At 30.5% G+C, this 144,179-nt stretch overlaps 3 protein-coding genes across 3 annotated transcripts; all 3 read left to right on the forward strand.

Annotated features, from left to right (window-relative positions):
• The first annotated feature begins 2,772 nt into the window (after nucleotides 1–2,772).
• dtn (transmembrane protein 132C dtn) lies at nucleotides 2,773–89,924 on the forward strand. Its single transcript, XM_040722899.2, is given in 13 exon segments — nucleotides 2,773–3,065; nucleotides 58,346–58,607; nucleotides 58,665–59,194; nucleotides 68,178–68,263; nucleotides 70,715–70,833; nucleotides 77,784–78,258; nucleotides 81,862–82,005; nucleotides 82,064–82,275; nucleotides 84,078–84,191; nucleotides 84,787–85,003; nucleotides 86,838–87,035; nucleotides 87,113–87,419; nucleotides 87,421–89,924. Coding segments are annotated over 13 exon segments (4,263 nt in total). The 5' UTR covers nucleotides 2,773–3,007; the 3' UTR covers nucleotides 88,962–89,924.
• A 16,422-nt stretch (nucleotides 89,925–106,346) lies between these two features.
• LOC121128373 (uncharacterized) lies at nucleotides 106,347–109,235 on the forward strand. Its single transcript, XM_040723954.1, has 4 exons — nucleotides 106,347–106,401; nucleotides 107,889–108,130; nucleotides 108,202–108,502; nucleotides 108,610–109,235. The coding sequence occupies exons 1-4, from the start codon at nucleotides 106,347–106,349 to the stop codon at nucleotides 109,233–109,235; spliced, it is 1,224 nt and encodes a 407-aa protein (XP_040579888.1).
• Nucleotides 109,236–135,271: 26,036 nt separating this feature from the next.
• Nucleotides 135,272–139,408, forward strand: LOC121128374 (neprilysin-2). The gene is made up of 8 exons (XM_071893115.1): nucleotides 135,272–135,454; nucleotides 135,510–135,756; nucleotides 136,057–136,419; nucleotides 136,492–136,731; nucleotides 136,787–137,359; nucleotides 138,303–138,522; nucleotides 138,855–139,037; nucleotides 139,092–139,408. Exons 1-8 carry the CDS (start codon nucleotides 135,441–135,443, stop codon nucleotides 139,358–139,360), a joined length of 2,109 nt encoding a protein of 702 aa, XP_071749216.1. The 5' UTR covers nucleotides 135,272–135,440; the 3' UTR covers nucleotides 139,361–139,408.
• Nucleotides 139,409–144,179: the final 4,771 nt, after the last annotated feature.

A 144,179-nucleotide genomic window follows, 5' to 3' on the forward strand; every position in this document is an offset into this window, starting at 1 on the left:
TAAATTTTATATGATATGCCATGAATTGCAATGATTAAGTATTCATTAAGTAACTATCGTCTCTGACTCTATAATTCTCAAGAGACGTTCGTCATTGGACATGAACTTAGAGAACACAAGGAGGACATGTATTTGTGAAAAGCAATACCAAAAATATTCACCAAAAGAAATCCAAAAATAAACAGCTGACAACAAAAACAATTTATATTATTGTGTGTACAAGGTTACGTCGTGATTAATAATGAACAGTAAAATATTGCAATTCGTGGCAAATAATTTAATATTTTATCTTTTATGGATGCATATTAATTTTTTATGGTATTGTGATCGTTCGCCAAAATGGTATTCTGAAAAGTAAACTAGAACTCGAACAATCATAATGAATAAGATACATTCTTTACATTGATAATATTTTAAACACATTGCCTATCTCAAATTTAATGCTGTTTAACAGTTAAAAAACACATAAATGTACCGTGAAAAACAAATTAATTAAAAATGATATCCTTTCTACTGCAATATAATGTATTTCTTTTTCTATGAGAGAAAACTCTAAGAAAACCCTGCAATTTTTTGTTCTTGATATGTAAAAATATATGCAGTAACTGGTCGTTATTGCATTCTAAATATTCTCAAGAGTCCATTTATGTGCTTATGAAGAAAAACTTGGGATAACTCACTCCTTGAATATAATCAATTTTAAATGACAAAATAATACCTACATACCATAGGTTCACTTTGATGATACTTTCCTAGACTAAATATTAGACTTGGAAAAAGTCTCAAGTCTCATACATCTTTAATCCATTTCATGAGATACAATGCATTTTATCACGCATCATCAATCAAAATATTTCAAAATACTGATTTTGAACTAAAATGTTTCAAATGGAAACTAACCATTTCCATCAGAAAGACTTTAAAACAACCCACAAGTCCAATTGAATCTCTAACCAATAAATATTTTTTAAATGTATTAAGACAGGATCTCACTGGAATTCAACTTTGAGACTTTATTAATTTTCCTCTGCTATGAACTTCCAAATAACAAAGACATCCCTTCCTTCAGAGCACTTATTTTTTAACAAAACCTTGGTGACGTCATTCCTACAATTTTGATTTGAGCTCACCCTCTATCCTCTGAAGAAACACTGAAGAGTGGAATAGAAGGAGAGGCATAAGGAATTGACTTTGAAGTCATTTATTTATTCGATGCCTCATAAGAAGCGATTAGATTCAGTTAGTTTGGTTCGAATCCATTGATTCATTTGGCACTGATGATGATAACATTAATGAGATTCAAAATATCATTGAGTAATTAGTAGTGACTACTAAGTATGACATTAATCGTCGAAATATTCCGTGAATGTTTAAATTCCGTCATAAAAACTAAAGGGCATACAGTCCGGACATTACTTTTTTTTTCCATGGACCGGGCATAAGGACACTGAAATGGTAGACTCAAATGACAAATACAGCTCTTAATATAGGAGCTAAAGGATCTTTACTCTTTTCTTCAAGATACAGGAAAATTGCTTCAAAATCAGATTGTAGTTAGTCAATACTTCCCCAAGATCGAATTATTGTTTAATAATTGCTGGCCCGGAGTAACCTCACTACCATAAAATTGGACTCTGTACTTTGTTGTCAATAGTAGATTCTATAATTTTTTTTTTTTTCCCCTATTAGTATTCAGAATGTTGATTGGTTCAATTCGAGTTACGTCTTGTAAAGCAATGAATGGTTCTCAATAATAATTTAATAATAATAAGGAGAGTTGATTTACTAGCTACCAATTATTTTGAACTCTTTTTCTCTTTCCTTCTAGAGAAAATGTTGAGAAATCAAGGGTTTTTGCAGGATTATATATATATATATATTTTGAGGGGGGGGCTTAGCTTTTGGATTTTATGTTTTTGAAAGAAAATGGAAAAAAAAATTTCCTTGGAAAAATATTTTAAAAATCCATACCGATTTTCAAAAAATAAATTTATTGGAAAAAAATTCAAAAGCGAACCAAACTTTACAAAAAATTTCAAAAATCAACAGTTATTTACCAAAAAATTAAATTTTTTGAAAAAAATTTAAAATAAAATTCAAATATTAAAATTTTGTAGGACAAAATTTAAAAATCTATAACTCTTCATAGAAAATTTAATTTTTAGAAAAAAAAATTAAATTTTTTTTTTCTTTGTTAAATTAAATTTTTTAATATTAAGCAAAAATTCCTTAATGTGGTGGTGGGCTATAGTCCCTCCAGCCCATCCCTTGCGGACGCCCCTCGAAATACTATAACGATAAAGACGTGTTGAGAATTGTTTACAGCCCTCAAAATCTAAATATCAAAGTTCAACTAATCAACGTTGATAACATGGATAGGTGAAAAAATCATAGCTGACAATAAAATAAAGTTTACATTTATATATTAATTGGCTGGTAATGCCGTGTTCATTCTTCAGACTATTCAAAAGTTTAACATGACATCTTCGGAACCTACACTTGGAAAACAATAGTACACGCAACCCTTTATTTCATTCAAAAAATTATAAATATTTGCGGTGCTTTTTAGCTCGAGATTCTTTATTATTGTAATGTTTCCTCCTACACAGAATACTTCTTTTTCTTCTTCCTCTTCTCATCATAAATTTCTTCCAGGCACTTTGCGCAGGCACGCATGTCTCTCTACAAGAAAGTCAAATTAGATTTTGCCCAACCTCAGCCAGCCTTAAGAAAGTTTCGGGCGTGTAAAAATATATCTCTCTGAAGATGGTCACTCTTGTCACTCTTTCAGTGTAGGGGAGTCTACCCCATTGTGTACATGTTTTGGGTCCGTACTCTTAATTCCTTTTAAAATTTTGAATATTATTGAATAAATAATGTGTGAGGGCAATGTGACTTAGAATACTTAAAAATACTCTGATATTAATAAAGAATTTGTGGAACGAAAAGTGCGTAATTAAATCTAAGATATCTGTTGCAAAAGGACATTTTGTTTGAGGACGTTAGAATGACAGAAGTATTTCGATTCCTTGGGACAGTTCTGTCTATTCTTTTCCTTTCAACCGGTAAGCAATAATTATATATTCACATTTTCTTTATGACGATGAACCATGTTTAAAATACACACATACATACAAAAAGAGAGGGAATCGTATATTGGTTTACCTATATACAATGGTACAAACATCTGTGGAAACTCTAAACAACATAAGAACCACATAAACAAACGTAAATAAACAAATTATTTGTGGTCTGTAGAGTGGACTCACGTGATTGCTTCGTCCTCCCTTAACCAATCCACCATAGACAACTCCTATTGGTTGTTTGGAGTTGTGTTTCTCGTTCTTCATTCCTGAAATAAATATACTACAACTGTATACATTCATATAATAATAATAATACATTTATGAATAATTGAGTAGGCTTATACGAGATACACATAAAATATTAATGATCTGTCTGGTGTGCCTACTGATGAAATGGAAAGGAAAGCCTACATTTGTCGATGTAAGTCAAGTCACTCAAAAGAAGGGATTGGAATATTAATGAGATTCCCTTTTGCTTCATGAATTAGCTATTAATTGACGTATTTAACTCTTACAGAGCTATTAATGGTAAATTGTCAACTCCATTCGTCATAGAATAGAGATACAAAGAGGCAAAAAGAAATGGAAATGTAATGGTAGTTTGGTATAGTTGGGCAACAGCAGATCTTAATTATTATTTCAGCTGGGGAAAGGGGTACTTGATATAACTGTATTTATACTCAATTTAATCTGGGGTTTGATTGAATTGAGTTTTATATTTATTGTAAAAGCCTTTTAGTTATCAAATACACCATTTGCATACTAGTTTATAGCACTGCCATTCTTAAAAAGTATTTATATATACAGAACTAACTACCCAGCCTGTATATATTTGGCTGTATTCAAATAAATAACTAAATATTATTCTAAAATAAGTGTGACGTAATTTATGGAACATACCCCTTTTCTCAGATGAAGTGCGTGGCTTATTCTTGAGCACACTTTTGTTTTCTCCGTATAATCATTTTGAAATGCATTTCAAAACGCTAACAGTGTTTTGGATAACTATAACAGTCCAGGAGAATACTAAAGATTCTGATACACTTTGTTTTGTAAGTATTTTAGACAAGTTTGCTTACTTTAAGCACTCTTTCAAAAAGTAGGGGGTTCATTTATCATAGGGTGGGTGTATATGACACACCAAAGGCAACAGATTCTTTATTATAATTTTGCTAAAGCGGTGGCCGTATCCAATACTGATCCTTTACAAAAAGGTAGCCGATAGGATCTATGAGTAGAAGACTACGTACGTTGATCATAGGCATCAAATGGCTATTAATTTTTATCGAGGAAAAGTTATGGGCCATTTCTAGTTGTTGAGCCACTTTCCTACACGAAATGTGCTAGTAATCCAAGGTTTCCCTGTATAGATAAGCACCTTTTTTATTATGTTCAATATTTAGTTTACTAAACATCTCACAAATTTTGTTTACAATGAATTTCAAATGAGATTTTTTATATATTTCCATTTATTTAACAAGTAAAAATAGAGTTTAATAAATATATGTAACATTCGTTAAAAACATACATTTGTACATAATAAATTATTTATATACCTTTATGTATATTTTAAAATATTCTTCTATACATATTGATCATCTTACTCATTTTCGTAAGAAAACGTTTAAAATATGCACTAAACATTCCCTAAATATACAACACCACTAATGAAGGTTATTGTATTTATTTTTTTCGTATAGAAATGTCGTTAAAAAGATATCTTTGGTGGAGTATCTATTTATTTATCTTCAAAATTAAATTAACTATTATCTTTACGAGAGTGAAGAGAAAGAAAAAATAACTAAAAGATTAGAGGAATGAGTCTATAAAATTTCACTGAAATGAGATCTTCGGCATTCTTATACTATTACTAATAATAATTTAATTATATTTTTGTCAAAAAGCGGTACTTTTTTTACATTTCTTTGTAAAAAGATATTTATGTTTGTATGTACATACAACGTATCTATGTTAGATTTTTACACATAAGAAGCCTTACAGTTGATGACTTAATTAAAATAAATAGTTATTCATGGAACAAAAAAGGGATCTTTGTAATTACATACCATACAAATACATCTGAGAAACTTTGCATTATTTAAATTTTCATGAACGCTGTGTAAGAAAAAAATTGTTTGTTTTGTGTAATTAAAAAGTAGATTTGTATTGATAACTCTTGAGCAATTTCCTCTTTGAATATATTAATATATTAAATATTTTACTCCTGTGGTCCCTAAATATACCCTTTTGAGGACCATTTTTGAGAGGGGCTTGAGGAAAAAACCAATCGCAAAGTTATTTTATTCATATTATTTACAATATATATGTCCATGTATTTATGTTAGAATGTAAGACCCTCAATACACCTCTAAAACTGGAATAGTCCTTTGATACTGAGCCAAGGAGATCCAGAATCCATTAATAAAGAATGATGCCAGTTTATTTAAAAAAATACGGTATATGTTGATAACACGCTATAATCACGTAACCTTTCAAAAAGCCTATGATTATGATGAATCTCAAAAACAGAAATGAAATCTCTTTCATTCTGTTCTTAATCGTCTAAACAGAATTTTGATTTTTTTGGGCGGAATTTCTTTGTTTGAAACATTTATTAGAAGTGAAATCACAGTATAATATTACGACTTTAAGTCCAAACGGAAATTAAATTGGTACTTTCAGTCGGGGAGGGTTCTATAAAGATTGGGAAAATTGGGTTACAATCGAGGCATGATTAAAAAACCACTCGCTTAAACAATATTTATGGTACTATTACAGGGTAACACTAACCATGGGCGTATATTTTAGAAAAGAAAGATTTTTGAAGTAATCAAAGAAATGGGCAATTTAACATAATTATGTGATTTTAAATGTTTGCAAAAAAGGAAAAAAATAATTTAAATATTACTATTGATTTTTAAACATATACTCAAGAAATACAAATATATAAACAATGGATTTATGCCATTGGGGAGACTATTTGTAAGAAACAAAACAAAAAAGTAAATCCAAACAACAACAATGAACCAATAATTGTAAAAAATTAACAACAAGGAAAAAAAAGTTGTTCAGAAAAAAGTTTAGTGCGTATAATGATTTTTTTAAAGCCTTGTTTACAATATTCTAGTTTGTAATAAATATTTTATAGAAGTAGCTTTATAAGCAAATTTTTTTCAATGCAAGCCTAAACCTAAAAATATGGTTCAAGTATCTGATAGAATAAATTGCCAATTAATTAGTTATTAATATATTTACTATGTAAATACTCCGGAAAGAGCTCTATTTATTTTGTTTTCAATATTGTGAAAAATATTGATTGATTTTCAACCCATCCTTGACCATAAAAACCTTTTAGGGCCGATGTTATTGACGTTTTTCTTATCATAGGACAAAAATTTTATCTTGAAAGCTATTAAAATTTATCCCTGATTATACAAACTACAAGTGGTAGTACCCGCCATTGCTGATAGTTATTAGGCGTCGATGAACAGACAAAAAAATAGACAAATCTTGCTCAATATATATATATATGTACTCCAATTTCTTTTCTTTTTCAACGTGACACGTTAAGCTAATTTTTTTTGAGCTCGTATTAAAAATGAGTGAACCATAGAAAAAAAAAGGACATACAAACTGTGTTTTATTAATATAGATAATTCAACGACTAGTCTCGGTATTCGAGCCGAAACAGAATTAAAATCATAGACCTACATTATCTTTTCAAAAAAGGCCGTATATAAATTTTTATCCCACTTTAAACAAAACCCCTATTTTTATTCCTTCCTTAAATTTGAGTATGAAAATGACATTGTCCCGGATCGTGACTGATAAAATTTGTAGACCGAATTTTATTATAATGACGCTCCAGACAGAGGTTAGACCAAATTAGTTAAAACTATAACACTCTTAGAACGGTTGGAATTTCTAAACCGATACCCAACACAAATAATGACCTCATTAGGTGTAAAAATAAATTGACGATTTTAAATCTATTCATAGATTTGTATTCATTCACACATCCCCCAAGAATTAAATCAAAATAGAATTCCATTAAACTCCCATAAAATAACACTTATTTGAATCAATTTGGCAAAGAAAATCAAAACAATATCACTGGTTTTCTTCTTCTCAATTTGTCGGATAAATTATTATTTTCATTCATGAGTTTTTAAAGATATGAAATGCTTAATCAAGTGGGAGTTTGGAATACTTAATTAGATAGATTTCGGTACTTTTGACGACTTTTTTTATCATCGTTTCTGTGAATCCCATTTGGTATTTTTATTCTTCTGGACATAATAACAAAACTCTTCCAGGACATTCCATGTGTGTACATTGTACATGTCTCTTAGTTAATGCCAAGAGAATTGTCGAGGTACGTATATATCAAATATAATCATATGTATAAGTGTAATTATTATCTACGATGATTGCCAAGATAGACTTCTTGGCCTCCTCCGTAAAGTAATCATTGATTTAACAGGCTTCACACCCTTCTAAATATATATTTAAATTGTTATTATATTACAATATATATAATTTTATCTGTCAGTTATCCAAACATAACCTTTTTTATTTATTTACTTTGATTGTGAATGAAAGTTTTGCCATTTTTTTTCTCCATACTTCAATATTTCTCCTACAAATTGGAAAATTTAAGATATGTAATAATGTTTTTTTCTTTCATTAAAACCTATCTTCCTCTGTCTTTTCCTTTTTTTGTAGATGTCATCTCTATACAAAATAAATATTCCTATTTTTAAGTAGAAACATCTTTCATTTCTTAATCCTATTTAGAGATGGGCGTCTTAAACAAACTCTGACAGCTTATCTCATATGCAAAAGAGATGAGATATCATTTCACTAGACAGCGTAATTTTGTTTATCTCTAAAGTCTAAATATAAAAAAGATCTACATATTTTTTACCATAAAATATTATTTATTTTTTGCTTTTTGTCAACTGTTTTATTTATCTAATCGTTGTATCTCTTATTAGTGGCTATATCCTGAATACTGTTATTAGTTATTGTGAATACTCTGTCGCTTTTTCAGTCCTTATTTATTCGGTTTAGTCTAGTTTTAGGACCGTTCCTTCGGACTTTAACTGATTAAAAATGAAGAAATATCATTCAGGATCGAACATTATAAGTTTTAGCACTGATATCCAGAACTGAACTAGACCAGATTGACACTGAACTGACTGCAGTCTTTTATCCTCAACACGAGTGTGGATATAATAATTTTTTATAAAGAATCCAGAAAAAGATGAAAAAAGACACACTTGTTTGCGTCCTCTTTTTGAAGGAAAGGTTTCGAGACGTGAATAATATATTGTGTATAAGCCTTTATGACGTTCTATAAGTTTTTTTTCATACAAAACCTTCTTTTTCCAACTATTGGGACATACTATACAGATTAAATAAAAATGTATTAATACACGATTTTTGTACAAATGGTTGAAAATTTTGAAATCAATTTATTAACTACAGTAGAATATTTAGATTTGCATGAAACAATTTGTATTATATTGCTATTTAATAACCTGGAAGTCAATTATTCAGAACTTGATATGACGTAATTATTGTGGAGAAAATTAGGACTGAATTGCAAGGCTGCATCATTTTTATTTTGAAGCAAATTAAGCCCAGAACTTAAAGAGTGAGCGGAAAATGAGAGCTGAAGTGCCTATACAGGAACAAAGAAAGGGCTAAATCATTCTACTTCGCTCTTTTTTAGTTTTTTTATCCCCATGTTTTAATAGTTGTGCTCGACGTAGTACAAGCAAATTAAAAATGTCTTCACCAAGATGAACACCATCCTAAATACCTACTAGTTCCTCATATGATCTCTGTATGTGCAAACTGGGGATTTGTCCATACAGGTCGTCATTTTACGACAAATATTTAATGATGATTCAATTGGCGACATGGTTTTCTTTTCATTTAACTATAACTTAAATTAACAAAATCAATTCTTTCATCTCAAAAATGACCGTAAACTTTGTACAACATCTGAAGGGATAAAGGAAAAAAACAACTTGACAATAATTACGAGGGAAGTGAAAATGTACATATTAAAGTGTGCGAGGGGACCATTGTATAATCTACTTGAACCATCAAGTATTTAAGTTTGTACAAGTAGGCTTACAAATGCACATATTTTTAATTTTCTAATTAAGGATGTAAAAATTGTCGAAATTGATCCCAAAAGTTTGCTCACACTATAACTGGCCATGTTACGTATTAGCGACTATAGTTTTTATAGCCATTTCTGTCAGAAAAAAAGTTCACTATCAAAGTTCCCAACATATACTTTCATTTTTTGTATACAATTACAAGGATTTAAACACATCCTTATCCCTCAAAATTACCCATAAGAGAAATGTCAAATTTTAAATATGCCGAAATAATAGATATATATCTACAGGAGATGAGACTCGTTCTTACATTTTGACATTCAGCTGGATGTACTCTAAATACTTACATACATTTACCCACCTTGGGCGTCATTCCTTGAAAAGATTTGTTATTTCCGCTTCTATGAGTATAACCTTATACAAATTCTGTTTTTGTTTTTTTTTTCGTTGAAAAAAAACTTTTTATGTTTATAATGTGTACAATTACAAACATTGTATTTATGTAGAGTTGTTTACATTGGAAAATATTTTCAATTAACTGCTGTTATATTTATTGACATTATCTTCATACAGAGTAAATGTCGGTGATTTCAGAAGACTCTTCATTTAATACTCTATAACAGTATGTATAGATATACATCATATCTCCCTAGGTATATCATGTACATATTTTTAAACCATCTTTCCCTTATTGTAAGGTTATCAAGTCATCAATAACTCTATATAGACTGTCTGGCTTATGAACAAATGGGGGAAGTTAACACACAAAAAGTATTGAACAAAAATCAAGATTTGAAGAAATGCCCAATTCATTTATTACCGTCATATACATAAATATACCCAACACTCATGATAGCTAGTTTTTAAAATGTAGTGTACTGATAGGGATGGGAATGATGTCTACATTGCAGTAAACGTATACTCCACACTTGAGAGATTGTCAACTATACTTATGTGTTTTGAGACCTTATTTTTGAGTGTATGCTTAATATCTTAGAACTAAATGACTACTTGTCAAAGGAATAACAATCTAGCAATTGAGCGTGTGTAACTAAAGCTACGCACGCCATAATAAAAATAAAAAGTAAGTGGAGTGCATTCCGGGCCAACCGTGATTATTTACTCGTCTCTATTATACAAACTTTTACAGTTTAAAAGTCCTTTTTTACAATGTTCCAAGGAGTAATATTGTCGAACACATAATTACCTGTCGATCACTAAGAAAACATTGTCCAATTCGCCACACAGTACGCCAAGAGGATTGAGACGCTCCTCGGGGCAATATTATACCGGGAGGCCATCCGGGATCAGATTGGGGCCTCAAGGAAGACGATGTTCAATTAATCCATAAGGTAGGGTACCTCCATGTCCATCAACTGTCTGAAGTCTGCCTTCAAAAAAATTAAAACAATATTCTCATATCTCTTCTGATTAATATCTACATGCTAGTGTTTAAAAGAACTAATTATATCCTAGGAATTGAATATCCAGCAGAAATTTTATTGAGTAGTACTAATAATAATCAACGAATACCTAAGTAAAGCTGACATATAGACATAAAAACGTTTCAGAACATAACCGACAATTCCCTGATGCTCTCTACTTCCATAAAGTTAGCTAAATGCTGAGGAAATATTTCTTCAAACTTGTTACAAAATCGATTTTTTTTCCGGTTGGTCTTCATTGATTTTATACTAGGGTGATTTTGACTAATATTCCGGGTCAGACTATGATATTAGACTACAGAACGACATTTAACCGTTTTCAAATCGTTGACCGTTTTTTTCAGTCTCAATCTATGGACCGATTTTCTGCCCTATCCTGATTTATAAGTTGTACAAACATGATTTATGAAACCCATTCAACATCAATTGAAGTTATTGCTCCGATGCTCAATATTTTGAAACACACATGACATCATCACGAGGTTATCTGTACCTATTTTTTTTTGTAGCACCGATCACCACCCATTTTTTTTCCTAGGACCGATCTAGACCAAATTGAATTAGTTCGGTCCACTAGAAATCATAATGGTCTTTGACCAGTCTAAGATAGTGAAACCAAAAACCAACATTATTATACAGCCCAATATTACCTATGCCCATTTTTTATATCAATTATAGACCTTATATTAAAATTTCTGGGATATTTCATTGCGATAGTTAGAAGAATTTTAATTATAGCTTAGAACTTTCATTTGATTTAAGAGACTTAATTTGTCCCCAAATTGTCACCTTTCAAATAAAATGTGTTCATGTCTAACTATTTTATTATGAAGACCACTTTTGGGTATTTAAAGTGTAATTTGTAGCAACGCTTCCCAAAGATTAATCAAAATAATTTGTAACTCAAACTTGATAATAATTCGTCCTAAAATATAAATATAATTTGGATTCAATTTTGTTAATTTTTCAAGTTTTTTTTATTTTATGTTGACAGGCCAAAAATATGTATTTTTATCATAGTAATCTCAGACTGACGTTTCTAATGGACAGAGTACATATTCCTTATGTAGATTAAACAGAATGTTTAGACATATCTTACATACTATACATTCATACATGAGTTCTGAGATATCGTTTTACAGACTTTTCCTAAATGTAAATGTTGAGAGGCAAAGATAATTTGAACCTAATATCGTATGTACTTCTACTCGAAAAGTATTTGTATATATGCTTTTCAAAGCACTTAAATTATATTTACTTTGTAAAAGCTCATTCAAAAGATCTCATTTCAAAATATCACCTTGTACTTTTTAACTGTTTTCTTAAAGTTGAATAGTAATTAATAATAAGTAGCATATTACTCAACTCTTTAAAATGTAGGTGTTATTTTTTCATATCCTCTTCTCATATTTGTTCATACTCCTCACAGTTCATAATTATTCAAATTTAACGTTATTTTTATGCAGTTTTATCTGTCTGTTATTAACCTTGATGCAAAGAAAAATAACATTTTTGTTATTATATCCACAAATTAGTGTTAGGCTTCGGTCTGAATATCCTAGACTGGTATGATACCCTTATAGAGACGTCCACAGGGGGTGGGCCCCCCATTAAGGATTTTTTTTCTTCCTTTACTGGATATTCTTTTGTTCAAAATGAAAAAAAAATCACAAAAATAGGGGTAATTGTTTTTTTGTGAACCCCGGGAAAAAAAAATTTCCCTTTCCGTGAATAACTATAGATTTTTGAAATTTTTTTCCAAAAATTATAATGTATAAAATATTTTCCAAAAAATTTAATATTTGAATTTTTTTTTGAATAGCTTCTGGATTTTTGAAGTTTTTTTTCAAAAAAGTTAATTTTAAAATTTTTTTGTGAATGTCTATGAATTTTGAAATTTTTTTCCAAAAATTTAATTTTGGAAAGTTTTTTCCAAATGTTTAATTTTTGAAAGTTTTTTCTAAAGAATTTAAATTTTGAAAATTTCATCTAAAAAATTTAATTTTGAAATTTTTTCCAAAAAAATAATTCTTGAACTCTATAGATTCTTGACATTTAAAAAAATATATATATATAAATGTAGTAAAAAACCAAGCATCTTCAAAATATAATCCGGCAGACGCTCTAGAATCATTATTTTTAGTGGAGGGAACTTATTTGGTCTAGTTAAAGTCGAGTGAGGGAGAAAATCAGTCCATATCTTGAGAACGAAAATATCGGTCCATTATTTGAAAACAATTAAACTTCGGTCTACGCTTGGAGATTGCGGTTACGACCGAAATAGGGGTCTAGAAAAATCACATAACACCAAACATAAAAAGTCTCATCACAAATACATTTATGCGTATATATATATATTAAGACTATGTTTCCCTAGAACTATTAAGTTTTCGACTATGAAATTAATTAATTTGTTTTATTAAGAATCTTTGTATCGAATTCAAATATATCACTCATTGCATACATAGGCTTATCGATGCAAGGGTAATATATTGTGTCTCTCTCACAATTGATCGTATCTAAAGGTACTCATTTTATTAATTCAAATTTTTCATGAGTAAAATTAAAACGAGAGTTTTGGTGTGGGCATTTATTTAACAAAATTTTCTTAAAGTAGTACCCGGTACAACTTTTATTTAATATGTAAGGCCTAAGCTTTAATAATTGCCTCAATTCCCCCTAAATCCCTTGCAAACTTTGACTATGTAGTTAAACTAAAGCTTGGTCCACTCCTTGTTGATGGAAATCTTCTAAAGACTGGACATTCCATTAAGGAGTAGCACGTATTCTCCTCCAGACATATCTAGATAAGAGTAGAACAAATGATTACGGCTGGAGAGGAGGGCGGCTACATATTGAGACCAAAAAGGACGGAAAGTTGTCTATCAGGAAGGTATATGTCTTAGCGGTGTGACGACCCGAAGCTCCGTCTTGAGTGGAAACAAAGTAGTCTCCGAACTTTTCTCTGGCACAAAGTAATCCTTTATTTTCCATAAAGTCAATCTAAGCAGCTAAATTGAGTTGCTCCCTCCTTTGGCCGGGCAGACTTCGCCTGTGCTGGCCACTGGATTTTTGGGTTTCATCAGACAAGAGCAAAACTTTGTCCGAATTTTTGTTGGCCTTGAGAAAATTTAGAATCTTCTTCGTCTCTTTCCAACTGTCTCATGTTGTTCTTTTTTAAATAAGATGTCTTGTTGTCCTCCGGTCATTCCGGATTGATAATAATAAAATGTGGATCGTTAGATAAGATCAACTGAGTCTATGCAAAAATTGATGATTATAATTAAAGATAATTTGACATAGGAATAAACCTTAAAAATGTGTAAATATTGGGTTATACATAGCATACTAAAAAAAGTGAAACATAAAACCTCGTTTCCATATATTTAAGTGTTCTGTAGTAGTTTTTTGGAAGTACTATTCAAGAGAAGCATATACATAGTTTCGATGGACTCTCCATATCTTGATCTACAAAATATTTCCTCAAAAAGTAGGAGGTTAAATGAAAAAAAGTTGATTGTTCATGAAGAAACTGCAAGAAACAATAATTTCCTTCTTTTTATCATATGTTTAGGAACATAAAAGTGTTTATTTTGTATACAATCAGCACAATGTTATCTTTATTGTATTTTGCAACCTTTTCTCCTCTAAAATTACAAAACAAAAGTTTCAAAATCAATTGTAGTTGTAAAAAAATGCTTCCCATCTGTAGTTGATAATTATTAACAAGTGGTATTATTCATTCAACCAATCAACGTTTAGAATAATAATAAGAGACTGCATATATAAAAAAGTATATTGTTGTCTATTTCTCTGCTTTCACTGGCTCCTATTAGTGTTTTTAATCATGCCGATTGGTTGAGTATCAATTAGCTTCTGAATAATTCTCAACAATGATTGAATAGGGTTATTGACGAATTAACAACAGATTTTTGGACTTTTTTCTTTCTTGTTTTATTGGAAGGAAGGTATTTTGTAAAAATAAATTGAGAAATTAAATATTTTTGAAAAAAATTGAAATATTAAAAAAATCAAAAAGTATTCTCAATAAAATCAACAAATTTTCACAAAAATGTAATTTTTGAAAAAAATTTCAAAAATCCGATACCTGTTCACATAAAAATTTAATTTTTTGGAAAAAATTTCAAACATCCACAGTTGTTTACAAAAAAATGAATTTTTAGAAAAAGATTTCCAAAATTATTAAAAAAATCCATAAATATTCTCGAAAAATTAAATTTTTGTGAAAAAAAATTCCAAAAATTTGCAGCAATACAAAAAATTAAATTTTTTGGATAATATTTCAAAAATCCACAGGGGTTCACATAAAAATTAATTTTTGGGGAAAAAAATTTAAAAATTTAATTTCAAATATGAATTTTTTTGGAAATACATTCAAGTATCAACAACGTGAGATTAATTGTAATTGACAATAATATATATTGAAAATTTGTATGCTTCTGAAATTCCCATGCTATTTGTACACAAGTAACAGTTATTATCACAAAACCTCCAGTTTCTTAAAGGAAGGAATGTCTTACTTTATACTTCTACGTATATAGATCAGAATAGGGTTCCAAAAAATTAATAATACCATACTACACTTAAATAATAGGTACCGTTGGAAACGAGTCTTTAGAGACGGAGTCCCTAATAGAAATATCATATATTTAAACTCTCTGTCTGACCATGTCAAATAAAGGTAGTTCCATTTATGTATGTGAAGGTGCATTTAATACAGGCTACTTCTTCGTTAACTAATATTGTTTCTTCGATAGATATGTATTCATCTCCTTCACTTAAGAAGCAACTTACATGCATAATTATATGATCTCATATATAGTTAGTTCGTTATTTCTGTTTTATACAATGGGGGAGTTTACTTTATTGTTTATTCCATGGATGTATAACTAAGTGGATTAATCCTCCTTCTAATTAAGCCCTCATAATGTTGTCTTTTCTCAAGTTCCTCTTTTGTTTATCTATATACATACATAAATATGGGTTTGCCAAGTCCCTCTTTTCAGAGTTCCTTTCTTCCTTAATACTCTTTTCATACAACATACAGATGAATTGACAAATGTATTTTTTTTTTCTGTGCTGGTCAACAACATGTACAATGTACATATTTAGAGCTGTTGTTGAAATACATAATAATATGTTACATCCCTGAGGGGGATTCTATTAGAGTTTACCATTGATTGAAGAAGTCTTTGAGTAGTCAATACTAACATAGTCAGAAAGGGACACGTATACATGTATTGTCTAATCAATCTCTCATTGAAAAGTTTCTTTATTATATACTTGTTTTGAGGAGAGGGGCGAGCCAGGGGTTAAAGGACCCTTTTTAGTGAAAAGGGTGTTTATATCGTACGAATATACATATGTATTTTGGTTTAACTAATGAATGGGGTGAAATGGTTTATGAATGTTGCCAACTGGAATATTGTACCCTTATCTATTAATGTAGTGATTCAATTTCTAGTTAGCAGGAATGTGTTCAAAATATTGCTCTCATGAATATCGGACAGCAAGACTGCAGTTTGATACATGAAAATACGTGTTAGAATAAACTAACTAACTTTTCAAGGGGTTCGCAGGACTATAATATATATATATTTTAAAATTTTTGTTCCGTGTAAGGACTTGATCATATGACCTTTTTTAATAAAAGAGCTTCTTATAAAAAACAAAATCAAAAATTCTCTCATTTGGGAGTAGCCTCTGTAGCCTCCTCGCCCCTGCTTTTTGTAACAAATTAATTTCCCTGATAATTTTTTTTTTGACCAATATATACCTATATCAATTAACAGTAACTTCTTCAAATCCATTTAATTTTAATTTTAAGGATATCTAAAAGTTTCAGGTCCATTAATCGTAAATCTTTTCTTTCAATGACGTTTTATAGTAATTGTTCTTTATCGTTTTTTCATAAAGTCCATTGCAATCATAGATTTTCTCAATGTCTCGTATACTAAACTCGTCAAAAATTGTAGACATCTTAGAACAATATTAATCAATCAACAGATGACTAATGTTCATTAAAGGCATTATGTATCGTGGCTATATCCAGTATTTTAATACTATAATATATAGTTCGGACTAAAATGTTGTTTAAAGCCATTCACAGGCACTAACAGGGGCGACTACATGGTATTTTGTTTGATAATGAGGAGGTTAGCTAACAAATTTGACAAAAAACAACAACATTAATATAATGTATAAAAGATTTTGGGATGTGAGATCGAATCGCCGTTGAACAGATTGAATAGATCTTGACGATGACTTAGGGCGTTTCCATGACGTAGCACACTATCATTATGGCAGCTCGGAGCGAATTTAAATTTCGATGAGAGGTGCGGCAGATATTCTTCTCTAAGATACTCAAAATTGTGAAGTCTAAAGGTATTGAGGTGAGATATATTAGGAGAATTGCTAAATGGAGGCAGGCAAGAAGTTAACCATACTTTTGCTGTATAAGTTTTGGTTCTTCTTGGCTTTATAGAAGGGGGTTGAGGGGCGTCTGCAGGGGGTGGGCTAGTTGTCCTTTAATCCCTCCCACCCAAAAAAAATCCAAAAAATTTCATTATTCAATTTTTTTTCCCCCAAAAATTTAACTTTACCAATTTTTCATCATCCTGTAAGTATTTTATCCTTCTATACTTTTTTATATTAAACTTATCACGATAATAAGAAGATATAAATATATTGCAAAAAGTTACGAACACAGAATGTGTAATTTGTGCACCCATAAACATGTTTCTTTATCAATAGCTATCCTCGGTTGATTAGGAATTTGAGATCATAGGTACAAGTACTTTGTACTTTTGGAACCGTTGGACCTCCCAAATATTTATATATGTATATTCCATTATATAAATCAATCTTTGAACTATCAAACAAGTATTTATCATCAATTAGATCTCTGATGTAGACATTTATGTCTGTACGTATAAACATTTATACTCTAAAATCCCCTCTTGTCAAAATAAATTCTTTCTTTGAGCTCTTGTTGAAGGAATTTTTGGGGAGAGGGATTTAATTCGTATTTATTGATAAATAGATTTAAAAAAAAGCAACAATAAAGGATTAAAATATAAGAAATTGAAGTCAGTAATAAATCTACTTCATTCTATATTTAGTAATGCATAATTCGAATGGATTCTTAAGGTTTAGTATTTGTAAAAGTATTTAAGAATCAAATATCCTATTATTAGATGATACTTTAACTGAAAATACTCTGGAAAATGGATTATGACTAGTGTTGTATCTGTGCAGTCCAGGCTTAGAAACGGTTCTATCCAATACGAGATTATTATATTTGTACTTAATTATATAGCAGAACAATTTTACCAGGCTTGTAAGCGTTACTGTATTTTGGCTTTCCGTTCTTTTTTTCTCTCGTTCAGCGTTCCGCGTCCCAACCATAACGTAGTACCGTATACACTATACGACAGCAAATCGTGACTTCCACTTTGATAGTGTCAGGGAGGCCTCATTTGAGAACTAGGCTTCAAAATTTTTTAACACAACAATCCAGTGAATATTAGCGTTCAAATGAGCTACAACTGCCTAAAATTGGTTCATTCATTGTCAAGATGGATTCCAAAAGGCAAAGAAAAGCGATTTTATTCGCAAAAGGCTTGAAAATAGGAACCAAGGAGTACCAGGATGTCCTCAAGGAGGTGGTCATCCCCTAGGTGAAGTCCATCTATCCAACTACTGCATTCAGCGTTATAAAAAAATCAGTTCCGTTCATTGAACGCACGTTCGATGGAACACAGTTCAATTTAGCGTTCCGTTCATAAGCCCGAATTTAACAAAGGAAAAAAACCCAACTCAATGACGTCACGAGGGATCGATTTTACCTTCTTTAAGAATCGAAAAGTGGAACGTGGTTATACTGGGCAGGACGGACTTGACTGGAGAGCAGTAATCGGGTTTAAGTAAATAAGGACCGACATTGCGCTAGATATGAGTAGTGTTAAGACTCCGTCCGAAACCGAAATTTTCTTGGTTTTTTGTTTATTCAATACAAAAACAAATAATTAAAAAATTTATTTTCTGAGACTGTATTAACTATAGGACCAGTCCGGACCGAACTTAGAACAAATTGGTTTGTTTTTACAAAAAAATATATTGAGAAATTTCCACACTGAGATCAAACATTAGTGTTGTTACGATTCCAATATTTTTGTTTCTGTTCCAGTAACAATTTTAGATATTGGTTTTTCGGTACGTTTTGATACTTTTTCGAATAATGATTTAAAATAAAAATGTCACAAAGGGCATATGATATGTCGTTACAGGGGTGTCTCCATAATTTTTGTTTTGAGTTGGAGCTTAACCAGAATTTTCGAACGTTTTTAATATAAAATTTTTTATCAATGCTATTTTTATCACCGATGGATGAGAAATTTTAGAGGTTACATCACTGACGGGGCAATTTTTTAATGATGTACTGTAACGTTAAATACCGGTTCGAATACAGGGCGGCCACAGGGGGTGGGCTGGAGCAGCTGTTGTCCCTCCCCTAAATATTGGAATGTTTCCTTTATACTAGAAATTTTGATACATATATATTTGAAATTTTTTTCAAATATTTAATTTTTAGTGAACAACTGTAGATTTTACAAAAAAAATGTATTTTTCAAATTTGATTTTTGGAATTTATTTTTAAAAAAATTTCCAAAAAACAAACCCCTCCGTAAAATAAAATCCTAGTTTAGTATAGTACGAGGGCTTGCTATTACTTTTGTCTTTGTAAAACCCATTAATTTCTTCAAATTTAGTATGCTCAAAAAAAAAGTTCCAAATCTAGTCAAAAAGGCCCCCTCCCAAAAACACAACAAAAAAAATCCTCCTTGTGCCTGGCCCCTGAATAACACTCTAGCATGATTAACAATAGGAGTAGTTTAGTTAATAAACTATAATATTACGAGTAAAATATATATCATTTTAAATCTCATAAATTGATTCATCAACATTTATTCTACATAATATATGTATATATGTACACACTATCATAATTTGTCTTAAAAATATCGCTGCTCACTGACAGAAAAATATATGAAATTTATGATTCAACGTTCAAAAAGATAAAACAATAATAATGATGGAGACAGTAGTATTCATTTAAATCAGATATTTTGAATGTATTTGAAAAATGACTTGATCATAATAATGTCATATTTGTATTTTGATAAAAGCTACATTTAGTCGGGTTTTTTTTCCCCATTTCTTTGACGAATGTTGATTGTTTTTTCAACATGTCAAGGATTTCCCTTTTGGATGTGAACATTCTATCATTCAAACACTTAGACTCACAGTAATAGGTCAGAGTACGAGTATCTTGATTTGTGTTTGAACATCAACTACTTATAAATATAAAATAATTTTTGTAATAAATGTTTCTTTTTTAGGGCATGAGCAAACTATTAAATTCCTGTAGGTAGATATCACTTTATTGAATTCAATCCCCTTTTAACTGTTGCAATTACCTGTATATTTTATATAACCACAAAGGGACATAGAATACTTCCTTTTTGTGGGATATTTCTCTTTTTCAGAGAAAAAAATATATTTGTTTATCCTAGTTAAATGTTACTAAAGACCCCTAAACCTGTATCTACCAACATCCCATGTCAATGAACTGTCCCTCTTTTGTTTTTGTTAATTATGTTAGCCTTATCTAGGGTGGATTATTTCTAGTTCTACCTAATGAATAGGTTGTTAAGACAACTCCTCTCTTTGTGTGACGTCATGCTTCTCCCCTCTTTTATCCTATTTTTTCCACTTGCTTTCTTTTTTTTCTCTTCGTTTTGTTATCTTAAGGAGTCTTAAATTTACTTATTATATTCTTAACCCCTCCCCCCCCCCTTCTCCTTATATGTTGTTGTCTTCAATATAGGTACATATTGAAGGAACAAGGATGTTGTAGTATTCTAAAAAAATAAATAACCATTTAACTAGATAAATGTAAGAATTTATTAGTTATTATTGTATGCGTGGGTTCAACATATTAAATTTATATTGACAGACATGCTTTTAAAAAGAAAAATAGAATAGAATCCAAGGGTTCAAAACCATGTTTGAAAAAAATCTGATATGTATTTTTTTCTTCTCAAATATTTGTTTGATCGATTATATCTATAAATATGCAAACATAATTATAATCTCTAGTAAAAAAACTTTTAGGATTTTGTTGTCTTGCAGATATATAAGTTTGATTATTTATATATAGTTTTTGTTATGTTTCGTATATATACGTATATATATTTATTGTCAAGCTCTGTGAGAATGGTACTTTGTAAATATTGTTATTCTGGTTAGTAAATGATTTATTTCAATCTACGCATAAATAATTCACAATGGATTAAAATTGGATATATTGACACATGAAAATATATATGACCTCTAACCCAACCAAATGTTCGGTTTGATTGATATGGGGTTCATTTACAGTATAGGGAGTAAAAAAGGATAGGTTTATTTTTTTAAATCTTGTGATAACTGACTCATGGGGTTCAGAAGTTATTTTCTAAAAATGATCTCCTTTCAATGAGCTTTTATGTCGTTTATAACACATCTCACTACGACAAAAATGAACGAGTAACAGTTCAAAGGGTACACGATTTCCTCCATATCCAAGTAAACCAAAAGGACTTCGCTAATATTGTCAACGTCAATGCCAATAGAGTTTGCCGTATCCAACACGCTAGAAACTCCGGTTCAGGCACTGAGAGGTCTCCAGGAAGTGGTTGCTACAATACGAAGAGAGATGATGCCTTGAGTAGCCAAAAATTTCAGTGTTGATCCCAAGACAATCAGGGTGGCTATCCATGAAGATTTGGGCCTCAATTTCTATTTCCGAAGAACAAGGCACCTCCTCAGCATAAGTTTGAAGAAGAAGAGATTCAAGAGGATCAAGAAAATCAGCCCAGTTCCCCAGACCTCAACTCCTCCGAGTATTTCTGGTGGGGCACCATCGAGAAAAAGACCGATGTGATCCCTCACCTCAATGTGGATTCCCTCAAAGCTGCCATTGACAAGTAGTGGAAATACTACTTTGAATAGAATATCAAGAAGATGTACGTCAGCTTATAGTCAGAATCGAGGCTGTCATTGAGACCAGGAGATGTCATATTTAATGATTAAGCTTCTGTGGCAGACCTCTCAGTACCCAAAAAAAGTTTGTTAAAAAATTCTGAAAAATAAAAAGTTACCCAAACTTAATTCAAAATTTCCTTCAACGCTGATTTTTGTCTCCCAAAATATATATAGATATTGCCCTTTATCAGGAACTTTCCATCAACCATATATCAAGAATCCAACGCGCCAATCTGGACAAACTAACGATTTTTAAAACGATCACAAATCCAATAAAAATTCATTTTGACATTCCCCCTTTCTTACATTTTTTACTTTGATTTGAACCTTCTAGTATAACATAGTTTTTATGATATTCAAAGTGGACATACATATATTGCCATACTTAAACAAATATGCTCCAAGTAACTGGTCACGATCTAGATTCAGCCCCTCAATGACAAATACTTGGTACGTCACCAGTTTGAAAAGTTTTATGTAAATAATACACCAGAGGGATTTATAATCCAAAAAAATGTTGTTATAACAATGTTCAATTAAATATTATTATTATTTGTTGAATTTTATTTTAATAACTGTGCTTACACTGTTAACCTAGTCCACTTTATCGTACTTTCATACTATGAGTCTGAAATGAAACATTTGATTTTGTAGATTTGTTTTAATATTCGTAAACATATGGAAGATTTTATTCAAATGTATTTTTCTCAAATTCTGCGTGAACAAAGGCTGTCGATATAAATTTGTTAAAATAAAGTAGATTCCAATGATTATACGATAATACAACTATGTCACATGTCAAAACGAACTTAGTTTGCATGAGTTCGGACCAACTGTCCCTTCGGAGAGCTTATAACTTGTTTTTACTTAGCCCACAAAACAATTTGACTGTCCCAGAAATCGGACATGTATTAATGTATAGGGCTGAAGACCATGTATAATTTTAGTGTGGCTTTTTTCTTTAAAATATTTATTTTCGAGGGCATGGGCCCCCTCCACTTCGTCACAAGAATGTCGATTAATGTTCCTTCACCATTATTATTTTTTTGCGATAAAATGTCTTTCTTAAAAGAAAAACCTCAAAATTGCAAATATATTTGTCCTTAGTTTCACTAGCATTTACGTCACTCAGTCCTTGATATTAATATATGTGCGAGATGACATGTTATCTGGAAAATTGTAAAATTTGAAGGATATATTTTTTTATAGCTTACTTTGATTATTCAATTTAAAAAAATATATATTATTTGAAAAAATCGCATTCCAACGTAACGGACTTGTCAATTTGAGCAGTGTTGTAGAAAAGTAATGGAGGATTCTTTGAATATATTTCTATTACTGACTTCAAAATCTAATGAGGAATTAAATTTAAGTATATTCTATTCTAAAGAATAATTTTTGACAAAAAAAAAAAAACCCCATCACTTTTGTTATGAAAAAAGTAAAATATTACCCCTAATAAAACGAATGATTTGTAAACAGGTAAAAAACCATTGACTGATAATCAAGAAAAGGTTACAACATCTTCATTCCATCTGTTAGAAATGTCATATTTTTATAACATAAACTTCTATATTATAATTGTATATAATTAACATAAATTTATTGTCAAATTTTTTTTTCTAATTTACACCATGCTGGTTTATTATAAACCAAAAGTGCCATAATAATGAAAACTCTTTGTTGTAACAGTTGGAGAGAGAAGGAGCAGTCAAATAAATTGTACGTACATATGTCTAGTAGTCGTCATATAAGTAGGGTACATCTAGGCCTTTGTAATTTATGTCCCCAGGAAATTAGTTTTTTTTCTGCCTTTTTAGAGTTGATGGGGTTGTAAAAAATATCATTTCATTCTAAAATGAGAAATAATCTTTATAATAAATTCATGTATATAATATATATGCTGAGCGTCAACATAAAAACAAGAACAAGACAATATTCCAATGTATCTTTTCCTTCACTTATATAATGTACATACATCCCGATACTCCATAGACATATTTCAGTCAATTATAGGATTTTTATTCAAAATTGAGGGATGAGTGAAGATACCCCAGAATTTTAGCTATATTTATGTACCTTCATTTGTTTTAAGAGACTTATATTGATATGCCCCCTTTCAAAAAATATATATCAATAATTATTCTTATATTGTGACGATCCATTGTGCCTTATATAAGTGCAATTTGCGCCCGTTCAAAGGTTAAGTTTGAATAATCTTGAATTGAAATAAGAGTTTTCCATAGTTATGAATATCTGTGGTGCGTCAACATATTAAAAAACAAAACAAAAATCATGATAAGGAAAAAATCCCAATATCTACTTCACATACCGGGACCTCCATTGAAAACTGGACACTTACTAATTCAATAACTAATAAAAGTTGAGTAATTGAAATTAATTCATATTCCCATATATTAAAGCATAAACAATTAATTAGAGTACAAATCAAACCTGAGCTCTCTAGCTGACGTTCAAGTCGAGAAAATGACACTTGAACGTGATCCCTGAATTTCCATTCGCACACTCCGAGTAGTTGGGTGTCTCCAGGACCATCATCCATCGTTGAAGAGGATGAAGACCAAACTGTACCTGGTTGTGTTAAAAAACAGCCCAGGCCAATCCCTTCAAGTCCATTATGGCCCATGCAAGAGATCTCTGGGTTTCACACCGGACTGTCGAGAGAACTATCAAAAAGATGGTTGATAGAAACTTTTGAGGATGGAAAACCCACTTTTGACACTAACAATGAAAGAACCCCATCTCCTCTGTTTCAAGACTCTTTTGAACTATTTTTTGACAGTTTTGGGCACCTTACAGCCCTTATGCCAATCCCCTTGACTACAACTTTGGGGCGCATGTTGACGGGAAGGCCTGCAGTGTCCGTCATCCAAACACCCTGGCCCTCAAAACCACTCTCATCCAGAACTGGGACACTATAAAAGAGGACTACATCTGGTGCAGGTGTCGGGCCTTCTGCCGTCGCCTGGACGCCAACATTTGCTGCTAAGGTAGACTACATTAATGATGATATCTTGTTGAATATTAGAATTCAATATGTTCAGATTTTAATGGACCATTCGATATACACAAAGCCAAATATTTTCTAGACATATATGCTTTGTATTCAAATTTGTGGGACGAGTTATGATACCAAGTAACTTTAACTATAGTTTCAAACTTCTACTTGATTTCATCTACTTATATTGGCTCTGATATGACCTTTTAAATAATATTTATTCTTATTTTATTATGACATTTAATTTTGGCTACTTTTATCGCAATTTGTGTCTTCTAAAGGATTAAAATGAACAAATTGTAGATAATTTTTAGAACAATACAAACTTCACTCAATCTAGAGAAAAATCGATCTAGCTTGCTTTTGTGTTGAGATATTCATTTGAGTCCAAATAATATGTGTGTACATGACAAAAAATTTTTTAGTTTTTTTTTTGACAATTTTAAATATTGAGGAAATATCTAATTTAAAAATAATGTATTTTGTTTATATATGGCTAAAAAGAATGTTGTAACTTTAATAAAAGTATCTATTTAATTAATTGACTTGATATTTTGTATACAAAAGTTTTTTTAGTTATTTAAATATATATATATTTTTTTTTTTGCCTTGTGTAATAGAAATATTTTCATTTTTATGGTATTTTTAAAACATTATTTATTTCATGATTCTATTATTATTCAGATACACGTAGAATATATGATCTAAAATGTGTGCCATATTTTTTATTTTCCAAACCTCTTATTATGAATCTATAACTCTTGAGCAGAGAACATCTGATTGTAAGTATAAAGTGCACGTACTTTATATAGACGTTGAGTAGCACTGAGGATTTGTTTGCAGAATTATAGGTCTACGCTCATGTTCAGTGCCCTCCTCATTTTTTCAGAATTGAAAAACATCATATAGCAGCAAAAAATGTGATACATATCCAGAATAATTATTGGCCCCACCTTCAAAAACTGTGCGTAGAACCTGTTTTTGGGCTCAGAGAATACTTAAGTATTGAGATCTGAGTCATTCCTGCCACATGTCCAATCCTCCCTTTATTATAGAGGATCCTACCATTTAGGACAATTTAGCCGTGAACGAAGCATGGCACAATGATAAATGTTCAAGGTTATTTGTTTCATACCGAGTGCTCCATTGAAATCCAAACACTTACTAAATCATGAAAGTTGAGTGATTGAAATTAATTCATATTTCGTTATATTTAATAATAAATAATTATTTACAAAACAAGACCAACCTGAGCTCTTCAGCTTATATACAAGTTGAGAAAATGACACTTGAACGTGATTGATGAATTTCCATTTGCGTACTCCAAGGAGTTGGGCGTCTCCAAGGCCACTGTCAGCAAGTCTGAAACGTTGAAGAGGAGGAAGGGCTCAGTCGAAAGGGCCAAACTGGACGTGGAGGAGTGTAAGAAAACAACCCAGGTCAGTCCTCTCAAGTCCATGAGGGTCCATGCAAGATATCTTGGGGTTTTACACCAGGCTGTCGATAAAGCTATTAAAAAAAGTGGGTGGAGAGTCCTCTTTTGACACCAGCAATGAAATAAACCCATTTCCTTCGTTGCAAGACACTTTTGAACTCTTTTTCGACACTTTGCCCTCCCTACATCACTGATGACAGCCCCTTCGACTTCACCTTTTGGTTGCATGTCGAGGGAAAGGCCTGCAGTGTCTCTCATACAAGCAGATAGGTCCCCCAAGCCACTGCCAGCCAGCAATTGGACGCCATAACAGAGTACTACATCTACAGCGGGGTCAGGCCTTCTGCCACCACCTGGAAGCGATTCTTGCCACGAAGGGTGGCTACATTAATAATTAAGAGAACTAAATACACATCTATTTATAGTATTACTTTTGTTTAAATTCTATTGTTAATCAATACATTTTATCCTTTTGAATTTTAAAATTCAAAGTGTCACTGCGGGTTCAATGGCTTCCTAAGATGCTCTCCTGGAAAAAAATAATCAAATTAGAGCTACAACGTTAATTTTTGGTTTCTTTCATTTGAAATATCTTCAGGTCAAATGTTATACAATTATTTTTAATAATCATTTATTACGTAATTAAATTAAAATTGTGTAAGTATTTGAAACTTCTCATTGATTGAGAATATATATGCCATAAACTTGTATGTACTTATCAAATGACAATTCTTCCATGATTTTTAGAGACGTAGATTCTTTCAAAATATTTCTTATAATCACAATCACAATCAAATTCTTGGTTTAAAAAAATATTGTTAAACACCTTACTACTTGGAATGGGTCTTTGTGTTACAGGTACAAAAATATTTACCTCCCAATATACAAATTCATATTATATTTATATAGCTTTTATCAGAAAAAAATATACATAAATTATGTTGACGTTCAAAAATAGGTGTCTGCTCGTCGTTTCATATGTCATCCATATACATATGCAAGAAAGAAAACTCCAGGGGAATTGATTTTGTAGTAATGTTGGATAATTTTATCCCTTCTAAATATCAATGTTTAAGCATTCTGAAGAAAAGTAATTCTAAACTTCTTATACGTATATTACTGAAATACTTACTTACTAGGTGTAGTACACACCATTGCCCGAGTAATATTGCTAAGAGCCAAACTTTGGTTTAATTATATGGACGTTAAATCTCAAAGAAATCTTTAGTGTTACTCCCATCTTTCATGATCACACTCAAACTTTAATATCTCCTCAGCAGTGATGCCACCAACGCGTTACTCTAATCCAACTACTTTTTTTGCAGTAGCGAGTAATCTATTTCTACTATTTTCAAAGCAGTAGTGATATTAAAGTTACTTAGCAGTTCATGGTGCCTTACTATTTTTGTCATTTTTCTTCAAAAGTATCTTCTCCCACTTAGGTACTCTAATGTTTTTTTCGCTCCTGAGGCAAAGCCTGAGGATACCCACTCTGTGGAAAAGGGAACTAAGTTACTTTTTGAAGGAGTAGTCAGTAATCAGTAGTTGGACTCCTTTTTCCAAGTAACTTTGGTAACTCTGCTAGAAATGTATCAGCTTTGTAATTTTTTTCTTATTATGGGTGTAATGCGCCAAGTAGTACTTTATTCTTTAGAGCGCTCTACCAACGCACACTCGTTGCTCAATCTCATTCACATTTTTTAATATAATTTTCTTCCCTTGTATTTTATTTTTTAGTATGACCTTTAATAACATACATTCATAGTTGAAAAAAATTTGTTCACTCATATTTTCTAACTTAGAGTTGTTTCAAATATGGGTTAACCCAAAGTTAATTGAAATACAAGGTTAAACCATAATGTAATCGGCCTTGCTATCATTTTCAATTTGATGTATTGTACCGACAGCTTGGCAAGACAGACCAATTTTGACAAAACACGCAACCAATCCTATTCTATGACGTAACTATGGATTTAATTTTCAATTTGATTTATCATACTGACTGCTTGGCTTGTTGGATGCTAGATGCAAAATGCCCGTTATTTCATTAAATTGACAAAAATGTTATTTCTTAGATAAAAAATAACTCCACCAGGGGGGTCTACAAGGTGTGGGCTGGAGGGGCTGTACCCCCCCCACCAATCAATGATTTTTGCTTTTTACTAGAAAAGCTTATAATTGATTTTTGGTTTTTCAAAAAATGTAATATTTGAAAATAAATTAAATTTTTGAATTTATTTTTTCAAAACATTTCAATTTTCAATTTTTTTTTAAAAATAGCTGTAGATTTTTCAAATTTTTTATTAATAGATGTGAAAATTTGATATTTGAAATTTAATTTTTAAAATTTTTCGTAAAAAAATTTAATTTTTTCTTTTTCAAATAAAAAAATATATATATATTTGTAGAGTTTTGCATTTTCCGTAATTCAGGTATTAACTTTTGGTCTTCGCCCTACATTTAGATCCACTGTTTGCAATTCTGTATGGATCGAAATATAAATTCAGATTTTTCTAGAAAAAATAGTTAAGGATCTTTCCAAAAAAGATTCGACTTGGGAGATAATCTCAATACTAGTAGTTATTCCAAAAGACTATGTTCCGTACAAGGATAAAAACATTACCTTTTTTGAATAAATTATACGTTTAATGATGCTTTGTCTTTCTACAACTATTTAGCTAGAATAATAACTATGTATTTAATCTGCTTTGCTAATACAATTATCCCAAATGTTTTGCAAACGTGCTTTTTATATTCTTCATTTTCATAATTCACGTTGCAATTAGTCTCATTCTTTTTTATCTCGCAAGAAAAAGAGTAGCAAATATTCTTCGTCAAGTATTCATCATACATAATTATGGAAGCATTGATGCATCTTTAATGTAACTTTATGCATTCTATGTACGGGTAAGAGCATAATGTATTTGCAAATGAAGAGATATCATGTTGATGGCATAGTTATGATGCCACCTTACCATTGCGATTGTTGTGTACCTACAAAATAATTAAGGGGTCTATTTTAGGTTTTATAGGCAGAAGTATTATTAAGTTTGAACCCTTAGTATAACATTTATAACAAAATGTAGCTTTATCATATTTATAACATGATTTAACTGAAAGAGATATTTATGGGACGATTAATCGGAATCGGAGAATCAGCTGTTTTTTTTGGAAACGGAGTGGGGATCGGGATCTGAAAAATAATGTTAAATTTGCTATTCCGATTCTTATTCATTATATTTTATTACTAGAACTTAACTAATTATTACTTTTTTTTATTATTAAAAAATATAGCGCCCCCTTCAAATTAAGGAATTTTTGCTTTTTACTAAAATATTTAATATTTGAAAATTTGGTTTAATTTTTTAGTTTTTTTTTTTTGCAAAAATTTAATTTCCTTAAATAACAATGTTTATTTTATATTTCTGCACAAATTTAAAATTTTCTTTTCAAAAAATTTAAAATTAGAAATATAATTTTGAAATTTTTTTACAAAAATTTATTTTTCGGAGAACAGCTGGGGGTTCTTGAGTTTTTTTTTCAAGTAACTTTACTTTTTGTGAGCAACTGTGGATTTTTGAAAATATATATTTGATTTTTTATACCAAAAAAATTAATTTTTTGATTTTTACAAAATAAATTCAAAAAACCAAGTCATACCTTAAATGGCTATACTTTGGATGCCCCTAATAGTAAAATAAAAGTAAAATTAAAGAATCACCATTGCTAATTTTTACAAGAAATTTATCAGAATCGGCAGTAGGATTTTTTTTGGAATCGTTGCATCACTAATATTTACTGTATTTCGCCACCTTTCAGTCAATAATTCATAAAAAATAAATAATATTAAAATTAGCCAATGCGTTTACTATTAATTATTCTTTAGTTAATCTCATTGAGTCTCTCAATCTTTCTTTCTTCAAATTGAGTAAGAAAAATGGGATTCAACTGAACTACTATTGGTCTATTTTTCATTTAGTAAGGAATAGTTCAAAGCTTATGAAAAACTAGTTTAAGTTCCGTCCATCAATGTTAATTCAGTCCACTAATAAGGGACATGGAGGGGTAGAAAATCTTAATCTTTATGCTAGTGGTATACCACCATGATATCAAGTAAGGGATTTGAAGTGAATGCCTGCATCACGGATCTGAAGGGATTCAATCCGCATTATTAGGTACAAAAACTGTATTCTAAATTATTACATTTTTTTTCATAGTTATAAGAATATTATTTATATGAGTTTAATGATGTTTAGCCCCTATGAAATCAAATTAAGATTAATGTGACTACTGGGGCGTCTGGAAGGGTTGTGCTGGAGGGCTGTACCCCCCTCAATAAAGCCATTTTTGCTTTTTAATAGTAAATTTAATATTTGAAATTTACTTTAATTTATCTAATTAATCGGAATCGGAGAATCAGCTGTTTTTTTTTAAACGGAGTGGGGATCGGGATCTGAAAAATAATGTTAAATTTGCTATTAAGATTCTTATTCATTATATTTTATTACTAGAACTTAACTAATTATTACTTTTTTTTATTATTAAAAATATAGCGCCCCCTTCAAATTTTTTTGCTTTTTACTAAAATATTTAATATTTGAAAATTTGGTTTAATTTTTTTTTTTTTTTTTTTTTGCAAAAATTTAATTTCCTTAAATAACAATGTTTATTTTATATTTCAAAAAAACTAAATTTTTTTAAAATGATCATTTCATTAAATGGAGTTGCACTGATTAAGCATAAGTAAACATTATAGTTTTACATTTACTTCATCTAAACTAGGAATTTTTTGGTGAAATCCATATACATAAAGTATATTTCTTTCTCTACAAATCACCTGAGTACAAACCTACAGACATTCAAGAGAATAATATTTCCCGAGCGCGTTGTTCATGAGCTACAGCGATTTTCATCAAATTTCATTTTTTGTGAATAGCTGTGGATTTCTGAAATTTTCCTTGAAAAAATTTAATATTTGAAATTTTTTTCCTAAAAAATTAATTTTTTTTATACAGCTGTGGATTTTTGATTTTTTTTTTTTAACTTTTTGTGAATAGCTGTGTATTTTTGAAATTTTAATGTTTCAAACTTTTTTTTAAATTAATTTTTTGTTAATAGATATGGATTTTTGACATAAAATTTTTAATTTTCATGAACAACTGTAGATTTTTGAATTTTTTGAAAACAATTGTGGATTTTTGATTTTATTTTCCAAAAAATTTAATTTTTTGTGAATAGTAGTGGATTTATAAAATTTTTATACAAAAACAAATATATATAGAATCTTTTGGACGCCCCTGGATTACCACACTAAAATGGAGTTTAACACCCCTATTAAACATAAAGATCCATTAGAACATGTACTTGGAAGGGACAGATGTTGATTGTTTAGCCCCAAAGAAGTTTCTTCTAGTTGTAGACTAATCTATGTACTATGTATACCAATAAAATGTATATAATGTACTTTTGGTGTTTGGATCGAATATTAAGTACAACACGATTCATAAATGACGATTGCTAAAAATAGCATTTGAAGTACATAACAACATATTTATCAACAATGTGTTCCAGGGATTGAGAGGGTGAGGGGGATTTATTTATTCGTTTTTATTACTAGTAATATAATATCAATAACAGTTCATGTTTATTAGCTAAATCAATCTACACAATACATTTTTAGCTATGGCAATCATCAAAGGTCTATAAAATATGCCCTATAATGTAGGATATATTTTTTCTAGTGGGTAATCTGAACAAGGGTTTTTGTTCTCCGGAGTCATTATTATAAATTAATAATTGAATACAGAACATAATATTCAAGTATAAAGTTATTCACTATTGCGTTTGCTAATTAAAGACTAAGAGTGTCAATGAGGGGTTGCTCGGGAGTTAAATTATGGGTCCTTGTTCGACTCGGAGTAGAATTCCAAATCGACATCAGATTTATCCAGTGTATACATTCAGGGACATCCTTATGACTTTTTTTTGAAAAAAATTATTTCAAAAATTGAATTTGTTTTAAAGATCCACAGATATTCACAACAAATTTGAAAAATTATTTTTTTTGGAAAAAAAAAATCAAATATTAAATTTTATGGGAAACAAATTTTAAATATTGAATTTTTTGAAACAAAATTTGAAAAATTAAATATTCAGGAAAAAAAAATTTCAAATATTAAATTTTCGAAAAAAAAATTTCAAATATTCAATTTTTGGAAAAAAAAATTAAAAATCCATATTTATTAACAAAAAATTCAAATATTAAATTTCTTGTTCTGCTGCATAATTTGTCCGAATGACTTTTTTTCAAAAAAAAAAGTTTTACAACAATTTTTGCGAAATATTTTTTCATGCCACACACAAAAAAAAAAAAATTCTAGTAAAAAGCAAAAGTTCTTTTTTTTTTTTTTGGGGGGGCTACAGCTCCTCCAACCTACGCCATGGGGACGCCCCTGATATCCTTGCTTACAGCTGATCTAATAAAACGTTCTGAGAGCTACGATATTCTCCTGTCAAAGGTTCTTCAAACTGTCAGGATTAAAATGCCAATGATTGTTGTGTTGGTCCTTATTTAGGACCAAGGACCCCTGTCTGTTACCACATATTGGTCCTTAGAGAAGGTAAAATATATCCCCTTAACCTCATGGAGGTTGTTTTTCCTGTTTTAAATTATTTTTTATATATAATAGAATAAATTATTTAACAAAGTAAAATAAAATATGGTTGTATTATATTGTATGATAATGAAAACACCAATATTTTTTGCAAAATATGTGAAATCCTTTAAATACATATATCTGATTTGGCTTAATAACCCATCGACATTTTTAGGAAAAATTCCAAGGAACAACAGATATTGACTGTTCCTAGGAATGAATACTTCCTAAGGTGCGACGCCAAGGACCAATAGATCCGGTCCTAAAACTGGAGTGGACCGAATGAAAACCACTAATTCTAACAACATAGAAGTTTACACAAGATTTTGTTGTCAGCTCTCGATTTTGTTATTTATCCTCCTTTTATCATTGCTCTGAATAATGATGATTGGTTAGATTTGAATTATTTCTTGTTAAGCTCTGAAGAATATTTTTCTTATTAAATGATTTCTCATACAATAGTTGATGTGAATGATTGGTTAACGAATTTTGAGTTTTTTTCTTTCTTTTTCTTACTTAAAGAAAAGGTTGCGAGATAGAATGAATATAACGTCGGAGTAGTTCCAGAATATATATCGTTAAGTGTTAAATATTCAATATTATCCCATAATTTATGAGGAGATTTCGATTTAAAAGTTTAATTATCTAAGTCCTATCTAATTTTATATACAACCTCGAGTAGTTTGGCTAAAAGCTCATTAAATTTGAACGTTGGTGTTCTAAATCTATTTAATTATTATTTTTTTCTCACTAATTGGATGATCATTTCTAAATCTACGTGTATCATTATTTTTAATACTGCTACTGAGTGGATATTTTTTTCTACCCTTTTTATCTCATCTAAAAAAAAAAAAAAAAATCCCATTAAAATGGTCAATCTTTTTATTACGATTTTTCATACTTTAATCTTTTAATTTTAGATAAATTAGTAGTAAAACATTGGATTAAAATTATTTATTGAAACAAAACGTCGGTAAATATAAAAGAAAATCTTATAAATGAAATGATTAGAAAAAAATATATATTATATTATTGGATTTAAGGCTATTGATACAAATCTCCACACTTTACTTTTTCTTCAAAAATCCATTTTTTAATCCATTATTAAAAATGAGATCGTTTTTTGTCAGGTCCGTAACTAGGGCTTTATGATGAATACACTTTTAGAAAAGTGACTAAAGACAACAAAAATTAAATAACTTTTAAAAAAATTTAGAGTTATATTTTTATTTGAAAAATAAAAATGTTTGACGGAATGGTTGTACAAGATAGATTAAAAAAATATTAGTTTCCCCCAAGACGATATTATTTTTTGTAAGAACGACATAATTTTAGAAAATTGTAATTTTCTAAATTGGGAAAAGAACTAAAGGTAATTAATAAATCTTTATAAAAAAGTTTTTTTTCAAAAAAGAAACAATTTTAGTAAATTAAATATTGTGACAAAAACAAAAATTAAATGAATTTTAGCAATTACTTTGCAATACAAATACTTACTCAGGGGTTAAAACAAAATATTTTTATTTTTTGCTAAATTTTTAAATTTAAAATTTTGTGGAACAGACAAAATTGAAAAAAAATAAAATTTAATTTTTTTTTGGAAAATATTTTTTTTTCCATGACCAGAACTTTTCGTATCATTAAAAAAAAAAAGAACAACACAATTTTTTTGCAAATGGTTACAACGACAAAAATGAGTTAAATAAAAAATATGTTCTTTTTGTCAAATAGTCGTGTAGTCATGGGCCTGCTTGTTGTTGCACTTAAACTATTGTTCGTTTTTCCAAGCATTACCATACAATCTTTCAGGATGGGAACTATAAGTATCGAGTGCCATATATATTTTCATTGAATTAATTTAATTTATATTCAACCCTTAAGTGATTTTTTAAACTTCTTTAACTAATTTAATTTCGTGCTATTAATTTAAGTACAAAAAAGCGTAATTCTTCGGATTATTTTCTTATTTTAATTATTTTATTACTCAAATGTGTAACAATAGTTGAAACCGAATTTTTTGATGAATCATGCAATTAATTATGTAAGGTCATTTTGTAAAGCTCCTTAACTATATTTTGTATAAGAAGTATTCTAAGATTTAGTTGTTTGTTAAATGTGTACTCATGGCATGATTATAAGCCTATAATTATAAAAGTAAAATAAACTTACATTTGACTTGAAAAAAGAACAAAAATAATTAAGTGTGGTTGAAAACCTAAATAAGACAATCAAAAAACTCGGCACTAATTAAACTAAATCTCCTACCAAAAATAGGAAAAGGAAATTTATACAGAATTACTCCAAAAAAATGTAGAAACAACTGTTTCTAATATTAGTTTAAATTCGAATGTTTCATGTTTGGATCGTTCAAGTTCGAATTCAATAGAGTTTTTCAAATAATGTTTGGGATGAGTTTGAGTGATTTTCATTAAATTGTCAACTTATGTAAAGTTGAGTTTTTTTTTGGAGTTTGAGTAATACTCAAATCCAACACTAATAAGTAATGAAACTGAACAACTACCCATTCTATGATGAATGCCACTATATTTCATTAGACAGTTTTAATTTAAAAAAAAAAAAAATCTATTTAATGAAGGAGGATTAATAGATTTTATTAATTCATGCAATTTAAACAAAGTGTTTTAAAAAGTAACACATATAGCTTGTCTATATGCCGGGTGGTCTATTACTTCAATAGTTAATGAAGATTGAGTTATTTAAATTGACTAATATTTCGATATATTAAAGCCTGAACAATTAGTTGGAAAACAAAATAAAGTTGAGTTCTCGTACAAGTAGAGAAAATGCCAGTTGAAAGTAATTGACAAATTTATATTTCCGCATTCCAAGTAGTTGGGCGTATCCAGGACTACCGTCTACGCCGTCCGTCTGTCCGAGCTCTATTTTATTTTTTTCTCTCCTAGCTAGGATTGAATAATATAAAAACGAAGAAAATAATAAATGATAGCTACAACATATAATAATAAGCTCTAGTCACGCTTCTTCTACTTTAACTTGAGATATCTGTCTCTTTCATGGAGATTATGATAATACATCAATAACTGAAATGACGTAGTGAGTAACTACGTCATTTCTGGTGTTTTATTTAACATAAAGGACAAATAAGAAGCGCCCCTAAAGCAGCCAAATATTATTAAGACTGGACCTTAGTCTTTTTAGTTTTTTTTTAGTCCGACCCAACACTGAGTACATCCCATTATATAATGTTATGTCTATGTAATTAATAGAATAACAAATGTTGAGGTTCTTTGTTATAGCTAGGTTTTAGTTCACCTTTAACCCGATTCAAATAATAACTGTTTGTATGTTGGTATATACTTACAATATATGTATGTATATAAACATATATCGAAGAGTTCTAATACAGGCCATTAAGTTTTGCAATGTTTATTTTAAAACAAACGTGTGTATGTGTAAGTAACCCATTTAAATAAAAATATTCAAATCATTTGATATGCATATCCGCTTTCCAAAAGTTTTTACATTGTTATAAACAATGAACATTGTTAAATGTAATAACAATTAAAGGGAATCCTGTATGAACTTATAAGTTAGCCTTAATCAATAGATATTTGCTCTTTTGAGTGTGAATGTGTATTAGAGGGTCCCGTATTTTAGATAGTATTTTTTCAGCCCGTATAAAGTCCTTTTCTGTAAGAGTAACAATCAAAAAACGGACTTTGCCTAAGTTTGAGACATCTATAGCCATTTTTGGTGTGTTACAGTCCATTTTTATTGTAGATACAAAAAATATTTTTAGTGTCAAAATTTACAATTTTTCGGCCTTTTTAACTGTTCCAAATAGGATGTTATTAGTAAGATACTCTACTCTATTTTTCTTTCTTCAATATTATACACCTTATTTTTGGTAATTTAGGGGGGAAGGGGGTTCACTATTTCATGGAACTTAACATAGGAAAACAGAGGTATCTGCAGGATTTTATTTTGGGTGGGCTTTTTCTTTCAAAGAGTCAAAAACCTTTGGAAAACTTTTTAAGGTTAAAAAAGAGGCTGAATTCGACATAAATATATTTTTTGGAGTTGAAAATAATTCTTGCAAGGCTTTTTACATAATTTATTTTCTGAAAACCAAAAATTTTTAAATAGTGCTAGGAAGAAAAAGAAAAAATTGATTGGCTTCAGCCCTCCAGTCCACTACTTTCGGACGCCCGTCAAAATTTAAAATGAAAGTAGTTGAACAGCAAAAGGATAACATGAGGTAACTGCAAACTATTAAGCACATCTTTGACCAGAGTCATTTTTGATTATCTTCAGTAGAAACGGTTTTTGTGAAGGGGATAGTAATATTAACCAAAAAGAATGATGAGAATTAAAGTACAAGTCTTATGTGCATTTATGAATTGATAAAACTAAGTTTTATTTTGGTAAATAGAACCTTTTTAAATTCAAGTTGGATATTTGTGACGTCATTCCTTCATTATTTCTATGGAAGGACGTCATACACTCATTTTTTGAGCTATCTGCATTTTCCTTACTTTATCCCCTCTTATAAATCCCATCATGCATGCACCATAGATGGAAAATAGGATTAATCACTGATAGTCACGTAACTACGATATTGGAGGGTTTAGGGGCTGTGCACCTTCCAAAAGGATGTTTCTCCCTCTGTAAAAGGAATCTATATATAAATATATAAGCAAAAAATTAATACAAAAATTCTGCTCAAACTAAATAATGGTGACGATATATTGCGCTAAATAATAGTTTTCTTCATATTTTTTTTTTAATATAAAAAAGCATTAATAAACATTATAGTTATGATTGACTCAATATGACATAGGTTTTGCCTTTGAAGTCCATATACATAACGTATATTTCTTACTCTAGAAACGACCGGAGCGCTAACCTACGCAGAAGTTAAGGAAATAATTTTTCCCGAGTACGTTGTCCATTGAGCTTTGTTGTTCCATATTGTTGTTTTTTAAGTGTGCTTGTCAGATCCTGGGACTATTGATGGATGTAACAATTACATACATTTCTAAGAATTTTAAAATAATGCCAAATTTTGAGCTTTTATAAAAAAAATAACATTAAAGAACTTCGGAAAAAATAAAAATGATACCTCAAGTATGTCAAACAAAAGTTCTAATAATAACCAAAGCAAGAAATGACATAGGTTTTATATAATTCCTTTACGTACATATTCAATATCAGGGAAGCTAAGACACAATTGTTAGATCATGTGAGGTTCCCTTTGAAGGGGAAACTGTAGTAATTTGAGAGGCCTATCCATGGTTGTTACTTTGTTTACCTATCATTGTGTGTGTTTCAAAAAACTAAATATACATACAATATCCAACTATTATAATTTACTTTTTATATTCATGATTATCAAAACTAAAGCTCTATTGTTCCTTGGAGAAGATTAGATTTTATATTTAGTTGTATGGAGTAGGTCATAGGCATACTTCGATGAGAGATGAGCCCTTTCAGCCATTTTCACAAAATATGGTAATGATAAAAAAAAAAATCTATTGTGTTTTATATTCATCTATTTTTGTAAATCTGGAAATGAAAAACTAATAAACACTGATTAGAATAGAATGGAACAATGCTCTCTTATTATGTTTATTACTAGGTTTTGCAGGTATTTATGAATATTATAATACTTAGAGTTGTATAAAATATAACCTCGTAGGGGTGTGATTCTTTTTATTCTATTTTCCAAAGCTGTTATCTTAACTATTCTTTAATTTTTGAGGAGTGAATATCTAAGTATAAAGTATTCATTAGTGTGTGTGTGTGCTCATGAATAAACGAGAGTAACGCATCGGATTTCAGTTGGAGTTATAACCATTGTAAGTCCTCGTTGGACTCAAAGTAGAATTAAAGATCGATATCGAAGTCATTTCTGCATATTTCCTTACTAGATACATGCTGATATTTGTGTTTTTTTCTTCCTCACTTAGTTACTCGCAGCTTTTCTAATGAAAAATCATGACAGCTAATTTGCTTTACTCTTAAACATTCTTCAAATTTTCAAGTTTCTCCACGTTCAACCGGTATTTTTAGATTTATAAACTGATATTTTATACGATTCCTATAAAAATAATAGGACTTTTTCATTTTCTTTCTATACAAAAGTACAATATGGTTTTTTCTTAACACATCCTTACCTTTATTATATCTCATATCATTAAAAAAAAATAAAAAAAAATGCCCAAATCAAAAATTGTTAGTTCGACAATTTTTCCCAACTATTCAATTATATATATTGTAAATTTAATTGTTGCTATGATTTACAGCTTATCAAGAGCTTATTCGAATTCAACTACTTAAAATTAATAACACTTATGAGGGGAAAGTAAGCAAACAAGTTTACAGCTGAATACAAAGTACATTGTAAAGTTTAGTGAGATAACGTCGTACTTAGTGTTAATTTTGTCAGCAACTCGTTTGAATTCGTCACCCTTTGTCCTATTTTCGTCACAAATGCTCTTCCTCTTTATTTTGTCAAGAAAATAAATATTATGTCTTAATCAATAAAATTATTTCATTTCGAATTTCACATCATCATGCAAAAAAAAAAAATGTTGACCGATACAAATTTGCATAGTCTTTTGCAGGTAGAACAAACGTTGTTTTTTATTTGTACTAAATATTAAAACCCTTTAGTATTTCGTGAAATTAAATTAAACTACAGGTTGCAGCCACATAAGGTCCTTTTTCCAAAAGGCAATAAAGAAAGTCCTATAAATCAAAAAAGTTTTATTTTTGATTAATAATGATTGTATACATTTAAAGTTTTTTTTTTTATCTAATACTTTTGAAAATCATATTAGATAGGTGACGTCCTCCATTGTCTATACACTGAATAAACCTAACTTTGGTATTTTTAACACCAGTTCATTTTTCTTTATATAACTTTTCTTTTTGCAAAAAGATGCATAATTTATAAAATATCATAGTTTATCCATATTTGATTAAATAATAAGTTAGTGGTGTTTTAGCAAGGTCAAAAATGTTGGATTTTCCCGAATTAATCCGATTGCAATTATTTGTTTAGTAGAAACCGTACCAATTTAGAGTTATTGCATGGCAACCGATCTGATAGCACCAATTTTAATTGGCAACATATCTTATTTAATAGTTGTTGATGATAAGGTCTTAATAATATTGGGGTTTCCGGAATAAATCCGATTTCAATGATCTGATTCGTACAAACTGCACAAATTTGGAATATTTGAATGGCATCAAGTCTGATTGCACCAATTTCAATTGGCAACATATCTTATTTAATAGTTGTGGATGATTAGCTGATTAGATAATTAGTTATTGAAGATTCCGCAAAAGTCATTAAAAAGTTGGTTTTTATGGAATAAATCCGATTCCAATTATCTGTTTTGTAAAAACCGAACCAATTTAGAATAATCGCATAGCACTGGATCCGATAGCACCAATTTTAATTGGCAATATATCTTATATAATAGTTGTAGATAATGAGTAAATTAGGTAATTAGTTATTAGGGATTCCGCAAAAGTCTTAAAAATGTTGGCTCTCCGGAAAAAATCCGGTTGAAAAATGACTTATTTCATCTAATAAACCCTGTGGTTGATTTTGCAATGTCTTAGGTTTGTAAAATAGTATAATATAATATTATGTTAATATTATGCATACATAATATTTTTACATTGAACAGCTTCTTTTTATTCTTTATATAAATGAATACATCTTGGGATCAATATTTTAAGGGGAAAATAAATTTGGGAGACGAAGAACCACCAATTCAAAATATTTATTCATCTGAATATACATACTTTCATTTATGAATGTATGTACATCATATAGTCAAAGTTAATTTGCATAAGTGGCTTATTCTCGCATATAATTTATATTTAATTATACATAATATATACATCCATGGCTCCTTTATTCTCTACCCGCTTGTATAAAAAGCCATTTTTCTTTGTCCATTAATCTTGAAAGAAAAAGCATTTATTACACACGTGTATATATAGACTCCCTTAGGCTAAAAACTATCTTTCATTACACAATGTACATTAGGCTGGTTTGTTTATCTACTTTTTTTCAAATTTCGCTTACGGATTGTTTGGAAAAGTTTTCATGTAGTATGAAAATTATCTATGCAAAATTTCATTTTGCTACGATGTCATCTTTAGGTAGCACATTTAATTCAAAGATGGAAAGGAAAGAAAATTTCTTTATTTCGTCATTAGATAAATACAACATGAATCATTATTTTCCATTTATTAATTATGATTTACATTATTCTAACCTATAACACACCTTAATAAAGATTTTTTTCTAAAGCTACTCTATTGAGAAAAAAGAGATACTAACAAAACAAAACAAAAAAAATGGATCTTTATTATCTAAAAATGTAACAAAGCGATGCGCGTTATACGCGGGGCATAAAATTTTCCGAACTTTTCTCTCTTTTTTTGCTTCATAAAACCATTTCAAACACAAAACTTTTGAAATACTTTATGTTAGAAAAAAGGACAATACAATTTTGCATAGGTTTCACACCATATCACAACTTTTCTGTGCTAGCGGTAATCAAAATTCGAAAAAGTTCAAAACTAAACCGACCTACTGTACACGTATATTTAGCACATTTTGAAAGAATATTATTATGCAAAGATATTAGAAAAACTCTTGAAGGAAGCTTTATTGTTGAAGGATTAAGCTCTACGTTTTCACTAGTGTTTTGACTCTGTCCTGGACCGATTTCCACTGGTTTGGTCTTAAGTAGTGTTGAATCAGAAAGAGGAATGATTTTTAATCATCCCCCTTGAGTTTTTCATTTTTTTCTCGTAATTTTGGAATATTCGATGAACTTAATCCTCCCTAGGAGGATTTTGGTTAGAAAAAGAGGAATTTGTTTATTTACGGACACAAAAAATTTGCATATCTGTCTGTCCCTAAAATATCTCCAAAATGTCCTTCATATACCAAGTGGTCCATTAATGTCTGAACACTTTGAATTTTAAACTTCAACAAATTATAATTAATAATTTAAATATATAATTTCAATGAAATTCAATGCATGTTGGAGCTCTTTTAATCATTAATGTAACCCGCCCTTAGCGGTAATTATGGCTTCCAGGGGGCGGTGGAAGGCCTGACAACCGCTGCAGATATAGTCCTCTATCATGGTGTCCCAGTGCTGGTTGACAGTAGATTTGAGGGATCCGGTGTTTGGATGAGGGACACTGAAGGTAATACCTTGACATGCACCGAAAAGGTGTAGCTCAGGTAATTGGTATCAGGGCTATAGGGGACAAAAGTGTGAAAAAATATTTCAAAAGAACACCAAAGACTTATTGAAAGAGTCTTTCTATATTGAGGAGATAGGTTTTTGTTCGTTGATGGTGTCAAAAACGGCCTCTCACCCATCACAAAGCTCTTTCAAACCGGATGGCTCTCTGGAAAAACTATATCTCATGTTCTCATGGACTTATGGGGATTGGTCTTGGCTGTTTTCTTTAAATCACCCGGGTCCATTTTCACCTTTTTGATAGATTCCTTCTTCCTCTCCAACGGCTGGCAGGAAGGTGGTCCTAGAGACGGCCAACTGCTTTGAATGAGCGAATGGAAATTTTTCGATTACGTTCAAGTGACACCAAGTGTTCAAATTTCAATGACCACCCGGTGACATGGCATTGTCCCACTAATAGTCAAAATGTACAACTTCAAATATTATTTTTTTGTAGTTATTTTCCCTTTATCTTGGTGTTGAACGTTGATTGGTTCATTTTGAAAGAGCGCATAATCAGCTGTCAAACATTATCTACTGCTGTTTTTTCCCCTGCTCTATCAAACATAAAACGTCATAATTTAAGCCTAGCTGAAATAGTAGTAGTAGTAATATTGTATCAGTGTTTATTTAATCCAGTCCAGTCTTAATACCGTCCTATGGACTATCGGTCCTTTGGATTGTCAGTAATAGAACTGATTAAAAAATAAGAAATAATGTTGATTGACGTCATCAAGGACCGAACTTTATAAGTTTTAGAACTTATATCCAGGGATGAACTGGACTGGACCAAGACTGAACAGGAGTTATTAGACACAAGATTCATTGAGCATATCTTAGATCCCTTAAATTATTTAACACAATATATACAATATTTTTCAATCATAAAGCAAATATTAGAAAATATAATTTTTGACTATAAGCATCCTTTTTGGGAGTGTACAAGATACATAAAAATGGACAATCTTGGTCCAAAATAGGGACAGTCTAATGGATACATACCTAGTCTTACATTTTTCTACATTTTTGAACAGATAAAAAATTTGTGCATGCTTTATTGTTGATGTCATCTCATCCTTGTCATTAGTATTTGTGTATATTATGTGATATATAAAGTATGCAATTTAGGAGATGTTGTTTTGCTGTGTTTTCATACAAATATACTTTTAAGTTACGTAATTGGTATTTTCAAAACGAAATAAATAATTGTATGTTCAAGGGCTAGGACGTAAATCATTCATTTTTTAAATAGGTGAGTCTATATGTATATAAATAGATAAATAGTTTTGACAATATCTTAAGTGATGACACAAGTTAACATAACAAATAGTACTTGACTTGTAATTAATTTTTCCATATCAAATCTGGTTTTCCAAATTTCTTTATTTGAATTTTTGAAGCATTTTAACCCTTTTTTTAAAGATTCAAAACAACTTTTGAGTAAGAAAAAAACAGTAGCCTACATGAAAATTAATTTATTCCTTGCAAAAATTTTATTGATTTCAAATATGTTCTTATTTCTTATATGCAATCATTCAATCTTGAGGAAATGCAATTTAAAAGTTATAAACCATTATATTTTATGAGTTTGGTTTGAAAAGAAATAACGCCTTCATTTTTCTATTGCTTTTACGCCAAAGGAGCTCTTTTGAAGTGTAAATAATACGCCAATAATAAGTATTTTGCGCAGCTGAAATATGTCAATTTATGGTATTCTAAAGATTTTTGAACAAGTACTATTTTGATGACACATGTTGTTTATATTTTTGTATTGGTACGTTCTGGTTGTTTCATGATATATTTTTACGGGTTCCGGTGTCAAATAGGTACTGTCAATACTTGATACTTTAAAAATACCAAAATGCATTTCAGTTAAATAATGAACATGCACTTACAGTGGGGACTTTAAGTATTTTTTTGTTGGGGGCTTTGCTAGCTCAGAAATTGGATGCATTTTTTTATTTAGAGAGGAGCTTACGGGATTGGCAGGCTATTATTTTTATAACTAAATGACGCTGAAAATATCGGTTTAAATATCTATTTAGTATAGTACCAATTTTAATGCATCAGTATCTGTAATACGGTTTTACCGAAAAACCTTCATAGATTTATTTATACACACTAAATCATATCTTTTAAACAAATTTCCCATTTACAAAAAATCTATAAATAGTTGTTTTTGACGAATGTTTTGTTAAAAAAAGAAAAAAAAAACATTACTTACAATAAGATATCTCTAAACTGATCCAGGTAGATTTTTTTTTATAAAAAAAAAAAAAAAAAAATTATATATAGACTAGTCGTAAAAAAATTTCCTTTCAACATTGAAAGCGATATTTAAGATAATTAAATTTAGTAGATTCTTTTGAAAATATTATCTTTCTAAAAAAAGAATCAGAAATAAAAACAATTGAGACATTTAAAAAGAATTTTGTTGAATGGATCGAACTCTGCAATTATGATTCTTGAAGGAACGGTGCTATTTATAATAAAATCTTTTGTATTTACCCCGGATATTTTACTCTTATGTAGTTTCATTCATTTTTTTGTTCTTTGTAATTTTTTGCCGCTTATTTTCAAATTTTCAATCGTGTGAGCAATCATTTGGTTATTCATTGATTTTTAAAAAGAATCTTTGGTGGACACAATTTAAGTCACTTCATTAAGGGACATTTACAATGAAGAATCATCACGCAAAGGTTCATTGCATTCCGTTGTCAGCCGATTTTCTTTGAACCATATTCGTCTTGCCTCCTATTTGTGCCTTGAATGAACTCAAAATACCTCGTAAATTTGTAAGCATATCCCCTTTTTACAAATAGGTAATAATTTTACAGTTGGTAGAGGTATCAAGGCGCCATTGTTCATCATTTACTAAATGATATCAGGGATTCATATTTTACATTCTGAGGGAAAGGTTGGACATGCAAGGAATGACTATTTCTTCAATTTGCACCAGGAATTCCAAATATATTTGTTATTTTTTTCTTGCGCCAATGAATGTTTAGTTAGTTCACTGTTGACTATTAGAGTATGATAATATGTGCTTTTTTTATTTCTTCATTAAGATTCTTATCTCTGAGGTTTTTTTAATTTGCTTATGTTTTATTGTTTGATAATAGTCAAACCCCCTCTTGTCAAGGTTTTATAACTTCAAATATGTTATATATCGAATATTTGTATTAGCCGGATTCTTAGAAAAACTAGTCCATTTAGAATTGAGGCAAAAAATGTATTTTTTGCATATTTTAAGAAAAAGAAAATAGAAAAAAGGTCCAAGATCAGTTGTTAATGAGCCTATTCTTTTCAACTCAAAAACTTATACAATAACTAACTGTTGAGCATCGTTCACAGCTAAACTAGAGCTAATAATAATTAATCAATTAACGTTCAGAATAATGGAATGACAAAAAGAAGCAGAAAAGTCAACAGTTGACAACGAAGGGTTGTAACACCGTGTCCCTCTATCGCTGAAAAGACCTGACTTGTGACTTATTGAGTATTGGTATTTGTATCCGTCAAATGATTACATTCCTGAAATATTTGCATCCAATTTTGTATTCCGTCCTCTCTCTTTAAAAAGGTTCCATTTATAAATAAAGTGCCAAGAAAAAAGTATTAAGTAATAAAATCAACTAGAATTGAATAAATTTCAACATAAATATGCAATACAGTATAAGATTATTCAACTTGAAATGCAAAATAAAAACACACACACTTTAGTAATAAATTGCAAAGAAAATTAAAAACAAATTAAAGAACAAAATGCAAAAACTAAAGCCATACTATTTTAAGCAAAAGCACACTTAGACAAGTTCCAATAGATGCATAGATTCAGCAAGTCTATATTGGACCCATATTTCAACAAATGAGTAGACTTGAACTAAGGTGTTACACAAACAAAAATATCAAATCTGAAAAAAAATCCTCAATTTCAATTTTTGAACTTCTAAAGATGTTTCAGTATTCAATGCATCACATCTATAAATTTGTAATTATCATCACAACAAATCAATAATATGTCATTTGTAATATATTGAACATACCGGAGAGTTTCAATCAGCAAGTTATCTTTTCTCCTAGGACAATTGCCCACACATTAAAACTAATTGTCAACTCTTCCTTGACTCCTTCATATATATATTTGAAACTTGTTATAGATGTTTCAAGTTAACATATCTACATTAACTAACAATAATATTCGTCCCACAATACCGATGGAATTTTTTGCGAGGAATTGTTACTACTTTCAAAACATTTGGAGAATTAAACAATCCTTCATATCAAATTAATTGTTTGACTATTGGTCAACATATATCTTCTACAATTTTCTTCTATGTACTCAGTGGGGAGCCAAAACTTGCAGTTGCATTTATTTACGTTTTTTTCTCTGTTGTATATAATTACGAGGTTTGGCTATGGAAGCAACGACGGCTCAAACAAAAAATAAAACAAGCTTTGACTTAAATCCGTGTCTGAAAGTGTAAAGATGTTGCACCAAAAATAATGAAATAAAAAAAAAAAAATGATATTAAATACGTCGGCGCTAGCACCGTGGCGGTTTCAATGCCGAGAAGGCTGCAAATCCCTTTGGCATCTCCATCCGAACTGCTTGCAACATCTAGAAGTCCATTATAGTCCCCTACAACCGATAAGAACCACCACTTCTGCAGCAACTTCTGGCCTGTCTTTATACGGCCCTTCTACACCCCGGAATTTAACCCCCTGGACTTTGAAGTTTGGGGGTGTCTTGGAGAAGAATGTCTGCCACTCCTCTCATCCAAATTTGGATTGGCTCCGAGCTGCCATTTTGACAGTGTGGTTCGCCATGTACACGGCTTTCATTGTCAAAAGCTGCCATTCTGTTCGTCAGTGTTTGTAGACTATTATTGTTTATGAAGGATGCTATACTGTCTAAAAAATTTAGGTTAATATAGTATTTGAACATGTTCCAAATTGTTTATGATTTGTATTTTTATGATTTCATAAAAATCATGTTCTTCGTAATTTAGTTTAATGCTCTACATTTTTACATAGGAGACAAATTGCACCCATTTCTACAAAATCCCAACAAGAAATACAAACAAGTATTTGTATATACTGTTATGATTCAAATGAATAAATCCTTATCAGTTTGAGTCATAGCATTTTCGGCTTAAGTCTCCCTCCATGACGGGTTTTTATTCAAATATGTATGTACGTACTTTTTTAAAAATGATTTCCTATTTAAATTCTGATTTTGAGGAAGATACTCCACCTATGTAGACCTACAATCTACATCCATATATAATATATCTACACACAATTGTTTACTATATACATATATACAGTCAAATAATGAAATATACTTTTATAATATCACGTGCTCACTTTACGTTGTTAAGTCTGTTTGAAAAAAAAAAAAAAAGGTTGTATGTATTTTACCTACAAACAAAACGATGCTTGATTAGGTTTTGAAATAATGAAAGGTAATTTATCTAGTCCCTTGTGTCTTAATCACAACTAACTTTGATTTATGGCACATACAGTATACATCTGCCTTTTCTAACTTGTTTATAACACTTTGTATCGTTCATGCCTTAAGTCATGATGATGCCTTGTTCTTGTAAATTATTGCTTTTTTTGTCTTGCTCGAAACTTAATTTGTATCGTTTCATTCTTTCCCTATCTAAATAGGCCACAAGTATGATATATGTAACTATTTAGATTGTTTTTGTTTGTTTTTCAAATACATCAATATACTATTACCCCAGTGCGTAGTCGATAAATAGTGCTCTGTAATTTTGAACTAGATAAAAATGTGTGCAATAAACGCATTGATGTATTTAGTCAAGTTTATGTCTTGTGATGTCATACTTTTGTGGAATGCATTTTTCTTGTTGTTGTTGCCTTGAGCGTCTTGCATAGAACTAATTTAGATTTATACATTAGGTTCTAAGGCTGGAGGGAGGGAACTATACCCTTGCAAATAATTTCTTGTAGCTCACCAAAAAGCTTAAATAAAGTTTTATAAGTAGTGATAGTAATCAGTCTATTTTATAGCTTAAGGAGCCCCAAAAATTAAGATCTTCTTATTAAGAAACTCAACATACATATACATATTTAGTGTATTACAGAAAAATCAGCTGTAAATGAACTATTTATTATTAAACTAGAACAATAATTGCAAATATATTCTATCTATAGGGATAGTAAATATGTTTGTAAGACTGGAATTATATTGATTTAAGAGATAAAAAAACTTGCCCATATGCAAGAAGAGGAAGAGAGTATTCGAGTTTTGACTTTGTTGGACCTAGGGTTTGGACCCAATTGACTACTTTGTGTGGGTCGCAGTTGAGGAACATACCAACATATCCTCCTGAAAATCAAAATCCGAGCTGATGAACAGTATTCGGGAGGACATCTGGAATCTGCCAAATGAGACTGTCATCAATACCTTCTCCCGTTTCCGAGGTTGAGTCAAGGCTGTTATCGACGGCGAAAGCGATTATATTGCATATCAATAAAATAAAAAATGGCTCAGCTTTCATTAGGTTTATTTTTAATTAAAATCGGATGATTAGTTTAAGAAAAAATCGAAAATAGAGATTGCACCCTGTATAATGTAAAAAAATAATTAGAATTTTATACTTTATTATATTTTTGTTCAAGATTGTTTTAATGCTCACTCACCATATATGTTGTACGTAGTGTAGCATATTTTTTTTCTGCCTCGCCAGTTTGACAAGGTGAATAACACGTTGTTTCACTTCAAAGAACCTATTTGACTAAAGATATGCCTTTATGCTTCCCTACACAAAAATTAATTCAATTATGATTGTGTCAATAATGGTCGATAGTCTGTTGTTATTTTATAAAAATAACGACACTTAAAAAAAAAGTACATTGTACACTTTTAGTATCATTTTTCATTCTGTCTCTTTTTAGAACATAATGAAGGAATACTTTTTATATTAGGACTTTTTTGTACCAAAATATATAATAATAATTATTCATTTTGACGCATCTTTACACGTCATGATGCTCTTTGTAAGGAAGTCATTCCCTGCATTTTTTCGTCATTTGAGTTGAAAGTATTTTAATGATACATTCTCGTGTATTGAATGCCCATAATATTGCTCATCATGAATTAGTTACACTATGTTACAAATAGCGTTTGTAGAAACGCTGTAGCTATGAAAAGTTACCACTTAAGAAATCATTGAAGTTTTGGCAAGTAAATTTATATAGTGGAATCTATATTGTTATAAACTTGTCCTATATAATTTAAATACAAAGACGTATACTAAACTTTGGCTCGTTTACAATTCATTTTTGAAAAAAAAATCCAACCTGTTCTCATTGGTCAATTTATTTTCATTCATCCTCACTTCAAGAAAAGATGTATCATTATTTTAAAATAATCGTAATAATATGAGTATTTGGTTGCTTAATTTGATAGTAAAAATATTAAATTTTTGTTCTATGAAAGGTTTCTCATTTTGGGAATCAAATTGGTATCCATCAGTTTGGATGAGGTTGCGTTTATTATGTAAAATAATAGTTACAATTTCGTTACATTTCCTCACATTGGAGAATCCAAGAAATCCATAGGAAAAACAAAGGAACGACTTGTAAACAGTTAATTAAATTAATTAAACTTCGGTTAAAAATTGCTTAATATTCGAATAAATTCTAAATAAGGCATTACTATGATAAATATATAATTGTATATTATCAGATTGAATGTTTTAATGTTTTAGGAGCGTACATAAAATATTGGTGATGCATTGTAGATCAAAATTACTAAAAATAATTTTAAATATTCTCGGGGTGTATAATATCCCAGTTAATTAACAGAGGGTCAATCATTTTGAATTATACTTAATTAACAAACAATGGAACGAGAGAAAAAACAGTTTACTGAAAATCAAATCAAATATGCACATTCTTCACTGAATGTAATTTATCACTTAATTAAGGAAAAAATAGAAATAAAAAGTATTTGAAGAATAATAAAAAATAACAAAGAAATGAAATTTTAAAGAAACGCCGTTTAAAGATTTTTTTCCGTTCAGGCGCTGAACAATGAACTTATTGTATGAACGGCGCGGATTTTCTCCTTAGTATCCAAGCCTGAAATATAGATTGATGTAGTATTTTAAAAGAGTGCTTTTGTGATATAAACATGTACTTTCTATAATTATAAGTATTTTATTAAATTTTGCAAAAAAATGCCATGAAAATTTGCCAATATGATCTCATAATATTTTGCACATCATTAATAGTTATCAAATTCTTTCGTGAGGTGATTTATTATTCTTTAAAGTGAGGTATTATAGAATGGGTGTACAATTATTCTTTATGTCAAGCCCATTGCCCCTCATTTGGGGGTAAACAGCGTATAAAAAATGTTTCATTTCGATAGGGATTCTGTTTTTATAGTGAAATGTTCATTTGATCATGGAAGGTAATAGTTTTTTTTTGTTTGGTCCACAGTTAATTATTGGTATTTCGATACAAAAACAAGAAAATGTTTACTTCTTCTTTGTAAAATCCGTATACAGAAAGTATATTTCTTTCTCTAGGAATCGCCTGGGTGCGAACGCACATTGAATGCAAGAGAATAATTTCTCCCGAGTGTGTTGTCCATGACCTACGGCGATGCCATTATAATTTGTAAAGTTATTGGAAAAAAAATGTCGATTGGTCCTTTAACTAATTATACACGTGTACACGCATGATATATGTCGTAACCCACCTTGACTTCGATTTTATACTTTTTTGCTATTATTTATCTGACTTTTTTTGCGTTGGAAGTACCAGCTCCTATAAAAATTGAACAACGCACCGCTTCATATGCGTCGGTATCCCGGTTAAACAAACATACAAGGACACTTTAGGACGTTTTAATCATACATGATTAAAAAAATGACTCTTTAGAAAGGAGAAATAACAAAATCCTAAAAATATATCTGCCCTTTTGTCAACAACAAATCTTTTGCAACATTGTATACGTAGATTTACTTACGTATCTAAAGAGCCACATTTTAAACGGTTAAGCTGCAGGGCACTTCCTTATACATATTGTATTTCGAAAAGTGTACATACTTTTGTAAATTGACTTCGACATTTTTATTTATTTATTTTAATGGAGGCATATCTCCATTCCATTGTTCACACCAGGGTATACATATTTCATAGTTATAATAATAATAATAAAAAGACCCAACTTTAATTAAACCCATAATGGAGTACTTGTGATTCCTGAGGAGAAATTTAACCTTGATGGACCATTTACTCCTTGTAGGTATGTTACCAATACAAAAATAATAATTTTTACGGTGTTCATAACTTAGGGTAGTCATATTTTGATTTCCAAAAAGAAGGCTTATGTTCTGAGCACTGAAAAAAAGAAAAATAATTTATAAAGGATCTGTAAAGATTGTATGAAGAGGACATGCCAAGAAAAAGGGGGCAATTGATAGTGTTGTGACGGTCCTTATTTATTCGGTACAGTCCATATTGGGACCAGTTGGGACTGTTGGTCTTTAGAACTTTTCATAATAATATCGATTTTTTATTATATCAAATAATATGTATAAGATATGTATTAAGAACACTGCACATATCTTGCAGAAAACATTCATTTTTTCATTATAATGCAATATAATACTAAGAGATTTTTTTTCTACTTAGTTATATAATTTATCCTATTATACCAGGTGGTTCATTAAAATCTGAACACTTACTCATTCAATAATTAATGAAGGTTTAGTTATTGGAATTAATTTATATTCCGATATATTAAAGCATAAACAATTAGTTAAAAACTAACAACACAAATCGGAGCTCTCTTGCTTACGTACAAGTCTGAAAGAAAATAAGTTTTTAAACGAACCGAAAGTGTCAATTCCTGCACTCCTTGACGTTGGGCGTCTCCAAGACCACTATCTACGCCGTCAACAAGTACAAACGTTGGAGAGAAAGAAGGGATCTGTTAAAAAGGCCAAACTGGACCCCGAGAAGTTAAGGAAAATTCCCTTTAGTCCATGAGGGCCCATGCAAGAGATCTCGAAGTTTCAAAACAGACTGCCCAGAGAGCTATCACAAAAGAGGCTTGAAAGAGCTTTGTGATGGTAGAGAGGCCACTTTTGACACCAGCAACGAAAGAAAGCCATCTCCTTGACAACACCTTTTGAATGCATGTAGAGAAGAAGGCCTGCAGTGTCCGTCATCCCAACCCCGAGGCCCTCAAAGCCACTGTCACCCTGCACCGGGACGCCATGACTGAGGACTACATCTGCAGTGGCTGTCAGGTTTTCTGAGGTCACATGGAAGCCATCATTATCACTAAGGGGAGTTACATTAATGATGAAGAGAGCTCAGGCACACATCGATTTATAGTATTAATTTTGTTGAAATTCTATTGTTATTTAATAAATTATATCCCGTTGAATTTTAAGATTTAAAGTGTTCATATTTTAGTGGACAACACGGTATAAATGAATAATTTAAACAAAGAGAAACACCCTCCATGACGTCACGAGGGATCAATGTCACCTTCTTTAACTCCCACGGTTCGGTACGATAGAGTGATTAACCGAAATTATACTAATGGTTAATCACTCTATCGTAGTTATTATAAGATAAAACTATTAACCCAGTGACGAAACGATGACCAAGGGATCAATGTTTGGCTAAGTTTACTTGGCTTTGCTAATATTTTGTACCTGTTAATTGTAACTCTGTAAATTACAAAACATCTTTTCAATTTGTTTACAATGTAATTTAATGACGGATAATCTCAACTAAATATTCGTGTATTGTAGTTACTTGTATGAAACTATGCAAAGAAATTACGTAGTGAAACCTTGCATATTATTCATAGCATGTAACTATCGTATTATTTACTAATTATACATAGTATATGGATATACAAAATTAAATTACTTTTATTTATATTATTTTTTGTCAAACTATGTTCCATTATGAATAATAAATTAAATTTAGAAGGTTTTTATACATATTTAGAAGGCTATTATGGCATATATTGTCTTAAGATTTTTACACATGAGTATTTGAAGGGTTCCTATGTATGTATAGCTGATTGAGATTTATTTATATAATTAAATACATATAGAATATGCTTATCAGTTACTTCAAATAGATAATTAATTATCGAATAGTAATAATATTATGTAATAGTGATGTACGCTGTTACTTAAATTGCGGTTCCGGATTTTATGCAGTTCTTAGCTCTAACAGTTTCCGGTTCTTAAGAAATCATCATCTAAATTTTAGAGGTTCTGGTCCAGTTTCCACTAATTGTCCCCAAGTTGAAATTTCTTATAAATTAAAAAAAAAACATCTTTCATTGTAATTATACCTTGGATTACGGGAACCATTCGAGTTATATAAGTGCTCGTAATTCGACAAATCACACAGGGTTCTTATAATTATGTTAAACTTGACACTTTCTTATTGATTTTTGGACCCATCCCCTCTAAAAAAATGATTTCCCCAAAATATCAACAATTCTTTTTCAATATTGGTGCCGTTTTTGTATACAACTTTCCAATGGCGTCCAAATATCATAAGCCTTCAACCCTTGCCCTCTCTTCCTTTTCATTGGTTAGGCATTTTTTTGATAAACGGTTAAAAGGTAACCCACTTTTCGCAATCTAGCGGTTCGTAAATCAGTTCTTACCTGCTATCTGTGGTATCACTATTATGTACATATATGTAAATAAGAATGTTAATATATGGCTCAATCCATATCAATATTAATACATATTAATTTTGGTAACATTATTGGTTTTTTCTTTTGACAGAAAGAGGTCCAATACATCATTTTTTTTTTTTTTTTATGATTGCTCCTTCTACTTTCTTTTTATTTATAATAATAATGGATTTATTGCAAGAAAGCCACGGTATTACATGTACCACAAATATGTGGACAAAAAAGAATAATGATGATGTTATAATTGATGGCTCAATTTCCTTTTATTCCCATCGAATGATATACATTCTTATGTTTGAAGGAGTTAATCTTTTCATCAAAAGAGGGACTTTATTTCCAATATTAAAAGTACAATCCTTATATACGCAGGCTCCACGAACTGTTATTGAAAGGGGAATGACAATGGAATCATAGGGCTCATATTTGCAAAAGGTTTATACTTGTAAAACTAGTAGAATTTACTCTTGGATCACATTTTTAAATGTCATAATTTTGAAAAAAAAACAAATAAATGATTTGTCATCTACATAAAAAAAGGTATTTCCTTCAAATTTAGTCTTGTCCAAAAAACTTTGATTTAAGAAACTCTCTTGTCTCTGCAAAAGGAAATTTTTGCAGCATTTGGCATTTATAAAAAAAAAAAAACATCCTCCCAAACCCGTTATCGGACCCTCTCCCTACCAAAAAAATAATCATACAAGTTCCCTTGATGACGTCACCATTATGTAATTCCGTATCTTCCTCCAAACTTGCAAATACATTTCCATAGCCAGATTTTTCCCCTCCTATAGACTGCCTGACCAACCGTTTTCATTTACTCAGTCATGCCCAATACTAAAATCCCTGGTTTTTTATAGGTTAAGTCTATTTCAATGAAGATATATTTTCTTATATTTTTCATTGTTATTATACCTTGAAATTTGAGAATAATCCGAGTCAGAGAAGAGCTCGTAATTCAAAAACTGACCTAGGGGCCCTATTATTAAGTTGAATTCCACCCTTCCTTATTCGTTTCTGAGCCAATCCCTTCTAACACACTTTGTTATCACAATAACATCAACAACTCCTTTTTGCTATTTTTAATTCTTGTTATTACCATTATTGCTCCTGAGTGGTCTTATGTAACAAATGTTGATTTATTGAACTCGAATTAAATCATTTTAAGCTATGCTCAACGAAAATATATGAGTATTCATTGCCGTAATCACGGGTTGTCAGGGGTATCCGTAGGACTATATAAATATAAAGTTGTTTTTTTTGGAAGGGGGCTTTTCTCAAAAAAATTCTAGAGCTCTTCACAAAAGATTAAATGTCAAATATTAAATTTTTGGGGGATTTTTTTACTATGGATAACAAAACAAAAATATACCAATGAATATTACTACTAAACAGTTATTTGGAGGGGGTAGACCCTCTAGTCCCCCGTTTTTATAATTATATTATAAAATAGTCTAACTACCAATTAGTTAAGGGCCTTTCCCTTTGTAGAAGAAAGGTTGAGAGATACAATATATATTGGATCAAAAGAAAACAGTTTGGCTAATTATAGTAGGATTTATTTTATATTAATAAATGAAAGGTTGCGTGTTGTAGTAAATATATCTTTCTGGTGTAACCATCATTTTCTATATATATGTATCGACATAGCTGCTGTCGATAATAGTACAAACATAAGTATATTTTTACCTCTTTATTTCATGGAGTAGTAGGTTTTGAATGGTGGTTCATAGAATATGTAATATTGTACATGGGTTTTCTCAGCGGGTGGTTATTTCTGGGTTCATTGTTTCCTTCATTTTTATCATAGCACCCTCTTCCCCTTCTCATTTTTGATGAGGTTACAACATCCCCCAACACACACTTAGCAGCAAAGGGATTTTGTTTCTTGTTTTCGTATTTTGAAAAAAACAACTACAAATTATGGGGCAACTCAAATTTGAGGGAAAATAAGCACACTCAAGAACATGTTATAATACGTACATAATATATTATTTGAAAAACAACACCGGTGCGAAACGAATTAGAAATTTATAGGAGTTTCATTCCTAATTAGAGGTCGTGTTGTAGGTTCACGAACATATTATCGTGTATTAATTATAATGGTACAATGATTGAGACGTGTAAAAAAGTACCTTTTTTTTTTGACAACAATATAAATGAGTTATTTTAACTCTTCTTAATTGATGAAAATACTCCTCCTATAACACATGGCCTGAAAAGTGCAGGCTTTGCTTTTCAAAAAAAGTGTATTAAAAAAAAAATTGTTTTAATTTTATACTGTTTTTTTTTTAATGAGAAAAAGTACCTTTCAAGCTATGCAATGGCTTTGAAAAGTGTCATGGGACTCCGCTCCATAAAGTGAATAAATAATAATAATTCTTATTTAGGCGCCAAGAAAATTGCGTTTTCTTTGTTCAGCCTGGGTCTTTTCAGCACATTTGTTAAATTGAATCCAACTTGTATTAAAAGTTCAGGTTATGAATGCTAAGAAGTGACTGCTTAATGTCAATTACCTCTCAATCCAAGTTTCCTATTTTGAAAGGACTCTTAATTTGAAAACAGAATATGGCATGCATATCAGAAGTGCTCGTTAGACCAGGTTTGTCTGTATTCCATTTTTGTTATACATTTTTCTACGTTAAAATATAAGACATCAAACAGAATCCCTTCTTCGTCAACATGTTATGTTGAAACTTGCTTTTTTTCATATATTTTTTAAACCATTTAATCACTCTAATATGATGAAAAGAAAATTAGTAAAGTGTATAGAATCATGACTCTATGTATACCTGCCTAGAATTAATTGATTGATTTTCAATAGTGTTAGGGTGACGTATATAAATTTTGATAACCCACGTATAGTGGGCATCTTATTTTCTATATTTTCAGAAAGGAAGTATCAAAATGTATAATTAAAATTTTGAAACGTTATTCTTTATTTTAGCTCCATAGAATATCTTTGGAAATAATAACTTTATTAATATTTTTTAAAGGTTAGAAAAAATGATTTAATGCACACCTAGCGATAGAACACGGCATTGCAAACAAATATAGCTTTAATTATATAAATATACCCCCAAAATTTAGCTGTAATATAGAACCTCTATTTGATTTAAGAAACCTGCATTGGTTCGAATCTAATCTTACTACTGTACCTATCAAATTATAATACTTTTCTTGTGCTGATTGAATTTGGCTACTTTTGAGTGCAATTTTCGGCACCTCCATTTGGTTAATAAAAATAATTTGACAATAATTCGCGGAAAAAAGACAAATATAATTCAGAGTCAATAATTCTAGCTTGCTTTTCTGGTGAAGGGTCACATCTATATTTTTTTTTTACATGTGGTAGTAACCAGGATTGGGCATAGATTTTAAGCTTTGACGAAAAGGCATACTTTTCGTCAATAATATAGACGATAGTTTCCCAACAAATCCTCAGTATTTCCTTCTGTTTTTCATAAACATACTCACCCGTAGTTACTCAATGCTTAGATATTCTCTTTTCAAGAAGAATAAAAAAATAATAGTAACAGTTTAAGGTAAAAAAATAAATATGATTTGATGTGCCAGGGAGTACTTCAGCTCATTATTAAACCTCAAATAAAGTCAGATTCATTTTTTTAAATTATATGAAGTACTTCCTATTTTTTTTTCTTTTTTTATATGACGTGACCTAAACGCCTGCAAGATTTCATTCATTTTTACATACTGTTTTTATACCATTTTGCACAAATACTCTTTTATTTTTTTTAATATGACGCGCACGCTCGATTATATTCATATTTCTTAAATCATGTATCTATACTCAAAAATCACTTACTTTCAACATACATACAGATAAAATGTGCTTGGTTAATATAGATAAAAGAAAATGCGATCTTTATTATCTAAAAAAACATATCTTTTCCCTGTTTTCAAACTTAAATTGAGATCTACAACGAAGATGATATCGTGAACAATGAAATTTTGCATACGAATATTTTATTTTCATACTTTTCACTAGCTCTATTAAAAACCTTTATGACCAACTGTCCTCTTTTTACAAAAATATACAGCAAATTAAAAGATGTAAAGAATTAATTCCAAAATATTGTTTAACGTAATTCAAAATATATTTTGTAAAAAACAAGATACATTTGTATTTTGTAAAAAAACAAATCATACAAAAGCATAAATACTTTTATCTTAAATGTATTAATTTTTAAAAATATTACCTTTGGCCTCTCCTAAAACTTATATTGATTGGTGTGTAAGTATCCACTATTTGGCTATCGATGTCTGCTCATTTTATACAGTGAGCATCTGAGGGCCTCTATAAACGAATCGTTCTCCTCAGGGAAGCAAAAAATGCTTGTATTATATTTTTTTCTATGAAAAGTGTGTATGAGTTTGAGGTTTATAGTTATGAAATCAATTTTATACATGAACTAAGTTAATGGGGTTTATTTATGATTCTTTTCCTTATAGGTTGGGCTAAAGGTTTGGATGTACATTTTGAGGATCCCACCGCTGGATTTTTCTTTAGAGAAACTCGAACATCTTCAGACTATGTTCCCTCGACTGACTACTCCCTAAGACGATTACCATCATCCCCTGCTGCTGAACCCACTACCAGCATTGTCTTAAACAGTGTTTCTTCATCATCAAGCTCTCATTTACCCAATTCCTCAAGGTTTTCCAACGTGGGACCAGGATCAGAATTAGCAGATGATGTTTTACACACTGCGAGGTAAAACCGTATATTTTTTTATATTTCTTCCTCATTTTGAAATGATTTATGTTGTAGGTTTGTTGTTCTCAAAACAGCTACTCCCGTACTCATTCGTGCGGAATATGGTCCTTTTGAACAGCGACAAACCGTTCCTACACAATATGTTGTTCCGGACCTCTCTGAGGGATCCAGCCCTCCTTTCAATTCATCCTCAAAGCCTGGTCTCATCACTGACTTTAAACCTCACGGATTAGATCTTAGTGCTCATCCAGTTACAACGGAAATACCTAGGGACAAGCCTGTTCTTCGCGTTTTATTTCATGCTGGTGGACACGGTGGTCCTTATCGTTCCCTCAATGGTGCCCCTAGAACCATTTGTATTCGCCTGTATGTGAGCTTACGAAATGAAACAAAGAGTACTTGCTGTTCACCGGATGGTAGGGATGGAACTTGTTTGGGACAGCTAACGCTGCCCTCACGATGGTGGCCCAGCTTGGTGTTTAATGGCTCTGAGGAGGGAGGGAAAACCAAGCATCCAAAGATTATTGCCAGTATTTCATACTCTGTGGAAGAGGCCAGAGGAAATTCCTGCTCTGGTAATCTAGGTGCGTACTTTATCCTTCAATATTATACATACATTATCTTCTTAGTACATATTTTATGAATATGAGAAAGGGTGTTTAGTATTCAATGAGCCTCTGTCTATGTATATCGACAAAAACTTTAATAAATGAAAAACAAAAAAAAAAAATAGTTTCTACATTACTTTTTTATAACTTTTTGTGTAAGGGTACGTTTATGCTTGCTTTCTTATGTTGGATGTGTGAAACTTGATGTTAGAGCATACATACATGCTTTTATCACCTTGTTTTCTTTATTCTATATATGACACCGAATGCGTCATATTTTAGAGCAGAGCTTTTTAGTAGTCCTTTAAATTGAGCTATGTGGTACATTATCCTCCTTAAAAACCATATATATGTCGATACTATAAATTTATATATCTCCGCTTAATTCAATATAAATGTGGATTTAAAATTCCCTTAATAACATTCCATTAATAAAAATCCATTTCCTAATTAAAAAAGCAGATGAAAAAAGTACATTTTATCATTATTCTAAAATAAGACAAGGAAATGAACACCTTTGACTAAAGACAAGATGAATCACTAAAAATAAACTTTTGACCATTGAAAGACAATGATCAATGTTTGAAGTGACTTTCGCAGCTAGGAAATGCTGGCTCCCAATCATTCTTACATCAAATTGAAAGTAGGTTTTGTAATTAAATAAACTTATTTACGAGCAGGAACGTATTAATGACAATATGTCTCAGGTCTCGCCCTAGATTAAAGAGTACTATGAACGGTAAATTTATTTAAATCGGAACTATACGAGGGTCGTTTGAAAAGTCATTGGAATGACCAGGAGATTGTATTAATGAGTACAAATTGAGGCTATGTTTAGTTTGTAGCATCTCTTGGAAGAACACAAAACAACTTTCAGCCAGATTGGTCTATTTGTTTATGTTTGTCATTTGTTTGAATCGGGGGAGTGGAGTGATTTTCCAAAAAAGGATGAAAAAGGATTTCGTGTGTGTTTCGTGCAAACCGCCTCAGGAGACTAAAAATAAGCTTGATAAACATTATGGGGACTCACCAACTTCGAAAAGAACAGTTTATAAGTGGTTTCAAAAATTTTGGAGTGGCCAAATGGGCACAAGTGACGCTGAACGTTCTGGACGCCCTATTGAAGTTACTACTCCAGAAATTATTTATAAAAACTATGATATGGTAATGGATAACAGAAGAGTCAAGGTGTATGAGATTGCTAGTCCTGTGGATATCTCTAGTTGGAAACCTATTTCCATTAATTTTGCAACCACATCTAGTAAGGTGTGAGCTGATGCATTGACGTGAGAGAAAGTGCTATTTTTGTGGACCAATCGTGGGTGTTTTTCTAACAGCCAGGTTTTCAAACGGTCCAAAAATGATGAATAACATGAACTTGTAATAGTTTACCCTTTTTCAGATAGTCGATGAGGATAATTCCTTTCAGATCTAAGGGATAGTCGTCGCTATAATCTTTCCGGTCGACTCCACGATTCAAACGAATACCAAACAGAAAGAAATAGACCGATTTAGCTGAAAGTTGTAGTGTGTTCTTCCAAAAGATGCTACGTACTAAACATAACCACGATATGCCCCAGTAGTGTCATCTCTCGAACTTTAAATGGACTTTTCAAACAACCCTCGTATATACAGAGCAGATAATTATTTATTTTTGCTTGAAAAATGTGATTCGTTAAAATGAGAAAAAAGTATCCTTGCAAAAGTCAAAAGTAAAAAAAAAAAAAGGTTTCCATTTTAATTTCTAGAAAAAATAATTATTGCATAAAAAGAGTAAATGAAAGGGGCCTACACATTTATCTCACTCTAAAATCGGCCTTGTTTACCAGATTTTTCGGTAACTTAGATATTACAGTATATAAAAAACAATTGCAGATATATGTACTTTGAAGGACTAAATAAGGTCAAAGTCCATATAGTAAAGTTTACTATTAATTATCTAATAGTTTGGACCTAAGAGAGTTAAATTAACTCTTATTGGTGTTCTTTTCAAACAAAGTAATTGATCAATACATATTCGTACATTATATTTGATGAAGTATAAATTTGTTTTTATGTAAGCTCACTTTCAAATAAGACTATCTGTACATTCTTTTAAATTGAATAATTGGCTTACTTAGTCAAATATGATATACGTACAAGTAGATAGATATGTACTTGTATAGAGAAAGTTCTGAGAGGGAGAAAGAAAGAGAGAGAGAGAGAGATTTGGAGAGAAGAAGCTGCCTTTCTCCCACACACATTCCCCTTCTTAGTGGTACAAACTATATTCTTTTCCAATAGTTCTACATATTATAGCCACTATATATTTGTATGTATACATATAGTAAAATCAAACAAATGAAGAAACCGAGGGAAAATAGTTTGTAACCTTATTTTTGTTTTATTGTTACTCTGCTACATTGACAAAATAGTTTTATGATTATACCCCCAATAATATATTTACAAATGACACAAAGAAATATCTCCCAACCTCATTTCCCTTTTATTAAAAGGAAACAAAAGGATATATCCTCCTCTTAACTATTGGACTATGTGGTAGAGACGCTCGGAGCTTATTTAGTAAATTTTGACTTAACTTTCCGTTAGTGGACATTATTTTTATAAGGGAGTGAGTGTATTTTAAGAAAAGTATTTTAGTCATTTCTTGATTTATTCTACCAATTTTGTAAAAAAATGTATAAATATAAGAGATCCTTATTTTAAAGTAATCTTAAGAACACAAATTTTGGGTTGTTATTTTCATAAGAAAAATATTAAATTTGTATCTTTAGTATGAACATTTATAATCCAAATTTTGGGATCAAATTAGAAGCCCTCAGTATTGATGAGGTTGCATGTATTATATAAAATAATAGCTAAAATATTACATTTCTTAACATTGAAAAAATAAGAATCCCAGAAGTCAAGGGGAAAAACAGTTGAACGACTTTTAGGGGAAATAGTTAATTAAATTTGCTAAACCTTGATTAAAAATTACTAAATATACGAATAAATTCTAAATAAGGCAATATTGAATTGAATTAAATCAGATCTTGTGTTTTTGGAGTATACAGAAATGTATTGGCCATTCATTGTAGATTCAAATGAATAAAAAAACATTTTATAACATCTCTAGGTGTATCATATCCAAGATCACTAATGGAGGGTTGAATGAGACATTACGGACAAAATAATGGGGCGAGATACAAAACTGCTGACAGAACAGCAAATGAAATAAGCTGTACATTCTTCCATCTATATTAATTATCACTTACTTAAGTAAAATTTAGGGAAAACATAGACATAATAAGTATTTTTTGAATTACCTAATTAACAGTAAATCCTTCCATTATATAATATTTCGCCTTTGTCATTAGTTTTTTTTTTTTTTGTTCTTCTTCCTTTATTACTTTACCAACAACTTTCTGTCTTTTTAGAAAGCAGTTACCATTTTTTGTGTTCATTTTATTATGTAAGAAGGAATACGGAAAATAATGTGAATTACGCCTTCCTTATAAATACATGAAGCTTACCATGAGAGAAGTAAGGTATGCTAATGAAATGTCTAAGTACAAAATAGTAAATCATTTTAGTATGATATTTATTATATATACTCTACACATAATATGGGGTATTCTCTAACTGTTATGTTTTAAACACATGAAAGTTTATTATTCTATGTACATATATTACAATTATATATATATATAAAGAATGGCCCATTTTTTGGTATCGTAGATTTCCTATCTAGGACTACTAACATATCAAATACATTTGGGAATGTGTCATACACTAAATTTCTTCATAAATCAAAGTATTACTCACTATAACAGTTATTGTACGGATGACGTATATATTCGTTAAGCTTGAAATTATACATCGAATATATTCGTCAGAATTAAATTGATGAATATATTTAGCAGACGAATATTTGACAAAGCGATATTTTTATGACCATTTTGTATGACCAAAATGGGGACTTGAATTCAGCTTAAGTCATTGTGTATTTACATGAGGCACTCTTAAATATTCCATCAACTTCTACCGATCCAAAACGCTTCATGACTTGGAATATTTTTTCCTTGTTATCACTAGGAGATTATATTCTTCATACATTGCCATTATTACTCACAAATTTCAATTGAAAGGATCTCTAAACACAAATATAAAACTTATGCTGATAATTTTCCTGATAATTCCTAATAATTTTTGAAGCATAGTCGATATAATCGATTCTTGGGAATCCCAAAAAAGGTAGATAATTTATCATTGCTAATCATCATTATTAGTTCACGAATTCAAAGTGTCATAATCGTGGTATACCTCTATTCCTTGAAAAAATCACTATTCCATCATTTGTTTGTTACCAATCATATTTCAATAAGGCATTATACCGCTTAGATAAATCAGAGTCAAATAATTTCCAGCCTGTTGGCCATATTTTGCCTCTTGAAGGAAAGAAAATGTATCTTCTAAAACTTAAAAAGATGAAAAAAATGAAAAGTAATTATTTTTCTACAATATTTTGGCATGTGGAAAACATAACTTTTTTGATTAGTTTTTTATGAAATATAATAAAGTTGTCCTTCATTTAGTTTATGAGACACTATTCGACGATAATTTACCATTTTACTATAATCGATCGGATATTTTTGATACAATTTAAGCTCTCTGGCACATGATCGTCTTCAATTTTAAATTTAAACTAGAAAATTATGACATCACGATGCCGTAATCGCACTCTTTTTGTTATCGGAGGTGGGGGCTGTCTGGAATGGATGAATCACCATTAATAGACTGATAATACTATGGAAAAACATTATTTGGGGCCTAGATCACTGCAATGAAACAAACTGACTTAAAATTTAAACTGGAATTAAGTTTAAGTCAAGTTGGGGCAACCGGTCCTAATTGTCGACACTTCTAAAGAATGAGTCATATTAATTTATAATCAAAAATAGATTATAATAATATGCTTTAGAATATAAATGTTCATTATCCATACTCATGTTTGCAAAAAGAATAACCCTATTTAGCTTAGATCTAATGTTGCTCCTTTTAACCTTTTGACTCTTGAATATCAATTTTAATTAATCTATTGATAGAATCAAATCAAATTAATAATTTGTTTATAAACTTTATGTTCTCTTTCATCCCCATTCAAGGACCCTACTTATACATATGGATACAAAAGGCATATGATGTAAGCACACCCATTCATGTTTTAAAAAATATGAAGAGAAAATTTAATTCGTTTATTCCATTTAGAATGAATTGTATTTTTATTCATTGTTAATTAAATTCATCATTTCCTCTGCATATATATGTATATACTACATAACGTGTAATTGAAAGAAAATATGTTATATATGTACACAAACTGGGTGTGAGCAATTCATTAGACACACAATAAATATATAAATGGGGAAAACGTTTTTAATGAGTAATGATATGACTTGTTTGTCAGGAGCTCATTTAAGGCTACTCACTTATTTCCCAACAGACCTCATTATTCCTCTAATTCCTTTATCTGTTACAAGAAGGTAAATTGAATAAAAGTGCTATCATATCTTCTTTTTATGAACGACTCCTACTTATTATATAATATGTGTGTATATTAACGAAGGAAAATAAGAGAGTGTTGATTTGTTTGTGCAATATTTTTATTTTTTCCCTCTTTGTGACAAAGGCTCAAACAACTTCTCTCTTTCAAAAAGAAAAACAAATGAGGCCTAAAAAGAAATGGTGATTGCTAATTGGCGATTATGTCAAAGCATAGCAGGATGCAGTTCTAGCGTAGAAGATCAAAGATCTTTACTATATTATGAGACAATAGTATGAAAAAGAATCATGAGTAGACCGAAAAAATTTCTGCTCCAGAATAATTTAGGACATTTGGCTGAAAAAGATGTATGCGATTGTATATTAAAATTCATTTTAAAATGATAGTATATTAAATAGGCACTGTTTTAATATCAATAAATTAAATATCATTTTCGGCAAAATGCCTGCTTGCTAAATTGTCTTTCAGTAAAATTTCCGTTGGGCTAATTGTACTTGAACATTTTTTTTCCCGGACAATTGTTCTAAAACAGGAAAGAACAGCATTGAAAATTTTACCACATTTTGCAAGTCAAGTCCACTCAATGCCTCAATTTTATAATAGAAAAATAAGGATTCAGAAAACTGTATAACAATTATGTAGTATATAAAATTATGGGGGTTGTCAGTTTTGGACAACCTTGAAAGGTTGTCATGTACAACTATGTCTAAGTATAATATTAAATGATGGTAATGTTTCAATTTTAATGCGAATCACCAGTTGACGACTGTGCACCTAAATAACTTTGGAACTAGGAAAGAAGTACATAACTAATATCCTGTTGAGCTTATATTTTATAGTCTTAGCTAGTGTTGTGCCAGTCCTCATTTTTACTGTCCAGTCTAGTCATAAGACCGGCCCTATCAGTCCTTCATACCAATATTCAAGACCGTCGGTCCTTAAGACTGTCAATACTGGAGCAGATTAAAAACAAAACAAATAAAGATAGATGAAGTCATCAAAGACCGATCTTTATAAGTTTTTAGGACTGATATATGGGAATGAACTGGAGAGAAATACAGTCTTCAGTCCTAAATAAGGATCGAATCAATATTAGTCTCAGCTCCCTTAAATTAGAAAAGACTCAACTTATGAAAACAATTAAATGTATTCTTTTGTACCAAAAAGCTGATTGTGATAATTTTTGTTGTATTAAGTTGGTCCAAGAAGAGAATATTCATTGTATCTTGCAATCTTTCTGTTTAATGAAAGCTGCGGTGATATACCACAAAAATACAGATTTATGTTGAATTTTTTCGTTTGTGGTATACTATGTATTACTCATGTCATTATTAGGATTCTGTACGTTGATTAGTTGAGCTCATATTAGCTTTTTTGAAGGTACTATGAACAATTTTCCGTACTACTATTGTAGAATAGTCCGAGAGACGGAAAAAATAAACTACCTACTAGCAACTACTTTTTGGCCTTTATTTTCTTTTGTAGGAGAAAAGGTTGCGAAATACAATGAGAGTAACTTTGTGTAGTAGATAAAACTTGAAATCCATTGGTACTTAACCAAGTAGATTTTTTATTTTGCAAACTTTCGACTATTTAATATTAAGGATATGCATATATATGTAAATTATTAAGACACTTTTGAGCTACGTAGATTCATGTTCCAAAGACACTAATCTCGAGCAAATAGAATTTCAACTAAAAGCTAGTAAAAATGTATATGGGTAATTTGTGTTTCTGCGTTGGTAGAATATCTGAATGTTTTACATATTCCAAATTTCCATATCATATAGGGGAACTAATGGATAGTTCGTTCTTTTTTATGACAAATCACATTATAACTCACCCAAAATTAATGATAAGGCCACAATACCGGTTCTAGTTAATATATAGAGCGGATTTTGTCATGTTGATTGGTTCATAAATCATTTACCCTTCATTAATGAATTATCAAGTAATTATCAGGAACAAATTAGAGCCTTAACTAATTAATCCAGTGGTTACTTAATCAAGTCTATGAATACTTTGTGACAGGCATAATCATCATCAATTGCAGTGCCCAATTAAGGTATAAGTCACACAAGAATGTTTTTTTTTTTAAATTACCATATCGCTAAAGGTTTAGTATAGCTTAAGCTATTTTCTTTATTAAATTTCCTCTCGATTAAATAAATTTAATGTACTAATGATTGATGAAAAAAAAAAATGAAGGAAAAACTTAGTGATTGTTTTCCCATTTATGCAATCATTCTTACAGCTGTATACATGTATACATATTGTTATATGCACACATAAATATGCCTACTTTCAAGGCTGTCACATTTTTTTAATAAAAAGTTTGAGATTTTTTTCTTTCAACTGATAAGAAACTTGAAGTTCTATTTGAATGTTCTACAACTAATTTTTGTTCAAACCATTTTTCTTTATTTTCCTTCAAATTTTTATGATGATCAGGAACTCTATATACAGAAAATGTATTCTCAATTTGTAGTAAATTCAATTGCATTTTTTATGCGTAATAAATAATAATTATTTTTTATATAGTGATATTTGAAAGTTCTTTGAAGTGAATGCATAAAATATATTTTTGTTTCCTTAACTTTTTTTTTTAAATTCCATTAAAAAAATCATATTTTTACAGGACGCGGCAACATAACTGCCTTTAAAAAAAAGAAATAAAAGTTTTATGGACAAAAAAAAATTAATTTATTTTTTCAACTAATTCTACAAATCTAAAGTTTTATTTTACACAGTTTTGAAAATCATATCAGGTACGTGACGTCACCTATCGTCCCTAAGCCGAACTTTGATTTATGATTTTGTTCCTCTTTAAATAACTTCTCATAGAGAAGCTTAGGAGAGATAATTATTTAAACAAAAAGGTGTAAAATTAAATTACCACCATATCTTTGTTCATAGTAGTGGATAGTAGGATGATCAAGTAATTAGTTATGGGCGATTCTGAAAAGATCTTAAAAGTGTTGATTTTCCCTGAAAAAATCAAATTCTAATTACATAATTTGCATCACAATGGATCTGATGACACACATTTTAGCTCTCTAACATCAGTTTCTGACTAGTTATTTGCGTTCAAAAAATTTAGCAAATTTCAAATTATTAAATTGAATTAAAAAAAATTGTTGTTTTTTTTATATGAAAAATGTAATCAATTAACTTAATTTCATAAGTCACACCCATAATATAGAACCAATTCTACAGTTTTAGTATAATAATAATAAAATTATGTTTATATGTAAACTTTAGGTAGAAGGTGCAAGCCTCATCTTGGGCTTGTACGACTCTCTAATGCCCCCCGTTGTTACAATAAAAACTAGATATAATAAATATAAGTGAACTGATAAAGTGTTTTTACTCAGTGTCCATAAATTAATATTTGAACTCATTTTCTTTTTATAGATTCACGAGTGTCCATCATACCCGTTATTCAACTAGCTAAAATTCCATTGGTACAACCTCGACGTGGATATAGACAATTGGCTCAAGTAAGAAGATATTCAATAATTTTTTTATGCATATTTGTTATATGTTTATTGGTTTTAAAGCATCTTCTTTTTTTGCAAAATAGATTTGATACTAGCAATTTACCTATAAATGCAATATGCTTTGATTCTATAACTTTTCATTTGAAAAAAACAAAAACCTGTAACGTTATTCCATTTGTATACCTATAATTTCTATACTTGGATAATACATGCAAATGAAGTTTTGTATACCGGGTGGTCCATTGAAATCTGAACACTTTCTAATTCAATAATTAATTAAGGTTGAGTTATTGAAATTAATTCATACTTCGATATATCAATGGATAAACAAATTGTTTCAAAACATAACAAGTCTGAGCTTTGTGGCTTACCTACCAGTTGAGAAAATAACACTTGAACTTGATCGACGAATTTTCATTCGCACACTCCTAAGTTGGGCGTTTCCACGTTGGAGAGGAAGAAGGCTCTGTCAAAAAGGGCCAAACTAGATCTGGAGGAGTGAAAGAAAACACCCCAGGTCTATCTTCTCAACTCCATGAGGGCCCATGCAAGAGATTTCGGGATTTATCACCAGACTGTCCAGAGAGCTATCAAAAAAGTGGATGGAAAAAACTTTTTGAGGGTGGAGAGACACCTTTTGACACAAACAATGAAAAAAATCAATCTCATCCGCTGTAAAACTCTTTAGACTGAGTATTTTGAGTTTTTTGAAATCTTTTTGACACTCCCATATCCCTGATTTCACCCCTCAACTACACCTTTGGGGTGCATGTCGAGGAGAAGGCTCTGAATTGTCTTCCATCCAAACTTCAAAGCTCCTTAAGCCACTGTCAGACCTCATTGGGACTCATTGACAGAATAATACATCTGCCACCATCTAGAAGCCATCACTAACGCCTTAGTGACTAACTAAATTGATTAAGAGAGCTCAGACTCACATTTATTTATTACATTAATTTTGTTGAAATTCTATCGTTAATTAATAAATGATATCTTGCTGAAGTTTAAAATTCAAAGTGTTCAAATTTAAATTGACAACTTGTATGTTGTAATAAAACTTTTTATTATTTAATATTATATGTGCATTAATTTGTATGCATATTTAATTAAAAGTTAGATATTTCGAGGATATTTTTTATCCATTATAACTTCGTAGCAGTATATAATTAGATATTTATTGCTTCATTACGTCATAAAATCTTTTTGTAAGATATTGTATTGTTGAAATATTTAGTAATATTGGAGTCAAGTTCGAGTTTTTGAATTCTGCGATGAGTCCAATTCGTGTAAGAACAATATATATTAATTTTTGAGTTTGCTTGAGTTCAAGATTTAAATAACTTTAATATATGTGACGTGTCAACATAAAACCATGCTGGAGTTAGAAAGAAAAAATCAGAAACAAGGAATTTTCTTGTTTTAGATATTTTACTCCATAAGAAAGGATCATATGATTTTTAAAGAAGAATATGACCCCTAATATCATCAAAAAAATATTTGTTGGTATAGGGATTATTAAGGTAAGGCTTTGAGCTTTTTTATGATGCTTCTCTTTTAAAATTTAAGGCCTTAAAAGTTGTGGTTTTTTAATCGAAGCCAATTTATTTTTACGTTTAACATTGCTCATTGGTCACACGTAATAAATTATTTACACCCTAAGGCGTTCACCCAACGAATCAAAAAAATTATTGATATAATTTGTAGAACATAAGTTAATACATTATTTTCCAACAATAAACGATTTCCACCAAAACAATTCCAGCCTGTTTTTATGGATTTTTGAAATCATTTTCCCCAAAAAAATAATTTTTTCTCAATAGCCATGGATTTTTGATTTTTTTGCTAAAATTTAATTTTATGTAAATAGCTGTGGAGTTTTGAACTTTTTCCGAAGAAATTCAATACTTTGCAAAATGAGGAGGATTTTTGAAAAAAATTTACCTAAATTTGTGAATTTTGTTCAAAATATTTTAATTTGATATATAATCCTGTGAAGTTTTTTTTACAATCCTTTTGAGTTATTACTGAGTAAAGTTTATTTTTCCATCAATTACTTAGGACGAATTAAAGTACTTGTATGAAAATTGTCGATTTTCTCCTAGTTTGACTAATGTTCGAATCCAAAACCAGTATTTGGTATGTTACTTCAATCAATGACACACTTTGCACCTAATGTGATAATTTGAATAATTGTATATAATTGCCTCACAAGCAAAGATATAAACTAGTATATTTAATATGATTAGATAAAATGCTTACGTTTCAAAAATATTGCAGATATTTGGATCGTAATATATATTACAAACAATACATCAATCATTCAAATTTGGCTGTGCCTCAAATTATTTGATTAATTTTATATATTTTTGTAAATTGTCTATTTGTTAATTAATAGTTAGTGTTCATATCCTTGACTGTTAGTAATTTTTATTTTCTTTACCATTTTTATAGGATGAGATTCTACATATGCTTATTCCGCAAACTCCTCTCTATCCAAACTCCCGTCTCTATGTCCCAGTTTTCCTGGATCAACCAGAGGATGATCGTCAAATTTCTGTTGTCAAAATACGGTATGATAATTTTATATATATTTATTTAAATTACGGTTGTGTTGGTCCTTATTATGGGACTTAAACTGGATTACAAACCGTAAGGTCCGTGACTAACTACGGGATGGTGGGTTGGTATTGAAGAAGGGGGGAGGGGATCACCAACTTCTTGGTTGTTATTTTTAACATTTTGTGTAAAAAAACAGCGTTTTAAGAGCAACTAAAATGAAGTAAGGCTGTCAAATTTGAAGACTTAAATAACCGAAAAGGATATTTTATATAAAAATTAAAAATATATTTTTTAAACTTGATTTTTTTAAAGCATGTCTGTCATAAGTAAAATTTCATCAAAAGAAATTGTTTTTGTATTAATATTATATCAAAAATTATAAAAAATTAAAAAGTTTTGCCAAACAATGACCCATCAAAAAAAAAACAATAATGGAATTCGTGACCCTGCTTTCTGTTTTGTTCCGTTTATCGTACTTATAAATTGCCCCTCATTTTAAAGCACCCTCTACAAAACATCAGTTTTGTTTTATTTCAGAAGATTATAAAGTTGCGAAAATGTTATTCAATTGAAAGTTTTCTTAAAATACTAAAGAATTATTTTTATTTTTTATTTATTTATAAAACCTCAATTTATAGATCTCAAATATAAATGAATAAAAAATAGTTTAAAACACTATAACAAACTTTTAAAAAAATGAAACAAACCAAATGAATTTCAAATACTAAATGCGTTTTCACTTCTTCTAAAGGATTATGTTGAGTGTTCTTAAAAATCTCCCTTCCCAATCCATATTTCATAGACTCACTCTTAGGAAGGTATTATGAAGTAAACTTCATAACTTTATATTCGATACAGAATATACTGAATACTAATACGAATGTGTATCTTTAGTGGTATATACGTAGAGACGAAAATAGAAGGAGAAGTTGAATAAATAATATTTAGTTGTTAAAATTATAAATACATTCTTAAAATTTGTGAAAAAGCCATGTCTTTTATATAAAAAAGTCATGAAATATGTATTTTATATATATGAAAAAATATTTGTATAATATAATATCAAATTGTTTTCAATCATACTTGGAGATCTGAATATTTTCTTAGGTACTACACAATGTAAAAGGTTGAGAACCACTCTGTCCTCTTTCAGTAAAAACATGTTATCTCTATAAAAAAATAATATTAGATAATCTGTTTTTACATAAATGGACAGCTCTGGTGTATTTTTAAATACAATTTTGTTGTGAATGAGCGGATAAAATTAGACTCGGATATAATTTTGTTAACATATTTCATGTTTTTTGGATAATAAGTTCAGGAACTTTATTGCTAAACGAATTGCCCCCATGCATTTTTTTGGCAAGGAAGCAAAGAATGCACATACAATACAAATATTAAGTAATTTTTGACAAGGGTCTGTATCGAAAATAACACTTCCTCAATTGACTTTGAAATTTCTTTCTTTATGATCATATTTTAAAGTAGCAGTTCTGGCCAGGTGTTTTTAATTATAACTGAGGCCTTTCTTCTACTTGGTTTTGTACTTAGAGTCTCATACGCCTTAGTTATAAATATGAACATACTAAATAGGGAATTTATTTTAAAAAGTGAAGGAAAGGCCATGACCTTAAATTTTATCAATAAATAATTTCCTGTTAAGAGGTTGCACATGTGATTTGGACAATTTAGATGTATGTGCTTTCTTTTTTTCTGTCTAATTATTAATTAAACATATGAATAATATTTTGATCCTTCAATATTCAAACAGAGGAATTATCCATCATCTAGTATTTTAGTTTGCTTTTTGAATAGATTTGTAACTCAAAATTTTATTAAAATAGGTGTGGTTCAAACATACATAGTTCTTATTTTCTATAACTGAGAACTAAATCAGTTTACATTACATTCTCTTTTTTGCTTTGCCGTTTAATACCATATATATAAAATGGTTATGGTATTAATCTCTTACACCTATAAGAATATTCTGATACGAGCCTATACCTTATAACTACTTATGGACATATTAAGTATGAATGTATATAAATTCTAAGCCAACTCCTAACAATTTAAGGATTCTTCAAAATTTGTCCGATTGCACAAGTAAATGCAATCTATATTACGAGACAATGATATACATAAAAGGGCTCAATGTCTATGTTATAACTTATTTCTGTTCAAAAATAGTATTAAATTTTCTGAATAGAATGTATCCATTGGCAAATCGAATAGTCGAAGTTTGCGAGAATGTCAGTATTACGATCTAATGGTCCATCTTTCTAACAAGTAAAATATGATTTTATTACTAAAAATCCCTTGAAATAAAAAACCGTACCATAGTGAAACCATTCAATTTGATATACTCCAGAATTAACTGTGTTATGTCAATTAAATATACATTCAAATTGTAAGGATTAAAAATATATATACAAATTTGACGTCATCGTTTGAGCATCCCGGAAGAGATAGAAAAACATTTTTGCGGAATGTCAAATGGAGAAAAGTTTATTCGATGACATGTTAAAATTTGCTTTAAAATAAATAATTTTGACTACATATAAAGAAGGGCATATTAGAGACAAGGCGTGTACAGGCTCCATCATTGACCTCATCTGACAAAAAGTACATTCTGTATATTCAAGGGATATTCTTGAAATGAAAAATTATACTTATTCAATATCTGGATCTTTCTAGCCTGTATTAAATGAGTTATTATAGTTTTATCTATATATTGTACTTTTTTCCAGCTAAGTTAAATGTGCTGACATATGATTTTAGATTCTATGTTCCTCATGTATGTCGAACTGCCAATATAAATAACGCTTCTATGGACCTACTTTACAAAGTACATACCGTTTCATATCTTTCTCTCTCCATATTATGTAAAGCTATAAATCAAGTGATCATACAAAGTCCCCGTAAACCCTGTTTCTCCAAATATAATTGGTTACGACAATACTTTTTACCGCTAGGGGCGTTGAGGGTACCATAAGTGTGACTCTATGACTAACGACAACTTCCATTAATTCGCATTTTTAATTCAATTGACAAGGTGAATTCTGGAAATGGATTTAAAAAATTGCATACATTACGATGAAAAATATAAAAGTAATATCAATTGTTATATCTCAAAAGTGACATTTGGTGGAGGGAAAGATTATTACCTAGCCAATGTTTTATTAAACTCATTTTGGGTTTCTCTATTTTTTTCCCCACTAGGGTAATCATACCTTAAGAAATGTAATTTTATTGATAATGATCTGATTTTGAGCAAAATAAAAATAATTTACTCTCATTATCGGATTTTTTTCAAAACTTGATTGCCAATGTAGTGAATAGTAAATATAATAATTCATCATAGTAATACAAATAATTGTATATATATAGCAACTGTCATTAATATGAAATAAAGCAATTCAGATTGATTTTGTTTTAAGGAAAATCTAAAATAATGATTGATTGTTTTCCAATATTCGAACATTTGAACTAAAGATGCACTCTGCAAATATTATTTTTCGAGTTACTTCTCTAATCCTTTCATCGGGCAACATTGAAAGAAATAGACTATTTAGAATTTTTCCAGAACACACTCTTTTCCTGCCCTCCTATACTACCAAGGATATATATTATATTAATCCAACGAATTAATCAATAATTAAGTTATTTTATAGACTTTACATAATTTTTAATGTATATTTTTCTTAATCTTGCTGATATTAAACATTTCTAAGTACATTATTTCAATATATATGTATGTATTAAAACTTAAATTACATTATTTATTTGACTGTATATTCAAATAAAAAATAAATTGAGGTTATGTGTTAAAATTATAAAAGTTCCGTAGAAATATATATTTTGTACATTTAGAAATTTATAAAATTATATACACATGGTTTAATCATTTTTGGACCTTTTTAAACCCCTTATTAATTATAAAGAATCTCCCCCCCCTCTACAGAAACTAGGTTAAATATGGTCATGGGATACAGTAACAAGGGATGTCTAATGCACACATAAACAAATAAATTAGTCGTAATGACAAACTTAGTTTGCTCATTAAATTAACTATATAATTCTTTCACAATTTAGATAGTCTGAAATCATTTTTAGAAATATGATCAATAATAGTGTCGATAATGATTTTTAACAAATAAACAAATATATATTACTGAAAAAAAATGTCAAAACAATAAAATATGTTCAAAATATATAATTTTTCCAGGAAATAGACATATTTTGAAACATTTAAACATTTAATTTTGTTTTAAAATTGTTTTTTACCTATAGAAATTATAAATGTAAAACAAATTTTAACTTCAATGTGCTCAAAATCTGATTTGATACTTAGAAAATAAAGTAAATGCAAACTTTATCTAAGATTAATCACAATTTTTGAAGTCAAATATTTATAAAAGTGCCCATATGAAAAAATATTTTTTGAATTTACTCCTAGTTTTTCCAAATATTCCAAGGCCATTGAAAGATTTATGCTGATTTTAGTATGAGGTTGCGAGAATGTATTGATTTTCGATATACTCCGAACAAATTATCCTTACTGAACACTTAAAAATAGTCAAGAAAACAAATCGATAATTCCCACATGATCAAAAATTCAATATTAAACTTTGAAAATGCCTCAAGAAAAAAACATTTAATATATAAATAATATATTAAATTGAAACAAGATAAGTGATCAAAACTTTCAATACCATTGCTTATTACTTGATAAATTAAGTGATCATTTGACAAAAACTTGCCTTCTCAAATCAACATAGTTAAATATTATTTTTTGACACTAAAATTAACAAAGAAAAAACAACAACTTCAATCTTACCTATTATGTGTATAAAATATATTGTGCATAATTTTATCGTACTACGCCAATTAGAGATTCACTAAGTCGTTATTACTTGCAATCGATGTTGGGTTATTAACAAGAAATTGCTCCGAAATTTATTAGTTTTCATACGCTGTATTAATTACTGGTTGTAATACGTCATCAAACATTGACAATTGAGGCAAAAGGGTAACGGATTGCAGATCTTCTTCTGTGCTTATCACTCTGTGAAGGAGGTCACAGACATTGTAAATTGCTCTCTTGAGCTTGTACGTAAGGTTGGAAGGCTGATTAACAGAAACGTGAGCCCCTTTAGGAAGACAGGAAGTGGAAGACTGAACAAGATTGCCATTGAAGACTTTTTGACGGGTGTGGCTTTTGAAATTAAAGACTGCCATTCAGGAGGTGATAAAAGAGGTTGTAAAAGCCTGATTGGATGTTATATCAACCATATCAACTTGAGCTTGTTATTAGGAAAACCTCGCCACTAACCTTGTGGTGCCCCTCATCATCGTACTGCTCGCCTATTGACAAATGAATACAGTGTTTCGTGGAGAGCAAGGCCTGCAAACTCCCTTCCCCCCTGTAATGTTGATTCTCTGAAGGCCTCCGTTGAGAAGGAGTGTCTATTATGTCCAATGACTACGTCATTAAGGTGTGCAAGGCCTTCCAGCCTGGACTAAAGACCATGGTGGCTGGAGAAAGAGTACATTTTGAGAAATAACTGTTGATATTATATGGTATAATTGAAATAAAAAAATACTCCTGGTTTTACTATCAAAAAATTGTCTGATACACACTATGCAATGTGTTTCTTATATCTATTTTTACTTACATCTACGAAAAAGTAATAATAGTTTAGTTTAAATCATTATCAAGGTTTGTTTGACTTTTAAAAGATAATCTATCCAAGATATTTTAGCTATTTGAATATCAACAGCATGCTGTTATTTTATTGAGTTTGTAGTAATATATTTAAATAGAAAGCCTTCAAAAGTATATTACTTACTTTAAACACTTAGATATAGGTATACTAAGTCTTACCTACTTAATACTACATTTGTGTCAATTTTTTGTACATTGAGAAGTTATATATGTATAAATCTTGAGACGTAATTGCGTTAGAAATATAGAATATTATTTTTATTTTTTCAATATATGATTGTATTAATTTAATTGGAGTTCAGTCTTAACATCGGCTTGACTCCAAGCAGATCAAGATTTCTAGAATTGCATGAATGGAAGAAGCCCCCAATTTTCAAATCTAAATGATATCCAACAATTTCACTTTCTTAAAATCCCTCAAGTATAGCCTTATGTAAGATGATTAGTATTTTGTTTAGGGAAATATGTACATGTTTGATGACAAGAGATGTCGATTTTAGTCTAAAAAGTAGACTATTATTAATGAGATGGCTGCAATTTGTTATTTTAAATCAGTTGCTAGAGTGCAAATATGTGGCATTATTGAAAATGCACGATTCTCACATTAATTGCCTAAGATTTGAGAAGCCTGTCATTATTTTAGGATACAAAACCAGTAAATTATATTATCGATTAATTTTTAAAAAGAATATTGACATAATATTAATTACTTTGAGACATTTGTATTTATTCAATATTTAGATTACTAATATTACATTTTAAAAAGTAATTTGAGATTTTTTCTGTGATTTGATATAACGAATGTCATTTCGATTTCAATCTATGGGTATTTATAAGTAAATTCCTATAACCCCAAATTCATTAAGTTAGTAAATATAGTGAATTGATTGAAGTATTAAGATGAAATGAATCACATAGTATCAAATGTGCTGTTTTGAAAGTGATTTTTATGCTCTTGTGCAATATAAATAGACATTTAACATTGATTCGGTCCTTTTCAACAAATATCTACAAATTTGTAATCCAATCCTGCTAAAAAATGTTTCATAGGGAAATTATGAACTAAATAGTCTTCAAAGATTATTTATTAAATCCTTTATAAAAACTAATTCCAATCATATAATCAATTTCTTGACTTTATGGGAAACTAGTTTTAAAAATATATTTTTTTAAATAATGTCTAATAATTTTTTTGTAAATTGACTTGCATTATAATTTATACTATATTTATTATAGTTGTCATAGTCGCTCTGGAATAAAAATCCTTGGTCTGGAAGAAACTTCTGAGGAATGGTCATCTCGTATAGATTTAAATACTAGAAATACAATTGCCACAGTCACTGTATTCCGTAAGAAAGATGCTGTGACGTTCCTTCACGAAGATGAACCCCAAAACTACACAAGTAATTATGAGGAATCTAATCAAACTGAGGACTATGGAGGAGTCTCTGGACCAGTAGAGCTATTTAATTGGTTGCTCTCTGTGGATGATCGGGACTTTGAGCTCTGGAATGCAGGGAAAATCACATGGGCTGTTGAGTATCAATATGCTGATGGATTCGCAGAGGGAGAAAATAATACGATGAGTGGTGAGAGCGATGGAGATTTCTCTTCTGAAGGCTCTTATCCTCTGTCTAGGAATGGTAAAAAGCTCAAAGCAAAGCTTCATGTACAGAAAGATGATGCGCAAGCTGTTTTGCCTATTGCAAAGGTTGGTTTATAAAATACATAATATATTATTTAACTACATATACGCAGCTTATTTACTATATATCTTGCCAACCAGTCAAGTAATCGGCTAAGTTTTTATGAATCCTAAATTCTTCCTCCTAGATTTAATATATTTTAAAAACTAAATGCATACCCTTAAATATCATATCTACGCCCCAGAAGGGCTTTACAATCAGTAGTCCCACAAAAAGTACGTGTCCTACAGTTTGAAAAGCTGTGCTTTATGCATATGTGAGAATTATTTGCAGGAAATAATGGCTGTTGATGTAAGTTTATTTTTATAAAAAGCAGAATCCAATTATTATATAATAATACAACTGTGTCAAAAGTCAAAACGAAGTTAGTTTGCATAGATGGGGAGAACCTGTCTTTTCGGGCAGTACTATATTAACTTGTCGGACAGAATAATTTGCCTGTTCCTGACGGTCGGAAAAGTGTTAATGTGAGGTCCTTCCCTGTTATATATATATTATTCAAAAGTTGTAGAAAAAAAAGATCAAAAGACGAAATATTGAACCTACAAAGGTTCTGAAAGGAATGCATAATGGCCCAAAAAAGTATCATCTGAGCTTCTTTATTAAAAATAATGGATGTATATATCTAGAGCATCTTTCGGATTGAAACATACTTTTCTATGAAAGATGATGGTCTTTAAAAGCAAGGACTCAGAAGCTCATATCACAATGCCCATAGGTCTGTGGAGAGTTTAATATTTTTTCTCTTTTCATTTTATCTTTCTTCTTTAAATTGCTGTGTGTAATAAATGTATTTGATTTCACACTTTTCTTTATTTTAAAATTGTACATGTTCTATGAATTTACAATTTATAGGTTAAGAATATAAGGGATCAATATCTAGAGCATCAGCATTTAAAAAATTTTAAGTAAGGGACTCTTCATGAAAAAAAAAAAAAAAATCATAGCCATGGTAAAAAATCAGAGGCTCAAATGTGTATGTTATCATTGTTGTATGTAGATCAAACTCTCCCCCGGCTCTCAATCATATTTATTCCTGGACAGTTCCAGTTAGAGCTATTGTTGCATACTATGCGATATGCATTACACAGGGACCAAATTCCAAACTAAAAAGGATAATAATTCATAACTGAGCTTGGGCTGGGTTTTAATTTGAGCAAGACGTGGAGTAAATGTGGGGGACTCATTTCTTTCTTTCCTTTTTCAAAATTTACATAGGAAAGGCCAACCTTTTTATGGTATTTTTTGATAAAGAGTTCATATTTTATTTAATGACATTTTTTCTTAAAAAAATTATTTTTTAGATATTTCATCATTTTATTCGAATGCATTTTTTTGGGACATAAATTTCAATTGTATTTTTTTTTCTTCTCAATAAATGTGAGTCCCATTGGAAGTACGGTACTCACTAGGACTGTAGTGGATGCAATGATATAAGGCTGACTATTATTCGAGTTTGATAGTCTTTGCTTTAAAGCATCGTATATCACAGAATGTGTCCAATAAACGCATGATCAAATTAAAAAATATATATTATCTGCGTATATATTTTAATAAGTAATATTATCTAAGAGTAGTTATAGACTACATCGTCTTACTTGAATATTATCATTTAAAGAGTTGTACTATTTTGCAACAAGATGGCGCTACTGTTTGTTGCTTTTTTTACTAACGAATATTAGTAAACAATGCCCATTCCCCATTATATGTAGAAAGTCTTTCATATTTTGACATTTGAAGTTTTCTTTTACTTAATTTTATTGGTACACTCTATTTAAGAGTAGATAGGTTTTTCTTTTTGTCTTAGATGCAACTTTGCCTCTACACGCATCTCTTAAATCGTAGTGCGAAAAAAATGTAATTAATTTGGGAAAAGTCTTTCAATTCTGCATTTTCTACATATTTTATTCTTACTTTTTTGTTTCTTAATATACCTATGTTAATGTGAATATTTGAGAAAAGTTAATAAAGAATATAAAATATACAAATTAAAAAGTATTACACATTTAGTATAGATATAACTACATGTTGATTGTGTTAACTCAAGTGTAAAAACGTTTATTGGCTTGAGTTAAATATTTGTATGGAGTGTACCAAATGTAACTAGTATAAACATATTTTTAAGTGGCAATCCAAATATGATATGAAATATTTGGAAGGTAGCATTTACAGTCACCTTGTGATTCTAATAGATCAATATATCAAGGGTGTAACTTTTTACTTGACTAATTGATAAATAGAGTCGTTCAAAATTTATTAAAAAAACAAAAATCAACATGACTATGTGTTATGAGTCTTGTTTACTTATATTAGTTTGTTTACAAAAAGATCGAGAGTCTTCCTTCAAAAATACATCAAAAACAGAGGGATCAGACATCAGCTGATGAAGTAATGTCGTCTCTAAAATGCGGCAGATTTTGTCAACGCACCCTGTATAACTCCTTCTATGATAACATTATTTAATATATTTATTAGGTGTACATTAAATTTAAAATTGAATTTGGGGAGCAGTAAAAATAAATAAAATTTCTTTATGTTGTGCCCCAAGCCACATCCTATCACACCACTTTTGTGGATCTATTTTTTTAGTTCACTCATTCCCCATAAAAAAATATATTGAGAAAGAGAGCAGTTACTCTGTTATGACTTTTCAATTCTCATTTCTTTCAATCTTTTTTAAAATCATTTTATAACAAGTTGGTGAACGAGGTAAAAAATAAACCCCCCAAAAATAAAAGATTTAATTACATCATCAACAGTTGAAGGGTTACAATAATTATGTCATGTAAATAGGGCGAAATAAACGGGGATATAAAATCCTACGCTCAAGCGGCCAAAACGATTGCCCCTCTTCTGATTATACCTCATGTAATCATCTAATTTGGTTACTTTCTGTACGTATAGGTGGAGCCCACTATATGCAAAAGTCACTGATCTTGCAAGATATTATGTATTCTCGTCAATCCATGGGTATTTTCTAATATTATAATCCAACATGTTACTAATTCAATTAGAATCTCTGTTTGTTTATTATTTAATTTATTTAAAATACTACAACGGTAAAAATTCGAACTACATAGTAATGCGCTGTACTTATATAATGATAATTAGTAAAAGTAATTAGTAAAAAAATATAATTCTCTGGCAAAAAAAACTCATTAATTTACCATATATCTACAATGCCTATGTATCATAGTATCATTTTAAATTGAATTAAAATATACAGTCGTATATATGAATAAATTAAGTATGATTTTTTGGCCAAATGTCACAATTCGCCCTTTGGCGAAATTAAATTCGCCCAATAGTCATGGAACTGTCAGGAACATACTTATAAGTATTCGGCGACAAATTGCAAATTCAAAGGAATAACATGCACTAACGTATGTTTTAATAGGAAATGAATAAATTTATCATTGATTTATGTATATATATATTTTTGAGAACCATTCATAAAAATTCAATGAAAAAAAGTTTCAAAATTCAATGATATTTAGGTATATACGGAGTTTTGATTTATGAACCGATTATTATTTCTTATTTTTGGTATTAATGATTACAAATAATTGGCCCACATTGATTGATTGCTTTCTTATATGATATTTCAGCACTCTGAGCTCATTAACCTTGCTGTACTTACTGGACATCAAATTTCAAAGCCTCTTAAGATATTCACGGTTACTGAGGCAGGCGAAATAGCCGATGTGACTCTCCGCTCATCTTGTGTCTCTACAGAAAACTCGGTTCTTAAGGTAAGGATTATAATTGATAAATAATATATGTATTATATCTAATCCCATTTCCTTCCAGGTGTCATCATCTTGTACGTCCGTATATGTAGATGGATCCGAGACTCGTGGAGCTCTTAATGCACAAATAAATGTTAAATATGGCAATTTAATGGGTACAACGCTTTTTACAATTTGGATGCCTGATATCCCACTAAAAATTGACTTATCAGATACTCGTTTATCACAAATCAAAGGCTGGAGAGTTCCTTCCTATAAAAAAGAAGATAATGAGTAAGTCACTAATTTAGTGTTTCTCAAAATCAATCAAAACCCTTTAAAAAATCATTGTTTATATTCTCTCTGTATTTCTTTGAATCATTTTCTGTGTCCCAAATTCCAAACTAATGTTTATTGTGCACTAAATATTTTTTGTTTTTTATAGCCTTTTGCCAGATTGAAAAAATATATATTATTTTTTATGGTCTGTCTATAATACAAACATACATATGTGTACCCATTAATCTATATGTGAAATCTTAACTTAAATTTCTCTAAATTCAATGCTAAAGAGATTCTATGTTATTACATATTTATTTCTTAGTAAATTATGGTGTGTAGACAATTCCGTGCAAATTGAATGAATAACTAATAATTTTTTTTTTTTTTAAATATTCAATTAAACCATTTTTGACAATATTGATTTCGTAGAAATGGTCGTCACTACTCCAGTACATAATAGCAAATGACTCAGAGGCGTCCGCAGGACCATTTAAAGTTTTTTTCAAAATAAAAAAAAGTGTATTGTTTTTGTAAACAACTTTGGATTTTGGATTTTTGTTTTAATAACTATGAATTTTTGAAAATAATTTTAAAAATTTCAATTTCTAGAACTTCTTTAAAAAAAATCCAAATAATAGGCCTTCCCGTTAGTATGTGAGCTGTGGATGATTTTTTTTCCAAAAATTAAAAATATACGGTTATTCACAAAAAAATTACATTTTCAAAAAAACATTTAAAATATATAATTTTTTTCAAAAAAAAAAATCATGTACAGTTCACAAAAAAATTAGATACTTGAAAAATAATTCAAAAATGTAATTTTAAATATTAAATTTGTTCGAAAAAAAATTTCAAATTCTCACAACAATTAAAAAAATAATTTCAAAAATCCACAGTAATTAAAAAATCATTCTTAAATCGACAGCTGTTCACACAAAATTAATTTTCTGGGAAAAAAAATCAAATATTAAATTTGTTTAAAAGAAAAATTCAAAAATCCACAGTAATTAAAAAATTCATTTCAAATATCCACAAAAATCCAAAAAATCATTTCAAAAATCCGAAAAATGGAAAAAAATATTTCAAAATCCCCAGCTGTTCACATAAAATTAAATTTTTTGGAAATAAATTTGAAATATTAAATTTTCTAGTAAAAATCAAAAATTACTTAATTTGGGGTGGGCCACAGCCCCTCAATCCCACGCCTGTGTACGCCCCTATAAATCTTCGTGTTTCACATAATAGTTATTACTTTTAGCGTTGAGACGGATTCAAGTTCAATATTTTACCGGTTTAATAACAAGACTGGTCCAAACCAAACTTCGTCCAGATTAGTTAAAATTATGACGGTCTTAAACCAGTTTAGAATTTCAATACTGAAACTCAACATTACTTACTTTATATTTAAATGTTTTCTCTTCAAAAATAAAAAATAATGATAACACCTTTGGAAAATAAAAACATCAATTCAGACAACAACTACAAAAAACCTCCCTCCTCCATAATTATATTTTTTCCATCTATGTGAATAATTATATGCAACAACTATAATTATTATTATAGTTGCATATAATAGTCAATGGGAGAAAAACTACTCTGCAAAAAACTCATTATGAAATGGAAAAACATTGAATTCAAGGATTTTTTTTTATTTTGAGATATCTATTTTTAATGCAAACAGTATTGAATTGTTTGAATATTTTCCACAACTATAAAACATACCTTTTTGTTGTTTGTTAGTGCGTTATTATTTAAATATTCGTCATCAATAATACTTGTATGGTGTTTTAATATATTTTCTTATTTCTTCACAGACGTAACAAGGGGAAACGATCAATAAAGAATAATGAAAAATCCTCTTCCGACTGGAGTAATGAGAAGAATGGACGAGGAAACAGAAGGACTTCGTCTGACAAATTGTCTTGTTCGTATGTACTCAACCATTTTAATAAAGTCTTAAAGCATTCATATCATAATCCATTCATTGAGTATAATTTGAATTGTACCAATGCATTGTTGTAAAATCTAGTAATTAAGTTTGATCACAGTTTCCTAAACCTTCGAAACTTTATACATTAGGATTTACATTTTGCGACAAAATATGTTGTGTTGTGTTGTCCCTTATTTACATATTTGGTCCAGTCTAGCTTTGGACCGGTTCTTACAACTGTGTACCCTTGAAATGTCCCTTGTAATTTCTTATTAATTCAAATAAGATATATCTGATATGTATTTAGAAACATTGCACATATCTTGCGAAAAATATCCTTGTTTTCGTTGTATTAAAAACCTATTAGATTTTATTTAGTCATACGTCAGGGCATCTGCAGAGGGTGGGCTGGAGGAGCTTTAGCCCCCTCCCCCGCCCATTTTTTTTTTTTTTTTTTGCCTTTTTACTAGATTTTTTCCCCTTTCATTTTAAATTACGTAGCAGAGCAATAAAAAATTATATCACCAAATATTTTTAGTATTAAAAAGAAAAAAAGAATAAATTTTATTATTATTTTGTTATTTTTTGTACAGACTTCGATATCAGCAGTCCACGGTTACTATATATGGAACATTTCTGGCTGAGGATTTAGACTCTGGACGGAAGGACTTTTACCCTTCAAGAGGATCTGAATTGGATATAACAGAGTTACTTATCTCTAGTGGAGTAGTTCGTATCGCGAAATCTAATATTGCTCTCCTAAGAAATAATATTATTCAAGGACTCTCTCCTGGAAAGACTTATGTTCACGTAAGGAAATATTTATAATTGTTTAATATATTGAAATGGTGTACGACCGCTTCTGGGGGTCATATACGATTTAAGCTTTCACCTTAATAACGAGTGATTGTACGATTAATTTATTTTTTCATTCTTAGCTTCAGAGCACTCTTTTATCCGCTCTTTTTATATCTTGCCGCTAAATTGAATACATTTGGTTTTCCTTGTAAAAAAATAAGCCGAAATTCACTAAAATTTATAAATATAATTTTAAAAAGAAACCAAAAAAATAACGTTTAAAAAAATAATTTATTTTTTTTAAATGTTGACCAATGCTGGTCAATATTTTTCCTCAGTTTTAAAAATCAAAATATAGCCAACTGTTGTTATTTTTAGCACTATTTATTAATACATAGAGCCAGTTTAGCTCAGCAGGGCCTTAGAGCAATGATAAATCCGTATAAACCATTTCTTTTTTTCCTTATTTAAAATTTGATATTTTTTCTCCTAATATTTTCACATATTTAGGAAATAAATTTAAAGTTTTCAACATCCATAAACATCCAATAACATAAGGATAAATTTATATGTTACTTTGTAGCTACGAATATTTCCAAATAGTATTTTTCCCCAAATATAATAGATTATTATTATAAGTTTGTCATTTTTGACTCGAGTTACTTATTACTCTTTTGCTCCGAGATAGGATATTAAACCTGTTGGTGCAAAAAAAAAAAAAAAAAAAAAAAAAAAAAAATAGAATATCTCTAGGAGCTCTAAAATTATAGAGTATATAAGTTCGTTTTGATGGATATAAATTTGGGTGAAGGTGGACTTCAATAAAAAGCTCATATCTAAGGAAAGCCTGATTTTAGTGCACTACCATTTGGTATTCATATGAATATGAGATTTGAAATATAAATCATTCAATACGGTGATGTTTGGGGGACTTTTATTGTTAAATTGACTAGTTATGGGATGATTCCTAAAAAAAAAAAAAAAAGATTCCTATCCAATTCTAGTGAAAATTATCCATGTTCATTCCGATTCATATTTTTTAAATAATAGTTATATTTAAAAAAATTAAATTTCAAATATGATATTTTTTTAAAGAAAAGTATCAAATACACAATTAAATATTTCAAAAAATTTCAAAAATCTACAACTGTGACAAAAATAAATTTTTTGATAAAAAAAATTTCAAATATTACATTTTTTGAACAAAAAGTTTAAAATTAAATTTTTTTGTGAAACATTTTAAAAATAGTTATTCACAGAAAATTAAGTTTTTTTTGAAAAGTCAACTTAAATTTAAAATATTACATTTTTTATAATGTGTTTATAAAATATTAAATTTTGTAGTAAAAAGTTAAAATTCTTTAATTTTTTATTTATTTTTTTTTTTTTGGGTGGGGTATTTTTTTAATAACTTCGAAAAGTAATAATTAGTTAAATACTAGTAATAAATAAGAATCAGAATCGCCAATTGAACATTAATTTTCCTGATTTTGATTCCAAAAAAACACCCAATTCCGATTAATCGTCCCATCACTAAAATTGACGTTCCATGTTTAATATCATAAGGGCCAGACCAAAAGAGTAACAAGTACTTAGAGTCAAAAATAAGATATTTATTATAATTATTGATTATATTCGACAAATACTATGTATGCTTCATTAATTTATCAAAAAAAAGTCAAAACATCACAAAATTGAATGTTTTATATTTTTTTTGTATCTGACTTGCTTAAAAAATTGACAGACTATAAATTGTGTCAAAAGTTTTAAAAAAAATCAATCTTTTATCATTTATGTCTATTTTAATTGGTGATGAAAATTACTCCTATACTTATATTCATTTCAGGTCATGTCTCCTATATCTGGTAAAGAAATAGGTAAAGCTGAATTTAGAGTTGCGAAAAATAGAGAATCAATTGTGGGCATGAATATCCGTATATTATCGGGTCTCAAATTGAGTATACATGCAGATCAGAGTCATCGTCGTAGAGGGAAATATAGTCTTCAAACCGCCTATTCTAAAGTTCTTTCATCCAAGTATCAAGTAAGATACTTTTTTAAATTATTATATAATGTGTTTAAGTTATTCCATACTTCAATTCTGTTTATTTTACTTTGCAGGAAGGTTTAGTGGATGTAAGCTTATTATTCTCTGATGAAACTGTTGTTCCACTCAGCGATATTGATATAAACCAATACCATCTCTCTGTCAAATCCCTGGATCCCCGTACTGTTGCCTTTGCACCTCTCAAGGGTGGCAAATATCCCAGAATAATTGCTGTTGGCTCAGGACGTGGAAAATTATTAAGAGTATCTGTTGAGCTCCCAAAAACATGTTTAAATAATGCACATCAATCTTTAACCTCCAAAGATACTGAAGTTATTATAAAGATTAAAAGTCCGCAAAAAAAAATCCTTACTAATTACTAAATCTCGACATCCCGATGATCGACGAGCTCCAATCAAAACCTTTTTTGAGGACCATGCTACACTAGTGGCTCATAAGAAGTCTGTAGACATGGGGGATCTAGGAGATATGATTCAAGATGAAGAGATTAGTCAGGCACATTTAGAATCTAGTCAAAGACATCGTAACGGTGGAGGATATTTACATTCGTATCGTTCCCATCCTTCCTTATCTCATCCACGTCATTATATTGACTATACACATTTAACTCCTCTAGAAGTGGGTTTATATGTGCTATTAGCAGTATTTTGCGCCACAATTGCTATTTTTGTTGCATCATGCTTTGTGTATGCATCTCGACATCGTAAAGTGGAATATCCAATGAACACTAGTACAACAGCAACAAGAAGTATTAAGTCTCATCAATCAGTTCAGAATGCACATGATTGGGTATGGCTTGGAAAGTCTAGTTCAATGGATGATAAGTCTGTTCAATCCAACTTATCTAGTCATCCTCCTCATCCAGATGTCTTAAGACAGCAAAGAAGATATCGTCAAAGAGCTTCATATATGGGCTCTGAAGTTAACATTATTCCCAATCCAAGAACGGAAGAATTCGAACTCAGTGTTAGTGATCCAAATACTCCTATTATGCCCAGTAATTCACATCTTAATAATAGTGAAAACACTGGAGGATCTGCTCCTGCAATTCCACCCCATCAAAATCTTCGTGGAGCTGTCAAGAAGAATACAAATCCCTTTTTATATGATGAAGAAGAGCTTGAAAGAGAGTATTTGATTCATAAATCAAATGAGAAAGAAAGGGGATATCATCCATTTTGTGAAGTCTATGACACTGTTGAGGGTAGCAAGAGCGGTTGCATCTCTCAATTTCATCCAGGGACATTTGATGGGAAAACTTTTAAACAAGAAGAAATTCAGTTGCCGGGGGAGTCATTACGGAGTTCTCAAATGATTGATTCTTCAACTTATACTAAGAAATCGTCATCCATTCATCCAGAGGGTATGATCCTCCCTGTGGGTTTCCCCATCTTTTCTCAAGATGATGAAAATGTTTCTTCATCATCCTCCTGGGACGAAGAAGAAGAACAGGAGGAGGATGAAGTTGAGGAAGAAGAAACCATTCAACCACCATTGAGACAGTCACCTGCTTCAGCTCTTCCACCCCTCACTGAAAATGATTTCATAATTCGGCCTGAAGATATTCAAAGGCCACGAGGTGAATATATCCCTTTGAACCCTGACATAGAGAAACCTAGTCCTCCTCGAAAGGGATCTGCTATACCAAATCATATGGGGACATATACTATTAAAAAACGAGCTAATGTCATCGGTAATCCCATGTTTCCGAACGAATCCAGAAGTGATACCTCTGATGATGAAAAACTCGATGAGGAGGTTGAGGAAGAAGAAGTAGACATTGTTCCTGAGGAAGAAAATGCCTCGGAACTTGTCACAAATGAAGATGTGACAGAGGATGTGGGCATGGACTACGATCAACTTATGTCTTACTTTGAGAGTCTTAAAGAATCCACTGCTTAGATCATTGGAGGATCATCTTCTTTTCTTTGTTTTCAACATACCTACCCATAAAATTATAGACTTTGTTGTTGTTGAGGTTAAACGTTGATATGTATCCTTCCTTGTTTTCTTTTGGTTGTTTGTTTTAAAGATAGGGTCATGGTATATCCATCAGAGCAGTTTTCCCAAGTTTTACTTACCAACGAACATTGTACCACAAATCCTTATGTGGTTGAATGACTACATCCTACGCTACATATGTTCGTAGGTAAATATCTACATAATTAATATATCATTTGAAATTCGAGTCAATGCATTTACCAAGTATGTCATTTCTAAAATCAAAATTGTCAATCAACAACAAATCAAGTTACCGAAAAATGCTTTGATCCCCTGATCCTGTTCTACCTATTTGTTTATAAATAACCATATTTATTATTTCTCTACGCTTATTACCCCTTTATTGATATCCCAGCCCATATTTTTTGTCATTGCCACCAAAATATCGTATCTTTTGGGAAGTGTAAGGATTACTTGCAAGTTTTAATTTTTTTTTGTCAGAGTATTATTATTATAATTATGTATCAATAACCATATTTGTTGCTGTTTAAGTGATACTCTATTTTTTCAGCTTAATTTCATTTAAACAACTTTTTAGTTTCCTTTAACCATGTTTATTCAACTATAATTATTCTAGTCCCTATTCTTGGTATTATTACTATTATCATACCAACATAATATATTCCCTATATTGTACTATTTAAAATATATACATATATAAGAATTTACGAATTATATAATATACCTAAAATCTACGATTTATGTTGTATATGGTTACAATTTATGAGCAGCAAAATTACTATTTTGATTCGAGTAAAACAAATGTATACCAAAAAATATATTTTAAATGAAAAAATGTTTTAAAATTTGTGAATATGTATTGTTATTCTATTATTACTGAAAATAAAACATTTTTCAAACATTGGATATAAAAGAAAGTATAAAATAATTTATATACATATGTGGTAGAAATGGGTTGATGTCAAAATATTTTCCCATTCGATATTTGACACAAATATTTAGATGTACTCGTATCCTTGTAAGCAATTCTGTTTTGTTTTTTCATTCTCACAATTGTTTGGTTTCGTTTAACCGACAGATTCATATCCTAAGGATACAATATTGAAAGAAAATCATAACTACATATTTATTAGTAGCTTTTCAGTGACAAGTCTTTTATTAGGCTCTGGAATTGAATCATTTTTGAGTTGTAATAACCAAAGTTCCCAGGTGGGGTTAAGTCAAATCAGGTACATGTAAAACTAAAACTTAGAAATTAGCTACAATAAACGGGTAAAAAATCAGCTAAATATATTCAATGTTTTATAACTGGGGTAGGTTAATTATATAAGACCCTTAATATATCAAATTTCAGCAGGACAATTGAGGCTGCTCCTAGAAAAAAATGTATTTGGTCAACAATATTGAACAGTTTTCTGGTTATTAGCTAAATGATATTTTTTCCTGCTGTACAATTCAGAAATCAGTTCGTTATAGTCGAAAATCAACTAGTCTGGCAACATTGGTAATAAATCAATAACATGTTGCTCATTCATCTTGTTGTTCGCCCTTGTTCTTTAATGATTTACTAGATCGTGAGACACAAATATATTCCTCTCTTGTCACAGCTGATTGCAGCTGAGTTAATGAAACGTCATGAGCATCATTCTTTCTCTCCTCATAAACAATCTTCAAATTTTCAGGATTACCATGTTGATTTTCCGTTTCTTTTTTTTTTAACATGCCCATTCTACATTGGATTTTCATCTTTGATCATAACAAATTTAAACTATCCCAATTTCTAAGGATTTTATCAGATACTTATTCAATACCGGATATTTTGTCTTATCTATTGATTTACCCATTTTGATCCTATATAAGAGCCCACGCATAAACGTACCGGAGCTCTTATATAAGGTACTTTACTTCCTATTTTAAACCCGACATTACATATACTAGGTGATTAAATAAAACAAGTTTTTAACCACCCGGTATATGTGTTCAAATTACATAAAAATCAACACAGTTAAATACAAATCAGTTTTATTGTCGATAAAATCAAAAAAGTTATTATTTTTTATACATTTTTTATGCAACCAACAGACATCAAGGATTATCAAGAAGGAAATGCCTGTGAGCCTAATTTTGTTTCAGAAATTCCCTGATTATCTCCTTCATCTTATTAGCCTCAATAATGTTAGTCATATTGGTCTCACGTTCAATGTTTGAAATTGCAAACTGCTGTGAGACGATCTTCATTGAATTTGCTTCTCAGGTATGTTTTTATACGCCGAAGGACTGAGAATGATGGTTCTGCTGAACAAAAAGTTGTTCGTATAGAGGCAAGAATATTTGTTGCTGCCTTCTACGAAGGAAGAATATTTCTAATGCCGTCATCATGCACGCATTTGACAAGTTTGTCCGTAGAAGTAAGGACATCTTCCCTTACACTTCATGCTGATTGCTGTAGCAACATTTTTTCTGTTGTGCACGTCGTTATCTTTATTGTATCACGTAACCTTTTCTCCAAAAAGAAACAGAAAAAGGCCCGTAATTATCTGGTTGTTAGACAACTAAGCCAATCATACCAACTGCAATTTATATTTTATATACTCGCAGACTATCACTGTCATAATATTACTTCGCCATTTTTAAAATAAATTGCATATTATTAAAACCTACATAGTATTATAATATTACTTAGTATTATTTGATTAAAAGAGTAGTTATTATATTATTTCTATGAAGAAATAGTCAAAACTTCTTTATAGAAATAATGAAATGGCCAATATATATATTATATAAACGACGAGGGATTCATGTTCTTTTGGAAACGGAGCATATGTATAGAATTACTGATTACTCTGTGTATTTAAGAAAAATAAAATAAATTATGAAATAGCCATGACGTATCAAGGGAGAAGAGGGAATTGACAGCATCCATACGGTATTTTTGTGTTAGCAAGGTAACGCCGTGTGTGTTAAAGCTTTAAACCAAGTAGCGGAACGAACCGTTAGCCTATTAAAATAGGATGGTCAGTATTTTTCATATTTTTTCGGTAGATGTCGCTTTTTCCATGGATTCATTCATTTATTTATACTGAAGACAGTAACACGCGTTTTTTTTGTTTATCAATATCTTATATCATATTCTAGTCTTTAATAAGTTATATATTTACTTAATTACTATTATTAAAAAGAGAGAGAAAAAAAAGGAGACAGGTTGTTTATTTAATTAAATAGGAACTTCGTATAAGTAGCAGCATCTATCATGATGATCTGTTATTACGGGCCTCCACTACCAAGCAAGCAAGCTAGCTTAAACTCATGTGTCTTGGTTACCAAGCCAGGCAATAGAATGTTTAGTTATGTTGCGGTCAGTGTGAGCTTTATAATTTGATCTTAATAAAGGGGACATTTATAGTCCTTATAAACCATCAAGCAGATTGTCATCTTAGCGTCTGAGTTAGTTAAAATGATGGTCAAATTTAAGAGACTCATGCTTTTCATCCTCTGCTAATTCTATCCATATTTTGGAAATTAATACTGATGCTTAAACGTCTGAGCTTGGCATCTTTTTGGGGGGATGGAAGGTTCCAGCAAGGAGAATGATCTCTAGAGCAGATAAAATTACACATCAATATGCCTGAAGGCATAACTTTTGCTCAAATTATTCCTAAATTTGTCAATACCATCTTTGAAGATTACAATTATCTACGGAGATGAAATCAGGAAGCCTGAAGGTACCGGCTCAGTATTGCTATTGCAGGGTGAGTAATATGCAGCTCAAAATATCATTTATTTTATAAGGGCCCCAATTCCTCCGTATCTCCTTAGATAAATGAATTTGGACCTCCGTGTTTCCTTGAATTGATCCACTCACTCCCATAATCTGGCAATAAATCTTCTGAATCTTGGCTTTTGATATCAAGTTTCCCCGTGGAATTTGATAAGTGGTTGTACACGAAGATCGCCCTATAGGCTATATACAGGTGTGCGCGTCTAAAACTGAACACTCCTTTAAATTTTACGGCTTGAGGGCTTGACAAGGGGTTCTCTTGTAGACCTTAAGGTCAAGATCTTTCTTAACTAGCCGGTCCCTGGTCATTCTGCTGACGGTGACCTCCCTGGAGAGGCCACTGACGGTGACTTTGCCTCTCTTGTCCTTGACAGACTTTTTCACGGCAGTAACCATTTCGTCCGACCTTCAAGGCCTTGACTGAGATCTTGTGGTCACCTCAGGCGTCCCTTTGGCTACCATGCTATAAACGGTGGTGCAGCTTCAGTTCACAACCTTGCCAATTTCAGTGGGAGTTTTTCCCCGCGCGTAAAGTTCCAAAATTGCGACTTTCATATTATCGGCTGTTGTTTCACTGTTGCTATTTATATTTTACTGAAGTTTTGTTTATAACTAGTCAAGACCCTTGCCTCGAAGTATAAAACGGTTTCAACTCAATAAAATCATGAATATGTGCATGGTGTAAAATTTAAAGGGGTGCTCAGTTTTAGACGCGCACCCCCTATATAAAGAATTTTTCAGGGAAATTGACCTTAAATACGCTCTTATACAAGAGGCTTACGATACATGCGACTGTATAATGTTTTGATATAAATTCAAATTACTAATAGATACATTAAATAGTCATGAACGAGATATATAAGTTAATAAAAACTAAAGCATTAGTTACATTAGTACAACATTAGTTACTAATCACTTAAGAAATATATTAAAATTGTCGATTCTCGATATATTATTTCAATTACTTTATATAATCATTGCAGACTAAATAGTTTTCCATCTTCATGAGCTGTCCCATATCGATCATGGTGATTTAATCTCATGAATTTCCAAAAGTCAAAACAAGTTTGAAGGAAATCAAAACAAGCATAATGATAATTTAAAAAAAAATATTTTGAAATATATACCCTTCATTTGAGGCATACTCAAAATTTTTAATATATTCCGAATTCAATAGCGACTACTTCCGTAGCTTCGTCTTGTAGAAATTATGTATCAAAGGATTGAAAGTATTGAGGTATCTCAACTTCCGATTTAACCTCATGAATTTCCATTAATTTCTCCACTTCTTGAAGAAGGATTTAAAGAGGGAGCCTTGAATTTTGAAGCCTTGTCTGAGAAAAAAATAACTTATTTCCTCCTCCTAAAGGAACTCCTGGTGAATATGAGAATTGAACTACTCCAAAACATGGAGGACATATAGACTAATGTTCCCGTAGGTATCCTCCGACAGTGAGAAGCAAAGCCATACAGTACTTTTAAGGGTCAATTGAATAGCAGAGTTATTCTCTAAAATTACTCTTGATATGTTCTAAAACCTCATCCGCTCCCTTAAAGGACAAGTTGCAGAGCTGTCAAAGCCGATCATTCTTGGAAGACTCCAATACATTCATCTTATAACCTCACATAATTTATTACTAAAATAATTGAACTATAGTTAATAGCTATTTATTAATATTAGAATTATAATATATTCAGTATTCTACTTTCTACACTTGTGACTCAAATCTAGCTATTATTATTAATACACGAATACATTCTATTTTATAGCTAGAGTTGTTATTATCAAAATAATAAGCAAATAATGCCCCTGGCAGATATAAAAATCAAATTCCGACCAAGACATTTTTCACCTGTTTATTGTTTTCGTGCTCGTTTTGCTATTTGGTTTAAAACTTTAGTGTGTGTAGTAGGCTAGATTGATTTTCATCTTTTTTTATTTTTTCCCTCTTCCCACCTTTTTTCCTTACTGAAAATGAGACCAACGCCATTTTAAGAACGACGCCAAATACGTTCCGTGAGGGCCTGAACGTACCTTCCGGTACGTTTATGTGACAATGCCCAATATGTAGCCCGCCAATATAAAAACAAGCAAGAAGAATTTTCTTCAAAATTGAGTGTGGAGTACATCATCGTTCTTCAAATAATTATACTCTATTTGTATTAACTAATTATTCTGATTAACTATCGGGGTGTTCCACAAATTGCACTTAAAGTAGCCAAACCAATAAATATTCTAAACTATAGCTAATAAAAATTCTGTATTTTAATTCATTCTATAAATTTGAACACAATCCTTATATTTGACTTAAATTTGTCTATGAAATATTGGGCTGTAAACATACATATATATAGCATGGAAAAAATGGGGACACACCATATACATGTATAATATATCTTTTGTATCAAATACGATTTCAGACGTTGCAAACCCTATCAAACACTTTTTTCATAAAATTGAAAGATATTGTCCACTGGAGCGTCGTTTTTTGGTTTTTGATTCAGTTTCCGGAATTTGAACTTCATCAGGTTTTAAATGTAATTGAATATATTTAGAAAAAAAGGATGTACACTACTCAGGAATTAAATAATAATGGAAACTGCTAAGGAAAATAAAATCCCTTCTTTATAATTACCATTTACAAATTAACAAGCCTTCTAAAAGCACACCGGATTTACATAATTGATGATTGCAATGAAATTCCTAAAATTTATATATATTATTTATCCAAAAAAATGAAGAAAAATAAGGTATAAGAATAAATAAAACTAAAGATCTAAAATTATAAATGACAAATGATTATTTCAATGTTGTCCACTATTCAATATTTGATTCTTTGACAAAAATATTTTTTTTTCTTCCAGTTTTCATCATTTAAACTATGCCATCTATCCTTAAATAAATGACCACCTTTAGAAAATACTCTCTGAACGGCAGCTCAGGACATCAGAGTATAACTCAGAAAGTAACATTTGTGCTTGATTAGATCTAACGGCAAACAGTGTGTCTTGAGGCAAGTTCAAGTGTACCGTACGATTTGTCACAAATACACATTATTTCCTATAGCTCATAATTATCAATAATAATTGGTTTAGTTGTTTGAAAAAAATTTTCTTTTTCTTTTGGTGGGTCTTGAGTACAAAATGTTTGGGACTCTCTGTCTTGGGGGACATGGGACAAGATTATGTGCACGATCATCCAGTTAAGCCTTATAATTAGTTTGATATTGAACACATCATTTAAAAGTTTTTGATTTTTTTAAATTTTGAGATCTTCTGTTAATTTACGTCATAAAAATATAAGAAAATTTTATTTCAGTTGGAAAAATTCGATTTCAAATAGGAAAGATTTATCTTCCAACGTAATCTCCACACATGAAGAAGTTGGTGTATTTTAAGCAACATTTTACAATGATATTACATACCACTTGTCTTGCTCATGGTCTGAGCAGAAAAGCATCACTTTGTCTTAATTACTTCAAAAATACCAACACTCTTATCTCTGAGGTAAATTTTTGTTTATTAATTCTGGTGATCAAGAAAGATTGCTTACTACGCCATGAACTTCAATTCTGACTCAATAGTATATATGAAAATAGTGATGCATTAAATAAATCAACAGCGATAGTGTTATCCATTCACAAAAAAAAAATACTATTTATGGTTTTGAATTTTATGCAAAGAATAATTACGCTGAATTCCAAACAACAACAAACTTTTTAAGCTTATTAGGTGCTGGTGATTCAACGTTAAGTCTTCAACTAGAGGGCTAAAAAAGAAAGAACCGAATCGTTAACCCATAACACTACTTAATTTTGAACAAAAAAATGTTCTTTTTTGCAAAAAGAATATTAATTGATTAGAAAATTTTCGAACAAACTTACGAATAGAATATTTTTTTAATACATAGTCATTTAAAACATTAATCAATGCAACTTCTTCTATAATGTACTTTACTCAATATTTAATTTTCAATAAAAGTTATAGATATGTTTTGATTAGACAAATTCATCAAACCCTCAAAAACAATTGTTTGGTTTATATTAGGTTTGTGAGCGGAATGCAAAATTGAATGTACATTCAATAAAGGGATCACTGAACGGAACATAATTTTTTTTCAACGTTGAACCCTAAAAATAGGATTTTAGCGTTCCATTCTAATAGTACTTACAAAAAATTCAAGAAATCAAAGTTTACATATTTTTTATTTTATTTTTTAAATAGGATTTAATTTAAAGCTCTGATTAAGAATAGACAAATGCTTGGGAGACCAATTTTATGGCAGTGACACAGGGGGGAGGATGCATGGGCACTTTTTTTTTTTTTTTTTTTTTTTTTTTTTAAGGATCTTATCGGACATGAAAGTTTCTAGTAATCTACCTTAACTCAAACATATGAACCTGACCAGTTCAATAATTCTGAATCATGACCGAGGCTCACCATTTGGCCGTGAATGTAAGCAATTGGGCTACTCAAAATAATAAATTCTGCTCTCGTGTGTTGCGAGGGCAGCAGTATAGTCCTGCTGGAACACATTATTTCCTTCTGTGTAGTTGGAATTCACCCAGGGTAAGAACACCTTCATCCTGATACTTCTTGACCCCGTTTCAGGCCTTTTGGGAACCAATGCAGGGGGGGATACTCTTTCCGTCTGATACCACGATTCCCAGGATAATCGTGGAGGCTGGAAACTTAGTCTGGTTTACCGGCAGAACCTCATCGACTGTGTAGGCGAGGTAGAGGGCGTTCCTGGATTTTCTGGACTAGTCAACAGTCTTTTCTTTTCTTGTTGCTTGGCTGGGTACGAATAAAATCCGCTATACTTTGCCTTTTGCCCTCAATCTTAACAATGAATGAACCGATTTTGTCAGTTGTACCTTATTTGAATGCATATACTATATGATTTTTTTTTAAATCTTGAAAGCTAGTACTCAAATTAGACCTTCCCGACACTACCAAAGTGAAGTCGCAATTAGCTGTCGTACAGTGTATATGTTACTAACTTATGATAGGAAAGAGGAATTGGAAATAATGGCTGAACAATGAACGCTGTACGAAAAAAAAAAGAATGAACGGAAAGCAAACATAGCAGAACGCTTACAAGCCTGGTTTCTATCGATAAAGAAGTAGACGCAACTAATATAAAAGTCTAACGCAGTTCCTTGGAACAGAAAAATCTTTACGATTATCTTCACTTATCAAGTTTAGTGAAGTTAGATTGATTGACATTCGTGAACATTTTGTTCAGAAATTTGAAGATGATCTTTTGACTTTTCCTATTCTCCGGAAATTCAAGCCATATTTAGAAATTAATACTGATGCAACAAAGTCAAAGTTGGGCCTCTCTTTTTGGCATGGGAGGTTCAAGCAAGGGAATTGTATTTAGAGGAGATAAAATTACACATCAATATGCCAAGAGTAATTAATTTTGCTCAAATCTTTAAAGATAACAATTGTATACCTACTGAGATGAAATCAAGAGAGCTGAATGCATCGTTTCAGCATCGCTATTGCAGGGTGAGTAGTTTCAATCCAGTTCAAAATATCATTTATATTATTAAATCCCCAATTCCTTCGCATCTCCTTAGATAAGTGAGTTTTGACCTCCGTGTTTCCTTGAAATGATCCACTTGCTCCCATTGTCTGCTAATATATCTTCTGGATCTTCACTTTCGATACCATGTTTCCGCGTGGAATTTGATAAGTGGTTGTACACGAAGATCCTACTACAGGCTACATATAAATAATTTTCCCAATGAAAATTAACCTTAAATGTGCTCCTATACCAAGAGCTTGTGATACATGTGAACAAATAATGTTTACATATGAGCTCAAATTACTAATGGATACATTAAACAGTCATGAACGTCATATCTAAATTAACAAAAACTAAAGGAACACAACATTAGTTGCTAACCACTTAAGAAATAACTTAAAATTGACTATTGTCGATATATTGTTTCAATTATTCTATATTATCATTGGAGACTAATTATTTTTAAATCTAATGGGGGATTCCTCACAAAAGATCCTCTCCGATGGTGCTACATGTGTGAAATGAGTATCATTATATTCCTTGCAGATTACCCCGTCTTTCTACAGCAAGCAATATGAAAAGAAGGAATACAGATTCAAATATATTTAATAAACTTTATTTATTCTAATCTATTATGGAATGTTAATTCTTCATCTTAGGTAAACTCTAAAAAATTAATAATGACCGAATTCAATAACATCCTTTTCTGTAGCCTCCTCGTGAAGGTTCCATCCATATCTGTCACTTCTATTCCGGGGTCCATTTGTCCTCTTTTCCGTCTAAAAAAACGAGCATTCCCTTTGCAGACCAAGCGGTCCCAACTTTCGATTTAACTTCATGAATTTCCATCAATTTCTCCACCTCCGGAAAGACCACAACAAATTATTTTATGAAGGATTTAAAGATGAATTTTAGAAAGGAACTACTCCAAAACATGGATACCATAGAAATCGATGTTCCATTAGGTATCATCCGACATTGGGCAGCAAGGCCATACTTGTACTTGTAGTGGGTAGTTGACTAGCTAAGTTCTTTTCTAAAATTATTCTAGATATGGTCAAAAAGCTAATCTTCTCCACTAAAGGATAAATCTTATCATCTCACATAATTTATCACTAAAATAACTAAACTATAGTTAATAGTTAATTCTAGCAACCCTCATCGTGGAATAAACATTATAATATTATGCTACAGCGTTCGAGGCCACCTCGTTCAATGTCGTTAGCTCCCTCAAAATCCTACAAGAGTTGGTGGTTGGATGGTTTCCTACTTAATTTGGACTCAATACCCTTGCTAATTTCTTGTATTATTTACTTCAGGGAGATGCAGTCCCTGACATTTTGCCTAATTGTTCTTCTTTTTTTTCTTCATTACATTCCTTGCAGATTACCCCGTCGTTCTTAAAGAGCACTTCTGTGAAAAAGTCTCTAGACAAAATACGATATTTTAAGCGCATATGTCTTGGTGTGAGGATAGGATCCAAAACACTCTTAATGAAGTCTTGTAATCTTTTGGTTTCTTCGCAACCTCTTTAAATGTGTCGGTGTGGTTGTGCCAAGAGATGTTTTCTTGATAGTCGATGAGGCAACTTTGAAGGGGTCCCTGTCTTTGTTCGTTTTTAAATTGAATGAGTATTACTTGAGTTGATTTCTTAAGCACCATCAATAGAGGATGAACCCCTATTGTATTTAACACATCTTCCACTATGACTAACCTCATATTAGTTTCCCCTTTCTTGGTAGATATATAGTAATCAGCTGATTTCCTTCGATTAAGCCCTCAAACCTATAGCCAGCCAGTCTGCTCTTTGTGATTTAATAGGAACGCTATTATTTTCTCTCATTGGCGACCACTGTCAACGATTTGAATTATTTTATTCATCAGCTACTAATATCGCCTTCCTTCTCTGAGATAATAAAAGGAGATGCCACAGTATTTTGAAGTCAAACATTCCCCAGCCACCAAGGATCTTAGAAGTGATCAAATGGTTCGTTGCAACGGCAAGGTGTATTAAATAACATGGGTAAACATTTTGCACAAAAAATTTATAACTTTATTCATGAAAATCGAAAGAAACGTGCAAAAATAGCAAAGAAAAAAAGTATTTCGGATAAGGTAAATGAGTTGAGGTCTGAGAAGAAATGAGCTCTATGGTATTAATTTGGCTATGAAATATATATTTATTTAATGATAACTGATTCTATTATTTTTAAATTTTAATAAGTGGTGAATTTAAGTCCGTAGCTTGAGGTCCCTGTATCGAGTATTTTTCACACTTGTAACTGATTTAAATTTCATTTTATTAAAATGTAGATAAAATTAGTAATATTCGGACTTATTTATACTAATAAGTAAGGGTGATAATTTTGGTAAGAATAGAAAAGTGGACGAGGAGAAGAGAAGAAATGCTTATGGCATCATTGATTAAATAATATACATCTTCTTCTATCAATGAAGAACATTATCATTCCGGCCTTTATTATTCAATAATAATATAATATTAGATGGTTATAGTCGATAAGGAACAGAATAAAATGCCTAAAATAACGTCGCCTTCTGTATGGATTTCTGAAAATGGAGGCCCAGGAATTTGGAAAATACTTACCGGATGAGAAACAGATGGTTTGTCAGATTGTCTTTAGTCCCCTGTCTAGAATGACACGCAACTCATTATCCTCATCTCATAACAAGAGTATGTATAATCATCTATAAAATCAAGTTAGCGATGAATACATCAAGTCAGACTTTAACTTTGATCTCACAAAGATACTTATTGCAGGTAATATAACCTTATCCATTGCTAATCATCTACGTTCAAAAATTTTATGGAGAAATACACGGGTAAACCTATCCCTTCCCAAGGAACCATCATTAAATTAATGGAGGATGTTGGTAGTGATGTCATTGATAGAAATACATATAAAAATGTTTTGAGTCATCCACACCAAATGACGATCAAATTATCAGTAAAAAGTATAAAATATTTACTAATTTTGAAATGGAACTCTGAATTTTGTACTATCTAACAGTAAGTATTCAATTTTTTTTAAATCTAACCCTAAAATACGATTCTATTTTAGCTAAATATATCAAGAATTATGATACACAACGCATGAAATGGCAAAAACAACTGCTTAAATGGTCACAACAACGGGGTAGTAGCTTTGGATGGTTTGCAACTAGTTTGTCTGAGACGAATTTCTTCACTTAAGGACTTGGGTATGATAATTAGGTTTTCCAATATTACATAGTCATTAAATATTACTTTTTTTATCACTTAAGGCTTAGTTATGGTTGACAGGCTTCAAGAAATGGTGTTCAGAAAACTCATAATAGTCCAAAACAACTGCTTAAATGGTCACAACAACATTGGGTTTAGCATTATAATTAGCAATTGTGTATATCCTTCATGATAATAGTATGTTGTTATATAAGCATAAATAACGGGGAAAATATCTTTTTGATGCTCTTAATAAGGAGTAATATCGCCGGACATTACTACATAATTAGCTTTTGCTCTAAATCTCTCAGATGGATTTAATTATAACATTTCTTTTTTTTATATTTATTGTCTAATTTTATGATTTTGACATTTACTTTATTATTAATAATTAGTTAGATCTCATCGGTAGAGATATAACTATCCTGTGCACAATTGTATATAGCAACTTCCACATGAAGTTGAGGGGTGATTATCTTTTTGATTAAACTCCACGTCTCGCTTGTGTCTTGCAACCTAAAGTTATGACATATTTAACTGAATTCATGTCAGAACAAGAAAATATTATTTGGATTAATCTATTATTTAAATATTCTGTATATATAATTTATTGTTATTAGTTATATGATTCCAATTGTTTAATTTTGTATATTTAACATAAATGTATGATAGTATATTTTTTATTATGTAGATTATATTTAATTTAAGCCTTTTTTTTAAACTTGGAACTTCAAATATATTTTGAAATACTCTACTTTGTCGTTTCATTAGCTATTATTCTGAGAATAAGGTTCATAATGCATTACAATTTCATGGAGTGTGACGTTTTCAAATCTACTGTAACGGATAAAAAACGTCTAAGTCAATTATACGTAGTATATCTTCATTAAACATTTTGCTAATAAATACATTCGTTATACCCTCAAAATCATAATAAAGCAGGCAGATGATAATCACATCAGTATTTTAAACAATGATACCATATGTATTTTTTTCACCCTTCTCCTTGCATGCGTTTTTCTCTACAATATTATCAACTTTACTTTAGTAGATTTAGTAGTGCCCCCCCCCCCTAATATACAGGTTATAAAGAGTGGCCTACGAAACTTTTTCTTTTTGATATTGCTATAAAAAACAGACGGATGGATACTTTTCAATAAATTTTTTTTTATTTGAAAGCCTCAACAGTCCGATTAATAATGAAAGACCATTTTATTCATATGGTTGCCGTCGCTAGCCTTACAATAGCCCATTCTGTCGACCCAATTTTTCAATATATTTTCGACTGTGTGAGCTTCAATGGCTGCAATGGCGACTCCAATTTCGTGTTTCAAATCGTCAATCGTCTCTGGATAGGGGTGTAACATTTATCGTTCCCCACAAAAAATGGCCGGAGACCAGTTAATGTTGCCGTTTCGGCTTATGATGCGATTGTCGAAATATGTAAAAGACACTGTAACGTTAGCTATCTTGTTAACCAAATGCTGTAACATCCCTTCAAAAATGTTTAAAGTATGTTCAAATTCCAAGCTTTTGTCATTTTTTTCTCCAAAAAGTCTTTAGTATTTCCCATCTTTGAGCTGTAAATTGCTATTGTTACATGTCAGAGTTCAAAAATGCCTGCCAAGGTTAAGTCTCCATATACAGTATGTCCAAAAATTGAGGGCGGTTTTTTAAAAAATATCATGAAATAAACTAAACAGGTAATTTTTTTTGGCGAAAAACTTTATTTATTTCATAATATGACGATCTTTAAGCTTTATACATTTTTTATGCGTTTTGGCATCCCTTCATACAGAATGTTTAAAGTATGTGGAGAAATTTTTCCCAAGCTTTTGTCATTTTTTTTAAAATTCATCTTCTGAAGTTGCTGGCCCATTTTCATCGAGTTCCCTCTGGACCAAGGCTCACAAATTTTCAATTGGAGACAAATCAGGACTGTTGGCAGGAATCCAAGTTGTCTAAACACCACTTTTGTGCTTTTTTTGGAGTGATGAGCAGGGGCACCATCCTGCTGGAAAATAGCTCTTGATGTGTGAGACAATATTTTCCTCTTCAAAGGAGGTCCAGTTTCTTCAGTATGAGACAAAGCTGACATCAGAGACTTCCTGAGGATCTCCGTAACGTAGTACTCCGTCGTCACAGTTTGGAATCAGTGGAATCAGGTGAAGATCTAACATTGCCTGGTGTCTGATAGCGTGTCAAACCTGAATTTTCAGAGGAAATTTTACAGTTGGAGTGGGTTCCACATCTCCCTTATCTCTTGCCTAAACCCAATCTGTCTGGGGATTTGGGGTATGAAATAACGCAAATGGTCTTTCATCACTGAATAGGATAAATTTTCAGTCATCTGTAGTCCAGTGCTTCTTCTCTCGACAGAATGAAGCCGTGCCTTCCTTAGGTTTTTTGAAAGTTTAGAGTGGAGACGAAATTTGTATGGCAAAGCATTCAAAGAGTGCCTCAGGTAGTTGTGGACAGATGACTTGGATATTGGATAGCCCTTTGAAGTCAATCTTGCTGCAAGTTTCATTGTGGATTGCCTCTTTTTGGTCAAAGTTTTAGAAATCACCAGTTTGGGAAATTTACTAATTTTTTTCTTCCTTCCTAGACCCTTCTGATTTGCAAGGGTATGTTCATCTTTCCTTTTCTTACACCAATTCTCAATGATCCTGAGAGGAACCATCAATTTTTGGACATACTGTATATCGTAGTCATTGACTGGGTAAAAAAAGAACCCTCAAAAATAAGAAAATAATGAATGAAAAAAGTAAAATAATTATGCCATTTAAATATTGTAATAAGGATGAAGTGACGTCATCAATGGTACCTCTAAAGGGATATATGGTGGGGGGAAAAGTTCTTTGTAGACATCTAAATTTGGACAAAAATAGATCATGTGGTCGTTGTATTGATTTAAAAAAATGTGCGAATTAATTAAGAGAATTTCAAGAATGATATCAGAAAATAGCGGACTAAACAAAAATCTAAACGGGTACAAGCGGTTTAGATTTTCCTCAAGAACGTCAAAATGTAATAAGACACTTTATCATAGACAGTGTTTGTGGGAGGCCAAAGGGGGATACCCCTTCCCTCAACTATTTAACTAATCTTTGGCCGGATAATCATAATTATTATACAAGGAGCTATATATTTTTACGCAATGTGGTACTACTCACTGGTGATGTGTTTATAAACGAATATAAGTAAAAAAACGCACATTCCCTATTGAAAATGAATATATATGTTACGGGCAAACTTGTAGAACACTCATAATACGTACAAACATTGACAAATATTTGACGGTATATCGTATTTTCTAAGACTCCAAAAGTAGTTTGGCCTTGAAAAATTAGATTTGACCCTTTTTTATTTAATCTAAAATTGAAATAAATGTTTATTTAATAGTTGTGTTGTATATAACAGTGTGGTGTTTAATGATCCCCCTTTTGGACTTGTGGTCCACTTGCACAACCCATGGTCCAGGGTGTATCATAAGATATTAAAAGAGGTCCTGGATACTCTGTATAGCGGCAATGATAGGTTTTGACCATCCTTGTGGACAAGCAGTTCACTTGTGTAACCCGTGAGTGGAGTTTATTATAGGATATCAAAAAGGGTCCTTGATGCTCAGGGAAGTGGTGGCGGTGGTTAATAGTGCACCTATTTAACCAGTGGTTCACTTGCACAATCTGTGGGATAAGGTGTATCATAGGATATAAGAAGGTCCTTGATACTCCGGATAATGGTGGCGATAGGTTTTGATTCCCCTTAGGGACCACCTTTCCTCCTGCACAACCTGTTGGCAGAGATATATTTTGCGAAATAGAATGGAGTCTCTCGTCACAATTTCTTATCATACAAGATGTTCTCTAGAGAAAGCTTCTTTTGAATGTGTCGAAAAACATGTGGCCTCCTAGTTCCCCCGATCTTAATCCTTTGGATTATTCAATTTAAACAAAGGTCGAGGGAGCTGCCTGAGACAAGCGTCACGGATCTGTGAGATCATTGGAGTCCTCCATTACGGCTATAGGGGAGGATTTGTCAAAAGACTAAATCAGTAAGGGTTGTAAGGCCTTTAGGAAAAGAGTGGAAGCTGCTATTTAGGCTGGGGGAGGCGATATTAAAAAATTTAGGTCGATTTCATTTATAATTTACTGGAAATATAAGTGCTGATTGTGTGAATACAATATAAATTTTAATGAGAATATACTAGAGTATCAAATTGCTAGCAATCAAATTGTATCATAATCAAATCCTTAATGAACAAATTGTTTAGCTATGAATTGTTTAATAATCAAATTAACACCAAACATTCATTTCACCTTACCATGTAAATGAAGTTAAAATTATACCTGCCTGGTCATTTGGTACATACCCGCTCTAACAGGCATTTTGAACATTGCCCGAGTATTTTGAAAAATGCCCGTTACATATATTTAATATATATATATATGAGTACAAGGGATGAACAAGAAATTGTATTCCTGTCCTTTTGGAAACGGGGCCCAAGTATTGCACAACTTATTACTTCGTTTATTTATCAAAGGGAATAAATTATTAAATAGCCATGACGTATCAAGTGAGATGAGTGAATCAACAGCTGTAAACAAACTACCAAGGGTATTTTCGTGTTAACGAGGTAATGCCGTAAGAGTAGTATAGTAATTATTCATGAGTATGTTCCCCTCCATTATAGTTGCAGTCTAGGTAAAGTATTATTTTATTTTGAAATGACTGTATTCTTCTCACTTGTGCGACAAAGTTTAAGCCAGCAAGTAAAATGAGTAAGAAATGGGCTCTCAGAGGCAACATGTAAAGAACTCTAGGGAAAGAGTGGACATTCAAGGTAAGGGAGGCAGGATTTAGTAGTTCTCAATTCTAATTAGCTTAAAATTAGAGGCTGCTACATGTTCCTCCAGACACGCAAACTGTTTGAGCAGGCCGTCTCCCTCCAAGTGGAATTTTTTGAAAAGAAATCCAAAAATTAAGATTTTTCCAAAAAAATTTTAAAAGTTTAACTTTTAAAAATAAAAAAATTTCAAAAATTATATTTTTAATATTCAAAAACAAAGTTTCTAATTTTAAAGAATTTCAAAAAACTACAACTATTCACAAAAAATTAATTTATCGGAAAAAATTACATATTTTTCAAAAAGTTTAAAATATTAAATTTATCAGAAAAAATTAAAAAATCCATAGCTGTTCAAAAAAAATTAAAATATTAAAAAATTTCAAAAATCCAAAGCTATTCACAAAAAAATTGAATTTTTTGGAAACAAAATCAAAAATCCATAGCTACCAATTGAAGTTTTTGGAACTTTTTTTAGAATTAAATTTATTTTCAAATTTTTTGAAAAAATTTCAAATATTAAATTTTCTATTAAAAACAGTAATTCTTTTAATTTAGAGGGCTATAGCCCCTCCAGCCTATCCCCTGCAGACAACCCTGCACTGACCTAGACTATCCCACTTTTGCAGATATTCTTTAACATTGATGTTCCTTTTACGAATATGCAGTTGTCAATACTGCAATTTATAATAACATACACTTACATTATATACCCTTTAAACAGTTGATTTCACTCGCTTTTAATTTCAAATAATTATTACTTTCTTTTTGACTTTACATTGACTCTCCATATTTCATCATAGAACAAAATGAAACACTTTTATAAAACATTTATTGCTTTGATTTTACTCATTTGGATAATTTATTTTAGTCTTTACAGATCAATGTCAAAGTATATTTTTTGCATTTAAGGGATATACTTTTGTAAGTAAATAGAAAATAATTCAAATATTCACAAAAAAATTCAAAAATCCATAGCTACCAATTGAAGTTTTGGAACTTTTTTAAATTAAATTTATTTTCAAATTTTTGAAAAAATTTTATTAAATTTTCTATTAAAAACAGTAATTCTTTTAATTTAGAGGGCTATAGCCCCTCCAGCCTATCCCCTGCAGACAACCCTGCACTGACCTAGACTGTCCCACTTTTGAAGATATTCTTTAACATTGATGTTCCATGTACAAATATGCAGTTTTTGCAGTTGTCGATACTGCAATTTATAATAACATACACTTACATTATATACCCTTTAAACAGTTGATTTCACTCGTTTTTAATTTCAAATAATTATTACTTTCTTTTTGACTTTACATTGACTCTCCATATTTCATCATAGAACAAAATGAAACACTTTTATAAAACATTTATTGCTTTGATTTTACTCATTTGGATAATTTATTTTAGTCTTTACAGATCAATGTCAAAGTATATTTTTGCATTTAAGGGATATACTTTTGTAAGTAAATAGAAAATAATTCATGTAGGTGGCAGCAGTGATTCGACGGGACAAAAGTTTAAGGGTGAAAAAGTTAGGGATTTCCGAAAGGATTTTGAGGAATTCAATTTCAGGAGTAGTATCTCCGTGATGAAAATTCTGACTGATCTCAAGTGTAAAAAATGGGCAGTGCTTACAACAATAAATGGGCCATCCCAGGCTGTGCGAAGATTTTCTTATGATCTTTCATGGTGTCTAGTTATTATAGGTGATGTGGACTCGTACAAAAAGGTAATATAGTTCTCAAAAAAGTATATATACTTCATTTCTTCCAAATTTGCGGGCTTATCTATATTTGATAGGACTATAAATTAAACTCCTCATCTCTGGGATCAAATATTATTTTCCTGAACGATAAGGATCAATTGAAAATTGGATCTCCATTTGTGAGTGGTCTACCGTGGAGAAGTTTTGGTCAGAAGAATATTGGATATTTTTATGGCATTGCGCTTGGTGCTGAAATTATTTATGACTTTGATGATGACCATATGCACAAGTTTTGGTTCCCAGACTTCCTTCCTAAAGGAAATATGAAGGCCATCAATGACTTTAATTCCTTAAATATCACTTTTAAAACGTTCAAACCCTTAACAAAAAACAATTGTCAAGTCTTTAATCCATATCACTATTTGGGAGGACCTTCGGGATCATGGCCACGAGGATTTCCATTAGATTGCTTGAGAGGATCTAATGAAATTCCATTAATTTAGATCTAAAATTGGATAATAGTAACCCTATTGGCGTTTTACAATCCCTTGCTGAGAACGAACCTGATGTTGACGTTATTTATCGACTTACTCAAATCACGCCGTTTAATTTCAAACCTCATAAACTAAAGGAACCCGGAATAATATTGCCTTTCGGAATTTACACACCTTATAATGCCCAAGCTATTCTACAATTTCCTCCTGGGTATTGGGCCTTATATTTACCAATTTCAGTGAGTGGACGAGTCAGTGATATTTTGAGAAGTTACATTGCAAAGAGACTTTTTGATATCTTTAAAATACGAGCGGGATTTATTTCCTATCCTCTTCTTGTTCAAACAAGAAATAACCACAATTTTCTTGCAGATTTCAATGCTGAAATATCTCTTTATAAAAAAGTATATGTTCTCTTGAACTATTTGGACTTATACGAACACAAAGAGAACGCATTTGGTCCGGAAATAATATTGAATTTATGGATCAGACTTTATGAGAGGGGATATGTAGAGGAAAAAGATGTTGTTATGGAACAAAAATGGCTTCAAGCACTCTTGAACATTGGTTATACGTTTCCACGTCACAAGAACGACAACAATACATCGACCCAAAGGTCACCTTTTAGTGTATAACTTTAAAGTGGGCCAAACAGTGTCTTTGACCCATTCATTCAAAGAAGTAAACAGCTCATGTACACAAAAAAAATATATGGAGTCCAGATTACATTGAGGGAACAGAGATTGGTCCCTCATTGGATTCCTCTCTCCTACTACTTAAACTACGTCAAAAAGTTTATATTGGTTCGTCACAAGACTCTGACAAAGGAAAAACTATTGGCAAAGAAATATCTACTATAATTATCGGTAAAAAAAATAATAAATTGTTGGACTCATTCAATCAATTACGCTCAGGGACGCTAGATTATAAAATTACTCAAAATATGATACAAAGCACAGATGTGATATATTGCCACACTCAACCGTCTGCTTGCTTAGAAAAGAAGTATGAAGATAAGACTATGGGTGTCATACCAGGAACGAGATATAACTTATAGGATGAAGATTGGAAGTGACTGAACAAAACTCTCATTAGTCTACAAGATGGACATGGCATAGTTGGATCACAAAACCGTTTTGATAGTGAATGCTTGAGACATTATACCAATCTTGAGTCAAAACCCTTTCAAGTAACTGGATTCATAAATGATAGAGAACATTATCCTGCCCCAAAAAATGCCAAAACAGTTTTTTTCTTGGATCTCAAGCAAAGCGTACATTTAAGGAGGACATTGATCAATTAGGCTTTAATATTTAAAAAAATGAATTAAACTATATGGACTTGAACCACATTTTAGCTGTGATTTACATACCTGAAGACATCACATCATACGAGGTTAATCAGCTCTATTCAATGAACATTCCGATATTTTCTCCAACCCTTTCATGCTTAAAAAAAAATAATTTTCTACCATCATTATCGAAAAAAATATGTAAAACTTCCATTCGTCCATATATACAAAGATGGCATCCATTCAACCCAAGTGAGGATCAATCAGCAGAGTCACAATTATATTGGCGGGGGTTCTACCCCACATAGTTCATTTCAAAGATGCAAAAGATTTGGCTCAAAAGCTGAGAACTTTGGATCTATCAGCTATTGCACAGAAGATAGAGATAGAAAATAAAATTAGAACAGCTGTAGCAAAGGACTCTTGGTGTTCATTAATATCAAAAATAGACCGGTAGTTCAAGGTTCCGCATTTATTAAGAATAGTTGTATGTGTAATTATATATATACGTTTTAATTTACTACTTAATATGTAATGTAATTTTAATTACTAAGTTGTTCATTTGTTATGACTAAGAATTCTGAGAAATTCATAGTTTTGAAACATAATGCCACACAAGGTATTGTATGAATAAGTTATAAAAGAGAGCAATTTTAATAACAGAACCTTTAGATGATTAACGCATATTTTTTTCATCATATTACAACACATTTTTGGGGGATTTGTTTAAGTTTAAACTTTGAAGCTGACTTCAAAGTAAGATGTTTAACGTGAATTTTCAATATTTTTGAAGTTGTCAGTATTTAGTTGAAATTATTAAATCAATTACGAAATTGTATTCGACTCATCATAATTAATTTAGTGTTAGGTATTGTTCCTTAATAATAGAAACTTGGCTGAAGTACATTTTTTAAATCACGCTTGAGAAAAGAAATAAAAATATCGTACCTTTGAGAGGCAACTTTTATACTTACAGAGAGTACAAATAGACCACGTTGCTCGCTAGCACGTTTGAACTTTCAAAACAGAAAGGAATAAGAAAAAAAAATGATATTTTTCTGACTACCAGTGGCGTTGCTAGACCCTATAGGGAAGGGAGGCTTGATCCCCATTAAAATTTTCGGAAGCCTTTTTGTGTTATCACACATGAAATCTAAAATGGAATCATTCCTAGGATATTTTTTTGTGTCTCCGATGTCATTAAAAGCTTATTTTTGATGGAAATCAAACACCTTTTTTCTTTCTATATTTGTCCTCTTCTCTCTGTTTCTTTTCTTGTACCTTCATTCTTTGTTTCTATTCCCCTCTATTCAGGCTTGCAACACCGGCACCCTCTGTTAGTATATATGTTACCAGCAAAGTTTGAAAATCTGGCATTATTTATAATAACTAGGTATATATTGTTTGATGGTCTCAGCCAAACTATATAATAAACGAAATTTCATACATTAGCTAGATATTATAAATAATATAGAGGTCACATGTCGGCAATGTATATAATACATTTAAGTTACAGACTGTAAAAAATGATACAAAGTTTTGCATATTGCATAAGAACTTGTGCTTTGTGCACATTATTTCATGTAATCAACAACATATTTCGATTTCATGCCCATCAAGCTGCCATGAACTAAAGAATTTGAATTGGACAAGGGGGAGGGATTACTTTCAAATATAATAATAATGGCCAACAACATACAATCTATATTTTGATCAAGGTTGTTGCCTGGTTCAGCGGTTCTGTTTTTCCCGGTCTGGGTTTTTTTCATTTGAGCGATTTTGGTCTCGGTTAAGCTTGATCAGTCTCGGTTTTTTTTTATACATGCTTAGTTTGGTAACAGGCACTTAAAATATTTGAGTGCTGCTAGAAAATTTGGTCCCAGAAAATTACATTTGATACAAACAGGGCCACAGCTTCCTTATACATAGAGTTTGTACTGCCCCAAATTTCCATCAGGAGCCTGAAAACCAAGGTTCCTTAATACAATGGTTTTCAAAGTGAGGGCTGTGTCGGGAGTCTATCGGGGTTGTAGGAAGATGGAAAATTGAGGATTGCTTTCAGTCATGACATACATAGTACACATATTTTGTATAAAGGAGGCCTAAGCTAATAATGAATTAGTGAAGGGATCCTTGGCATAGTAAAGTTTGTGAGACCCTTGATTAAGAAATATTATAGTTACAATTTTTAGGGCCCCGACAAGCTTAAAAGCGGACCTGGATCCATAATCTACCCTATCCCTTCCCTCTTTTATTTAGAGTGTCTGGTGCTAAAACCCCTTTTCCAGATCTATAAGAAGCCCTTAGTTATTTGGAACTCAGATACAAATGTATTACCCTCGTGACGTAAAAAAAATCATAGGAAAACGTTGAAATTGCACATAAGAAACTCATAAAATTAACATATTGATTAAAGCTAGTTTATTTTTTATAATATATTTATATATTATATACAGGAAATAAAAGTAAAAAAACTGAGAAGGATAAGCAGTATATTGCAGTCTTTGTTCCGGTCTCAGTTCGACCTTGTCAGTTCTGATTCTAGCAGTTTAAGAATCAGAACCGCTTCAACCGCTAGACTGATAAAGGCACAACCTTGATTTTGATGTTAGTAAGGTACGCATTAAAAAAGGAAAAATACTCAACCTTAAGATCTAAATATATTCAAAGATGCAAGAAGTGGGTTTTACCGCACAAGTTGAAGTTTTTATACTTTACATCCTTATAAGTTATAACTTATAAGGATGTAAAGTAGATTCAAGATTGAATTACTTATGTTGGCCAATACCCATATAAAAACTTTAATTTGTGCGGTAAAACTCCCTTAACTTTGATGACGTTATAATAATGAAGTAATGTATTATTATCCTTTGGATAGTAGCGTATCATTTTCCATCACTAAAAATTACGCATCAAGTATAAATAAAGGTTTCTTTTGTTTGGTACATCAGATAAATAATACAAAGGAACCAAATAATTGAAATAGTATTTGGGGATTCGATTATGTTTAACAAAACTCCCCCCAATCCTGTTTATTTGGAACATACGTAATATATTTATTTTGATCATTGATTGAAAAAGTATTTTCTCAACATTTCTTTCCCCTGGTTTCTAGTGCCCGTATGTGGGAGGACAGTTTATGGGCAGAGCATGAATCGCTCCAAGCTGACAAGGAACAACGCTTCTACCATGAATTGTCACAATCAAGAGCCAATGTTACACAAAATAGTGTTTATCTTTCTGAAACTAGATACCAAATGTTAATTGCTAAAGTGAAAAAGCGAAGGGAATCATTGGGAAGACACCAAGAGTATTATGGCTTCTTAAACATTATGAAGTAATGCTAGTCGGGAGTAACACAAGATTAATATATTCTTTGACGAAAAAAAATCGATTTATATTTAATTTTATATATCAGACTCTGAGTTCTTTGTTGTTCTGGATACGACTTATTTTGCTAGCAGTCATGGCGGAAGAGTACTTTGTACTCAAGTATATGGTCTTGCAGCAAAAGCATAGATTCATAGACATATTGTTAGTGGAACTTCAATATGCCATATAAATATCATATTGTAAGATTTATAAAATTGAGCCAAAATTGATTATTTTAGTATCAAAGACCTTCTACTTCTATGGATACTAAAAAACTAATTTATCCTGACATTTGCTGTGTATGTTAAAAAAAACTAAGGATGCCAGCACATGTCAAAAGTGCAACCGAAACGTGCACACCATATGTGGACAATATCCTCGGAGCAATGCTTCTGAAGAAGTCAAATTTGGTGAGATTAACATTTTATGCTATTTTTGCTTCAATATTGAGAAGGCCATAAATAATATAATGGAATCAAAAAAGAGCCTCGAGAGGTAGGCACCAAAAATGAAAAGAGAGTCTGACAATATAGTTCCTTCTTTGCCTTTAAATGCAACAGAACGAATTTCAATACCCAACGTAGACAAAGGGAGGGTGAATCGTGTAACCCCTTATCTGTTATTATGAACGTAACAGAAGATGGATTTTACAAGCTTGGAACTACAGAAGGCATCTTAAAACAACTATATCCCCAATTAAAAAAGCAAATCATAAAAAGAATTCGTTGAGAATTGAAGATGTCACTGATTGTGAAAATCCTTCTTTGATCAGCAGTTATTTCTCAATCTACAGGAAGCAGGCAAGGATTTGCCAAATGTATATGAAATAAAAAATACTAAAATAATCGGTACCTTTGCATAAAAACGAAGGTTAAGTGCAATTAAAAATTTGATTCTTGTCTTTCCTGCTGCAATAAGTAAGATGCATAAGACAGTTTCTCCAAATATAATAAGGTTTTTTAATCGAAAGATGTATCTGTGTGTATTATTAGAGTGTCAGAATAGATTTTTGCGAATAATGTAATAAATAGTTCCATGCCATTTTCCATTTTCAGTCTCAGTTTTGCTGTCATTTTTTTCTATAAATAATATCTATTTTTAAGGCTTATTATTTCATATGGCTAATTCATAATAAAGTTTTCTAATTCTATTTTGTCAACATTTAATACTTTGCCTAAACAGTTACTGAACATTATATATAATAACTAGCAAAAGTATTAAAAAAAATAATTTATTATATATGTAGTTTGCCTGACACCATCAGACATTATATATGTACATTACCCAGGTATTCTATATAATGCCTAATCCTACATATTGGCAGTAACATATATATATATACACCAGCTAAAAAAACTAAGTATATAATTGTGTTGATAATATTTGAGCAAGGCACACGAAATGATCAAATCTACCAACTGATTACTTACAAATATTATTTCTAAATTTAAAAATGCGTGGCTTTCGACCTTTTTCACATTTCTATAATGATTGTTTAGTTGGTTAAATTTAATTTGATGATTTGCAGCCATAATTTCATTATATTTTTTTTGGTCTCTTCATGTAGAAGGACGTGGGTTGGGTTGGCTTTTAGACTCTACGGAAGTTTAAAAGAAACACACTCTTAAAGTTTCTAAAACTATTGAATTTTTTAATTGAATTGTAGAATTGTATTAAAAAAAACGTAATTTCATTAATTTTTCTTGTAATTAAATTTTACGACTGTATAAATATCGAATATACCTTTGTACAATCCTTAAATGTGAATTATATATTAAAATATTTTAATGAGTTTAGTTACTCCCTTCCATGGTTAAGTAATTGTGGATTAATTTGCTACTTATTGGCAAAGGTACAACAATATGTCAATTTTTTTAAATGAAAGGGATCTCAAAATAATATTTTCTTATTATGTAGAATTTCAATCATTACTGACCGAGAAAGTTAAAGGATAAAAAAAAGAACATGTATCTTTAATTTATTTATGTACATATGCAATTTAAAAAAAAAAAAAATTTTCTGTTGAAAAGTTAAGTAAAATTATATTGTTTATTAATGTTTCATTTGTATTAGAGTAGCTAATTATATAATATAATGATGGCGTTTTTAGAACATTGTTTCAGCTTGATTAATTACAAATATATACCCACAGAGACAAAATAAAAAATAAAATTTTACCCAAAAGAACGTGAGCGGAAGGGACTCTTAATTTAAATACATGAATTAATTATAAATATAGTTAAAAAATTAATTCTTTTTAAATAATCTCAAAAAATAGTTATATTTGAGAGGTTGCGTAATTTTAAAAGTGAACATTACTATATATTTTGTCTTCGAAATCAATTTTTTTTTGGGTTAGGGAGGAATTAAAACCCCATAAAATTTATATACAAAATAGGAGGGATTACATTAAAAATTTATACTCAATTTTTTGGTACATCCAATTTGGAAAAAAAAAAATGGTATGTCAAATCACCTATTGTTGAAAAGGTTCAAAAATAAATTTCACATTTAGAACTCAATTCAACTATAAGTTCTGAGCTCTTTTTGATGATGAAGCAGATCAAAAATTGTCTTGAAGACCTTTGTTTTGGGGTTTGCAGTTCGTAAATCATTTATCTGGTGGGAACGCATAATACATAAATAGCCATTCAAACAAAAGTTTTTCAATAAAATTTATGAAAAAATAATCTGACAATTTAAAATTAATTTTTCACAGAAGAAAACAATATGAAAATTAATTGATATGAAAGGTATAGTTTGTTCATAAATTAAGTTTAATATTGAATTTCACATAAAATGTTTTCTAGATATGAACTGCTTATTAAGGACCTTCAACTTTTAAATTATGATAAAAAATGGCTTCTTAAATAATGCTTTCATTCTTGATATTTTTTTGATTATTGGTTTAATTTGAAAATAAACAATATAAGACATTTTAGATCTGAACTATAGAGTGTATAGGTTGCGTTAGTAGATAGTAATAAATCTTGCGTTTTTTTGTTGTTGTTCTTTTGTTACAAAATCCTGAATTAAATAAATAATTAAGAAGTTTACCTACGAATTAATGTTGTATTTCGCTTGATGCAGAAATATTTTAAATTATTGCTACTTAAACTATTATTTTATTTGTCTTATTTTTCTGTTTTATGGGCTGTGTTTTATAAATTTTAGCATAATTATAATTTAAAACTTTTCAAAATTAAAATACTATTTATAGATAAATTATTTCTCTAATAAAATTATCAATACAAAAATAAGTTAAACTTGATGTTTTTGAAAACATTGAAAGAAAATTCATATTTTTTGAGAAAAAAAATCAAAAATGTAGGACCATTGAGCTGTCACAAAATTAATTTTTAAACAGTTTAAACCAAATCAATTAAATTTTTCAATTAAAAAATATTTTTGTATGGAATCTTTATGTTTCACAGGAAAAGTAATTATAAAAAGATAAAGGGTATCAACAACTGTGTTTATTTTTTCAAGGTATATTTTTTTTTATTTAGTCAAGAGTAGAATTGTAATTATTTACTTTATAATCTATGGGTTGTATTTTGGCCTCCTGAGTTTGAAGTTAAAAACAATTCTAAGTTTTGTAGAATTATTCCTGTGTACGGCTATACTCTCAAATATTCTTCTAAATAACAATCCTCTCAATATGTAGCTAAATCAAGTTTATGATTTATAATTTTTATTTTTATTTTGTGTATGTTTTTTCTTAATCACAAATAAAAAGTTTATTATATTAACCTTTATAAATTAAACCTTGTTCAACCCCACTCAATAAACTAACCTACTCTTAACTTGCCTAAAGTGAAGATCTCCTAATACATGCACTAACTACAAAACGACTATAATAGTGCTTTACCTCCAAATAAATTAGTATCCTGCGTAATATCCAATGTTTCAATAGAATGTTCTTAAGTGTCCATTTGAATTGCGGCAATCTGAGAAGAATTAACTGGTTAATGCAATCTCCCCTTCATGTTAATACCTGAAAATTAGAGAACAGATCGAATAAAAAAAAGTTTAAGTTCTGCAGAATTATTCCTGAGCGGGTATTGTGTACGGCGATACTCCAACAGATACGTCTGCTTTGAAGATGATCAAACAAATTTGTACTCAAACGTGAACCACTTTAAAAGTGAAAATACAAAAATACAAATTGCTAAGTTAGGTAAATCAAATAATCAGTAACATTAAAGATTAATCAATCAACAGATTTCTACGTAACAATCCTCTCAATATGTAGCTAAATCAAGTTTTATGATTTATAACTTTTTTTATTATTTTGATATATTGATTTTTTTTCTTAATCAAAAATAAAAAGTTTATTATATTTACCTATGTAAATTAAACCCTGTTAAACCCCATGACAATAAACTAACCTAATCCTAGCTTTCCTAAAGTGAAGATCGCTTAATACATACACCAACTACAAAACAACTTTAAAATTACTTTACCTCCAAATAAATAAATATCCTGCGTAATATTTAATTCTTCAAGTGAATGTTCATAAGTGTTCATTTGAATTGCAGCAATCCCAGACAAATTAACTTGTTAATGTAATCTCCCCTTCATGTTACTACATGAAAAATTAATGAGTAGATTGAATTCTCATAAGTGTTCATCCAAGACAAATTAACTGGCTAATCTTCCCTTCACTTTTGATTTTTAATATTAGATTGAGCTAGAAGAAAACGAAAACTGTTGCTAGGCAGCAAAAAAGGAGGAGGAAGATAGATATGTTTCTTATTGTATATATAAGATTTCCATACTATGCGTACAATAGGGTATGTGCGTTGTTTACTTATATTCGTTTGTAAACACATCACCAGTGAGTAGTGCCACATTGTGGAAAAATATGTTACCTCCTTGTGTAATAATTACGATTATCCAGTCTAAGAATACTAGCTAGACAAAGATTTAAGACGAAGTGGAGTCACTTGTTGAAAAAACGCCTTTCATTTTATTACTCATAATTACTTGAGACTTTATGAATACTTTTTAAATACTTTATTGTAAATTTTCTAGCATTTTTGAATTAGATACTCAGTACTGATACTTATCACTTCGACTTTTCTTTTTTTATGTTAATATTTAATACATACATGATGATATCCATATGGTGCTTTTAAATATATTTTTTTATTCTGAAATACATTTCAATTTATTTTTTTATTCTGAAATACATTTCAATTTATTTTTTTATTCTGAAATACATTTCAATTTATTTATATAGTATTGGCCTTATAATTGTTTTTATTCAATGCAATTATTTATTTTAGAATCCATTGGTTGTGGCTAATACCAAATTATTTGATTTAAGTTTATTTCATCCCTTGTTTGAATGTTAGAATATTATTGAATATTAGTAAAAAATAGTGATTTCCATACTACGCATACAATTTCATAATTTAGGAAGATGAAGGCCGAAGGGCATCAGGAAATTGATTATGAGGCTTACAACAGTTCTTTTAAATATTTGATTAGAAATCTATAAGATCCATGATCATTATCGTATTTGGGAATTTCGATACTACGATAACTTTTCCTCAATCGTGGAACGTCAACTCATTATCCTGGTCCCATGCAAACTCTTCTTGGACTTGAGATTATAACATATCCTGGACTCTATAATACATTAACTCTGCCTAAATTATGTGCTACGAGAACTTATCTTCGACTTAATACCATGATGGAATACAACTTGGACTTAATTTTATTATAACTCATCCTATACTCAGCAACATAATTATTCGTCCTAGTCGATGAAGAGTTGCCTACCTTTGCTATAGATTATATTTACTTACTCAAATAAATAAATATACTTTTTGATTCAGATTCGAAATACATTTTTTGTTTGAACAAATTATTTTTTATTGCGTTACACAGTAACAAACATTTCAAATTATTTGAAGCATTGGAGATATTCTGATTATAAAGGCTTCCTGCTTACTCGCTATTAAGTTTTTTTTTAACTCTTATGATTTATTATATTGATATACAATTCTTATCTTGTTCTCATGAATTTTATGATTTATGTACATCAGAGTAGTATTTTTTTAATTTTTTTTTTGCATACATTTGAAAATTTTATATGCTATACTTGGAACATATTGGTTAAAAGTATGATTCTCCTGACATTCTACTTCAGCATTGCCTGAAGCACAAGGATAATGTTAAAAAATACCTTATTTGATTAAATATCGCCCGGTTATTTTTAAATTTGACATTTTTTGAAAAACATAACAGTAAGTTAGTAAAGGTAAGTCCCTCAAAAATGGTTTATATCGAGCTCATCAGTTTTGAATTTAGTTTTGATATCGAAGAAATAGTATTGGTCATTTTGAATGCATGAATTTTATTCATAATATTTTTTTTTTATAAAGATCCGAGTGGAAGAGAGAGATTCTTTGCTCCTCAATATATTGGCAGGCTTGGAAACATTGGAGGGCATGATCGGAAACTATGTTGGTTTAGCATCCTTGTTTAATATTTTTATAGAGATATCCTTACACCCATAGTTGTTCGTGTCCTCAGATTGAACTTTAGTCGAAAGATAAAAAATGTGAGTCACATACAGCAAAGTATTTTGAAAAGAGAGAGTTTTGATCCAAAGACTTTGTCATTCCTTATCCTTTGGGAAAATATGGAACCGTTTTTTGGCTGGAGGAGGATCCTTCTCCTCAGACTTAGTTAGCCTATAGCCACAAAGGCATCCAGGCTCGACAAAAAAATTTCCCAATACTTGGATGAACTTATAATTAATCAGTCACAGTGGAGTCAAATTTCCTCCGTAAAGTGAATATGAATCCTACTTGGTAAACTTGTTTGGAATGGTGGCGAGAGTCTTCCCTTCTTTATCAAAGAATTCATTGGTATAAATTACAATAATAACAGGAAAGTGATGATGAAGAATCAAACAGGGGGCTGGTAAAATCAAATTCAATTTTAGCTCTACTTTTCGTATGCAAAAGTATATTTTAAGAACTGTAGAAAAAATAATTTGTGGCCCCATAGGGCATGAACCTACTGTACTCCAATTTATACGGTTACGACCATATTTTTTGGAAATAGCTAATAGTTATACATAAATTCTTTTTTGAATGAGACATAGGCTCCAAAATATAATATAGATATATATATATATTATATTGCAATCCTAACGACTGCCATAAACCAACAATATAGTAGACAAAAATAGTTTAACTATTGAATTACTAATAATTAAGTCCTGTTTTAACTATAAATCATGAATGAATTCATGTGAATTTGAACCGAATTTAGTCTGGGGGGCTTAAACTTGTGCCGTGATTAAGTACCTTTATATTTGAATATTTTACTCAAAATATAGGCGAAGTTTTGCTTGCATTCTCATTTGAGTTAGTCGATTTTCTCCAAATTCCAAATTTCTCTAAAATGAAGGAACTTTATCTAGCTTAAAAAAAAACAAAAAAAAACTCCTTCATATATCCTAAATATTTAAATTAATTCAAACAAAATTGTAAAAGTAATTTATCTTCTTAAACTCACCGAATGATTTCATCGACAGGGGAAATATGTCTTTGAAATTTGAAGATTTTGATATGATCCGAAGATTGATCATATCTAACAAAACAATTTCAGAAATGTATTGAAGGATTTCTTAAATGAAGTAATGTGATCATCATTAAATACAATTTCAAAGATATGGTATATGGTGATCTTCATACGAAATTAAAACGGTAATGAAATAGCAACATTTGTTTGATACTATTATTTTTCTCCTGTATATTGAAAATGGAATATAAATCAATTGGAAGCAATCAATCATTCTGAATCATGCCAAAAGTCTAATATTTTATGAAAATGTTAATATTGAGCGATTTACTTGCAATGCTAAATATGACTTCTTTTAAAGAAAATTATACAGCTGCTTATACAGGTTATACAGCTGCTAGACTACATATCTATGTACATTTTCCTCATTATCTGTTGTCCAAATATGTGTACTCCACATAACAATAATTATATTCCATTAGCCACTTGCTAAAATTTTTTGTAATAAACTCTGATAATTATTTGGTTTGATTTGAAGGGCAGTACAGTATTCCTGATCTTTTGAGTATCCAAAGGAGTTCGTTGACCACAATTTGTTTTTCTTCAAAATGAAAAATATTGATTATATTACTATGGATCACTTGAAAAAATAACTTCAATGAAACTTTTGAACTCTTATACTCATCAATATATAAGAAAATCAGGATTGCATTAAAGGAAATATATATTTCTGGTCATAATATTGTATTGAACACCTTTTCTGAAGCTATGCATTGACTACGACTCTGCATGAAGAAAATCCGTAATTTGAAATTATATTTGTATAGTATAAATGAGGAAAAACAGAGTTAACATGATAATATGCCAAATATTTATTCGTCGAATGACTGAATGCCCAACATTGACGGCAATAGGAGGGGGAAGGGTGCGACAATTTAGCGCTTTGATTGACATTCATTTAACTGATGATAAATTCAGAATTACTATAAAGTATATATATTGTTCATATATGGTATCTATAGAAGTATACATTTACTAACAAGGACAATCAAATAGTAGGTCTGGCCTTGCTTTCATATATATTTTAATAGAAGATATCAAATCAAAGTAAAGATTTGGTCAGGCTTGAATCTTCCCTTGAGGAAGAAATATATGTAGAGGAAGAATGGAGGAAAATATTATAATGGACAAAGAGCCATATTGGAAGACATGGAATACCTACTACTTCCAAGCAAAAGTGTGAGCACAAACAAAATAATTTTGAAGAAGTTATCATTCACAATTCTATAGTCCAACCATGCCAAACTGAAAAAAACCAGTTTGAAAAAAATGAAAGGGGAATTATGTTATCAGCTTTTTCCAAATTTCAAATTAAAATTGGTATCTGCCTAAATAAATCCACATCTGATGAGCCTTAATTTGGATCAATCAAGGTCAATAAATTATATTGCATAGTCCAATCTTTATTTACAATAAAACCTCAATATGAAAGAACAAAACAATATATAGTTTAAAATAACTCCCAGAATGTTCAAGAAAAAACCAGATATTTCTATACATATATTTATTATGAAGATAAATTAGAAACTGAAATCGAAGGAGGAATTAGAAAATAGGCGTGCATCAGAAAATATATATGTTACAAGGAAAGTAATGGTGGGTTAATTGTGTTACGATGACTTCCTTCCCGATATGGACTCCACTTCTGATTAAATGTACAAATATATTTTTAAAATAGAAAAAATAGATTCAATATATTCAAATTGCACTGTCCAACAGCAAAAATGGTACAAAAACAGTATATGCTCAATTAAATAGAGTTTAATCCCCTGATTCCAAAAACGGCCTTATTTTTTCTCTCAGAGCTAGAAAAGAATAAAAGAGATGGAAACAAAAAGAGAGAGAGAAAGAAAAGATATATTATACAATTTGTTATAACATTAAGCCTCATATCTCAACCTGTATAAATATATTATTTCAAGCTTCATGCACAAAAGATGACGTGTTGCATACCCGTAGTGAGTGAGAGGACAATATTGTTCTTATATTGTAACTATGACATAAATCCATGTTATCTAAATATTCAGAAAAAGTAGTGTAAGATGAATTTTCACTACAATCAAAAGCGGATTTTAAATGTCTATAAATAATTATTTATAAATAACCTCCTTTTACCATTTTAATTAATACTTGTAGAGGAGGTGAAAATTTATGAAAGTGAGCAAATTTAATTTTAGCACAACTTTACTAGTGATTACATATATTTTTTTTTTGGGGGGGGGATCAGCTGCCAATAGCCTATTCCTTTCTTTTCAAGGAAACATTATTTATATTGGAAGTAAATCGCTCAATATTAACAATTTTATAATTTATATAACTTCAGACATGATTTGGATTGATTACCTGCTCTCAAAAGTTGCAATCTTATTATAATTTTAACTTCAAATGAAAATTACCATCAAGGACTTTTGAAATTGTGTTTAATGATGCTCTAATAACTTTATCTGGGATGTCATTTAGTATATTTCTGAGCTTCTTTTGGTTAGATATGATCAGTCTTTTGAATTCTATATATTTTTCCTGCAAAAATGTACCATCTTTTAAATGCATTTTATAAATTTGGTATTTATAACAGGTATAAAGTACTATAAAACTTACAATTAAGTCACTCTACTAATGATGTTAGCAAAATTTGATCCTCCTAGTCTCAATATTGCTGAAGATATAGTGACCCAAATTTCTAAAGTTTTATATATCAATTAAAGCTTTTGTCCAAATAGCATGTTTCTGAGTCAGCAAATTGTTAATCTTACAGTGTTTGGAAAAGTGAAAGGTATCACAAAATTCTTATGATATATGCCTTAGTATTTCAGTCTTTATTGAAATTAAGAGAGGAAAATTATATTGTGGTTATGATTGGTTTTGAACAAAATGAATTTATTATATTTTTTGGTGAGATTGAACTGAAGCAGTTCCTAGATAACGTGACGAAACTTTTATTATAAACATATACGAGTCTAACATAAAGGATAACTCTATGCAACAGCATTTCTGCCCACCGGGTGAAACACAAATTTATTATTGTTATTTAAGTCATAAGACATGAAAATTATCATTAAAAAATCTTTTAATAAAATCAAGATTGTAGTTTATAATTTCGATTCAGAGCCATATTTTGAAATGAAATAACTATAAAAATGAAAGGAAATAACAATTTGTCTTTAATGGAAATTAATATTTTTGCATATTTTTTAAATTTGGTTTGTTATATTTTATCTAAAACTAAAGAATAAACCTAATATTACAACTTAACAATATTTTCTCGTAATTAAAAGTTGGATTTTGATTGAGTTTTCCCATTTAACTTTTAATTTTATTTAGAAATTGCCTGACCTCGAGAGCAGGTCCTTAGAGGAGTCCAAGAAGGTTTTTAAGGATTATTCTCTTGGCAAGATCTCGCCTTAATAATGTCAGACTTTGAATAAAAATCCTCTTGAACAACCCATATATTTCATGATGATTACATGCTAAAGGAGATTAATAATTAAATATTACTTGTCATTCATTAAATAATCAATACACTTACTAATAATAAAATATATAATTATGTGAACAAAGCCTCCACATGGAGTCTCTCTTAAACATAACTCTACTCCCTTCATTCTCAATTAATTAACCCGTAAGGCACTTAGATAAAAGTTATATAATTCTTCACACTTATAGGCTCTAAAGGATACCATCACTCAGCTCAAGTAAAGATTGTCTCTTGTCCATCATTAAAAAAGTCCGTGAGAGTCTCACCATCCCCAAGTTTGCCTACAAGCTGGAAGAAATTATCAAGAAGAACCACGCATTGGAAAATTTGAGCAATATTGGTTTAGTGATCACTGATGAGAATGTGTCTGTTGTAAATGAGAATTCTAACATCATAGTGAGCTTAAACTGCGACTCTTTGACATTCGTGGACTGTGAAAGAACCTTTAGCATTTTTAAGGTGAATCTGACCAGTAAAAGGAACAGATTAACGAAGGACCACCTAAAGGATAAGATGATTATTCAGAGGAATAAGGGCTTCCATGTATAAAAGAATAATAATATGATAGAATATAAAAACCAAAAAAAACCTTTTTACGCAGTTTATTTGCATATTTGGCCTTTTCTGCTCAATGGTTTGCATTTTGGACTATTTTTTCTGTGTTTATATTGGCATATTTAACTCCATTTTTATGTATCATTTGGATACCACTACCTATTACAACCCCTAAGAAAGGAAAAAATAAGAGATTCAATAAGAATTTAAAACCAATCACTCTCCAAAACACCTTAAATAAAGTTTTTTACTTCTTCGAGTAATTGTGGAAAGACTCTAGATATATTATAAAAACCATGAAGGGAAAATATTTGAAGTATTTATAGTTAGAGCTGTTACCACAATGGTTTTTAACTCCAATACATGTCCTGGCTCTTGAAACATACTAAAATATTTCAAAGTAGAACGTGGATGAAAGCAAGACAAACCCCGTAGCTACGATTCCTCTCATAATTGGTGTAAATCCCTTGTTCTTACGTATAAAGAACAACAAGATATTAAAAAAACAAAAAAATAACAACAACAAGGAGTTGTTTTTGTGAACCCATGTATGTTTGGGGAGATGATGCCTCTTTAATCTTAGAGTTGCTTGAAAAGTTCTAACAATATAACATCATGGAAATATGAAGGCTCCTGATATGGTTCAATATTTTTTTATCAGGCCTGAGAATTAATGTAGAAAAATCGGAGCTGATATCAAGTAATGAATACATCAACTCTGTATATATCTCACATGATAAATCAAGACCCTAGGTATTTGGGGTTCCCGGACTTTATGGAGACAGTTATATATGTATATTTTTTCTGCCTCGATATAGTCTATTTTTGGACTATATGGAGACAGCAGATTATTTAAATAGAATAACTACTTCGAACACATCGTCATATTAGCTTGCTAGATGAATTTACGGGTTCTAGTGACGTTTTTGCCTTGTAACGTGTTTGCCCATAGAATATATAAAGGGGGACTTCAGTAGAAGGAGGGAGGTGAGATAAGTAAGGAGTTGGATCTGCATGGAAAGATATTTTATTCATGGTCATATAGATGGATCTCTCCTCGGGAACAATCGGACATATGGATCTGCATCCATCCGTCATTCCCGTTTCTAGAAATATCCCATTAGCAAGTCTTCTGATATTCACTTCAAGGGATCTCGACTCTTAAGGTGAGATCCCTTGAACAAGTGCTTCACTCGGTCAGTGGATCTTGTTCCCTTTAATGGAAGAACTGTTGATTATCATATGTGACTTATGATATAGTTAATCAATGTTTCTATCCATAAATTCCTCCAGATCCTCTACGGAATCAATTCACACTTCTACATACATTCAAGAACGAATGAGTTTCAATAAACGGCAAAAATACCCAATGAGAAATAGAGAGAGAGTTCTCATCCTCCATCCACAGTTCCTTCTTTTAAGTTATTGATTTCAACTCTGCTTCGTCTCCTACTCTAAGAAAACTATTCCATTAAGAGTCCTTCAGTGTCCTTGATGTATTTAAAAAAGTCCAACTTATAGATATAATTGATATAAATGTGATAGAGATGAGCAATTCTATCACATTTATATCAATTCTATCTATAAGTTGGACTTGTTTATATACAGTCTAAACGGATAATTATATAGGCTGGACACTTCAATCTCAAGCCTGATTTCTTTATTGCTATTAAGTTTCTTTTGTCATTGGAAAGCAAGTGCAAGATAATTCTACACTCGTAAAGATAATGTGGTTCTCTTTTCTCAATATTTTGGCCTATAATGCCATATTCCATTCTGATATTACATATAAATAGTTATTTATAATTAAGAAAGAAAGAAATAAGAAATAATTCCCGAATAAATTACCCAGTGAGGAACAAACAGTTTCATTTCTCATCCACAGCTCCTTCAATGAAACTCTTGTATCCTGTTCCTTCCAAAGTGGACTTTTTTTTCGTCTATTATTCTGAGAAAAATATTTCATTGTTAAGAATCCTTCAGTTTCCTTGATTTATATAATACAGAAGTCCCTTTGAAAAAGTACAAGTCAATCATAGACTCTTAATGAATATGTACCCTTTTTTCTCGATACTTTTGTCTACAATACGTTTTATATTTGGCTTCTATCTGTATAAATAGATTTTGTGAATTGTTGAGTCCTAAGTGATTATGTGATAAGAAATTATAAGTGACCTCTTAATTTCTTGCAATTTTGAAACTTAGTTAGTCTTAACCATCTTAAAAAAAACTAAATTGCTTAACACCATATTGAAATATTATAATCTAATATAATTAATATAATCATCATTTATACAGACGTTCAAAATTAAAAACTGACTATTTATATTTTATCCTGTTTTTCTTTGATTTATACTTATATTATTATGAAAATGTATAATTATTTTAAGGTCTGAATAAAACAATTTTTGTAGAGTAAATCTTTTATTTAACGCAACAAAATTAAAATTAAATATTAAAAAGATAATTTAGTAATTTTAATCAAAAACTTGTATCTTAAGAATTCGACCTTTTTTACCCAGAGTGTATACTACTATTAGCCTCATTTATGAGATTTTTTCTATATATATTAGAATATTTAAATCCAACATTAGCAATATAATTAGCAAATTAATGTTGTTTTTTTACACTTCAACCCAATAGGATGATTGGAATCTCCTGTTTCTAATAAATTGACAAATAACTTTCTAAAGCATCGTCTTTGATTTGTCGACACCAATAAAATTTATTGAGTTTGTTCGCTGAGGATATCATATTGTAAAGCTGACTAGCATGTAATGTAGTTATAATAATAAATCTGAAGCCCTATTAACACTATCTTGATAAGTTTCGATGAGATATCGATCTTCGCCAGAAAATTCACACACCATGAGTTATAGATTTCTCAGAAATCAAAAGGTTCTAAATCTTCAATTTTGAAAAACTTAATGATGGAAGAAGCTATGAATCTGGATATATACAACAATACATTGGCTTGAGATTTTATTCTTCTATAGTAAAATTAGAATTATAAAAACTTGAAAAGAAATATATGAATTTGGAACAATTAGATCCGTCCTTGCAAATTATATGATGATTTTATATTATTATTTCACATTCATGCTTATTATTTGATTATTGTTAAGTTTCTAATTTTTTATCTTAACGTAGGTAGGGGTAACCGTTTTTTCTGATTTTCTGCTATGTATTGATGAAAAGATATATTTGAAAAGAAGGTTGGATTAAGAGAACATATTGCTTAGTTTAAAGTCGTATGTAGTAGAGTAATGCGGTGTGAATCATCAATTACGAAAAATAAAAATCGTTTGTTACAAAATATATTCATCAAAAATTTTGAGAAGACTTAAACTAACTGAATATTTGAACTGTAATATTTTTGTTTCTTGTAAAATGATAGCCAAAATATGTTAGTAAGAATCAAAGTTCAATGATTTGTCTTTGGAAGTTAAGACTATAAAAACAATACATTATTAATATTTAGTCTTGATTACCTCAGTTCTATTTTCTTGTGCCTTCTTTATAAATAAATTTAACTCAAACTTTATTAAATGCGATTTAAAATCTTCTTTTTTTTAATTGAATATTTTGAGGTTTTTTAATGATATTTGATGTAGTTCTTTCCCCTATAAATATAATATTTCATTCTCATCTCTCCTGGATCCATGTCTAAATTCTTTTTAATGTCCGAACGTTTGAGTAGAATGAGTTTATCTTTTCGCAAATGTTTCACTATTAAATGTTAAATTCAATTATTTGACTTAAATCATTTAATTTTTTTTAATATTAAATTATACCAAATTCATTTACAATTTTAGAGTGATCTCCATCCGTACATAACTTTTTTTATTCAAAAATTATATTTTTCTAAATAGGTTTAAGGAATTCAAATTATTAAAACGTTGTAAAATTGTGTTCTAATATTTGTTGTAAAAAAGATTTTAATTTTAGTCAATAATCATATTATTATTTTTTCATTGTATTTATTTAATTTAGACCGAGCGATAAAAATGTAATATACTTCAACGACTCTTACGTAAAATAGTAAAACTAGATCATTAAAAAAAATCTGGTTGAACTTTGATTTAACAAAGTAAGCGTGTGTGTGTGTAAAATAAATATTATAAAATTAATCAAACGATAAAAAAAGATAACTGAAGTGCATCAGAAAAGAGTCATCATGTTACTTTAATTTTCACATGTTTTTACTAAGGATGGCGTGTGACTTTTAAAGCTTCGTTTATGTTGATAAATTAATAATAGAAAATCTGTTATTATGAAATCCAACTGTATATTCTTTATTACTATATAACCTGATATAAAAATTTAAGGGCTCGTGTAAACCTAATAAAGGAAGGACCGAAGGAAAATATAATTCCATGAGCGCACCATTTTGGCCCAGAAAAGGAGTTCAAAGTTTGTATTGCTTTTTGTTAGTTCAAATGGAGCCATATGAATGATTTCATGTAGCTGATATGTTGTCTGCAGAAAAAAAATGATTTTTAATCTTAAGAGTCTACTGTTCGTCGCTTTTTTCAACACCCTTGAAACCCATGAGTAGTTTAAGGATTCCCATAGGGATTAAATGACAAAACATCCTAACACCCAATCGTCAATGGAGGCCTCAATCCAGCATTTTGAAATGTATAGTCTTATTTTACTCTGGAAGAAATCGTCACTGATAATATTTATTTTTCGACATGCGTATTGTTTATTTGGAATGAATATCAGATGATAAATAGCCCTGTGAGTAATAATTTTATTCTAAGCCTGGACTTTTTCTAGGAGAATCAGCTGGAGGGATGAGTAAAAATCCTACATATTTTCTAATTTTGATATGACTAGTGCCTCGTTGCTTTCTGCAGCGGCCTCTCACCTAAGACGCCAATCTTTTAGCTGAAAAGAGATGAGAATTGCAAGACCCTCAGACGTGGGGAGCTAGTTCTGAATACTAGCTCATTAGACGTAAGAACATCCGTTTTTTCATCGTTTCCTCTTTAAAAGTTGAAACATAGATATTATTCTTAAGCTACTTTAATGATGGGAAGGATGTATAGGGAAAATATGAAACTAAAAAAAATGGATATTTCGTAGGCATTCCAGGAAAATTTCCAGGATATTGTCAGTATTCAAGGTTCAGGGTAGTCTAGGAAAATAATTTATGAGGCCGTTTTCACCTATGCATACATTTCTGAGTATGTTGATAGATTTTTCAAGGAGAGCAAAAGCATCAAATTGTGAATGTGTGGGGAGACTCTTTTTTAAGACTTTTGTCATCATTATAATTTATAAATAAATATGGTCACAACTGAGTTGTAGTAACTACGCTCAAAAGTTATTTTTTTACTTATGGGACAACGTTATATGAATTATGAGTTGATGCGTAAATATGTGAAATGTTTTATATTTTTTGAGTGTAAATCAAAAGGAAAAGTATAGGTTGTCAACTTTGATGGACGACATATCTCCTGACAGAGATAAATATAAAAATATATTGCTCCTTGCTCGCTAATTTGTTTGATTTTTCAAAGTAGGAAGAAATAACACTATATCTTGCAGATTATCAAATTCGACTTTATCTAAATGTATTTCAGTAATTTTATACCGCTAGATCATGAGGCACTCCCCCCACATTTCTACTCACATTATTAACCGTATAAGAACCATATCATTTTTTTTTGGCAATATAATATTTTTTAATATTTCTTTAGCATTAATATGCGTCCTCTAACTGGGCAAAAATAAAAAACAGCAATTTATATATTCACTTCTTATTGAAATTTTAACATATGTGTACCAATTTGTGACAAGTTGATTAAAAATTTCCCTCCAAATGGCGCATATAAGTACCAATTTATAGCTCAGGCTTAAAAAGTTATATGCTATTACAAATCATTATACTTGTTTTTGTCCATAGCTTACCCAGAAGTAAAGTAAACAGACAAATTAATGAAGTAAGATGCACCTGAGCTCTACTAACATTCCTTGTAATATAAACAATGAACCAAGAGGCTATGTAGGCCGGTTTTTCTTTAAAATGATGGAACGATAACATATAACTAAATTTTATTGTAAGTGGCTAAAGCAAAAAAAAATACTTTGCTTTTAATAAAACATTAATTAGCAATGTAATAATTTAGTATCGATACAATACTATTCAGGAATTTAATATCATGAAATAGATATATATCATTCATTTTTAAAATTGTTAAGAAATAACATGTCAATGGTAGTCTTGGAGTACTTAAAATATAAGTAGTAGTTGGCATGAACGACTTATTTGACTAACTACCAACTGATTTGAGGCTCTTTATCTTTTTTCTTTTTTGATGACAATCTGTGTGATACAATAAAGGTAACGACGTTGTAAATGAAAAAAAAAAAAAAATGATTAAATTGGAAATTTTAAAAGAAAATTATTTGCTACATTTCGAATAGAACAATTTTTTATTGAATTTAGTCACAACTACTACAGGTTTTATTCCACATTTCTTTTTTCTTTATTTTTTTGTTGAACCATTTTCATCATCACAAGTTTGTCTATTTTTGTATTCTTCACAAACGGTTTGATCAAAATATGCATCATTACAATTATTGAGTGAATTTAAAACAAATGTGTTAAATGATAAACTTACTTAAGAAGCTGCAGGTTTTTCGACAAGAGAATCGGGTTGGACTATCCGTGCTGAATCGATCTTTATGTGCTTCACTTAATTAAATGAGAATCAGGCTCTATTCATAATATTATTTCATTGGTTACTTAAATAACAATCAACAATTTTGATACTAACCGTCAAATCCGGCCCATATTCTGGGACAATCTTTGCAATATTACATCTCTATAACAACCACCATTAATATCTCTACATTTAGCTTGTTAATGGAAGAATGTTTATTATAATAATCCAACTATTGATGAATTGATCTTAAATATATTACTGTCACAAACACCTCAAGGCTAAGGGCAAGTGTACTGAAACGAAGCGTGGAAGAAGGATTCTTGGTTGAACCCCATTGAGGAATGACAGTATGTTGTATTCAGTATCTGCATAGGAAGTATCTAAAGAGTAAAAGAAAATATTGAATTTTAAATTCCCTGATGTACAGAAGTACTTCCAAATGTTTCCTAAAAATTCAAGGCATTGCTGAAAAAAAAACAAAAAAACAGAAACTCCATAAATGTTGGATCAGTACTCGGTTTGCTTACATGGCTCTTGATTTTGAAAAGTGTTTGTAAAGTGGAAAAAACATTTATTTTTACCAATGCACAAGTATTTGGGACGTGAAGTATTGTAGTACCGCGTTGAGAAATAAATATAAACGTCATTCCATACAAAGTTTTCATGGGGGAAGCAGATTAAACTTTTTTTTGTGATATGATTGACAGTTGACCAGCTTCAAAAGGAAATTTTGGAATTGTAACTCAATCCAACTTTGAGTTTTGAGGTCTTGAAGATGAAAAAATTAGCATTTTGATTAACGATATCTCTTAAATCAATCCAATTTTTTTTAATGCTTAGAAACGCGGCGGCGTTGGAGATTAAACCACCTTCGGGATCATCACTTCACCTGCTCAACCCGTTGGCTGGGCTATATTTTCGGATATTACAAGAGGTCAACTTTTTAATTCATTAGTTTGAGTAGACTCAAGTGAACTACTACCTGAGTGTACGGAATACGAATAATCTGTAAAAGGATTTAGTTCTTTTGTTGAATGAGTTATTTTGATGATTCCGTTCTTTTAGTGAATCTGTTCTTTTGATAAAACACTTTAGTTGATGGATTGGGGACTTTGCAGTCGTTAGAGGGGCCTCAAAGTATCAAGCTAATGAGCTACCGTGTGATACACTAATATATGGTCCTTCACTTGAATATATTCACAATAACTTAACTAAAATGTCAAAGTGGATATAAATATTTGATCGAGGTTGAGGGATATATTCTATGTATTGGAAATTCACCTTATAAACGAACGAATCACTCAGGCAACTGAGTTGGCTCTGTACTTTCATTATAAAGAGTCTTTCAGAACAACGAATCCTTCACGAACGACACAGCACTATTTCCTTGACCCACCGTACCCTAGTAGTTTTCTCTCAACTATTAATGGGACAACTCTATTTCGAGTCCTCACCGACTTTTTTATCTCTTTATTTGGTAAAACCTTTTTCATCCACACTGATAATAGAGGGAGAAATTTTGCAACTATATCCTTCAATATTTCAAGCAGTTTTTTGTATGACGTGTTTTACAATGTAATAGGCCTGTAGTTACCTATTTTTCAGGAATCCTTCCCTTTTTTCGAGATAAGAGTGCCAATGCCCGTGACCATAAAATTTGAGAATTACCGCTTATTGAAAGCTTCCCCATATACTACTTTTAGTATAGGGGCAGTTCCTCTCATAAAATTTCATCAGATTTTCAGATGTTCCATACCAGGACTGTAGATCGTCACTTCAGATAAAACTGCAAATCCCCTCAATGTTACACTCTTTGGACCTATTATCTAGTTGCTTGTGTTTTTATGTCATTTGGATCATCTGATCCATCTGTCATTTTTAAGCAAGTCAGCTCTTGTCGAACTTGATTAATTTTCTCGAAAACTTTTATATATATCCATTTTCATGTCACCTATAAGTATACATGGAAGAGAATACCACTTAACATTGATTCATAGAAAACAGGAGATCTCATATTTGGACCATAAGTATTAATGAAGGATACATTTAAGCCATTGTTATTGACTTCAATTATGTGCCATTGACTTCTGGATGAGTACTCTTTGGACATTCATTATGATTCATTATTTTATCAATCATGTCATTAGTACTCATTCCATGATTTTACCGCTCTAGACTTCATAAAAAAGATTGATAAGTGGCTTGATGGTTAAAATTTCAAAGAAAATAATGACCAACAATATTAAATTATTTAGATTAGGGGGAGAGCGAGGATACTTGTTACGGAGGTTACGGAGCAGTTCTTTTAAAATATAATGTCTTCCTTTGTTTATCAAATCAACATAAAAACGGGTTGCCTAATCCTTACAGTTACAGAAAATTTCGACATTGAAAAGTGTTTGTTGAGATATATTTCTATTATACAACATGACATTTTAATTTTATTTTATTATTTGTCATAGTTTAGCATGTTTTTCAATTAATTAACATAATACCATTAGTTTCAATATTCATTTCAAATCATTTATTCTGATTCCATATGGAGGAGACTTGTTACACACGATTTTTATTACATATACTCGTACTATATATATATATTTATATAAATGTATTACATTTAATTATGTTTTTTTTTCTTTTGTATAATTCCATGTTACACTTTAATCAGAGTAAATAGTAAAAAAAATATTTTTTGAAATTTTATTATTAACTATGCTTAATTTCTGTAAATGTTTTATTTGTTTATCTTATAAATGTAATTACAAGTATTTACTTTATGCTGACAAACTGTAATAAAAAGCAAAATAAATGATTGAATAAAAAAAATGGCAGTTTTTACATGTTTCCTCCTGTTGTATCATGTCTCCTCCTGGTGTATTAAGTATCCTACTATTGATTAGTTTCTAAAACACCAATAAATGGCTATTAATTATTGCGCTACATCAAAAATACATTGAAATTATTTGTTTTAACTACCTACCTTTGTCATGTTGCTGGGGAGTTGAATTATCTTTTAAGCTGTGAAACTTATGACACTAAAAATGATTCTTTGTATCATGTATCCTCACTCTCCCTATATATTTTTTAATATAAGTTTATGTAAATATTTTATAACTTTTAAGGATGCATATTTTAAAATAAAGTTTGCAAGTATCCCGCTTTTCAAAAATAAATGGGCCACATACTTGTAAGGCCTAACATTCCGTGGAGTCACTAATTTAGACACACGCCTTTCCAAATGTTTGAGAGTTGACAATACAGTCCGGAACTTTATAATATTATATAGTTAACTACTCTGTAAAATTATAAATTTGGTTTATTTGTAATTATGTGTACAAAAGTATAAATATGGGCTAACAGATTGGATACACTCAATAGTCATTGAGTGTTTTTTTTTTTTTGCGTTGCAAAAAAATAGGACAATAGCAAATTAAAAAAATATATATTATCCGCTATGTGTTGGGACAGTCTTTAGCATTGGTGTGCAGCATCAATTTATTAAAAAGCTTATTATTTATTAACTACAATTTAAAAAAATCACAACGTGCTTTATGTTAGTAACACACTTTGCTAACCTGTGTTGTACAAATATTTAAACAAATGTTTGCATATTTAAAAATAAACTAACTGAATGTTTAACATCTGTCGGAACAAAAATATAAGTTATTTAGGATGAAAAGTATAGGTAACAACTTTAGTTTAATCTATCATTTGAACTGATAAGTTCTTTTTGTGCAAATGATTTTAGCTGATTATTGTTTTAGCTTCATATTCTGGAGACAAATAAAAGTTCATTATAAGGAAAGTACACTCCTATAGTTTCAATATACGTAGAATATTATTAAGTTGTAATACAAAAACAAAAATGATAGGGAAAAGGTAATCAAAATTTCAAATTTTTATTCAAAGAATTATCTCATATTAATTAATGTAGATATTGTATCTTCATTTTGGTGTCAACATTGAGTTTGATTGGAAGTGTTTTTACCGAAAAGTATTGTGTGACTGAAGCCTGTAATGATACTGCAAAAACTATTTTATTTAATATGAACAAATCAGTAGATCCGTGTGATGATTTTTATCAATTTGCCTGCGGGGGATTTGTGAACAAAACAGTTTTCCGACCTGGTGAAAGTCGGTTAAATACTTTTTCAGAAATAAGAAATCTGCTAAAGAATCAGGTAAAATGGTTTTTTTTTAAATATATTTATTTACTATACAAACATATTGAAGCAATTCATTTTAGAGTGATTAGTTTTCTTGACAGCATCTATATGTTTTCAAAAACATCAAATTAAAATATGAACCTTCGAAGCAGAGATTTGAGTTTAAGAACTGAAACTTTGCTAATTTTATTTAATTCAGCAAACATAAAAAAAATAATTGGTGATGGAACAAACTCACACCCAATTATTTATTAAATGCATGAATGAAAAATAAAACGAATTAGATATATTTAATAATCATGAGTTTTTGAATAGCTTAAAACATTACTGGAGATGAATCCAACAAGTAACGATATAAAACCCTTTGTCATGGTAAGAAACTTTTATCAAGCATGTATAAATGAAACTGCGATGGAAATGGTAGGTCTGAAGCCTCTTCAAGAAACGATTTTAAGTTTAGGCGGTTGGTTGGATACTGAAGATAAATCTGATGTATCAACTAAAGGCACAAAATATAATTGGACTAGTGATCTAAAAATATTACGAGAATATGGATATTCTACTAATTTTATAATGGAGTTTCATATTTTTCAAGACTTGAATAATCATTCCAAAAGGATTTTGCTGATAGATACACCAGGATTTGGAATATATCGAGATTTTTTTAGTGAAAGGCAGAGGAGATTTTGAAGTTGAGGTAAATTTCCTTTTAAATCTTAGAATGTAAACTGTAAATTATATATTTTACAGGCTTATTTCAAATACATGAAGGACGCAGCTGTATTTCTTGGACACAATCTTACAGATGTCCAAGAAAACTTACAGAGTATATTAAATTTTGAGATACAAATGGCCAATTTAACAAAATCAATTGATGAAAGAATTAATATAACAGAGTTGTATAACAGAATGCAAATTAAAAACTTAACCCAACTAAATCCCTGTATTCCTTGGATCCAATACATCAACAGTTTCCTAAAAATAACTCAAGTATGAATGTCTTATTATTATTACAAAAAAAAATCATATTTTATCTTTTTTGTAGGTACAAAAAGAAGATGAAATCATCGTGTACGAACCAGCTTATATTAGTGGTCTCTACAGATTGATGAACAAAACTTCCTTAAAAGTCGTGAAAGATTATGTGAGATGGAGATTTATTGAATCATCATTGCCAGAATTGAATAAAGGAGCACAAAATATTTCTAATGCATTTAATGACGAGTTGTCTGGCACAAATGGTCAAAAAGAAAGAGATATTACATGCATTGAAATAGTTTCTGATAAATTAGAGCATGCTGTGGGTGCCATGTATGTTAGAACTTTCTTCAAAGAATCTTCTAAGGAGAATATAAAAGATATGGTAGAGTCTGTAAGGCAAGTGTTTTATAAAATTCTGAATAATACCAATTGGGTAGGAGAAGAAACGAAACGAACAGCACTAGAAAAAGCCCATGCTATGTTTGAACATATTGCATACCCATCGGAATATTTAAATGATACAAAATTGGAGGAACTATATCAAGAGCTAAATTTGGAAAACCTCACCTATTTTAAAAATCTACAGAGTGTAATTGCTTTTGATTTAGATTACAAAATTTCCCTACTAAACAAGCCAGTAAGTTAAATTAATTGCCTTTATTTGTCTGTGAAGGGCTCATTATTTAGGGTACGCCATTTATCCAAGAACTGTGTGACTACTTGATCTAAAAAATAACAATGTATCAACAAGCAGGCGTAGCTAGAGTTCAGTGAGTTATTGTAAAAAAGAAAAGAAAACGGAGACGCTGAACAATTTTGTAGTTACAACTAGTGTTGAGACTCGGTCGAGCACCGTATTTTTCTTTTCGGTTAGGTCTTAAGTGATTTTTTCTTGAACGATTTGGATCAATTTTTTGGTCAAGACCCATTTTTTTCGGTCTCACTTTGTAGACTGATTTTGATTCAGTCTTACTTTATGGACCGACTTTTTCGGTCCCACTTTCTAGACCGATTTTGATTCGGTCTCACTTTATGGAGCGATTTTTTTTTCAGTCTCAATTTATGGGACCAATTTTTTTTTCTATATCAACTATCCTTCATTTTTTTCAAAAAAACTCTCAAAAGTACACGATAAGTTCTAGAACAAACACTGTATACATATACGAGACGGCAGGATCAATATTCATCCGAGTTATCTCTGTTATAACGTCATTGTACTTGAAAAAAACATATGAGGGCATGTTATAAGTAATTTATCTGTAAATCGGTTTTTTTGACCGAACTAGATCGAATTTTTATATGAGAGCGGTCCAGATCAAGCTTTTTTGTTGGACCAAACTAATTTGCTCCATCAAAAATAGAACGGGCTTAGACCGGTCTGAGATTTCCAGACTGAAACCCAACACTAGTTACAACCTAGAAAGAATATTTATTTTCTAAAGCTTTAAATACCATAGTTCTTGAAAAGGGGATATCTCAGTATAAAGTGGGTAATGAAGAGTAACGTTAATAATTAGTTGGCGAGTTCTAATTTAATTAAATCCCTTTATTGAAATTAATCGTAATATCAATTTTATTAGGTTAATAAAACAGACTGGGTAACAAACGGTGGAGCAGCTGTTGTTGATGCTTTTAATTTTATTACAAATAACGCCTTAGTACTACCAGCAGGAGTTTTACAGGGATTGTTTTTCTCTGCCGATCGTCCTAACTATCTAAATTTAGGAACTATGGGGTGGATAATAGGCCATGAAATTACCCATGGTTTTGATAGCAATGGCCGTCAGTATACAAAAGATGGTGAGTCACTACCTAAAACATGTTGTTCATATTGGTAATGTATTAAATATATATATATACAAGTATATCTCCTTGGATTCAAAAAAATAAGATAGATGGATTAATCTACAATTATCAATAATTAATCACATCATTCTTATTTTTAAGAATGCTTCAAAAGTACATTAGAATGAAAAATTGATTCACCGATAAAATAATCAGATGTCATAAAAAAAATTTAAGGATCTATAGAATAGTTTGAAAATTTCATTCATCTTTGAATTATTTTTTGGGGAAATTCAAGAGTAACTAAGCTGATTATTAATTTATAATACATTTATTTCTTACGAAAGGTCTTTTAGAGAACTGGTGGGATAATCAAACAGTGACAAATTTCCTTAATCGGTCTCAGTGTTTTGTTGAGCAATATGGAAATTATAGCATCAAAAATGTTAATCAAACGAATAATGGTAAACGCACATTACATGAGAATATAGCAGATAATGGAGGAATCCGAGCAGCTTATCAAGCTTTTAGTAATTATATTATACCTGATAATGTACATATTGATATTTATATATAAATTACAGTTGAATGGAAAAATAACAACACCAAATCAATTGAACTTTTACCAGGATTAAACTTCACAAGTAATCAGCTATTTTGGCTTAGTGGAGCAAATATGTGGTGCTCAAAGAACCTTAAAAAAGTAGAGGAGTCATTAGTACTAACAGATGAACATTCCCTTGCAACTGCTAGAGTTGATCTTTCATTTTCAAATCATGAAGAATTTGCGCTAGACTTTAGTTGTCCAAATGATTCGCCAATGAATCCTCCTGAAAGGTGCCGGATTTGGTGATTTCTTTATTATAAATATATTATTTTATTATTCATTTTTAATGTACAAAATGTTAAAAATAAAATATCTAGCAACTAATTTTTATGAACGTATCTACAAACAATTTTTAATTTTTGTCAATAAAATATATATTCATATTCCTTGTTTTTAAAATTTTGTAAATCAACAAGGATGGGGAAGTGTTTCATCAAAACACTATTTTACCACTTGAGAAACACAGCTGAAGGAAGAAAATCATCAAAAGTCATGGCTGCATCAAGAAAGTACATGAGATCACATGCTAAGGACCTGAAAGTTCCACAGAACACAGTTAGAAGGGCCCTCATATAAGATGTTTGAATGTCTTTAGTGATAAAGAAGACGTTGCATGGAGGCCATCAAGCGCTAACTTCTTCTTCATTGTCTAAAATATATCAACAATCTGGAGTCAGCGTCGGTCAATGGGGCTATCATCTTTTACATAAGAAGGCTTGGGTTGTGGACCGGATGTTTCATGATGTTCATGAGGGTGCTGAGATTATCTCCACCACCGAAAAACAGGCTTCATTCATGAGTGTGGGACTTATTTCATCAAAGTGCCTCAAGATTTGGATTCCTGGCTGGGTAAAAGCTCACAGCAGTCGTCTTAATCATCTAGTTGTGGTGCATGTTGATTACATGGTACAACAATTTTGTTCTCCAACAGGATGAAGCATCTGCACCCTTTTCAATGTGATACAGTCCTTTTTCCAGAAGAATATGAATTTTTGGTACTAGATAATGTGACCACCATACTCACCAGACAAGCATCCGTTGTACTTTGTTTTCAAGACGCATATGGAGAGGCAGTTCCAAATTTCCACAAAATTTTTAATTAGTCTATTATATTAGACAAAATGTCACGGTTCTTAGTAACCTTCTTATTATGTTTAATTATCGAGAGTCTGTAGGCCTCACTAAGTCTTTCCTTAATATCTACAGTCCTACGAAGAGACAGTGAAATCGCATGATCAATGTGCTTCTTTGACTTTTCATTTTTTCTTTTATTTTGTTTATATTTGCAAAGCCGTCTTTTGACCATGTTGAATCACGTCAAAATAGCAAACACGTAGAGCAAAATAATCCTTTTTTTTCACTCCACAACCATACAGCCAATGTTTCTTTTTATACCATTCCGAATTGAAGCTGCGACTATACTTCCTGTTATTGCTCATTCTTGGCTAAGATAAGATCAATCTGCATTTCTGGTAACAGACGACCTAGTCTTTTAATGATTACTTTCCTATCCAGAGACAACCGCACATAATTATGTACCTGAATTTGCCTTACTGTCTGTGTTTCTTGAGCAATTATTTATTTTCTGATGGCCTTGGCCTAATTCTAAACAGAACTCTGACAAATAACAACAATTATCAAGTGACTAAAATGAATTTTCCATAAAGATAAAAACTACATAGTAACATCTCTAATTGTCACTCATAACCAATAAACAATGATTGGCAAATTGCGAAGCAGGGAAAAATAGGTATAGTGTATGTTACAAAAAAAGTCAATTTCATTTTTTTTTTCCTTTTTAAATCCCCTTAATCTAATAGATAATGGTAAAAAATACATTTTGATACCAAAATCATGTCTCTAGCTTCAATATCAAGGAAGTTATGACCAATTTATCATCAAAATATCACATCTTCTTTTTGTAAAATTTATTTTTGTAACCTACACCAAAATTTGCGATCTAATAAAAGATGATATTTCAATATAGCAACACATTTTTTTAAACCACCAAGACAATTAAGTGAAATTTTCAGGAATTATAGAATACTATATTGTGCAAAAGAGGATACTTTTAAATACCTACAATTGAATGGTATAATATGAGATTTGGCTATATGCATATCTTCCCACGATCTAAAGATAATTATTGAAAAAGGAAAAAGAGAGGTTAAAAATTAAGATAAAGTGCTTTAATAATGTAATAAAGATTGCAGGTGCTAATGTCTGGTTAAAATTATAAACATTGCATCTAAGATTGATTAAAAACTTCATGAAATACTAGATACTAAGTAAATTTATTGACGTCCATTATACCTTTTATTTGATCCATTACTGTGGAAAATTTTTAAACACAGTTATTCATGCATTTGCAGACTACCCTTCACTCCATATACCGAAAAAAATTCATATGGCCTAACATAGCAGGAATAAATAATAAATTCGTAACTGCTTTGCTTTTATTCGGGCTCACATAAAATATTTTGAGTGCTCCCAAGGTTAATAGAAATACAAGCTTAGACCATCATATAATAGGGCTTGCCAGAATTTTCAATCTGATGTATCGTATCAACTGTTAGGCAAGATAGGCAGATTTTGACAAAACACGCAACTACTCATAATCTATGACGCCACTATTACTAGAATGTTCAATTTAATATATTGTACCGACTGCTGGGTAGGAAAAACAGATTTTGACTAAACACGCAACCACTCATACACTATGACGTCAATATTAAAAGTGTGGTGCAAGTCAAACATCAGTCCTGGACGCGTTATGGTATAACCTTGTATTTCTATTAACCTGAGAGTGCTCCTACAAAAACTCGCCCCATAGAGTTAGCTCTCTCGACAGAAATGAAGAATATAGAGCTATTCTTATTTCGACAGCTGAGAGATACTATGTCTGTGTCTTAAAAATTCCGGATTATCGTAATCTAACGTGGAAGTACACGGGGTATTTGAAACAATACCCCCATTTAGTTTGAAAGATATAAGGAAGTTTCTTTCTCGTCTTATACTCCCCCCTAGAAAGTTCAAAAAGTTTGGTGCATCCAATATTGTTCTTTTTGTCTCCATCCTACTTTTTTTGATAGTATGCAGGGTGTCCACGATAAATTGGAACTATCTTAAAATTCAACCTGCTTGATAAAAATTGAGTTTGGAGTGTATTTGTTAATATGAAAAAGTTAGACATGATATTAAACAATAAATTTATTAAACATATCCTCCCTCAGCAGCCACCATCTTCTCCATCCTGCCCCTAAAGGATTTGCATGCCCTGATGACTTCCGCAGAATCAACAGCATTCCACTCTCTCGTAATGGAGACCTTCAGGGCCGCGATGCTCTCGTGGCTGACCTTGCACACCTCCCTCTCCAACTTCCCATACCAGTAGTAATCCCACGGATTGAGGTCGGGTGAGTTGGAGGGCCAGGTGTTGCGATCCCAGAAAGTGATGTCGTGGGAGTTGAAGAAGTTAGTAGTCCTCATGCCGATGTGTGCGGGCGCGGAGTCTTGTTGGAATAGGAACTCCCTCCCAGAGGCCGTATCCTTCATACAGGGGATGAAGAACTCTTCCATGACTTCGCAGTACCTTATTGCGTTAACCCGTTCCTTGGGATTGAAGAAGAAAGGAGGCATCTCTTCACCAGTGCTGCAGATGACACCCAGGGTCATCACGGAGGCCGGGAACTTTGTGGTGAAGACCGCAGGGACCTTTTCTCTCTCCTTGGCAAACCACCTGTCATTCTGGACGTTGTAGCTTCTGTCGACAGTCCAGTCTTCTCGTCGGAGAAGAAGATGATTCTTCTTCCATGGCTCTTCAGGTCATTGAGGAGACACTTACCGTTGGTGAGCTTGGTGGCCTTCATGGATGCCGTGAGGATGTGTTGTTTGCCCATTCGGTATGACTTGTACCCGAGGTCCTCATTCACCGCCTCAGAGACCAGCTGCTTGCTCACTCCAACTGCTCTTGGCCAACCTGGACAAGGAAGTCCCCGGCGAAGCCTTGATGGACTTCCAGAGGCCTTCAAGGAAGCGGGGAGTGCGGATTCGGGCACTTCTCATGTTGTGGGCCTTGCAACAGAATTTCCCCTCAACCTCCCAAGCATTGAAGACCCGGTACACCGTGGTCTTGGGGTAGTTAAGAAGCTTGTAGATAGCAGAGGGCTTGTGTCCCGCGCGAGCCAATTCGAGGATGACGTCTCTCCTTGCTTGTTCTTGATGACTATTGTTTGTTGTCAAAACAATTGTGGTGGAAGTTATAGTGTATTGTTCACGCAACCTTTTATATTAGTATGATTTAACCCCGAATATCCACATTATGGATCTGAATGAAGTTTAAAGTAGTTCCAATTTATCGTGGACACCCTGTAATTTTAATAATTATTATTTATTTGTTTTCTACCGGATCATTCTACTTATTTTATTGAAGACTTTTATGAAATTTCATAAATTACTACAGAGTCTTTTGATTATCTTTTGACTCGCCCTGCTAATTAACTATTGTATTTACTTTTTTTTTTTCCTTAAAATAATTTATTTATATTCTACAATATAAACAGTGTAAATAATAAATACACATAAAGATAAAAAATAGATCCTGCTGAATAAAAAGCAACAGAACAATTAAGTTTTAAAAAAACCTAAATTAACATTATAGTTGATATTTAATGTCCTGAAGTATAATAACCTGATACAATATTCAAAAAAAGTCTAAACATCAGCTCAAGTTAATAAGAAAACGACGATGCCTTCTTATCATTGACTTGATGAGATTAAAATATTGCACGGACCTCCAAGGAACAAATTTGATGATATTTCCGGCCCATGCCCAGGACAAAAATGATAACGGAGGGATTTTGATAGAAAGTGCTTAATGGAGTAGCTGCGCTTATCATTATAGCCTTTAATTTTTTCCGTATGTAACAGAGAGTCAATAGTAAATTTTTTAGCAATCAATTATTTAATAAAGCAAATTCCACAGGTTTTTTTGACCAGGAGGAGTATTTTTATTTCTTTTATAAGCTCCAAGTAATATATTTGCTTTTATTAAGTTAGAAGAAAT

This window comes from Lepeophtheirus salmonis, chromosome 13 (assembly GCF_016086655.4).
Source record: "Lepeophtheirus salmonis chromosome 13, UVic_Lsal_1.4, whole genome shotgun sequence".
Taxonomy (NCBI): Eukaryota; Metazoa; Arthropoda; class Copepoda; order Siphonostomatoida; family Caligidae; genus Lepeophtheirus; species Lepeophtheirus salmonis.

What these genes read in the sequence shown, in the direction of transcription:
- LOC121128373 (XM_040723954.1), top strand. Translation starts at nt 106,347, where the DNA reads ATGGGCTCTCAGAGGCAACATGTAAAGAACTCTAGGGAAAGAGTGGAC. An exon ending in GGAAAGAGTGGACATTCAAG is followed by an intron (nt 106,402 to 107,888) that starts GTAAGGGAGGCA and finishes TAATTCATGTAG; the next exon opens with GTGGCAGCAGTGATTCGACG. An exon ending in ATGTGGACTCGTACAAAAAG is followed by an intron (nt 108,131 to 108,201) that starts GTAATATAGTTC and finishes TATATTTGATAG; the next exon opens with GACTATAAATTAAACTCCTC.
- LOC121128374 (XM_071893115.1), top strand. An exon ending in GAAATCTGCTAAAGAATCAG is followed by an intron (nt 135,757 to 136,056) that starts GTAAAATGGTTT and finishes GTTTTTGAATAG; the next exon opens with CTTAAAACATTACTGGAGAT. An exon ending in GTTTCCTAAAAATAACTCAA is followed by an intron (nt 136,732 to 136,786) that starts GTATGAATGTCT and finishes TCTTTTTTGTAG; the next exon opens with GTACAAAAAGAAGATGAAAT.